The 121,857-nt window shown below is 46.0% G+C and overlaps 4 protein-coding genes and 1 non-coding gene across 6 annotated transcripts; 4 read left to right on the top strand and 1 right to left on the bottom strand.

Annotated features, from left to right (window-relative positions):
* Positions 1-1,441: 1,441 nt before the first annotated feature.
* MBD4 (methyl-CpG binding domain 4, DNA glycosylase) lies at positions 1,442-11,948 on the bottom strand. The gene is made up of 8 exons (XM_045832438.1): positions 11,666-11,948; positions 9,090-9,314; positions 7,812-8,665; positions 5,201-5,275; positions 4,989-5,123; positions 3,939-4,088; positions 3,349-3,452; positions 1,442-2,430 (listed from the first exon to the last, which is right to left on the bottom strand). The coding sequence occupies exons 1-8, from the start codon at positions 11,752-11,754 to the stop codon at positions 2,353-2,355; spliced, it is 1,710 nt and encodes a 569-aa protein (XP_045688394.1). The 5' UTR covers positions 11,755-11,948; the 3' UTR covers positions 1,442-2,352.
* A 200-nt stretch (positions 11,949-12,148) lies between these two features.
* On the top strand, positions 12,149-85,237 carry IFT122 (intraflagellar transport 122). Of its 2 annotated transcripts, XM_045832395.1 has the most exons (30): positions 12,149-12,277; positions 25,277-25,343; positions 26,694-26,778; positions 31,371-31,449; positions 33,370-33,446; positions 35,329-35,395; positions 36,367-36,513; positions 37,521-37,697; positions 39,622-39,697; positions 44,478-44,669; positions 44,834-44,972; positions 46,175-46,377; positions 47,248-47,385; positions 48,710-48,874; positions 51,007-51,204; positions 55,763-55,903; positions 59,464-59,517; positions 62,550-62,711; positions 66,782-66,948; positions 69,907-70,078; positions 71,689-71,791; positions 73,874-74,014; positions 75,146-75,240; positions 78,461-78,561; positions 80,093-80,258; positions 81,190-81,301; positions 81,951-82,076; positions 83,748-83,827; positions 84,169-84,333; positions 84,803-85,237. In XM_045832395.1, the coding sequence occupies exons 1-30, from the start codon at positions 12,237-12,239 to the stop codon at positions 84,890-84,892; spliced, it is 3,726 nt and encodes a 1,241-aa protein (XP_045688351.1). In that variant the 5' UTR covers positions 12,149-12,236; the 3' UTR covers positions 84,893-85,237. The 2 variants fall into 2 exon arrangements, with proteins under 2 accessions (XP_045688351.1, XP_045688352.1); XM_045832396.1 differs by lacking the exon at positions 37,521-37,697.
* Positions 85,238-92,197: 6,960 nt separating this feature from the next.
* Positions 92,198-98,479, top strand: RHO (rhodopsin). The gene is made up of 5 exons (XM_045832425.1): positions 92,198-92,660; positions 94,412-94,580; positions 95,876-96,041; positions 96,148-96,387; positions 97,219-98,479. Exons 1-5 carry the CDS (start codon positions 92,300-92,302, stop codon positions 97,327-97,329), a joined length of 1,047 nt encoding a protein of 348 aa, XP_045688381.1. The 5' UTR covers positions 92,198-92,299; the 3' UTR covers positions 97,330-98,479.
* Positions 98,480-102,846: 4,367 nt separating this feature from the next.
* On the top strand, positions 102,847-103,005 carry LOC123814602. Its single transcript, XR_006784940.1, has one exon. It is a non-coding gene; the product is annotated as a U1 spliceosomal RNA (small nuclear RNA).
* Positions 103,006-104,950: 1,945 nt separating this feature from the next.
* LOC123814271 (histone H1.8) lies at positions 104,951-113,167 on the top strand. Its single transcript, XM_045831914.1, has 5 exons — positions 104,951-105,050; positions 109,540-109,799; positions 111,492-111,732; positions 112,513-112,577; positions 112,913-113,167. Exons 1-5 carry the CDS (start codon positions 104,951-104,953, stop codon positions 113,165-113,167), a joined length of 921 nt encoding a protein of 306 aa, XP_045687870.1.
* Positions 113,168-121,857: the final 8,690 nt, after the last annotated feature.

Below are 121,857 nucleotides of genomic sequence, written 5' to 3'. Positions count from 1 at the left end.
ATGTGAATGCCCATCAACTAGTGAAGGGGTGAACTAAATGTAATCTATCCATACAATGGAATATTGTTTACTCAAAGGAATGAAGTACGATTAAACCTGAATTCTCGAACAATTGAGTTCTTGAGCAAGTTGTTCACGGAAAAAAGATCGCGGTTGCCTAACAAAACTTCGGGTCTGGATTCTCTACCCGACAACTCTTTCATGCTGATGCCTGTGCCATCAGTCATGAATCTCTCAGGTAACAGACAAAGGAGATTCAGTTTCTGAACAAGTCACATCTTGAATAGTTTTCTGGAACAAATTAAGTTTGAGAACTGAGGTTCCACTGTATTGATACATGCTGCCAGGTAGATAAGCCTTGAAGACATTGTGTTAAGAAGCCACACACTTTATGGCCACATATGATATGATTCAATTTATCAGAAACGCCCAGCATAGGCAAATCTATAGATACAGAAAGCAGATTACTAGTTACCAGAGGCTAGGGCAAGGGTGCGGGAGGGGTGGTGGTGGTAGGGGCACTGGGTTTGACTGCTAACAGGTACAGGGTTTCTTTCTGGGGTGATGGAAACTTTCTGGAATTTAATGATGATGGTTGCACAACATTGTGAATGAATTAAAACCCATTTAATTGTACACTTTAACAATGGTCATATGATGAAGTTTTATGTTGTGAATTTTGTCTAAATTAAAAAGAAAAACACTTCAGCACTTTACACTGTGTAAGGTACCACCTTTACTGAAATGCATTATTTTTGTGACTCTCTCCACAAGCTGAGGGAGACACTCAGATCATCCCTAGGGGCCACATTAGTGTTGCACTCCTGTAAGGCTCCATTGAAGCACTTCCATGCATTAACTTAATAATCATAGGCAGCACTGTCCCATTCTAAACAGATTAGGGAACAGGTACCAAGGTCAGGCAACTTCATTAGCAGCAAAGGGGAAAAACCAGGTCTGGCTGTGGCACTCCTAATAGAGATTCAGGGGGGTGGAATTTGACAGCAGGCCCTGCCAACCAGCCGCACCTGATGCCCTAAGCTTGGTGAGCTTGCCCTACCCTCCAACCCCAGCTGTAGCCCAGGGTTTCAGATGCCTCTCTACTTTCTTAGCTGCAGTATTTGGGGCATCTTGTCTCTACACCTTAACTATTGTGTGAGTTGTTGTCTCTCCCCGTGAGGGTCTCTACGGAGCCTTTTCATCTTTGCATCCCTCCCCAGCACAGAGCTTTATACTTAGTGAATGTTACTTTGATGTTTACTAAATGAAAATGTGGAAAAAAATTATGAAGTGGATGTTTGCCTTTGGGGGTGTTATCCTCTTCTCTGGTTAAAATCCATTCCTCTCTGAAAACACACTTGCTCACTAAGATGGAAACCACCGACTGGCCCCGCAGCACACCGCACTCTGGCCCTGCTCACACACCACCTTACAGCAGAGGTCGTTTCCGCAACTACTTCTTTATTTTTCACTGCTTCAATCCTGTAAATCCGTTTTAATTTACAAATTACACCTTAAAATGGTGACTGGTCATTGAAACTTGCTAACAGGATTATTTTGGTTTGGTGAGTTCTTTCTAAGGCAACTGTTTCAGTATTTAAGCTGTAACATTATAAAATGTGTGTTAAAAATGACATAAAACTTTAAAGGTCCTGTCCTCCAGCTAGAAGATGAGAGATGGGTAAATGCTCGCGTTTTTCATGCATGTTACTTCACTCAACAAAAGGATCGAAGTAACATGCATGAGCTAGAAGCTGGTACTCTGATACGGAGCAGACACTCGCATTAGGTTATCAAGTGGACACTGGGGTCAAAGCTCCAATTCCTGAAAGCCAACACATGATGACAAAAGAATCTTATTTTTCTTTGAGGTATTAGCTTTAAGTAAACAAATTTTTAAAATTAACTGCCTAATACCTCCTGTGCTATCTTTTGATATGTTTGGCTGCAAACTCTTTTGATTACTTCTTCATATAACAATTGTATAACATCATTTTTATAGAAAGAGTACAGAAAGTGTAATCTTTCCTCGAGCAAGGTTGACAGAAATTTGCTTTGTATCATTGATAGTTTAGAAAAATTTTTTTCACTTCAAATCAAATTTCATTATTGGAAAAGTCATAAACATTTTTAGGATTGTTATCAAACCACAATTTGTTTTTTAAAAAAACCTCAAAACATGTTGTAGCACATTCAGTAGCAAAGATCTACCAGTGGCATGCATGTTAAGAAAACATAATTAGTTTCCAGTTGGGCTGATTAAAATCTATACATCTGGAAAGGTGGTTGGCTGAATGACACTGAAGAATCAAAGAGCTATATAAAAAACTAGTTTGAAAACTTCACAGAATTTTAAGATAGACTTAATTTTTCATGATTTTCCCAAAGCCAGTCATGATATTTATTTAACTTATGGTCTTCAGGGTGCACCTGGAAGAAATCAGGAGACAGAGGCCTTATGTAAGTCAGTCAGAAATACATTTTTAAAATTTGCTTTTTAAAGATATAGTAGAACATACATCATGATAATATACATGGAAATTATAACCTTTAACCTAATGGGATTCACAAATGTTTAAAATTATACCTTACATTAAAGTAATTCTACAGCTTATAAAGTCTTTTTCAATTTAGTATTCATCTTCATCAGAATCTGGGGCATGGAGCAGTGATAACATGAACAAGCATCGATATGCCCTTTTCCAGTAGGAGGTTTTAGACCCTGAGAGTTACATGGATTGCTCAGGTCACAATAAATGGTGAAGCAGGCATGGGCTGGGCCAGACCTCTACTAGCTAAATACTTAGGGTGGTCACAGATTAAGAGGACAATGTAGCAGGCTACCCGGCAGTGCCTACCAGCCAGGACATCACCCAGATGCCTGTGTACTAGGCAAATTCAATAGAATGGGCAGCTGAAGTACGACCCAGACCTGGTTACCACAAAAACAATCTGAGACTACTAGAAGAAACCCTAGTCGCATTCCAAGCTCAAACATCACTACTTTCCTGTGGTGTACTCTTGAAGACTAGTATGATTGTGATAGGAAGGAAACCACATCAGGCTTAGAGATATTACATGAATGGAATGAAAGAATAAGGCCAAGTGACAAACTTTTGGAGGTCAGTCAGGGGCCACACCAAGCAGTCTTTATGGACTTGTGTCTATGGATCCTCTCCCTGTTGCCAATAACTGCATGCCACCTACTGCCCCTCAAGTTTGGAACAAAATTGTTTGTGACTGTAACAGCAAATGTGTCCAAGAAACAGTTTTAGCTATAACAGTAGATTTATTTTTGTCTCAGAGGCAATATGTGCTAGAGATGATTTGGCTGCAAGTGGACCTCACCTGCTTCCACTCATTGATGCAAAAAATTCGGTAGGAGTCGTTGCCATATTTGCCAATCCCATGAAGCTCAATCGGATACCTCCACTGCTTCGTCAGATACTCATCTGAGAATGTAACAGCTCACATATTAGGCCAGCCTCTAGGAAGATACTTTCCCCAAATGTGTGGTGATGGGGGGCTGGATGGGACAACAGCAGAAAGGGACAGGAAAGAATCTCTCTTAACCCCAGTGGTGATTATTCTTTCTTCTGAGAGCCTGAAGCACTGGTCTGTCTGAACATCTTACCTGCCACTTACTGTCCATTATTATTTTGTGCTAACTCAAAGAGGTATTGTCCTCAGGGCTTTCTGCTTCACTGACTTCTTCCTCTAATTATGCCCACATGGCTGGACCCAGTGCTGGGCAAAGGTTTATTGCCTGGGTCGATGGGAGACTGTGGTTTGGGGCAAGTGGACTGTTTTTAAATGCCTTTGGTGCTTGAGCTGAATGACTTCTATTAATGTAGCATCCATGGACATAAAAGTTTAAGGTATGGCTTTCTTAAATAGACACAGTTTATGTTTTTTCCTTTGGGTATATGGGAAAGTACCTGAGAACTTGACAATGGTTTTTGCTCGAAGTTCATAGAGACCAAGAGGTTTAAGAAGTTCTGACACATCTCTCCAGTCTGCAGTTCTTGCTACCTCTGCTGAAGGATACTTCTCCAGAAACTCCCAGAGCACGGGGATTGCCATTTTACCTGGGATACGAGGATAACTATGTGATCACAAGCCTCCACATGGGCTAATTTAGATTCAGGTACTTCTTCAACTATAAACCTCACATAGAGCTTTATTTTTCTTTTAAAAGATTTTATTTATTTATTTTTAGAGAGGGGAAGGGAGGGAGAGAAACACCAATGTGTGGTTGTCCCTCATGAGTCCCCAACTGGGGATGTGGCCCGCAACCCAGGCATGTGCCCTGACTGGGAAGGGAACTGGTGACCTGTTGGTTTGCAAGCTAGTACTCAATCCACTGAGCCACACCAACCAGGCCTTTTTAAAAAATTTTAAACCACTAATGAGAATTACTTAAATGAACAACCACTTTCAGAGTGAAAAACCAACACCAGTAACCTATTAGGTTAATAGTCCAGATTATGCTGTAACCTGGCCCTACATAAAACAGATGTGGGCAAATGTAGGTTTACAGTTATGAGTACGTGAAACAGCTTATTCTTGCATTATTATTTTTTGTCTTATTTATTTGCACTACAACTGTAAAGCTGTTTGCCCAATCCTGTATTAGTTTTAAAATAATCACGTTACCAGATAACTAGTATGAAAGCAGGTGGCAATGACATTAAAGTATTCAGTAAAAAAGAAATGCTTTTATGCACAACTAAGGGATGTTACATAACTGATTTTCATTGATAACCAAAACTAATTTGGAAGTAGAACACAAGTGAAAATCTGCGCCTTAGTACTACAAAGGCTAGTCTAACTTACCCATGGGTGGAAAGTTTAAGTGCTGGAAGAGGAAGACCTTTACCTGAGGTCACACAGACTCAAAATCAAACTTGAACACAGGCTTCCCAATCAAGTCAGTGCTCTCTGTCATCACACCATCTATGCTATGGCACTGGTTAAAATCCACAAACCTGAGGTCCGATTGAGAAATATGGTTGCTATGAGGAGCTTCCACGGATCGTGAAAAAGTGTTTCTTGGACAAGATTAAAAGGTGACCGAGGAGGTGTCCACTTCTTAAAGGCTTTGCGTCGTGGGGGGCTAAGAACTGAACAAAGACAGTGAATCAGAGTTGCACATCTGAAACAGATTTAAAATCTGATTTTCTGAATGGGGAAGGGATACCTTCTTTGTTATACTTGCTGGAAAAATATAGGCTTGTTTTCCTTTTCTCTACTTGTGTCCGTGGGATGGTGTCTTCTGAAAAGGAAGAGTGAACATTGTTTATAGAATCTATGGTTTAGCCTAAAGAAATATTCAGGGATGCAAATAATAGTAATAATAATAACAACAATAATAAAAAACTACTGTTATAAAGCTTTAAGAATGTGCCAGGCACTTTCCCAAAATTAACCAATTTAACCCTACTAATGACCTATGAGCTAAGGCACTATTTTATCTCCACTCTCCAGATAGGGAAATTGAGGCACAGAGAAGCTGAGCAACCTGGCCATGGCTAAGTAAGCATTACCGCTGAAATTCAAATCCAGGCAGTCGGTTCCAGAGTTCAGACCTTTAACCACTCTGTTATACTAGTTCTTTCTTTCTCATTTTTTAAATTTTATTGTTCTGTTACAGTTAACCCCAATTTTTCCCCACTTGCTCTCCTCTGCCCCACCCACCCTCACTCCCACAGTCGATTCCCATCCTGCTGTCCATGTCCATGGATCCTTTATACATGTTCTTTGCACACTAGTTCTTTGTGACTTACACTTGGAGTTCATAGTATTGTAAAATTGGAAATAATATGGAATATTTAAAATTATGACACACTTGTACAATGCTGTCATTGAAATAGTTTTGAGAATGTATCATACTTTCTCACTTCCAGGTGAAAAAAAGCAATATTCTACATATGACCCCAATTTAATTTTAAAAAGAAAAAAATAATATAGGTATTTACAGAGATTCGAATAAAATGAATCAAGATGGTATAGTGGTTGTTTCCGATGTTCTTTTATTCTTTAATTTTCTCTATTTGCCAAAATTTCTGTAGTGAACATTTTTACCCTTGCCAAAAAAAAGCGGGGAGCGGGGGCAGGGAGGAATAGATAAAACAGAACCTTCAGAAAATCCTAAGATTTTGACCTCCATACACCTGAGACAATTATCTACTGGGAAGCTCAGTTACTTTACCAAAGACTATTTGATCAGCATTATCAGGCTTCCCAAGTTTCAAAAATCATATTTTAATGCCCTCTTTAGCCGTACCCTTTACATTTGAATGTCAGTTAATAATACCGTGTATTTATATACCATGAAGCCATCTTTTTCACTTCTTGTTTTACTTTACAATAGTCTTGATAAAATAAACAGCACTAGTGAAGTGTATTACTGCCATTTTTACAGATGAAAAAACCAAGACTTAGAAATTAAGCAACTGTCGGAAAACAACAGCGGCACTGACTGGAGACTGGGACGAGCACCCCAGTCTCCAGATTAGTTTAGTGGCTGTTTTTGCCATTCTACAACAGTTTAAATAGGCAAAGCCTAGGAGAAAGTAAAAAAGTTAGAACAGAGGAAACTGTGCTTACTGGCTACTTTATCATTTTCTTCTGTGGGTTCTTATTAATAATTACTAACTAGCCTCCTTTATTACTGAGAGACTGGCCAATTTCTACTTAAGCCAATGGGAAAGTCTTTACTATTTCATTGAACATCTATTAACCAGAGGGTACTTCATCTAATGTTGAGAAATAGACTTTATATATAGGATAAATAGATACTTCCATTGTGATTGCAAAAGAATGTTTTTAAAATATAATTTGCCCATTGTACTAGCAATAAACCTATATAAACCTGAAGGCTTTAAGAAGCTCAAAGTTTTAAAGAACAGACTTGAAGAATTCTTATGCAGGTCCTAGGTATATATGGCCACCTTCTGTGAAAGGTGGAGAAATTCCAGGTACAGCAAAGACATAAAATCATGAGTGGGCCTGAGCAGGAATCAAGTCTAATCCCTTGCTCCATCAACTTGTCCATGTCATATCCTCATAAGATTTAAGTAAAATTACTATCGTTTTTCAAAGGAGTTATTCATTATACCATAATGGCATAATGAATAACCAATACCAGGCTGCTCAAAAGGTCTCCTTTTTATCTCTTACTCATTGAAGTATTATAAAGGTAAAAGTACTCAGCTCTATACTCTGTATTAAGAGCATCTTACAAATAATAGATGAACTATGTGAGTACAGTTTTGAATTATTTAGATCTCTAAAGCAGCAGAGAAACATTACATTATAGATGATAAAAATGACTACGATATATGCAAAATTAAATTGGAAGTCACACATCAGTAATAAGTAACAGCAGTGGTGCAAAGAGAAAACACTGACTCTTCTCAACTCATTTATGTGTAAAATGAGTCTTCCCCAAACCTTTTCCAAGTGAAGCCTTTTCATTTCCCTCAAGTTGTAAGATTATTGGCTGGAAAGGAAGAAAGGAAAGCACTGTTGAGGAGAGTCCCAACTGCTGCACCAGGGAGAGAAGGTGGCAGCCGTTAATGGCACAATGCTCCTTTGCTGGGAGTGTCAAGGCAGGAACCAGCTGGTTCCCTCTGCCATAGGAAGGGGTTTGAAGGTAGGTTAGACAAAGTACTAGGATCACTTGGTAAAATGTATCCGCTATTTCTTCATTCTACTCCCATATCTTAACTAGTTACAAGCATAAAATACAGCATCAGGAGCATAAACTTCTCATCACATGTTTAACAGCACTTTAATGCACTGAATACCTTGACATATTTTCACAGAAGTAGAGTCTTTCTCAGTCTGTGAGCAGTTGTTGTCCATTTCAGAGCTACATTTTAAATTGTCTGTATGCAAATGTTCCTTCCTTTCCCCAACTTCTACTTTTGTTATATCCTCAGATTCTAAAAAGGTATCCTCACACTTCTTGTTGGGTTCTGCTTCTTCGGTTGAACTAAATTTGTTTATGATGCCAGAAGTTATTTGTTCAAAACTCAAATTTGATCCTGAACTCAGTGATTTTTCTTTCATAAGTCTCTTTTCTTCATCCATCACATCAAGGAGGTCGTTGCTTGCTCTGGCATCCAAGATGCAGGAAGTTCTATCAAGCTGACTTTCTTGTGCAGCAGGTTCACTTTCAGCATCTGCCTTATACACATAGTCTCTTTCTCTATTACTTTGAACAGAAGCTGGAAGACTCTTCTGGCACCTTGTTTTAGTTTTTTTAGTTTGAGTTTCTTTCAGTGTAGTCATCTTCCCTTTGGACTTTCTAACCTTTCTGGAGTCCACATCATTAACACCCTCACCTTCTTTCAAAGGCAAATGCACGGAAGTAAAGTTAGGTAGTTCTTTGCTACCTTGCATTTCCAAACTACCACTTGGCAGAGGAAACACATTTTTCTTGCACCTGCTTCTTTTCCTGAGGTTCCACTTTGAAATGCTGCTTCCATTTTGCAGTTGTGATGTCAGAGCTGCCATGCTGCAATCTTTGTATCTTGAGCTGGTGCCCCTTTTAGAAAGTACAGTAAAATCAAAATCTTCTGGCTTAAGAGAAGTCTCTTCATTTTTGCGAAGATAATTAGCAAGTGAACTTTTGGATCTGAACTTCAGTCCTTCTGGGCTAGAAAATAATTTTAAAGAAAACTTATTGACAGTATACAAAGTGGCTTTTAAAAAAAATCGGACCATGTTTCAGATTTTTAATTAATAATTTCCAAATGTTGCCATGGATATTTGTCATTTAAAATAAAAACAGTGATAAAATGGTATTTTTATAATAGTTTCCTCTATGAGGAGGAATGTGATACTATAAAATATTTTACAAATATAACTTAAGTGCAACTTTACCATTAATCATTCACAGGAGAAAATGTGTGTAATGTCCCTAAATCACTTGATAAAATTAACCAGCAACACTGAAGGAATAGAATCCATAATGGGTTTATAGTAAAAACAGAAAAAAGTCAGGATACCTGCTATACTTCCTGCTACCTGCTTAGACAAAATTATATGGCAGCACTATCTTTACCACCTTGCATGCTCACCTGATAAAATATACATCATATCTTCCTGCTGTTTTTCCAGATAATCTCTGCTTCACAACTCTTTCCCATCCGCATGGGACAGACTTATGGCATTCTGTCATTTCAGGACCACCAAACTGGGCAGAAGCAGTGGGTTCTTGTAGCGGGGGACTACACTCGCTGCTGCTTTTTATCAGCATTTGTTTTTCATTTTCTACTCTTTTTGATCCCAGAACATCTTCCTTGCTGACAAAAACAAAGTACAAGGGATTATTAGCTCATTTAAAATTGATTTCCCTCTGCTTATTCAATTTCAATCCTTGACAGAGTAGAAATCACATGAACTATTTGGATTATGGAAGAGATTAAAATCAGTATGGACCAAGCTCATGCTATGGGAATATCTCCCTGCCCTCCACAAGGGTTAAAAAGGTTTGGAAACCTCTACACAATGAAAAACTCAAGTTATTTGCTAAAAACTTTTTAAAAATTAATCATTCAATAGGGCTATAATAAAAACTTCTGGTGACACTGGGATGACTTTAAAATTATGAACCAGTTCCAGTTAGTAGGAGCATCATCCCATATACCAAAGATTGTGGGTTAGATCCCTGGTTGGGGGTGCGTAGGAGAGACCATCCATTGATGTTTCTCTTTACCATTGATGTTTCTCATCTCTGTCTCCCTTCCTCTCTCTAAAATCAATAAATATATCCTTGGGAGAGGATTTTAAAAAATAAACCAAATGCTGAGCTCTTAATCTGGGGTCAACAGACCTGCTTAAAGGAATCAGTGAGGCACCCTCCTCTTCCCCAAATAAGTAAAAAAGTTATATATATTCAGTTGGCCAAAAAGTCCATATGGTTTTTTCTGTAAAAGACACATTTTTTATTTCTACCAATAACTTTATTGATTTGGATATTCTGACTATGTCGGCTATCTCCTGCATGGTATAACACTGATTGTTCTCAGTGTCTGGATTTGATTGCTGTCAATTTCAACTGGTCCACCTGACAGTGGAACATCATCCAGCTGAGAAAATCTCCAGCACAAAACTTTGAAAACCAGTTTTGACATGTTCAATCAATCACAGCACCTTCTCCATACACTGCACAAATCTATTTTTGCATTTCAGTTGTGTTTTTACTTTTCTTGAACTAATAAAGCATAATATGCTGTAAATGTTGAATATTATCTTTCATCTTCAATATTAAAATGACTACACAAAAATTCACCAATTTTTATGTGTTTTTTTTTTTTAGAAAAATGCACACTGTTATGATAGCTGTCACTATACAATCTAACAAAATTGTTTTGAATGAATTAAAGACAACTAGAGTCATCTTATGGAAAAAACCCAACAAATTTGTTGGCCAACCCAATATGTATGTATTTCTCTGGAGAAGAGTATTACTTTCATTAGATGTCGTAACCCTCTAAAAGGTAATTTCTGACACAGAATTTGCCAATATCTTTCATTCTTTACCCTCATGAAACATTGTGAGGTAGACTGGATAACGATTACTTTTACTGATAAAACTGACAGGAAGATTAAGTTATTTGCAGAGCTGGTATCAGAACCCAGGTCTATTAAATCTTGGTCTAATACTTCTTCCCCTGTACTACCATTGAAAAACTTCAGTAGAGTGTATCCTAATCACACATTTCAGAAGTTAACTGGGTCTATAAAAATGTCTAACCTAACTTCTTTTCTACAAACAGGGAAACTAACCAAGAGCTAGTGACTAAAATTAGAATTGAGATCTTCCGACATAGTTTGGAGTTATATAATTTTGGAGAGCTTGGTGGATCTTGAGAAATTATATAGTTCATAATTTTATAGGTAAGGAAACTGAAACCTGGTGAAAAGAGTACAAACTTTAAAGTCAACCTATTGGGTTCAAATCCCAGGTCTGTCATTTACTAGCTGTGTATCCAAGAACAAGTTTCTTAACCTCCCAGTCTCCTTTCCTCATCTGTATAAAGGAAGTAATACTTTTTTTTAAAGATTTTATTTATTTATTTTTAGAGAGGGAAGGGAGGGAGATAGAGAGAGAGAGAAACATCAATGTGCGGTTGCTGGGGGTTATGGCCTGCAACCCAGGCATGTACCCTGACTGGGAATCCAACCTGCGACACTTTGGTTCGCAGCCCGCGCTCAATCCACTGAGCTATGCCAGCCAGGGTGGAAGTAATACCTTTAAAGGTAGTTCTCAGGACTACATTTCATAGAAAAGTAGGTAACTCATCTTACCTTCCTCTGTTACTTCTCATAGGACACATTTTTGGGGAGCTGCTGGCTGCTTAATTTGACATTTCCCACAAGCTCTTCCTAGGATCCTCCAACCCAAGAAGGCCTCTCTCCTTGTACCACCTCCCTGCTCCTCCAAGCTTCCTCTGTCATTTTGGGTAAGAAAGGAGCACTTAGGGCTGACCTCACTCTAACAGTACTGACCTCCAGCCTTAACGCCTAGTTAGTAACCCTTTGGCCTCAAGGTCTCTGTCGACCACAGATTAGAAAGGCCCACCAACCGTAATCCCCCCGCTCCCATTTTACAGGTGGTGAAACTGAGGCCCGAAAAGGGACAGTAACTTGCCCGAAGTCACACGGCAGGTCTGGCGCTAGATGCTCATTGGAGGTGAAGGAGGGGGCAGCTCCACTGTCCCCCAGGCTGGGACTCTCCATTTCAGCCGTGCCCCTGAAGCGGGCTCGGGCTGAATCAATAAGCCGAAACGGTGCGATGCTCTGGGTGTGAAGCAGATTAAGATGTGAAAACGTCGTAGGCTCAGAACGCCAGGCTGAAACCAAAAGCTGAGGGAAGTCAAAACATGTCTCACTCCATAGCCTTTTTCTGGCGGCCCACTCAGCCCCAGCGCTTTCCACGGCTCAGCCAATCAACTCCTCTGTTGAGGAAGACGCACCGCCCCCTACTCATTCAGGCCAATCGTAAGCGCCTGTGGCCCAGAAGCCTACGAGGCTCCAGTTCCATCTTTGCTATGCTCCTTTTCCAGCCCTCATTTTTAGACATGCGCACTCTCAGCCGCGCGCGCGCGCAGCTCACTGCGCATGTGCGTTGCCAGGGGTAGCGCAGGTAGCCAAAGTGGCTGTTGGTGCGGGCCCTGTTGCTGAGGCGGGGAGGAGGGGCCGGAGGCGTGAAGGAAGCTGCAATGAGGGCCGTATTGACGTGGAGAGATAAAGTGGAGCAGTGGTGAGGAGCGGGGCAGTCCGGGAGGAGCGGGAGGCTGAGCCCCGCGTGGGTGATGGGAGCGGCTGCGTGAACTCCCGTGGTTGCCAGGGGCAACGGGCCTGAGGCCTAGCGGGACTGGGTGACTGTGAGGTTGCTCTTCCATCCCCACCCTTGCAGATGGAGAAACTGAGGCCCTGAGAGGGGACAAAGGGATGTACAACGCGTGAGGTCGTGGCCTTGCCGAGGTGGTTTTACAGATAGTCACATTCTGGTCTTGTCGCTCCCTTACATTCCACCCTAGGCTCCTTTTACATCCATGATGTTTCTCCAACTTAACAATTTTTGCCACATCCACATATTACTCATACTCTTATTTACTTGCCATTTTTCTCTAAATCGTCTCACTCATTTTCGCCTAAATATGCTTTTATTTTATATTTTACGATTTTACAAGGAAACTTTATTGCTCCACATTTAAAAATCAAAAATTCGCTTGCTATAAGGAAACTGTAAAACTTAAGGAGAAACAAAATTGTTAATTAAGTTGTAGCTAGATAATGTTGCTACGGAGCCTGAGGTCTGCTGTCTCTGGAAATGGAGGTTTAGCAAGTGTGGTTAGAGAGGTGCTTGAGATGAATAGCATCAAACCAAGAGCTTCTCCTATGCTTAATTATTGTAGAAGGTTTGAAAGAGAATCGAAAGAGAATGACATTCTCACCTTATGATTCAATGTTATTAAATGTCCTGTTCCATTTTTATCACCTAAATCCATCACACAGTGATACATTTTGAGAAATACTGACTTACTGGATAGATCTCCTCAGCCTGACTTTTAAAATTTTTGCATAGATGATATTTTCAGCTTCACTGTTAAGCCTCTGTTTTGGCCACTGACACAGGATATTTGCCATCCTTTCTGTCTTTTCTTAGGCTTTTCTGTGTGAAGAAAGCATGCCTTCTTTCCTCATCTCACAATGAAACCCTAAACATCCTGTAAAGGCTCCCTTTGGAGATGGTTGCTCTCTTTTGTACTCTGCACTAGTAAGAGCTAACATTTACCATGTGCCAGGCACTAGCTGAGAATATTATATCTTTTATCTCATTGTCACCTGACAACAGCCCTCTGAGGTAGGTAATTACCTCTATTTTATATATGAAGAAACTAAAGCACAGAGAGGGCAAATAAATTGCCAAGGTCACACAGTGAGTAAGTGCTGGCGCCAGCTTTCAAGTTCAGGTCTTCCTCATTTCAAAGCTAATGCTTTTCTTTGTATTACAGAGGCTGCAAACTCACAACATAAATGGAAGATCTTATGTGCATCTTAAACGAGGAATTGTCTGTTGGATTTCCTAGAAGTATTTTTCTATTCTACAATCCACTTTTCTTGAAACACATAGTTTATTACTTCTACTTTTAATAGAAATTTGAGTTTTAAAAATTTCTCTTTTACCTTTCTCTTAACTCTACTATAAAAAAGTACCCACAAGCTGATGATGACTGGCAACTGAACATTTGGCTTTGATGTCAGGGTGTAATAGGAGTGGCAAAGAGTGTGGCAAACTGGAGAGCTCTGCCTACAAGGGGCAGCTGCTGCCCAGATCCTGCCAATTACCGCCCTGCAGGAATTGGCCTAGTGTACTCAGATCTTCCTATTTTCACTAGACACGAGGAATCTGGGTTTTTATGAGAAATGTCCTAATTTTTAAATGTTGGAGTCTGATTTTAAAGCAAACAAATATGTGGGCCAAACAAAATATTTGCTGGCCAAATGCAGCCTGATTTGCTCCCAGTTTTCAACCCCTGGCATAGAATTTTGTTTATTCCTCTCTCGTGGTACTTAGAATCTGTCTAGTGCAATGATTTTCAACCAGTGTGCCACAGCAGGCACACCGGTGTGCCGGTGTGCCGCATTTTTAAAACTTGCAATACCTGACTAGTTAGGGACACTTTGTCCACATATGAATCCTGACAAATCCAGGGGAAGGCCTGTGTGACAGCCTTACAAACTCAGAGACCTAAAGTAACTGCAAAGGATGGTCTGAAATTAAAACTTATTAAATAAAAGCCGATGATCGCTGGCAGTCATTGTCCTATGCTATAATTTTCTTTGATAAAGTCAATCTTTACCTTGAGTCTGTTCTTTTTTTGCATCTATGATAACATATCTTTGGAAAGTCTGGTAACTTCCCTTTTTCCCAAACCTCTGGAGCACAACCACCACACCAGAGCAGAGGCTACAAATCCCCTCATTGTTATCATGTTAATTGTTGACTATTACTATCCTGTACTCACCTATGTAGAAGATGTGTCTATCATTTTACTTTTTATCCAATCCCAGCGGTACCCCTTCCGTTTTCTTTGCTTTCTCCCTACCTAATCTAACACCAATCCCTTAGGGTCTTAAAAAAAATAATGGGAGGTAGGCTGGGATGGGAATAAAAGACAGAAAACTGTACTTGAACAATTAAAAATAAAAATAGATTAAAAATAAAATTATGTATTTATTTCCAGAGAGGAGAAAGGAGGGAGAAAGAGAAACATCAATGTGTGGTTGCCCCTCACACATCCCCCACTGGGGACCTGGCCCACAACCCAGGCATGTGCCCTGACTGGGAATTGAACCAGCGACTTTTCGGTTGGAAGGCTGGCACTCAATTCACTGAGCCATACCAGCTAGGGCACATCTTCTCTTTCGAATCTGATGTATGAAATAAGGTGCTAACTTGCCATTCTCTGGAACATTTTCTCAATTCATTGAGGCTTTTCATCCCAGCAATTGTCAGTTTGGCTCAAATTCATAAAAATTCTTACAGATTTGGATGTTTCTTGCATTGACATACTGGATTGTCAAATTAAAAAATGACAACAGCCAGCACAATAATAGCTGTTCCATGTGAATGAATCAAAATTTTATCTATTTTTTTGTCAGATCAGCAAAAAATACATTTTTGGTGTGCTGCAGAATTTTAGTAATTACTTTATGTGTGCCATGAGATGAAAAAAGTAAAAAATTGTTCATCTAATGTAAGAGTTATTTGTGATTCTGTTTATCCCAGAAGTCTATAAAACACTTAAAGACAGCAGCTATGTTTTATTCATTTCCAAATTATTCCAGAGCCTCAAATAAGTCAGTAGTTGTTACGACTATTTGGTGGATAGTTGGATAGATATGATAATGAGTGTATAAGTGGGTGAATGGATGATGAATGAAGATTGGTATTTGGGCATTACAGGTTTGAAACAAGCTATTAGAATACAGGCTGTAGGGGTTCTATAGACCAGCAATTCTGATGGCAGCTGCATATGCCAGCTGATAGCCCAGAACGAGACAAAACAAAACAGGAAACTATAAGAGGTAGATAGTAGAACACAAAAAATCCAGATGTCAAAGATAAGTTTTTCACAACTAAACAAGCTGCTGTCTCCTCTCTGGTCTTTGCTTAATCTCACCTTTACATGTCAGCAGGAAGAATTACCTGTTTTGAGTCCTGTTACTATGATCTGTTACTCACTTCTCATAAACCTACACTGACTCCCAGTCACCTTCCACATCAAATTGTGTACTTATTCCCCATGGCTAATGTCTATTTTTTCTTTCTTCTTTTCAAATTTAATCTTTATTGTATTTTTTCTCCATTACCATTTAGTCCCCTTATAAACCCCTCTCCCCAGCAATCACCACACTGTTGTCCATGTCCATGAGTGCTTCCTTTTTGCTCAATCCCTCCACCCCCTGACCCAACCCTCCCCTGCCCCCACTAGCTGTCATCTGCTCTCCACCTATGAGTCTGTCTCTGTTTTCCTTGTTAGTTCCGTTTGTTCATTAGATTCCACTTATGAGTGAAATTGTGGTATTTGTCTTTCTCTGGCTTATTTCATTTATCATAATACTCTCCAGATCCATCCATACTGTTGCAAAGGGTAAAAAAAAAATTTTTTTTTTACAGCCAAGTAGAATTCCATTGTGTAAATGTCCCACAGCTTTTTATCTCTAGTCATCTAGTGATGGATGGGCACTTGGGCTGTTTCTGAATCTTGGTGTGGCAGTGAACTTAGGGATACATCTATTCTTTCAAATTAGTATTTTGGGTTCCTTCAGATATGTCCCCAGAAGTGGAATTGCTGGTCTAAAGGCAGATTCATTTTTAATTTTTTGATGTTTCACTGCACTGCTTTCCACAGTGGCTGTACCAGTCTGCATTTCCACCAACAGTGCAAAAGGGTTTCCGTTTCTCAAAATCCTCATGAACACTTCTTTGTTGATTTTTTGATGACAGCCATTCTGACAGGTGTGAGATGGTATCTTATTGTGGTTTTAATTTGCATTTCTCTGATGATTGGTGATGTTGAACATCTTTTCATATATCTAATGGCCATCTAATGAGCATCTTTTCATATATCTAACGGCACTTCTTTGGAGAAGTGCCTATTTAGGTCCTTTGACCATTTTTTAATTGGGTTGTTTGGTATTTTGGTGTTGAGATTTGTAAGTTCTTTATAAATTTTGGTATTAACCCCTTATCAGATGTATCAGCAAATATGTTTTCGTATTCTGTGGGTTGTCTTTTTATTTTGTTGATGTTTTCTTTTGCTGTGCAAAAGTTTTTAATTTGATGTAGTCCCATTTGTTTATTTTTTCTTTTGTTTCCCATGCCTGGGGAGATATATCTGATAAAAAATTTCTAAAATATCCAAGAATTTGTTGCCTATGTTTTCTAAGACTTTTATGGTTTCGGGTCTAACATTTAAGTCTTTGATCCATTTTGAATTTATTCTTGTGTGTGGTATAAGAAGATGGTCTAGTTTTATTTTTCTGCACATATCGGTCCAATTTTCATAACATAATTTATTGAATAAACTATCTTTAGCCCATTGTATGTGCTTGTTTCCTCTGTCAAATATTAATTGACTATAAAAGTGTGGGTTTATTTCTGGGCTCTCTAGTTTGTTCCATTGATCCATGTGTCTGTTTTCATGTCAAACAGGTTATTTTGATTACTAAGGCCTTGTGGTATAGTTTGATATTAGGTAGCGTGATTCTTCCAACTTTATTCTTCTTTCTCAGGATTGCTGTTGCTGTAAGGGGCCTTTTGTGGTTCCATATAAATTTTTGATATATTTGTTCTAGTTCTGTGAAATATGTCATTGGAATCTTAATAGGAATTGCATTGAATCTATAGATTGCTTTGGGTAGTGTGGACATTTTAATGATGTTAATTTTTCCTATCCATGACCACAGAATGTGCTTCCATTTATCTGTATCTTCTTCAGTGTCTTATAATTTTCCCATGTACAGGTCTTTTATATCCTTGGTTAGGTTTACTCCTAGGTATTTTATTCTTGTTGAAGCTATTGTGAATGAATTGTTTTCTTAACTTTTCTGTCTGTTCATTGTTGGCATCTAAAAATGCAACTGATTTCTGGAGATTAACTTTGTATCTTGCTACTTTGTTAAATACTTTTATCAGTTCTAGTAGTTTCTTGGTGGAATCTTTGGCGTTCTCTAGGTACAGCATCATGTCATGTGCAAATAAAGACTATTTTACTCCTTCTTTCCAATTTGGATGCCGTTTTTTTCTTCTTGTTTGATTGCTGTGCTAGGACTTCCAATACTATGTTGAATAAGAGGTGAAAGCAGACATTGCTGTCTTGTTCCCGATCTTAAGGGGAACGCTTGTAGTTTTTGCCCATTGAGCATGATGCTGGCAGTGGGTTTGTCATATATGGCCTTTATTATGTTCAGGTATGTTCCCTCTATTTCCTCTTTGCTGAGAGTTTTGATCATAAGTGGGTGCTGGGTTTTATCAAAAGCTTTTACTGCATCTCTTGGTATGATCATGTGGCTTTTATCCTTCATTTTGTTTATGTGGTGAATCACATTTATTGATTTGTGAAATTTGTACCAACCTTGCATTCCTGAAATAAATCCCACTTGATCATGGTGTATGATCTTTTTGATGCTTTGCTGTATTTGGTTTGCCAATATTTTGTTGAGGATTTTAGCCGTCTGTGTTCACCAGGGATATTGGCCTGTAATTTTCTTTCTTTGTAGTGTCTTTACCTGGTTTTGGAATTAGGATAATGCTGACCTTGTAAAATGAGTTTGGGAGCCTTCATCCTCTTAAATTTTATGAAATAGTTTGAGAAGGAGAGGTGTTAATTCCTTGCTAAAATTTACCTGTGGGAATTTTTGATTACTGCTTCAGTTTTGTTAGGTGTGATCTGTCTATTCAGATTCTCTGATTCTTCCTGATTTATTTTTGGAAGATTGTATGTTTTTAGGAATTTATCCATTTTGTCCAGGTTGTACAGTTTGTTGGCATATAATTGTTCATAATATTTTCTTACACTCCTTTGTATTTTTTTGATGTCAGTTATTTCTCCTCTTTTATTTCTGATTTTATTTATTTGTATCCTTTCCCTTTTTTCTTGACGAATCTGGTTAGTTTTGTCAATCTTGTTTATCTTTTCTTTCTTTTTTTAAAAGATTTATTTATTTATTTTTGGAGAGGGGGAAGGGAAGGAGAAAGAGAGAGAGAAATATCGATGTGAGAGAAACATTGGTTGCCTCCTGCACTCCCCCCAATCATGACCTGGCTAGCAATCCAGTTTTGTGCCCTGACTGGGAATTGAACCCATGACCTTTCTCTTTGCAGGCTGAGGCCCATCTAACTGAACCATACTGGTCAGGGCTTGTGTATCTTTTCAGAGAACAAGCTCTTGGATTCATTGTTCTTTTGTATTGTTTTCAGAGACTCATTTCTGTGCTGATCTTTATTATTTCCTTCCTTCTACTCACTTTGAATTTTGTTATTTTCAAGTTCCTTTAAGTATGAAGTTAGATTATTTATTTTAGCTTTTTCTTTTTTTTTAACATTTTATTTACTTATTTTCAAAGAAAGAAGGGGAGAGAAACATTAACGTGCTAGGGAAGCACCAGTCCGTTGCCTCTCGCATGCCCCCAACTGGGGACCTGACCCACAACCCAGGCATGTGCCCTGACAGGAAATCAAACCTGCGACCTCTCATTCACAGGCTGTTGCCCAATCCACTGAACCACACCAGCCAGGACTTTTCTGTTTTTTTTTGTTGTTGTTGTTGTTGTTTTTTAGATAGGCCTGACATGCTATGAATTCCCCTCAGGATTGTTTTCCCAGTGTCCCATAGATTTTGGATTATTGTGTCCTCATTTTCATTTGTTTCAAGGTATCTTTTGATTTCATCCTCGATCTTGTTGTTGGCCCACTCATTGTTTAACGTGTTATTTAGCTTCCATGTCTTTGCGTGATTTTCAGTGTTCTTCTTGTGATTGATTTTTAGTTTAATTTTTAGTTTCATAGCATTGTGGTCAGAGGAGATGCTTGATATGATTTCAGCTTTCTTAAATTTATTGAGATTTGTTTTGTGTCCCAACATGTGGTCTATCCTAGAAAACATTCAGTGTGCATTTGAAAAGTATGTACTGCTTTGGGGTAAAATGCTCTTGAAGATATCAGTTAAATCCATTGATTAGTGTGTCTGTTCAAGGCCGCTTTTTCCTTGATGATTTTCTGCCTGAAAGATCTATCCATTGAAGTTGATGGGGTGTTAAAATCCCCAGCTATGATTGTATGTCTGTCGATTTCTCCTTTTATGTCCATCAAGATTTGCTTTACATGTTTAGGTGTTCCTTTGTTTTGGGTGCATAAATGTTTACTAGGGTTGTATCCTCTTGCTGGATTCTTCCCTTTATCATTATGTAGTGTCCTTCTTTGTCTCTTACTATAGCCTTGGTTTTAAAGTTTATTTTGTCAGATATAAGTAGTTACCCCGCTTTTTTTTCCTTTTCCAAATGCATGAAATATCTTTTTCTAACTGTTAACTTTTAGTCTGCGTATCTTTTGATCTGAAATGGGTTTGTCAGAGGCAGCATTTATATGGGTCTTGTTTTCTTATCCATTCAGCTACCCTTTGTCTTTTGGTTGGAGCATTTAAGCCATTTACATTTAAGGTGATTATTGATAGATACATTTGTAGTGTCATTTTATTGTTAGATTGTTTTCCTCTTTTTTCTTTTTCCTCCTCCTCTCCCTCCTCCCTCTTCCCCCTCCTCCCCCTCCTCCCCCCTCTCCTCCTCCCTCTCCTCCTCCCTCTTCTCCCTTTAACATTTGTTACCAAACTCCTTTAGCTTTTTCTTGTCTAGGAAGCTCCTATCTCTCCTTTAAGTTTAAGTCAGGGGTGTCAAACTCATTTTCACTGGGGGCCACATCAGTCACGCAGTTGCCAAATGTGATTTTAGGACTGTATAAATATAACTATTCCTTAACAGTTAAGTGAGAGCTCGGCACTGCTGCTGGGTAGAAACAAGGTGCCAGGCCAGATAAAACAAGGGGGAGGGCCAGATCTGGACTGTGGACCTTGTGTTTGCCACCTGTGGTTTAAATGATAGCCTCACTGGGTAAAGTAGCCTTGGTTGTAGGTCCTTGCTTTTCAATATTTTGCATCACTCACTTCTGCCCTGAAATGTTTCTGTTGAGTAATCAGATGCCAGTCTAATTGGTGCTTCCTTGTAGGTAATTACCTGCTTTTCTCTTGCAGCTTTTAGGATTCTCGCCTTGCTTTTAAGCCTTGTTGTAATAGAACATCAGGTCATGAGGTTCTGGAACAGGTTTGGGGTTCTGTTGTCCATCGCTGAAAATGTAACTCCTAATGCCAAAGTTAGGTGAAAAGGAAAGGGAGTATTTATTAAAAGTTATAGAGATTTAGAATGATGGCAGAATTCTGCTTTCGTGTCCCCAAACCCCCAAACACCCATAGACATGCGTAGTTTTGCCTTCCCTTGCCAAACCAGGCTACTCAGAGGTACCATCTCTCAGGAAAAAAAAAAATAGAAGTCTGCAGCTTAGCTAGGCAGGTTCCCATTCAGCATTCTGGCTTCCTCAGTCATCGGTGCTCTGCAATTTCCAGCACCATCAGCTAGCTGTGGCTCTGTGTTCTCCAGTTCTTAATCTGGAACTGTGCATCCAAGAAAGCGAATTGTTATGTGCACCCAGTTTAAATACTCCCACCGAGTCTTCTACGTCTCGAAGGATTTCTTGCATCTCATGCGAGTTCCTTGCTGTTTTTTGCAGGTGCGGTAACAGCGAAGCTTCCCGCCCCCCACACCTTCTCAGTCTGGGCAGGTGTGGCCAGTGAGGCAGGATGAAATGCCTCCTTGCCTCTTGAGGCAAGGTGATCCACCTCCTGTAATGAGCTACAGGTTAAAGTTATGCCCATCTTCCTTGCCTCTGGAAGCACAGCAATTAGGAAACAGCATTTCTGTAATACTAGCCAGCTGTTATTTATATGCATAGTAGCTCTTAATCACTGCAGTGCCTCTCTTCCCAGTCCCCAAACTAGGCTTGTGGGGGCGCGGTTTGGGACTTCTCAGCCTTCACGCTATTTCCATGGGGGCCTGGCCTGCAACCCAGGCATGTGCCCTGACTGGGAATCAAACGTGAAACCTTTCAGTTCACAGAACAATGCTCATTCCACTGAGCCACACCAGCAAGGGCAAATTTATGCTTTTTAGTTTAGCTATAGACTCCATTTTCCTATCCAAAGGCCCTTCCTGAATACTATATAATTCTTCTCTGAACTCCTTCATTTTCTTCCTTAAGAGCACTGCTCCAGGTTCATCTCTACTATGATGCCTTATTTGGCTAGCCTATCTTATTCCAGTCAGGCCAGCATCTGCTGTAATCCTAATATTTACTGGAGTTAATTCATACCAGGTACTATTACTGAGTACTTGTTGTAGGTACGACTGTGTTTACAAGCATTACCTTGTTTAATCTACACAACATGAGAGGTTGGAACTGTTACCCCATTTACAGATGAAGAGACTGAGACTTAACAAGGTGAAATAATTTGCCGAAGATACCAAAGCAAGTAAGGGGGACTGGGGCAGATTGTGCAGGATTTAGAGAGGCTCCTTGGGACTTCAGTTTATAGTGGGTAGGCACAGCACTGGCAGAGGACAATTTGTAGGACTCACCCTCTGTCTCTCTGAAATGGAATCTGATGATGTATCTTTTTCATAAAAGGTGACAGGGTGGAAGAGAGGGACATCCTACAGTACAATAGCCTGCCTGTAGATGGGTGAGCTGCTCAGCCCTGGAAGTGTTCAAGCAGAGGCTGGATGGCCATCTACAGGGAATTCCTGCCCTGGCAGGGCGTTAGACTACATGACAAGGTCTAGGGCTTTTCCTAATTCTGAGCTTCTGTGATCTCATGATGTAATTAAAGTCCAAGGGGTTCAAGATAAAATATTGTCAGTTTGTCGATTATGTATCTATTCATTTTGTAGCTAGGATAAAGCCATGCATGTGGGTCAACAAATGTCTAAAACAGAGTCATTCCCCTCAAATTGCATATGACTCTAATGCAAAGGACATGAGATAGTACCTGAAACAGTGTGAAATATAGAAGACTGTATAATTCAGAGCTAAATTGGATTGTACAGATTCTAAGTACAGTAAGCATTTAGGTTGGGGTAAATCAGATATGTGTGTCATACTTTCGGAAGGCAAATTTCAAGTATTCAGAGAAAATGAATTTTCACATCTGAGGGAGGATAGTTTAAGGGTTGGCCCAAATGAGACACTCAGAAATGATTTTCTGGTAATTTAACCCAAAATGATCTTATAAAAAACAGGCCGCACAGGAACCACTTTGAGGAGCTTAGATATGTGTAAGACAGAAAGGGAGCCACATATCCTAGGTTTACTATAAGAGAGGTGCAGACCCCTCCAAAATCTAGTACCTCATCGTACAACCCACAGGTGGCAGGTGCTTTGCTCAAGGTTGGTTTATGCACAGCTCTCTATCCCTGTTTTGTAGGTGAGGATAAAAGCTCAGACAGGTCAGCTCTTCTGGGCCCAGCTGCCCTCTACTTTTCACTCTACCGCCCCGCTTCTCCTCAGTGTGAAATGTGCCAAGTTCATTTTTCCCAGACACAGAGAAAGAAAGCCCGAGAAACAGGAAGGCCCTGTCTATTAACACATAACAGTGAGGAAGCTGAAGAGCTCAGGGTCTGTGTTTGTGTCTATGAAGAGTGATGCCCAACTGGAAAGGGTGTAACAATAACCCTTGTTCCAGCTTTTCCATCAGCCAGCTGTGCAACAGACACATGACTTGCCTTTGTTCTTTAGTTTCCTCATTGATAAAAATGGGCCAATAGTGCCTGACCTGCCTGATGCATTATGTTCTCATAGCACCAAATGAGATAATGTAAGTTTGCACTCTTTAACAATTCCCAACTATTAAATATATGTTAAAGCTTTGTGAATTCTACATGTAAATGTATTGAGTAGGTTATAATACACTGCTCCTTTTTTTCTGTTGATAAAGCATGGAAACTCTTGCTAATTATTTTGTCAGCTCTGGCATATGGTAATGATAATGATAACGAAGGCCCCAAAGCATAATGGTTAGAGCATGGGCTTTGGAGCCAGACTGCCTGGATTTGAATTCTGGCTCCACCTCCATTCAGTAGCAGTTTATTTTGGGGCAAGTCATTTAACTTTATATAAGTTCTTTATGTATTTTGGATATTAAATATTTTATTTATTTATTTTTAGAGAGGGAAAGGAGGGAGATAGAGCGAGAGAAACATAGAGAGAGTGAGAGAAACATCAATGTACAGTTGCTGGGGGTTATGGCCTGCAACCCAGGCATGTACCCTGGCTGGGAATCGAACCTGTGACACTTTGGTTCGCAGCCCGCGCTCAATCTACTGAGTTACGCCAGCCAGGGCTTGTATTTTGGATATTAACCCCTTATCAGATGTATCATTGGAGAATATGTTCTCCCATTTAGTGGGTTGTCTTTTCCTTTTGTTGATGGTTTCCTTTGCTGTGCAAAAACTTTTAAGTTTGATGTAATTCCATTTTTCTTTTGTTTCCCTTGCCATAGGTGATATATCAGAAAAAATATTGCTTACGAGAAATGTCCAAGATTTTACTGCCTATGTTTTCATTTAGGATTTTTATGGTTTTGAGTCTTACATTTAAGTCTTTAATCCATTTTGGTTCAGATGAGATCTGGCACCTTCAGGGTGGTGTGGCTGTAGACATTCTTTAATCCATTTTGAATTTATTCTTGTGTATGGTGTAAGAAGGGGGTCTAATTTCTTTCTTTCTTTCTTTCTTTTTTTTTGCATGTTATCTCTCCAATTTTCCCAACACCATTTATTGAATAGACTGTCTTTACCCCATGGTATGTTCTTGCCTCCTTTGTCAAATATTAATTGACCGTAAGATGTGGATTTATTTCTCCTAAAGCCTTTATCACAATATTCTGTATTTCATCTAATCTAAGAGGTCATTGATTGTAAAATACCATTATTTTACATACCACTAAGAAAGCAAAAAATGCTGCCAAACTGACACATCATCAATTATAAGACGCATTCCAACCTCAGAGATGTTAAATTGTGAAAATGTATGCTTCAGAATAGATGACATATGGTAGTTCTTTGTGAATGTTTCTGAGTCACACCTTCCCACTGGATGGTGATTTCTTTGAAGACAGGAAGGGATTGTGATTTGTGCATCTTGTATCTCTTAGTGCCTAGCACCTCAGAGACTTTCAATAAATATCTGATTTACTGGAAATAGTTACATTTTAATAAAGGACCAATTTTTCAGAGATATGTGGATTTATTAGCCCTCACACGTTCTCTCAGATTATCTAGACTTTATGGTATTATTAGGAGAATTAGTGCCCTCAACTGTGGACCCTTTGAATCACATCTAGTGTCTGGTTTCTGGACAAGTGGAAACTGGGACGCAGAGCTACTGCCCAGTGGATGTGATTGAATGGGCTGCCAGAGTGTGGTGGTGGAATGGAATTTGCAACCAAAGGCAATTCTTAAACATTATTTTTCTCCCTTATCCACAAATAGTGTTTTATAATGGAAATAAAGTTTGCTTTCCTGGCCATTAGCAGACCTCATCATTTTGGTTCCTAATTGTCCTTTTGTCTTGTCTCCTGTTTAGTATATATGACCTCGCTTTTAAGCCTGATGGAACCCAACTGATTTTGGCTGCAGGAAACAGATTACTGGTAGGATTTTGTCTGAGTTTCCTTTTTAAATGCTTTTTTCCCTTTCCTTCTTGTAAGTACTCTGAAATTTGACACCCCCCCCTTTTTTTTTTTTGAGATAAAAAAAGGCAAGGGCGGAAAAACCAGCCATTACTTTTTAATAGGGAAGGAAATGGGCTATTTAAAACAGGTAAGTAAACTGTCTATCAGATAGGAACCTGTGAACAATACCTCCTTTGGAGTCATTAATCTTTCCGTTTTTACTTTGAGACACCCATGAAAGGTTGAAAACAATTAATCAAAATGTCTTTGAAACCAGGCTAGTGTCAGTTCACATTTTGTCCTCCTGAAAAATTCAAGCAACAGGATTGAAGGGGCTTCCCCCATGAGAAGCCAGACAGCCTGACCCCAACTTTTAGGCACTAGCCTACCTAAACAGCTCCATATGGATGCTGTGCCATTTTTCATATTTTCAAAGAATATAAGCTCCCTCTGGAACCTATCCCAGTGTATAAAAGTAATTTTCAGAGAACTCTTTATGTTTGACCTGAAAACCTTTGTATGATGTCTCCTTCCTTCTGCGTAAATTGACTTCCTCTTACTCTGTTGTCTCTAGATATGCAGACTGACTGATCTCCATTCTTTTGTGGTAACTGTATAATCTTAAAGTCACAGTAAATTGTTCTGCAGACTTCTTTTCCCCAGGGTAAACAGTCCAAATCCTTTTAGTTATTTTTTTCATAGGTTTTTTTTTTTCCCACACTAATCATTTTTGGAAAAGCTTGCCTTGATTCCTCAGATGCATTTTTAAAAAATTTCTGCATATTTATAGGTGTGACACAGCTGTAAAATACCCTAAGTTCCCATTACATCTGAATTTTATGATACTCCCTTTGATTTGCAAACCTGGAGCTCAGATCTGTGACTTTCAAACTCTTGGTAGCAAATACGAAACATCCTCTATAATGTTGCACTAAAATTTTAATCGTGTAGTAGGTTGCTCTTTATATGTGCTGTCTTTCTTTGGGTGGGCCTAGCTTGATTGGTAATATATCCAAACTCACATAAGAATGAGTGAAATTTGTGGAGAAGTTGCAGAGTAAATTCTTGTTTATTGAGGATTAATGATATGTTCCTGGTAATAAAATGCACCAGGGTAAACAGACAGCCCCAGAATTGAGACCTCTACTTCTTGGGTTTACCAACATTGTCACATTCTTCTTGGTTTCTCAATGCAGTTTTTACTTGATATACATTTAAAATATTGACAAATATTTTCTTATAAAAACAAAAATAGCAGCAGCAACCTGTATGAATTCTAAATAATGAACGCCATGTGGATAATCTGTACTTTTATCCCCCTTTTGCCAGGTTTACGACACCTCTGATGGCACTTTACTTCAGCCCCTAAAGGGACACAAAGACACTGTGTACTGTGTGGCGTATGCAAAGGATGGTAAGAGGCTGCTCTGGGTTTACAGGCTCTGTAATGGCCTCATAACTTTCCATTTTTATCCTTGGTCATGATCATGAATTGAATTCTTTTCAGTAAGCTAAAGTACAACTTGCAGAAGATAGTTATGTCTCTTAGACTTCATTTTTTATTTTGTTTTTTCAATTGTTCTATTACAGTTGTCCCAGTATTTCCCCCATTGCTCTCCCCTGCCCCGCCTACTTCCCCTATCCCGTTCCCACAGTCAGTCCCCACCCTGTTGTCCATGTCCACGGGTCCTTTATACATGTTCCTCGACTAAACCATTCCCTGTCTTTCCCCCCGTTATCCTCTTAGACTTCATTTTAATCATTCAATTCAACGAGTATTTATTGAGAGCCATCTATGTGCTGGGCACTGTTCTAGTTGCTTGAGGTACTTCAGAAAACAAAACAGATAGAGGTCCCTGCCCTTACAGGGCTTATATCCATGGGAGAGGGGAAGGGAGAAAAGAGAGTATGAGGGATGATACACACTAAACATAGTAAATAGGTAAACAGTGTGTTGGAAGATGGTAAGTGTTAGAGAAGAAGAAAAAGTAGGTCAGAATAAGGGGATTGAGAGTCTTGGCTGGAGCAGTGGATTGGGTATAGTATGAATAGGGTAGTGAGGGTGGACTTTTTGAGCCAGGGGCAGGTGAGCAAAGACTTGCAGGTGGGAGGCAGTGAGATTCTAACTGTGGGCACTTGGGGGAAGAGAATTCCTTTCTGAGGGAAGAGCCATTACAAAGGTCTCTGGTGGGAGTGTGCCTTTAGGGGCTGGGGCAGCAGGAATCGGAGAGAGCAGTAGGGGATGAGGTTAGAAAAGTAACAGGCATGGGGTGGGCCAGATCATGTTGGCTGTTTTAAGGACTTTGGCTTTGATTCTCAGTGAAAATAGGGAACCATTAAAGAGTTCTGAGCAGAGGTGGGATCTGATTTGACTTGCATTTTAAAAAGATCCTTCCAGTTGTTGTAAACAACCTTCAAGGAGAGAGGGTTGGGGCAGGGAGATGAGCGAGGAAGCATCATCCAGGCAAGTTTTATAACACGGGTGTTGGGGGCTCCGACCTCTGGGAGCAGAGGAAGTGGTGAGAAGTGGTCAGGTTCTGGATATGGTTTGAAGGTGAAGCCAAATAGATCGGATGTGGGGCGTGAAGAAAGAAGTCAGGGGTGATGCCAAGGTTTTTGACCTGAGAGACTGGAAGGATGAAGTTGCCCTCTACTGAGATGGGGAAGGCTGCAGGTGAGAAACTTAAAGTGGGAGATCAGGAGCTCAGTTTTGGACATGTTGAATTTGAGGAAATTTTGTACTGTAAGAGAATGGGGAGGGAATTGCCAGAGTCTTACATTAGAGAGTTGTCAGGGGGCTAAGGGGAGTTGGGACCTGGGACACAGATGGGGCATGGTTAGAAGGCAGGTTATGTCACTGCAGGTACTGACACTAGGGGCATGTGGTGGTAGGATTCCAATGGAAATTCTCTTTATTCTTTCAGCAAAATAAGAAGCAAAATCAGCTAAGAGTGAGGATGGGAAAGGAGGTGTGAGAGAGTTGAGGCAAAAGGAACAAATAAAAAATGGACCTGGGAAGTACAGTGAGATCCCCGGTGACATGAAGGACCTACTTGAAGCTGATGATCATGAATTGAATGTGAGATCAGTTGGTTTGATTGTCTCTTTCTCCATCACTCTGAGCTGCATAGATGCAAGGGTGGAGAAAGTGGAGAGTTGGATTTAACCAAGTGGTAGATTTGTAAGCACCTCTGAAAATGAAGTAAGAGTGTAAGGGAGTGAAGGGTGTATGCAAAGCAATGATTATTTTCATTGGCCTTGAACTTGTCAGCTGAGTAAGGAGGGGTGAGAGGACTGTAAAGGTTGAGGGGCAGTGGAAAGTTGGTAGGTTCTGGTGGAGTTGAAGGGTTGTTGGAATTGGGGTACCAGGTGGGATGAGAAAGAGGAGAACTGGTGGTCGAAGAATGTGTGCAAGAAATTGATATTGACTTAAAAATAGATCCGTGCTACTCACAGCATGGGATTAGTGGAAAGAACACAGGCTTTGGAATGAGATGGCTCCAGGTTCCAACTCCAAAATCTCTTTGAGTTGGTTATTGAATCTCTCTGAGTCTCAATTCCCTCGTGGGTCAACTGAATATAATATTGAAGGTAACATTCTGTGACCACTGCTGAGAAATTGTAAAGTTACAGTGTTACAGTGCTTGAATGAACCTGGGAGATCATTCAGGCTCCAGGCTTTTAACTTCTTTTGGATGACAGACCTCTGAGGATCCAATAAAAGCTATAAACCCCTTTCTAGAAAAATGCATACTTCATATATATGCACAATTTTGTGCATACAGTTTAGTCTGATCTAGGCCAATCTCTTCGCTTTAGACCTACACGAAGACCTAAAGTTAAGTGACTTGCTAACATCATACAGCAGGTTAGTGGCAAAGAGAGCACTAATTTCTTGCCGTCATCAGTCAGGTGTGCTATGCCATGGTAGTCATGTCTTTTTATATGTATGAGTTCAAGTTCAGAGTAATACTGTTGGGAGACCTGTGGGACCTCTGGAGTTTATAAACTTCAGGACTCTTGGGCCTGCAACACCATTAAGGCCTTTGAGGATTTTAGAGTGTGAGCTGCTGTCAGTGGCATTTGTCAGCACTTTGCAGAGTCCTGTCACACACATTATCTCATTTGATCCTCTCAATAGACCTCTAAAGCAGACGAAAAGGGATTCTCATCATCTCTTACAGGTGAGAAAACGGGCTTGGAACAATTACAGGTAACAGGCAGAGCTGGGCCTGACCAGGTCCTCCAACTGCAGAGCCCTTGTTCTTTGCAATTTATCGTGGTGCCTCTTCATTGACACCTACACAGCAATTAAGAAGTCTGTCGATGACTCCTTTTCCCCTTAGATCTGGAAATGGAAATACCCTGAATCACGGTTTTGCTCTTTAAATCTGCTTATTTCTGATTTCCCCCTTAAGTTTTAATAAGTATTTAATAAGCAGCTGTGATCCAGAGGTTTGTAAGAACTGGGTTTTGTTGTTGTTGTTGTTCAAGAAAAACAGTATGAGGCAATAGGAAGGAATAATAGTAATAATAATAGCTAATTATATTTAGCATTGATTCTAATCCAGGAATTTTCCTAAACCCTTTAATCTCATTTACTCTTCACAACAACTGTGAAGTAAATACTATTGTTGCATTTGTTTTTCAAATGAGGAAATGAAACATATTCAGAGGCTTGTTCCAGGTCCTGCACCTGGTAAGTGACATCACTGGGAAATCCAGCTTAGACTCTGAGCTTGTAGCTCACACTCTTCATCACCCGCTGCCTGCAAGGATGGGAGAGAAGTGACAGAAATAATCACACATGAGAGCAGCTTCTGTTATTTAGTATTTGCAGCAGCATCATGCAGCTCCCCCTGATATCTATGGTTTCAGCCTCAGTGAAAGGTCTTACCTGAATTGACCACCGCCAAAGAGCCTCTGAAGAAGGTATTATGATTATCCCTTTTATGTTTCAGATAATGAGGCTCAGAGAACAGTGACTTGCTCAAGGTCAACTTCCAGTTGCCCTAAGAATAAAGTGTAGAAATTTTTCACTAAAATTTTTAAATAGGTGTACAAAATCTAGCCTGTGCTCACCCCTAATCATTATCTTTCACTGGAGTAGGTAAAGGTTTGCTGTTGTTTGCAGCTGTGATACCCTGCTCTACTTTAAGCACTGTAAACTTGCAACAATGTAATTAATAATTACTTATGTCGCCTCTCTCCAGTACATTCTTTTATAAAGTCCAAGTAGCCGTGAAAATGAAAATCTCATCTGTCACTCTTTTGCTTAAAGCCTTTTTTGGGATACACAGCAAGATCTTAACTGTGGCCCGAAGCCCCTGGAGACCCTTCCCACAGGGAAGGATCAGGGTGCCCCTATCTACCTTCCCCCTTGCCCTTGGTGTTCCATGTTGGCTGCTTCTCAGCCCATTAGACATGCTGGGCTTTTCCTGCCTCGGGTCTTTGTACATCTGTTGTATCCATGTGGATGGCTCTTTCTCCTCTCTTTGTACCTGGCCAAGGTTTGCTCAACCTTTAGGTCTTAGCTGAAGGATCTCATCCTCAGAAAAGTCTTCCCTCATTTAAATTAGGTGCCTCAAATTATGCTCTTTCGTAGATCCCGTTTCTTTTGATACCATATTGTATTCATATTAGATTAATTTAATTTAATGCTTACTTTTCCCACTACACTAAACTCTGTGAAGGTAGGTAAGGGTCACTACACTAAACTCTGTGAAGGTAGGTAAGGGTCAAGTTTAATCACTACTTGACCCTTAGCACAGAACATGAATCCTAGCAGATAGTAGGCCCTCAGTACCTCTGTTTACTCACTGCCAGACAGACCAGGATTTGAACCCAAACTTCCTGACTCCAAAGTACTTCTGCCCAGTTCTGGTAAGGAGTAGAGAAGCAGCTGATACTAATTAGATACCTTAAAAACCCAGTTTTCTAAGAAATACTCTGGGAAATGCTGGTTTAAAATAAATGTGAGAATTTTCTTTTTAAAAATCTTTTTAGGCAAGCGCTTTGCTTCTGGATCAGCTGATAAAAGCGTTATTATCTGGACATCAAAATTGGAAGGCATTCTGAAGTACACGTAAGTAACCATTTAGATGTACGGTATTATTTGACTCTTATTGAACAACGGTAACAAAAGCACCTTAGAAAAGGTGTAAGGAAGAACTTTTTCCTCTGCAATTGAACTTGAAATTAAATTATGGGGGTACATGGTGATGTAGGATGTTTGGGCAGTGAACAGGTGAGGGAACATTTCTTGAGCACTACTAGCTTAGCCAACGCTGGGCTAACTGTGTTCATATAACTAAGTTTAGTGAGTCTGACATCACAGATTCTACCCTGCCTCAACTTGCCCTCTTTCAATGGCCTTACTTCTCAGGGAATGGCCTCACATCCACCAGTGGCAACAGTTGGGAACTTGGGGCTGGTGTGGCCCAGACTTCTCTCACTGCAGAGGCTTTGCCTGTAGTCTTCTCTGTTCCCCTGCATAGTTTCCCTGCTCATTGCAGCTGTCAGGGCCTGCAGTGAGCAGGGAATGCTGTTTCTTCTGAAGCCTTTCCTGCCCCTTGAGACCTGGTCAGGTTTCTTTGATGGCATTTCTCATAGTTGTAGTTTTACATTTATTCTGGTGAGTGAGCAATATCTCCCATCAGCCTGAAGCTCCGGGAGGGCAGACACTGCATCTGTTTTTGTTTACCCCAAGTCCCTGATACAACAATGCCTGGCCTGTAGTAGGTACCCAACAAATTATTTTTTTTCTTCTAATTGTGGTAAAATACATGTAACACAGAATTTACTGTCTTAACCATTTTTAAGTGTATAGTAGTGTTAAGTATATTGATGTTGTTGTACAATCAATATCTAGAACCCTGTTCATTTTGCAAAACTAAAACTCCATAACCATTGAACAGCAGCTCCCGTTTCCCCTTCCACAGCCCTTGGCATCCACCATCCTACTTTCTGTCTCTATGAATTTGACTATTTTAGGAACCTCATGTAAGTGGAATCATACAGTATTTGTCCTTTTGTGACTGGTTTATTTTACTTAGCCTAATATCCTAAAGGTTTACTTGTGTTGTTGCATGTGTCAAAATTCTCTTCCTTTTTAAGGCTGAATGATATATGTTTTTTTAATTTTTTAAAAAAGATTTTATTTATTTATTTTTTAGAGAAGAGAAGGGAGGGAGGAAGAGGGAGAGAAACATCAACGTGTGGTTGCCTCTCACGCACTCCCTACTGGGGATCTGGGCCACAACCTAGGCATGTGCCCTAGACTGGGGATCAAAACAGCAATCCTTTGGTTCCCAGGTTGGTGATCAACCACCAAGCCACATAAGCCAGGGCTTAAGGCTAAATAATATTAAGGCTAAATAGTGTATATTTAGACTATGTTTTCTTTATCCATTTATTGGTTGTCAGTGGATACTTAGGTTGCTTCCACTTCTTGGCTGTTTGGAATAATACTGCTATGAACCTGGGTGTATCACCAAACAACTTTTGAATGAATGAATGAAGCTGTGAGTAAAGTGTTACCTGAAAGTGAAGGAATAAAACTGATGCCATGGGTGGTATATGACTCGCTCACCTTTCATTGTTGTCTAAGGATTTGGCATGCTTCCAGTTCTTAGCCTGTAATATCTTCATTGCACCTCCATCCTGTATTTCTAGGCCTCCACAAAACAATAAGAGTAACAGCCATTAATAAAGCACTTCCTATGCAGCTGGCACTAGACTAAGTGCTTTACATCATTATCTTATCGGCTCACAAACTGGAGGTGTCCGGCACACCAGTCCTGGAGGAGGTGGCATTTAAGCTAGGCCAGGCTGATGGGTGGGTAATATTTAAGAGATAAAATGGGGTGAGGGGCAATCCAGGGGAAGGAGAATTAATTCCTGTGCTTTTTTTGTTGGTCACTTGCATAAGAGCTTGTGGTATGTAGTTGGAGAGCCTGTGGTTTGCGGTTTGCTGCATAATAATCTATAATTGTTTACTTCCCAGGCACAATGATTCTATCCAGTGTGTCTCCTACAATCCTGTTACCCACCAGCTTGCATCTTGTTCCTCCAGTGACTTTGGTAGGTTCCCAATATTTTGTCCTGGAATAACTGCACATCTGGGTGAAAAATGAAATTCATCCAGAATGATGTGGTTTTGTCCTGAGAGAGTTAATGATATTTCTCTCCCTTCAATGTCTGGCAGCTTGAGGCAGTGGGGAAACGACAGTTGTTCTTTAAATTGTGTAGAAACTGAGAGAGTGAATGATGACATTGAGTCTGGGAAGAAATCTGGGAAACAGCAAAAAAGGCTCCCTTCCCCTCCCAGGGAAGGGAGATGGTAAGAAGGATGGGAGGACACAGGCATAACTTGGTATTGTCACCTCTAGGAAGCCTTCCCTGCCTTACCCTGGCAGGGACAGTTCAGTTGTTCCCAACCTCTGTGTCCTCCACCCTCTGTGTATGTGTGAAATTCCTCACCATTTTAGTTGTGCTTCCTGTGCAGTGTGTCACTGTTACTGTTGGTGTGGTGGCTGTAGCTGTGCTCCCTGAGGGGACAGATGCCTTGAGGCATTCACCCTGGCCCTACCCAGGGCACTGACGTGGAGCTGGCACAGAAGAGGGATCAGTGTAATGTCCATCGAGGCAGGGAGGGAAAGTGAGCTTTGGCTTGTAGGTCATCTCTCTTCAAGGCCACTTCTGACTTTTAGCTCATCAGTTTTGTTTTCCTCGCTAAGAGATAGTGTGTACAACAGAACCGCCATTATGAAGGAGTCAGAGATCTAATCCCTGTCAATGTTTCACTTTCCTTATCTAGATGAACATGTTCTCACCATTCTATCTCACTGACAGAATTCTGAGGTTCAGAAGAGAGAATATATAAATAAAAGGGGAAAGGACTTTCATTCATTAATAAAATACAGTCTTTTGTCCATGTGAGGCACTAGTCTGTATGCTTACTTTTGGGATTAAAAAGACAAAATAGACATAAAAGACAAAAAAGACATAATATGCACACAGGTGGAAATGTTTGGGGGAAGTATTCTGGACCGGGGAAAGGGGAAAAAATAATTTGTTTGATGTTGCACCTTGCTATATAAAAATATTTTTGCACTATATTTACTTTCTTGGTTATGCTTTATGACTCAAGCAAAGGGTAGAATTTGCTTATCTTGCCTAAACATACACCTGTTGTGAGGCCCTGAGCCAGAGCACCTGGGGACAGGAAGGCGCAAGCTGAAGGTGACCAGTGTGCCACAGACAAGGCACGACTCATTTAGGGTCATGTGCTGTGGATGAGGCCTGGGAGAGGAAATCAGATTCCCAGAAAGCATCATTCAGTACTTTGACTGCTAAGTTGTACTCTGGTTGGAATGTAATAGTTACTTACACTGAAGTTACCATTTCTTTAAGTAAAACACCTGAAAAGTTGGCTAGACATTCACCAATCTATCTTCCCTTTTTTTCTTGTTATTTTGAAATAATTATAGATTCACAGTAAGTTGAAAAGATAATGGAGAAGTCCTGTGTACCCTTCATCCACTTTCCCCCATGGATATATCTTATGTAATTATTGTATAATATCAAAGCTGGGAAGCTGGGTCTGGTCAATCTGCGTATATAGTTCTGTCATTTCATCACTTGTATAGATTACTGTCACCACGAAGATACTCCTTATCATCATCTACCCCCCCCCCCAACTTCCTATTATCCTTATCATCTGGTACCTGGTACTTATTAATCTGTTCTCCATTTCTGTAGAATTTAGTCATTTCAAAATGCAATTTATAAAATGGAATCATATGGTATGTGACCTTTTGAGATTGGCTTTTGGCTTTTTTCACTTAGCCATAAATCCCTAGAGATTGTAAATTGTGTGTGTATCAGTCATCCGTTCCTTTTTTATTAATGAGTGATATTCCAGCCAATCTATCTTTTTTTTATATATTACTTTGCATTGAAGGCTTGTGGTCTCCTGAACAGAAGTCTGTCTCCAAGCACAAATCTAGCAGCAAGATCACCTGTTGTAGGTAAGTCAGGGACAGCTCTGAAAGCAGGCTTTGTGTTTCCTCCTCTTGAAACAACCTCAAAATCCAGTGAATTCACATAGTAGAGAAGGTCTGTGTTAACTGGTGGGTTTGGGCCTCTGTATTTCCTCCTCTTCTCTTGTCTCCATGGTGGGAAGGACTTGTACCTGCCTTTGATCATCAAGCAAAGGAAAAACTATAAATTGTGTAGCTACAAACCTCCTCAGCCTGCAGCTGTCCTCAGCCTGCAGCTGTGGAGACTGTGGGGATGCAGGTTTGTCCTGTCCAGACAGCATGTGCACTAGAGAAAGCACAGACTGATGCTAGACCAGGATTCAAATCCAGATGGATCACTGACAGGCTCTGTGACCTTAGGAAAATTACAACAAATCTCTCTGAGCTAGAGCCTCGGGTTTCTCATCTGACAATACTGGATAAAAATACTGATTTGATAGGGCTTTTGTGAAGTACACACAAACTAACGAATCTGAAAGCATGCTACACAGTGCCTGGTATAGAGGACACTATAAATGGTAGCCATTCTCACTGTTCGGCTTCTGGGTGCAGCTTTTCTTTCATTCAACATCTGTTAAGCACCTGTTCTAGAGGCTGGGAATATACCAAGATACAGAATTTGTTCTTAATGAGCCCTTGAAGTGGGAGGATGTTGAAGTGGTGAGTGGGGAATGGAGGCTGACCCAGCGATGCAGGCACAAGCTGAGGGCTGTGGTGGAGGTCTGTACCAAGAGATGTGAGAGCTCAGAAAAAGGTGCTATTGCCTTTACATCTGTCTGTTGATCCCAGAAGTAAATGGTATGTTAAGTCTGGCCCTCTGATTTTTATATCATGACCAGGATGAGCCTAGTAGTTGCTGTCTTATTAAACTCTGTCTCTACCAAGGCACCATCCTCACTGGCTTTACTTTCCGTGTGTTCTTTTCCCTCTCTCTGTGCCATTTGCTGGTATGTCAACAGCTGGACAAATGATGGTCAGTACCTGGCTCTGGGGATGTTCAATGGAATAATCAGCATACGGAACAAAAACGGCGAGGAAAAAGTGAAGATCGAGCGGCCAGGGGGCTCCCTCTCCCCGATATGGTCCATCTGCTGGAACCCTTCAAGGTGCTCGTACAGCTGTCCTCCTCTGAGGGCAAACACTTTATGAAGGAGGCCTTGTTTAGCAAACTGACTTCTTTCTCTCTCCACAAGGTCTCTCCTTGCATTCAAAGGCTTCTCACCCCATTTGACTGATCTGTTTTAGAACCTGTTCTATTTGATTGGAATTTTTTAGGAGCCCATCTTGTGTTTTGGAATGAATCCCAGAGATTTAGCTGAGCAGATGAGCTATCTAGGCCAACTCAAAATGTGTCTGCCTGCGCATGAACACATGGGACACAGAAGGGCCATTTTCTTATGAATTAATAGTTCACCTCTTGCTGTGCTTTATTTTGGTCTTTTTCCTTTTTTAGTTGTTTCCTTCAACTTGGGCAGAACATGTGCCCACCCTATACTAAATAGCTTTTTCATGAGTCTTTTTTGTTGCCCTTGCCAAAAAAGTCTAAATTAAGTTTACAAGTGTCCCCATATCCCACAAACAATTGGCATCTACCTTCTCAAACCTTACACATACTTTCTCCTTCTCTGCCAGTGTCACAAAGAACATGTAAAATATATTTACATGTTCTTTGTATAATCCTGTGATATTAAACCATCAATATCTCCCACAGAGTCCTCTGAAGGTAAATTAAAGGACTTAATTGTTTACCAGCCCAATGTCACTTTACAGGTGGTGCCTGTGTGATTTAGAAGATTGTTTAATATCACTACCTTTTCTACACCAGATATGCTGTTCCCTGAATAATTTTGTCTAGCCCAGAGCTGTACCATGCATGTCTAATGCCTTCAAAGGCCATTAGCCTACCCCAGAGTTCCTGCTATTTGATTTTGCGGCCACATAGGACTTTGTGGCTTCAGGGTACCATTTTTAATTCATGAGAAGCAGGATGCCCAGCTTACCTTGTTGCTGTCCCCTTCCGGCAGGGTTCAGGGGCTTCTTGACAGGTTTTGAAATTATGGCTTTAGTGTAGTTCTAGGCATCGTGATTGTGAACCACCACTTACTGTCTACAGCCGATGGGAGAGTTTCTGGATGAACAGAGAGAACGAGGATGCCGAGGAAGTCATTGTCAACAGATATTTTCAGGAACTCCCTGCCACTCTGAAGTCAGCAGTGTACGGTAGTCAGGGTAGTGAGGCAGAGGAGGAAGAGCCAGAGGAAGAGGACGACAGTCTCAGGGACGACAACTTGTGAGTGTGTCCCAAGGAGAGAGAACCCTCCTTGCAAGGGTCCAGGTCCCGCTTCACTAAGCTCCTTTCTAAGAGGGATCAAGGTTTTTGTTGGTAAAAGGTTCCTTCAACAAAGGGGAAACATACCCTTTAAAACTTGTGTGTGGGTTATAAAATTTTCCTTTAAGAAACTTCAAGAAATACTGAAAAGTCTAAAGGAGAAAATTCAACTTTTTTGTAAAACTCCATTCTTTGAGGAAACCACTGTTAGCATTCTATTGTATTACCCCTCAGTCTTTTAGTGTGTTCATATAATTAACTGAATCATATTCTACTTTATTTTTTCCCTCTTAACAGCATAGTAACATTTCTAGTAACATTGGAAGTCCTTTGTAAAACATGATTTTGAATGCCTGCATAGTATGCCTTTGTGTGGATGTACCATAATTCATCGAACACTTCCTCTGTTATTAGACACTTTTTTTAGCCTGTTCCTACACTGTACCTTACCTTGTATTTTTGGGGATACATATCAGAAAAAAAGCCCTCAACATACCCATGATCCTCAACCCCCAAATTCTGGCTTTCCAGGCAGTCTTTATTTCTGAAGCAGAAAAGCTGGGATAGCCAGGATATTCTGATTGACTAAAAGTGATCTGGCTTGGAACTATGTTCTGTGGTACCTGGGGTTCTTTGGAAGCAGGAGGTGGGAGGTGGGTGATAAGCAAGGAAAAAGGGATGGACATCAGGCCTCCATCTGTGTTTCAAACACAGTATCCCCTTTTGTTGCTTGACGTTAGTTATGTTTTGGTAGAGACCCACTGCCAAGGGGAAAAATGGAAAAAGGAAGTTGAAAACCACCAATCCAGTTCATGGGGCTGAACCCAGCTCAGAGGCATATGTGGCGTACCCAAGAGGGCCTGCTGCAGGCTGGGCTCCCAGACTGCGTTTGGACTTCAGTGTCAGTCACACACGCACACAAAGTTTACTTGCAGGTCCCTTCCTGTTAACATCGCTCTTGGTCTTTGTCTTGTCCTTTAGTTGTGAATTAGTGCCTGTGGTATTTGCCGCTTTGCCATTCTTGGCTGGGTTTTGTAGGTAAGGCTGCACCATTCCTGGCCTACATATCTACTGGTGCTGCCATGGTGCTCACAGGCCTTGGGCTCAGAAACACTGGACTTAGTAAACAAAGAGAAGGCAATTTTAGGTAGGTTAAGACTGGGCCTCAAGGGCAGCAGAACATTTCTTTCTTAAACTAGGTTCCCAAGTAGCTTGATCCCCAGCCTCAGCTGAGGAGGTTTCTCCTGCATGCTGGTCCTCCAGCCCTGGTCCCAAGGCAGTGATCCTGATAGGGACTCAGTTTCAGAGACAGTTGTTGATCTTCAGAGAGCTCATTACTCTTTTTTATTAGATCCAGTCAGAAACCGTTTTGCCCCTGCTATGAGAGAACCTAGTGTAGATATTAATTTTCCCTCTTAAGGAGAACAAACAAGGTTTGCATTGTTCATTAAAAATGTCAGATAAGTCATACCTCCCCACTGCAAAAGATGTTTCACCCCCATTTCCCTATAGTTTATAGGTACATAAGAATAAAGCACTCTTGAATCTGCAGCCTTGCCCTTTCTTAGTGTTGCTCCACAGGAAGCTTTGAAATGAGGGGTTTAGCTTCTTTTCTATGGCAGTGTCTCGGCGCCACAAGCTCATGGTAGGGTATTCCGTGAAATAACAGACCCCAGGAGGGCTGAAATGAGCCTCACTTAATCCTACTGGACTGATTGATGGGTTGGCCCACGCTACAACTTTCGCCCTCAGTGGTGCCATACAGCATTTGGCAATCTGACAGGCTGGCCAGGGCTTTCTTTTTCCTGTTGTTTGTTAAAGCCTTAGAGCTAACTCATCAGCAGACCGTGGCCCCACATAACCTCTTTTGTCTTCTGTTGATTAGAGAGGAACATAATGACATCCTGGCTATAGCTGATTGGGGGCAGAAACTTTCGTTCTACCAACTGAGTGGAAAACAGGTATGTAGCTCTGTACAAACCCAGCGGGAGACACAGTCATGATCATGCCTGTTACAGTTTTTCACTTTCTGAGATTGTATTCTTAGTCATTATAAATTGTTGTTTGCTTCTATTTATCGAGCATTTGCTGTGATACCAAGCATTGTGCTCTGTGCTGTGCATACTTTATCTAATTTAATTCTAATAAAACCCTGTGAAGTAGATACTTTGATGATAAACTTTTTAGAAATGGTAAGACTCAGAGCAGTGAAACAAATACTGTGCCTGAGGTTCCACATTGCAAGTAAATGGAGGCATCTGGGATTAAAAACCCAGATTGATCTGACTGTAAAGCCTTGATCTTAGTCATGACCTTACCTTCCTATAGTGCTTTATTCCTCTTACCCACATTACTAAGCACCCACTTAGTCCAGCCCTTCACCTGTGTTAGGAGTCGTTAAAATCGAGCTATGTAAATTAATGCCTCTGCTCTGCCAGAGTTCACAGGCTGGTGGGGACACACTCCACAGCCAGCAGTCCCCGTGCAGTATGATACATGGCACGACAGAGAGCTGTAGATAGATAGCTACAGCGACACAGAAGAGGGTGACGTCATGCTTGGTGAAGATGGGGGATTTTGTAGAGGTGACTTTGAGCAGCATGAGCAGGAGTTTGCTAGGTGGAGGACGTTGTTTCAGGCAGAGGAAATAGCATCTGCAAAGGCCGGGAAGAATGAAAATACAGGGTCCGGCAGAAGTAACGCCTGCTTGAGTGTGGCTGGTAGGATAATAACATGGGTGTAAAAATTTATAGTTTTAGTTTGAACATTTCACTTAAAATGCCATATGGTGTGCTTAGCGTGATATTGTTATGTTACAGAATTACATGCTTATATTTGTAATAAAAGATTTTGTAATAAAAAATGGGCATTATTTGTGCCATACCCTGTATGTGACAACTCAGGGAACAGTGACGTGACTGTATTCCAAGATTCGTGGAGAGAAGATGGCATCAGAAAGGAAGCTGGGGACAAGATTTTAGCGTAAGAAGTTTGGACATCATACACTATAGAAGCCATAGATTTAGGTAGGGAGCGACTTGGTCAGATTCCAGTTTCAAAAGAATACCTTGTTTCTCTGGAGGGTGGGTTAAAATAGAGAGAGCCTAGTGACAGGAAACCTGTTAGTAGACTGGAGACACTGAGGATTAGAGCGGAGGTAGGGGGATGGCTGTTTCCATAGACAAGCAAAGGAGAAATGCAGCCATTTCAATGGAGCCTTTTGTTCAACAGCATCCTTATTCCTCAGAACATAGCATGCTGGAAGTGGGGGCTTCAGGTTTGTGTAGCCTACCTTTGGAGCCATTTCTTCTGCTTCATCATACCATTGGTCATTTCTTTTGTAGACAAGAAAAAATAAGGTTCATGGATAATAAAGAATTTTCTCAGTTTCCTATGGCTGTTTTCTTAGAACCCTTACTTTAATGATCTGGCATGTAGTCTCCCTGGCCCTGTCTATTCATCCACTTAATATATGCCCATCATCACTTAATAAATATTTATTGACACATCTACTATGTACCAGGTACTGAATGTGGGTCTTAAAATTTCCCTGGAACAAATAACCGCACTATACTGGGAGAGAATAGGGTCTTGTTGCTATAGTAACAACGAAAAAGAGCTCCACATGGTGATCAGGGTCATGGGAAATGTCTTGCATGTATGCAGCCCCACAGTTCATGTTGTGGCCCCGAGTTTCTGACTGATGAACAACCTCAGTCTGCTGAGAAGGTAACCCCCAACTTGTTTGGGACAGTAAAATTGTTTTCTTGGTGTATAAGTATGTTTTAACTCTGAGAAGACTTAGAATTAAATAAGGGATGTGAAGTAAATCACACCTACTCTTTTGTATTAGGCTTAGGCATAATTTATGTATTTTTGGCATTTTAAGTATTTGTGGTATTTAGAGAGATCTGGCTTAATAATACCTAGCATTGATTGAGTTTCAGGCATTATATACTCTTACTCTTTTTAAAAAAAGATTTTATTTATTTTTTAGAAAGGGGAAGGAAGGGAGAAAGTGAGGGGGAGAAGCATCAATGTGTGGTTGCCTCTCACACATCCCAACTGGGGACCTGGCCTGCAACCCAGGCATGTGCCCTGACTGGGAATCCAACCAGCGATGCTTTGCTTCACAGGCCTGCACAGGACTTCACTCAGTCCAGTGGGCTACACCAGCCAGGGCTATATAAACTCTTTACAAGGCTAATTCTTTTATTCCTGTCTTAAAACAACTTTGTGGTACCCTGGCTGGCCAGGTCCCCAGTGGGGGTGTGCACGATAGGCAAACCACACACTGATGTTTCTCTCCCTCTGTTTCTTTCTCTTCCTCTCTGTCTAAATATAAATAAATAAAATCTTAAAAAAAAACAACTTTTGGGGATAGGTATTATTATTACCACTTTATGTATAAGAAGATTGAGGTATAGAGAGGTCCAGTAATTGCCCAAAGCCACAGTTTAGTTAGTGACCAAACCTGGTCTGGAACCGGGGCAGACTGGAGGTAGAATCCATACTGGAATGTTTATCAGATTTGTCTTGTGATGACCATTTAAACCAGTAACTACAGAGCAGTGAGAGAAGTGCTATGGGAGAGGAGATCACGGGCCATAGGAACACGGGGAGGTGGGTCTACAACAGGCATTCCTTGGGGCAGGGACATTAGGGTATGTTTCCTGGAGGAGATGACAACTGGCAGAGAAGGAGATGGAAAGGGCCCTCCTGGCTGGGGTTGGGGTGGTGCAGAGAATAGCCCTTGTGAGGACGTGGAGGCCTAAAAGAACATGATTACCTGAGAAATTAGTAGTTCATTTTGACTGAGGGAAGGATCCTGGGATGGGATCTGCGCTCATGAGCTTGACTTTTATCATAAAAGCTGAGGGTATATCATCAAAGGTGAAAAGAAAACTTATAGAATGGTAGAAAATTTTTACAAATGATATATCTGAGAAGGGACTTGTATCTAGAATATATAAAGAACCCCTACAACTCTATAATAAAAAGACAACCCAATTAAAAAATAGAAAAAGGATATGAATGGACTCAATAGACATTTCTCCAAACAAAATATACATGTAGCCAATATAACATATTAAAAGATGTTCAATAGCATTAGCTACCAGGGAAATGCAAATTAAATCACAATGAGATACCACTTCACCCACTAGGATTGAGAAACTGGGATCCTTAAACACTACTGGTAAGAATATAAAACGATATGCCAATTTGAAAAACTGGCAGTTCCTTAGAGGGTTAAACATAAAGTTACTGTATGACCCAGCAATTCCACTCCTTGAAATATATATCCAAAAGAGAGTAAAACATACATCCACAAAGAAACTTGTATACAAATGTTCCTAGCAGCATTATTCATAATAACCAGAAAGTAGTAATGGCCTTCAACTGATGATTATATAAATAAGCTGTTATGTATTCATGTAATGGAATATTATTCAGCAATTTAAAGGAATTAAATACTGATACATGCTACAACACAGATGAGCCTATTGCAAAAGGCCATATATTGCACAATTTTGTTTATATGATATGTCTGACATGGGCAAATATATAGACACAGAAATTATATTAGTGGTTGCCAGGGAATGCAAAGAGGGATTGTGATTGACTGCTAACAGGTACAGGATTTCTTTTTGGGGTAATGGAAATGTCCTGGAATTAGTGATAATGGTTTCATAACTCTAAATATATTAAAGTCAATGAATTGTGCACTTTATTTATGAATTGTACACTTTATTTTTTAATCAACAAGATCTTTTTTTAAAGATTTCTTATTGATTTTAAATTTTTAAAAAAGATTTTATTTATTTATTTATTTTAGAGGGGAAGAGAGGGAGAAAGAGGAAGAGAAACATTAATGTGTGGTTGCCTCTCATGCGCCCCCAACTGGGGACCCAGCCCAGTACCCAGGCATGTGCCTTGACTGGGAACCAAACCAGCAACCCTTTGGTTTGCAGCCCTTGCTCAATCCACTGAGTCAGACCAGCCAGCAGGACTTTATTTATTTTTAGAGGGGGAGGGAGGGAGGGAGAAAGAGAGGGAAACATCAATGTGTGGTTTTCTCTCGCATGCCCCCTCCTGGGGACCTGGCCTGCAACCCAGGCACATGCTCTGACTTGAAATCGAACCAGTGACCCTTTGGTTCACAAAATGGCACTCTATCTACTGAGCCACACCAGCCAGGACCCTTTAAATGAGAAAATTGTATGGTATGTGAATTATACCTCAATAAAGTTGTTATAAAGAGAAGTAGGATGAATATAGTTTCAGAATAAAGGACAGTTTTTTTTTTAATTGAATAAATTTAGCTTTGTGAAATACAAAGTAAAAAGTCAAATGACAGCAACAACAACAAAAAATGAAGCTGAGGGGAACCATTGAAGCTTATCTAGTACTATGTGTGGAGGAGGGTCTATGGGAGAAAGAATATCCTCGGGTTTGGAATGGCTGAGGGGCTACGACACACAGTGCTGGAGTGATTCAGTGCGACTGGGGGAGACAGTGCTGGCTCTGGCAGTCAAGGATTTGACTGTGTGGAGGGGAGGAGTAAAGGATGCTCCAGAGGAGGCTGAGCTGTGTTCACAATGGAATCACAGGAAATAAGGCTGGCCAGCTCTTCTCTCTTCCCAGCTGCCCCCATTAAAGTTGATAAGAAAAGCCCTGAACTGTTTTGCAATTATTATGGATTCAGAAGTTTTTCCTTTGATATATGTTCTCTTTCCTCAGATTGGGAAGGATCGGTCACTGAATTTTGACCCCTGCTGTATCAGCTACTTTACTAAAGGGGAATACATTTTGCTGGGGGGGTCAGACAAGCAAGTATCCCTTTTCACCAAGGATGGAGTGCGGCTTGGGACTGTTGGGGAGCAGAACTCCTGGGTGTGGACATGTAAAGTGAAACCTGATTCCAACTATGTGGTAAGGAGAGGACATTCATTTTGTTGGGCCTTTGCCTGAGTAGGCACTGACTGAATGAACATCAGGCATGTTAGCCCATCAGATCATTGATGTTTGTTCCTGACAAATGGGAGGGTAGACCCTTTTCCACAGAGAACTGGGTGTTGACCACTCTTTCCCTGCAGGTGGTAGGCTGCCAGGATGGCACCATCTCCTTCTATCAGCTTATTTTTAGCACTGTCCATGGGCTCTACAAGGATCGGTACGCGTACAGGGATAGCATGACTGATGTCATTGTGCAGCACCTGATCACTGAGCAAAAAGGTAAAGGACAGGTATAGCCCCTCTGCCCTCCAGACACTGAGAAGTGGGGTAGGTTGAGAGAGCTGCTGACAGGGCAAGTGATGAAAAGGTAGGCAGTGTTTCTCCTTGGTCTTTTGGAAACACGTTGGACCACTGGTTCTGTGTGTGTGTGTAGGAGGGGTGAGGGGAGGATGTAGATGTCTTTGAGAATCTAATGAAAGCAAGAAACCATCTCTAAAAAAAAAAAGGCACAGACTCACAAAATTTTACAGATAATTCCAGGGGATCATGGACACCCTATCTGAAGGAGGATAATATATAACAAGTCAGAATCAGGGTGGCTGACTTGCATGGGTTTGTGGACCTGCATCTTGTCTGATCAGAGGCACTTCTGGAGTACTTCTCTTTCAGCTCCATCTCCACTTGCCTCCTGGCAAGTCCTTGACCCAGAGATAAGCAGGGGCCGTGGGTCACCACAGCCTCAGTCAGATCAGAGTTCCAGGTCTAGTGCAGTCAGTCCAAACTCAGGCTTTCTTTCTGTCCACCCAAGTGTCTGGGCTGGTTAAATAGGCTAAGGATCCACTTGTTTCAAGTATATTCATATCCAGATGTACTGGCCACAGCACACTGCTGGATGCCTATGCATAGGGATTCTGGTTGGGAGTTGTCTTGCAGATTCAGATGACGTCCTTTGGTCCCCATCTGGGAACACCTCTGTTCGAAGAGTCCAGATGTGAGGGTGAGGGAGTAGCCACTTGAGAAGCTCCACAGCATTTCCTCTGGAGACATTTTCTCCGCCTGCTGCACAGTGAGCATGATAGCCTAGTGTGTACTGGAAACTACACATAGTTCCCTGTTGTTTAGGGTGGTGTTCGGGAAGCAGCTGGAGGTATGGCCACTCAGGCGGGCTCCTGACCATCAGGGGCCATTAGTGCCATGCAGAGTGTGGATTTATGTTCAGCAAGTTATAGTAGCACTAAGAATTTCATTTTCCATACTCAGTTGTAAGCTTTGGACCAGAAAGATCCACAAAAATTATATATGACTTCAGATCCCAGTGTTCAGCAGAGCTGATTGTATATATTAGACACTCTGTCAAGATTTTTTTTGATGAGAGTGTCTCCTTTAATTGCCAGTAGCATTAAGTAAATGATAGCTTTTAATTTCTCTGCCTTCTATGTTAACAACCTCTTGCTAAAACTGGATTTTTTTTTCTTTGACAGTTCGGATTAAATGTAAAGAGCTTGTCAAGAAAATTGCCATCTACAAAAATCGATTAGCTATCCAACTGCCAGAGAAAATCCTCATCTATGAGTTGTATTCAGATGATTCATCAGACATGCATTACCGGGTGAAGGAAAAGATTGTCAGGAAGTTTGAATGCAACCTCCTGGTGGTGTGCGCTAATCACATCATTCTCTGCCAGGTAAGCCGCAGCAGGCCAGGCTGAATCTGCCTCATGCTTCCTTCAAGGATAGGGTACCCAACTCAGGGTTTTTGGTCATTAGGAATTGGTCATTGCTTTTATTTTATTGACATCTATATGAGGTAGACTCTACTGGAAAGTCATGGGCCATAAACTGGAGAATACTTTTTTTTTGGTATTGTAAAGTAGTTTGTTATACTATATGTTTTAAAATGATTTATGACTTAAATTGATATCCCATAAATGAAGATTGATTTTTTTGGTAAATATATACACATAAAAATTTATGATATTTTTCAGTTAAACAACAGAAAATGTATTTTAATTCAAAATAGTAAAGGAAATTTTTACTTCCTGATAGATTTTTTTCACAGGAAAAAATCTCTCAATTTAGAGCTTCCTAGAAAATGTGTAGGTCAGTGCCAAGAGAAGTCTGGAAAGACTTTGAGAGAAGGCCAACCCAGCATCCTTCTTGCAAGTAGAAGTGGATTTGGTTTCGGAAACTAAGCCTATTAGAAGTGATAGAATGAAAGAAATCCTTTAGGAATCACTGAATACAAAATACTATTAAAATCTCTCTAAAAGTCTCAAACTCCAAGCAGTTTGGCGGGGGGGCACAGGTTATAGGAGAGAAGTGGCAAACAGGTGTGCTTCGGGCTGCATAGAGGTCCGCACGGGGGATCTGAGGCTGTGCTAGGCTCCATGGGAAGACTCTCAGAAAGGACTGACAATGCCAGTTACGGGGATTAGATCAGACAGGTCCTGCATGCGAAGTGTTTTTTATCCCTCGGAGGCAGGAAGACCTCCCTGGGAGAGCTGGGGAACACTTGTTCTGTTGAATAGCCATACAGAGGTGGGTTTGCTTTCTAGGAGAAACGGCTGCAGTGCCTGTCCTTCAGTGGAGTGAAGGAACGGGAGTGGCAGATGGAGTCTCTCATTCGCTACATCAAGGTGATTGGTGGCCCTCCAGGAAGGGAAGGTCTGTTAGTAGGCCTGAAGAATGGACAGGTGAGTGCTTTTTGGGTCTCCCATCAGGCCGATTGTCTGCATGCAGATGCCGGCAACCCATCAAGTTATGACCCTGTGATACGTTTCCAGGGCAGGAAAAGGCTTCTTCCTCTCATGGGCATGTTAGAGTTTCCTTTTATGAGGATAGACTCAGGCCAAAGATGAGGCGGCCTTCGGACTCATTGCATGCCCCATTCTGGCGGAGTAGCCTCTGCTGCCTCTGGACCACATGTGGAGTAGATTAGTGGGCTAAAAGTCACCAGAAGGTGGGAGATTGTTAGAGGTGCAGTTTCTGTGGCTTGCGGCAGAGGGAGGCAGAGATCATTTCGTAGGTCAGATCCCTGTCAGGGCAGTGAATGGACTAAGTATGTTCTAGCTTGTGTCCTGGAGGGTGCTCGTCTGCAGGCTATTCTTAGATGTTATAAGAAAAATGGGCCATCTGCTCAAGTAGCTGTGGAAAATCTATGTTACACAAAGTTGAACAGTTTTCTGTGTGTGTTCTTTGCTCAAAATAAGAAAAGTTCTAAGTGGGCTACATGGAAATTTGAAAGTGAAAATGTAACTGCATTAGCCCAAGAGCCAAGCTGGCTAGCAGATGGCTTGTGGCAGAGGTTTGTCAGGCTTTTCCCGGGGACGGAAGTCATGGAATATGAGTTAGCAGGAACCATAAAATAGCAAAACCAAAAGAGAGGAAAACCTGCTTCTTTGTCACAGTCAGCTGTCACTTCCAGTATGAGGCCTGAGAGCATGGACTTTGGAGGCAGGTTGGGCTGGGGTCATATTTGTGCTTAGTTACTCACTAGCTGTGTGACCCTGTGCAGGTCACTTTACCTCTCTGAGGCTCAGGTTTTACAGATGAGGATAATGTTTTACAGGACTATCAAAAACAATAACTGATTGCTTTCACCATTACCCTCACTATCATCATCATCATCATCATCATTATTTTGCTGTGGTTATACCAGATGTCTTGTCAGTGTTTACAGCAGCCTCTTCCTGTGTTAGTGACTCAGATCTCTGCTGGATGGTGTTTCCTAGTCCTGCATTTGGGTAATGTGGTTAACAAATTCCCATTCAAGCAGACCTTCAAGTGAGTTTGTCGTGTCTTGGGGCTGATGTGTCATTACTTTGGTAACCTCTGTTGAACTATACCCTGGAATAAGCCCTGGCCCCTTTCTTTTAATGAGCCCTTTTCTCTGCAGAGAGCCTCTAGTGAAGTTATAGGAGTTGTTTTTGTAGAACACATGGGATTCCAACAGCCTGGCAGTGTTCCACAGTCTTGTTGCCATGGTGACTCACACTTTTTTCTCTGAAATTTTGCCAGATTCTGAAGATCTTTGTGGACAATCTCTTTGCCATTGTCCTACTGAAGCAGGCCACAGCCGTACGCTGCTTGGACATGAGTGCCTCTCGAAACAAGCTAGCCGTGGTGGATGAAAATGATACATGCCTAGTCTATGACATCCACACCAAGGAACTGCTTTTTCAGGTGAAGTCCCAGGGACTGCCCAGGACATAGTCCTTTGATTAGAGACCCTCCTTTAGCTTCCCAGTTCTTACAGGGGGTGCTTATGCTCTGGCTTCCAGGTAGGTCTCTGGGTAGAGCAGTAAGATACAAGGGTGTAGGGGCCAAGAAGGGGTGCAGAGTCTAAGGCACAGCCCGCCCATCCCATATACCAGCTGCAGGAGCTGTGTGAGTCTCTTTGAACTTTGGTTTCCTTGCAAGTGAGATAGGCAAGTAACATCTTTCTTACAAGGTTACTGAGAGCAGTAAATGAATAATACTAAATCTAAGTGGGGCATGTTGTAGGCTCACAGTGCCTGGGTTAATGTGATGACTTTTTTGAAAAAGTCTGTTTCTCACCTACTGGAGGCTGCCTGCCTCTATGAGTGACCTAAGACACAGTAAGGAAACAGGACCAGTTTTATCATCTGAAAAGCATGGGGGAAAAAGCCCTCCCTTCTATTTAATTCACAAGGATGCTATAAGAGCCAGCAAAATGTGAATGTTCTGGGGATAGGCATTGTTTACACATCATTTGGTCCTGTGGCTAGAGGAAGTATGTCACTGGAGGAGAGAGCCTGAGGCTTCATGCCCAGTGCCTCGTATGCTTTCTGTTGGACTTAGTGCTTCTCTCTGCCTCTTTTGGCTTTGTAAGTGGTCAGAGCCTGATTGCCTGAAGTGAGTTCTCCCAAAGCTAAAACCTCCCCTGTTTGGCTTTCCTAGATACTAGGAAACCTTTAGTTTCCTAGTCTAATGAGCAGATTGAGGAGTGAACCCCCTATCTGGGCTCTTCCTTGTCCTCAGGAGCAGAATCAGCAGGGTGGAGGTACTGGAATAGGGAGCTGCCTCTGTCACTTGGAAGAAGCTGCCTGGCTACTACTAGCCTCAGGTGACCACCTGTTGATAATAACTCACTTACAAAATGTGGGAGGCAGAGTGGTTTAGGGAAAAGAAAGAGCATAGGCTTTGCCTTCAGACAGATCTGGGCTTCATAATTTACTGTGTGATTTCAAGCAAATTTGTGAACCTCTCAGGGTCTCAATTTCTCCTTACCTCTAAAATGGGACTAGTAATTTCCCCCTCACAGAGTTGTTACATGACTGAACATGATACCACAGTGCCTAGCTCAGGGTCTGGCACAAGGCAGGGCCTTCAGTGTTACTTCTCTTCTCCCCAGCCTCAACACTATCCCCTCTAGGCAGGTTAGCAGCCCCCTGTTGTGAATCTGTGTCCAGCCTAGAACCATTTGGAGTGGAAGGGCGTGTGTCCTGCCCAGTTCCCACTGAGGGTTCTGTAGTAGGCTAGGGAAGGGAATTCTCAGCTCTTGCCAGGGGTCATTCCCAGCTATCTTTTTCTCTTCTCCCTTGTTCTTGCCCCCTCCAAATGCAAATAGCTATGTTGTTTTTTTCTAATTATAAAAGTAATCCATGCTCATCATAAAAGATTTAGACATTTTAACAGATTCACAGAAAGGTATGAACATCTGCTGGTCCCTGGGTCTCCAGAGCTGAGCAAAAACACTTGGAGAGGAGGTGGGGGAAGGAGGTACCTCCCAGAGTGATTGTATTTTTATAGTGTGCAGATTGTAAATGTAGAGACAATATGTTATTCTTTTAATTTTAAAAATATCTCACAGTTTTTTCTTTTATTGTGAAAAAGTAGAGGTTCATGACCAAAAGAAAATTTCAGGCAAAGAAAAAACAGAAAATATAAAGCATCCACAGTTTCACCCACTGAAAGACAATCACTTAATTTTTTGGACTGTATCCCTTTAAACCTTCTTCCAGGTGTAGCTATTCCTTAACAGAAGTAGAATCTACTTGGCTGGTTTTCTCACTTATTTAATAATTTATTTCTCCCTTAATATTTGGGGATAATAATTTTTATTCAAAAGTAGTTCTTGCTAATTCAAAAATTACAGCATACAAAAGTGCGTAGAGTTGCTTGTCTCTGTACTACTATCCATTTCTTCGGATCCCCTTCCCTTGCCCTCCATCCCACTGTTAGCAATTTAATGTGATTCAGGCTTTAAAAAGAGAACTTGACTGAATGTAGGAATGAATGGTGCCAAAGCCCAAGGTCATCATCACAGGCTCCTCACCATCCCTGCCCCTCAGGAACCTAATGCCAACAGTGTGGCTTGGAATACCCAGTGTGAAGATATGCTGTGCTTCTCGGGAGGAGGCTACCTCAACATCAAAGCTAGCACTTTCCCTGTGCACCAGCAGAAGCTGCAGGGCTTTGTGGTCGGCTACAATGGCTCCAAGATTTTCTGCCTTCATGTCTTCTCCATGTCAGCCGTGGAGGTGCCACAGGTAACTCAGGGTGCCCGTCAGCTCTCAGTAATGGTAGGGCAGACAAGTTCAGGAAAGCCGGGCCCTTCACTGATGGTTTGGGGAGGGAGTGGTGAAGAGAAAGGGAAGAGAGACAAGAATGGCAGCTGTGATATCATGGAATCTGAAGTCCTGTCTCTACTCCATGTAATCTATGTGTCTTTGGGCAAATAGCTTAACATCATTGAGCCTCCATTTATTTCTGATCTCCCTTTCCTGGTAGGGATGGGGAAAGGTATGCAGGGTTGTCTGTCAGCAGATGGAGTTGTGTTTCACTAAGAGCCATGCTTGGAGCGGAATGGAGCAAGCCAGCAATGCTGAGTCCAATAGGGTGTATGTACGGGTATTGAAGGGGGTGGCCTATGTGAGAGAAAAAGAATACGGGTGGAATGAGGTGTGGGGGCTGAGGTCTGTGAGCCAGAAAGGGAACACAGGACTGTCTGCAACAGTCTCTCAGACTAGGAGGAGGCCAGAATAGAAATGGGAGGCTAGGATGTGAGCCATGCCCACTGCAGAAATGTCATAAAATAGAGGTAAGACCAAGGAAAGACTAGCCATCAAAATCCCACCCTCAAAAGAGAATCGCTCTTAAATATTTTTCAAAATATCCACCCAGACCTTTTCTACATGTATATGTAATGTATGCATAATATATAATCAGGAGTATATGATTGTATACAGATTTTTAAACAAAAGTGAAATCGTATTATGAATATCGTCACGTGACTTTTATTTATAAGTATTGCTTGTATAGATGAAACCTCAGATTTTCTTTACCGAATGTGGACTATAAATAAGAGAGATTTTAAAAAAGATTTTATTTCTTTATTTTTAGAGAGGGGAGGGAGAAAGAGAGAGAGAAACATCAATGTGCAATTGCTAGGGGCCGTGGCCTGCAACCCAGGCATGTACCCTGACTGGGAATCGAACCTGCGATGCTTTGGTTTGCAGCCCGCACTCAATCCACTGAGCTACGCCAGCCAGGACATAAGAGAGATTTTTTAATCACCTTCCTTGATCTCCATTTTCTGATTTAACCTAATGCTTACATGTTACAGACCCGTTACTTTGTGTGGATTGTTGGCGATGTGGCTTTTTCACTTTACATCTGCTGGAGACATGGCTCCATGTCGATACCATGTCCTTCTCTAGCAGTTTTAAATCTTAAAATAATTATAGATTTGTATAAAATTGTAAGATATCATGCAAAGATCCTTTATATAACTTTGCCAGTTTCCCCCACTGGTAACAGTTGTGCAATACTGCAGTACAAATTATCACCTGTATAGGATGGCTTATCCACCACTGACAACCCAACCCATGAGATTCCTGGTGTTGGATTAATGTTTTATTATAACCACACCTTTCTCCCTGCTGCCCCACCTCCTCTCCTGGTGTTTTTAGTGGCCATTTTTTGTCTTCATGGATCTTCCACATCTTACTCAACTCAGTACCTGTTGTTAGACATTTGTGCTGGTTGCAGCCTTTTGCTGTTGTAGATAGTGAGCATCTTTTCCAGCTAAGTCTCTGCGCCTATCCCATCATAGCTCCTTGGTATAAATTCCTAGAAGTGAAATTGCTGCATCAAGGGCTCTTCAGGCTACATTTGAACGGTTTTTAGACCTGTCTCCAGATCACCTTTCTGCTAGGCAACATCAATTTATGATTCCTCCACACACCTTCTCGCCTTCACTTACCCTCCCTGACTTGGCTTCTTGTAAATAGTAGGACTGGAGTTCGTTTCTTCCTCTCAGCTAATGATACCACTGTTACTCATTGCTGTCTGAATTATTAGTGCCTGACACAGAGCAGTTATTCAATAAATGTTAGTGGAATTTAGACCTCAGGAAAAAGAAAGAGAAAAAAAGAAAGCAAGAGAAAGAAGGGAGAGAGGTGAGTGGAAGTGGCAGGAGAAGGAGAAGCAAGAACTATCCCTGTGGACTGTTTCCTTGCAGTCCTCATCTGCTCCCCATCCCAAATCCTTGTACTACATCCATCAGAAACCCAGTCTTCCTCATTCATGCCAAACATGCTATGCTGATTGAAAGTTTTTTCTCCCGAGATTGCCATCCTGACCTCAAGATAAATGCAGTTTGCTGCTCCCTGACTTTGGCTGCCCAAGAGGAGCTGAAGGGGGTGGCCTGGGGCTTCCTCTGCCAAGCTCTTAAGATTCAGATGCAAGAATTCCCCACCCCACCCCCCAAACCCCTATGGCTGCACCAAGGCTATCCTGCTGATGCAGCAGGTCAGAACTGCCAAGGGTTAGGAAAGGAAGCCTCAAAACAAAGGCTATTTATCTGTCGCCTCTGCCTCCAGCTATCCTGTGGTTTAGGCCTAGGGAGGAGGGAGAAAGCATCAGACCCACTCTGGGGATTTCTGGTTTCCTTTAGAAATTTACATCATCTTGTGCAAGAAATGGTTTGTCAGGACTGCCAAGTAGGGCAGCAAGCCCTAGTTGGGCTTCTCAGGGCCGGTGGTGACTTCATGCTTGGAATGCAGTAGCAAGATAAAGTAGAGCTCAGAGGGCATTTGTTCAGTTAGGGTATTTTTAAAACTCCAGCTCTCAGATTGTGCCCCTGGCTGAGTCCAGATGTTAACCATTTATCGAATGCTTGATTTTGGTGGGCCTGTTGGAGTCCCTGGCCCTCCACATGGGGCATTCAGCATGGTGAGAAGTTACACGGTTTAGGGAAAGGAGTACTGGCCTTCTGACTGCCGCCTAAAGCAGCCGTGACCTTGAGCAACTCCTTTCCTCTTTGGGGCCTCATTGCTTCACTGTGCAATGAGGTTAAGTATAGCCATCTTTGAAGTTTTGTCTGGCCCAATTCCTATTATTATTATTATTATTATCATCATCATCATTAACAGTCTTAAAATACCAAACACTACAAAACAGAACTAAATTGGAACAGAAGGTGTTCACTAAAGGAGTTTATTTAAAAAGCTCATTGTGCATGGGGAGTTTGAGAAAAGCTTCCAGGTGGTGATCGTGTGCTGAGCCCTGAGGTCTGGAAAGGCAGAGAGGAGCAGCAAGGGTGTTTCAAACAGAGGGGAAGTGGAGGTGGGAACAAGTTTGGAGAGTTTGAGAGATGGAGAGGAGCTGGTGCTGAGAAAACACTGTGGATGTAATGAGTATGGTCATTTTTTGCCCAGCACTTTATCAGTCTTCACGGTATTTCTTTTGTTTGCCCATGGTGGCCTTTGAGCTGGACAGGGCATCTAAAAAGAAGTTAATTTACCCCCAAAATATACACAGTGAGGATGTGGTTGAGCCTGGCCTGGATTCTAGCTCAACTGCTTCCATGTCCATACCCTGCTGCCACCTGAAGGGAGGGGAGGTGGGTGGGGTGCCATGGTAGGAAAGATGAGTACTCAGAAGCAGGCACATCTTGCTATCAGAGGGTAGAATGGCTTAAAAAGAAAAAAATTTCCTTCAGCTCTAAAGCTAAAAAATGAGACAGGAAATTTCAAAGATTAAGGCCCCAAATGGAGAAAACAGCACTTCCAGCTCCACATTTGGGAACCATTAGCACAGAGGTACTGGTTGATTTATCTCCACTGCCTAAGGATCCAAGAGAGATGTAGTTCCCTTCAGCACACTGGCCTGAAAACAAGGGCAGGGCCTTTTGCTGTGAAAGACACTCAGACCCGCTCAGATTTGTTCTCATGCACACACACGTCCGAGAGGTCAGCCCGAAGTTGCCCTCCCTGAGTTTCAGCTCCTGGGCTATAATCAGGGAGGGATAACACCTCCGACACAGGGCTGTTGGGACAGCTCCAAAAGCACTGTGTAAGTCACACAGCAAGGCAGCCCATTTGGAAGGAGGGATGGTAGGAATGTTTTCAACATCAGGGAACTAACAGAGGTGTGTCTAGAACATTCCTGGGTAACCTGGGGCAAATCATTTACCTTTCTGGGGGTGAGAAGTTTGTTTTCTCAGGCCTCTTTGTAAGAGGCCATTCCATACCCCTTCCTCACAGCAACATTTCCCAGCAAATGTAGGTTGTGGGCCTGCTGAGGGAGGGTAGTACAATCTACTGTTGCCCTCAGGTTATGCCCCGCCTCATGGGGGAGACATGCTTGTAATTACAACACAACTGGAGATCTGGACAAAGAGCAGAGGAAGCTCAGACTCCTTTCCTTGGGTCAGTGAAAACTTTCGAGAAGAGGCAATGTTTTAACAGGGCCTTTAAAGCCAAATAGATATTTCCCAGAGGCTGAGGAGGGGCAAAGGCATTCCAGATGAGAGTGACATCTGTGGTGAGGCAGGCCTGGAGGTGGGAGAAGCCAGTGGTGGAGAGGATAGGCAGGAGGTTTGTACTGCTGAACAGGATGGTTTGGCTATGAAAGGGGGTGGCAGAGGGGAAGGCATATACGGTGGGCTAGGGTGTGGCTGAGAAGGATACCGATTAACCACTGTAGCATTGCTCTGCAGGCATTTGTAATTTAGTCAGTGCACACATCTGAAGTCAGCCTTTGTATGAATCTCTTTCTATTGCTCTGAAAACAATTTTCTTTCCTTTTGATGAAATCCTGCAGTCTGCCCCCATGTACCAGTACCTGGATAGGAAAATGTTCAAGGAAGCCTACCAGATTGCTTGCTTGGGTGTGACAGATACTGACTGGCGCGAGCTGGCCATGGAAGCTTTAGAAGGATTAGAGTTTGAAACAGCAAAGAAGGTAAGCATCTAATCAGCGTGAACTAGAATCTGGTCCTAGAAGGGTCCTTTGAGGAGGCAGGGGGGCTCCAGGTGACTTATAGAGAGGCAAATGTAAAGTGCAGTGGGGTTGGGGTTTAAGACTGGCCTGGTTCAGCTTTCAGCTCAGCCACCTCCTAACTGTAAGTGGGAGCCTTTCTAAAGTTGCTCATTGGTAAAATTAGGGTGAATATAGGCCCCCATCCTCAAAAGTTAATAAGGATCTAATGCGATAATGCCTGTAAAGCTTGACACAGGAGAAGCATCTGATAGATTTCTAGCTGTCACTCTTATTAGCTATCATTTATGTAAAGCAGCAAGCTAAAAGCCTGACACATAATAGGCTCTCCATAAATGGTAGCTTTTGTTATTGGTATAAGCACTTATTGGTATTAGGTCATTTATTACACAATGCCTGTGTTCCCTGGCATTCTGCTAAGTATGGTGGAAGAGATGGTCGAGCTCTGTGATTCTGACAGTGGTGTCACTCCCCACGTACCTTTGCAGCATGATTCATGACTTTGATTCATGGTGTCATTTCCTGGCTCACTCTATTAAAATTACAGAAATGGCTGAAAAAACTTGATCCCTTTCCACACATTATTAGAAAGAGCCCAGCCATATCTCTGAGTTGGCTTTCTATCTGGAACCTGAGGTGTGGGGAGAAGGAATGGCCTCCAGCCCTCTCCCCTGCTTCTCCCTTCTGTCTTTATCTTCTCAAAGCCAATTAATCAGATACTCATTTTGCCCACATACCTAAGCTAATAGGGAAGGAGTTGCGGAAGTATGTGGTGCCATCTCCATGGTAGGTTAAGGCCTCTAGACGTGAAAAGAGAGTAGACTGAGACTAGACGAGGGTTCAGAAGCCTGGCTGAGACCAGCTCTGCTGTGTACAGGCTGGATGACCCGAGCGAGCCACCTCTCTTGGGGCCTCGTCTCCCATCTCTGCAGTGGGGAGGGTGGAGACACTAACTGCTAAGCCTGCCTGACACAGTGTCATCAGGTTTAACCGTCACATTGTAAAAGGGATTCTAAAACTAGCAGTAGTTGTACAAATGCTAGCTGTTATTGAAACAAATACAATTATAATTTTATAACTATCTATTTTATAGTTTTAGATCTACTGTGTCAGAAAAGTGGTAGTAGAGGAGGGCTTCAAGAATACAGAGGAGTGAGGAAACGTTTCCATGGAGAGAGCTTCCCTCTCCTGCCCCAACACAAAATGCCAGAAGTAATGAAGAATAACAAAGGATTCCTAGAATGTATTTTGTTTTTAGCCTGGAATGAAATTAGACAGCAGTGCCTAGCACAGTGTTAAGTGCTCAGCAAATACTTGGATGAATGAAAACTAAACTGGAATGGCCTTCCATTTGTTTAATACTTGCCCCCAATTCTGTATCACTTCAAACACTCCTTGAGAATAGAAATCATTGTATTAAAGCCACAAGATTTTGACCATAGACTATAACTTGATCACTCGATCCAAACACCTAATCCCCAGCCTTTCTTTTCCTGCTTTGCCAAATATCACTCAGGCTTACATGGAGATGGAGAATGGTTCCCGGTAATAGACTACTGTTCCCACTAGATGGCAGAGGAGAGCTGTTTAGCACCCAGGACCACTGCCCTGAGCAGAACTGCAAAGCTTCTCTCTTCCCACATTTCCTTCCGCTGAGGTTATTCACAAGCCTTGTGACTCTGACCACTCTGATCAGAGCACCCCTGACTCTGCAGAACGTCAGGACTGAAGGAACTTGGAAACATTATTTCTCTCAGTGGTAGGGAAGAAGTAGGTCCAGGGCCCCCTAGCTGGAAAGAAAGCTAGGACTGAGACCTAGAAAGCTCCTTCCCTACCTGCTACTCTGCCAGACATTCCAGGTTTCCCTTTCATGTTGCTTTAAGGAAGCCCAGGCCTTGAAGATGGTTTATTATTGCTCAGCGAAGAACACAGGTGTTCTTAGCTCTCCATATCTTTGCTCATGTGATACCTTCTTCCCCCTTTCAAAGAATTCCTCTTCAGGAATACCAATTTGCCAGGTTCCCACTCTGTGATGCTTTACCTAATCCTGCCTCCGCTATTGCCCATACTCAGACAGTGCATCTGTGTTCTCCAGGGTATCAGTTCATACCTGTGTAGCCCTTAGCTCAGGGAGATTTATTCATGTGTTTGTTTGTTTGTTTTTAAAGAAAGTAGTTCATTTTTTTTAAGATTTTATTTATTTATTTTTAGAGAGGGAAGGGAGGGAGAAAGAAAGAGAGAGAGAGAAACATCAATGTACGGTTGCTGGGGGTTATGGCCTGCAATCCAGGCATGCACCCTGGCTGGGAATCGAACCTGTGACACTTTGGTTCGCAGCCCACGCTCAATCCACTGAGCTACGCCAGCCAGGGCTATTCATGTGTTTAATCTGCCTGCCTCCCCTTTTAAGAATATGAGCCCCCTGAATTGGGGAGGGGGACAGGAGCCAAGTCATATTCATCTCTGGGTCCCCAGCCTGACAGGATGCCTGGCCCCGTGGACTGAAAAGATGAAGTCACATTGTGGTCATCTGTGAGGCGCCAGAGGCTGGGCGACTTCCTCATTTCCACAAGTCTTTTTAGGATGGAGGATGTCATGCAGCTAAGTAGAGGCTGCAAATGGCCAGGGTTGTTGTTCTGCATTTCATGTTCTGAGACATGCTGCCTCCTCTAGTTGCGTGTCAGCCCATTTCAAATGGGACAGTGTAAAGGAGCACAGCTGGGTATAAACGTTGACAGCAAAGCCACATGAAGATCACCCTGACATGGTGCATTATGATCCTCTAAATCCCTTGCAGCATTTGAAAGCAACAAAAGAGTCTTAGTTACTGTCAGTTTGCATGAAGATGGAAACTTCCAGCAGCCCATGGGTTAAAGTCTCTGGCTTTACTGTGAGTCCAAGGCAAGAGCTGCACTTTTAGGATTTACGCAAGAGTTTGCCTTCCAGGGACTTGGAGTGATTCATTCCCGACCTCCCCCTTCCTTCCAGAAACTATCTTTATTCCTTCTCAAATCTCCCCCCCCCCCCTTTTCTCCCTTTATGATGGTACTGTGGGCTCTGGATGGCCTGTGTTTATGCACTGTTGGTAAGCATAGCTGTCTCCTGTTTTCTGTCCAAGTCACCAAGATGTATGTGCAGTCTCTCCTCAGTCAGTATGTCTTCCCCACTCCCACTCAGATGCCACTGCCGCAGAGTGTCAGACTGGCTCGTTCTTCCCTTTTGCATAGAGATTCACCCAAGCAGGCACCATCTCAGGCTGCAATATCACAGTTTTGTTTCACCTAATCCCAAAGTGACTGATGCAACAAGGGCTTCTTTGCTCTTTGTATGGACTAATCCCAGGGATAAAGCCGAGCCTCACTGGGTGGTATAACCCTCCTGAACACACAGTGATTAATCAATGCTTGCTACTTTTCCCTCCTGACTGGCTCACTTTCTAAAGCTTGACTTCCCACCCCCGCCAATCATCTACTTTTGAAGCCCAGAAGGCAGCTGATTTTATTCTTTTATTTCTTCCTCTGTAGGCCTTCACCAGGGTACAAGATCTCCGATATTTAGAGCTCATCAACAGCATTGAGGTAAAGATGAAGTGTTCTTTCTTCTCAAGAGAGCACAGACTCGCTGTCATTGGTTTACAAGCAGCTTTTCAAGCAGGCAAGAGCCTTGAGGATGTGTGAACAGAGCCCACTGTGTCTGGGTGCCAGGGCCACAGCCTTGCCCTTGCAATGCAGAGTGCCATGTTGGGGGAAGAAAGCACATGGGGGCAAGGAGGAGCTGGGGGTGGTAGCTGGGTTCCTGATCTCTGAGCTTTGATCTCTCTACCTGGTAGAATTGTTGGGAGGATTAAATAGTTTCTCAGTAACTGGTTTTCATCCTTGCAGTGGTTGTTAGCTAGTTACCACCCTGTAGAACTTCAATAACATGCCAGTGTAGGAGGCATTTCCCAAATACACATGATCTACACCCCACCTGTTGGCAGTGGGTCCTAGGGAGGGAGGTCTGAACTGGGTGCCCAGAGAGCTCGTTAGCCCTCCCTGTCTAGCCCATCATTCCTGGCTGAGAACACCAGCCGCATCAACTAAACCCATAGAGGGCTAGGATGGACAAAAGAGGCCGGTTCTACAAGCACCATTTGCTGGGTGATGGTAGAACATACTCTTAATTCCTGTGTATTTTAGTGCAGTCTGACTGTCTGTAAAAAGGCATACATATTTTTTCTCCTGAACAGATTTATTGTGAGGCTATGGAATGCGAGATACATTTGAATTACCATATGGAAGCAGTGAAGAAATCAGCAAATGTCTTGTCCCTTTAATTCATTCAGTATAATAAGCACCTGTTGTGGGCTGCACCTTGTGCTGAGCCCAGTGGGCAGCACTGAGTGGAAGAGACCTACAGGAGCTCCAGGCCTGCAAGGCCTAATAATTGTTGCCATTTGCTGACTGCCTGCTCTGTCCCACGACAGGATCATGATTGATGTGTATATTTTTTAAAATCCTCAGAACAACTTAATGAGTCAGATACTGTTTTTATCCCTATTGGATAAACTAAGGCTCAGGACACTAAGGCTCAGAAAGGCTAGGCCATGTCCCCAAGGGTCCACAGACAAGAGCTTGGTTCAAATTCAAAGCCAGTTCTATTTCCCAAGCTGTCTTTACTCTAGGCCGTGTGACTCTCTGAGAAGTTGCTTCTGTTGTATTCCCCACACACATCTGCTTCCTCCCCCAGCACTGTCATAAGCTGCATTTGTGTTTTCTGTTGCTTGCTTACCTGCATGGTGAAGAGTTTATTCAGAGCCATCTATCCAAAATGCCTAGTATCATGATCAGGGGTGACATTTATCACTCATCTGGTCTGGAGCTAGGGGTCTTAATCTATGCAAAGGTGACTGACTTCTGTGGGGACCACCTCTTGTCATTTACCAGGTCTTACCAAGTTTTTGTCTTACTACTCTCTCATCTAGTGTGCTGTGAACTGGGTCTCTTGAGAAAGAGTAAAGTGCCTTTGAATGAGGATCAATTTTGGCTGCTCTAAGGTCTTTGTTACTTTTTTCTAGCTACTTGGCATTATTCCAGAGAACTGAGGTCCCTTTCTAGGCTCCTTTTGGATAGATGAGAGTATCTGCACTGATGATGAGAGAAGAGAATCTGCCCATGTGACTTCACACAGACTGAATAGACATAAACCGATTTTGTTGAACATGGTGATATTCTGTGGCCTAGAATGAATATGCCGTAAATTCTATGCCTACTATAAACTATTTCTTTTGTTGTTGTTGTTGAAGATTTTATTTCTTTTTAGAGAGAGAGGAGGGAGGGAGAAAGAGAGGGAGAGAAACACCGATTGGTTGCCTCTCGCACATCCCCAGTCGGGGACCTGGTCTGCAACCAGGCCTATGCCCTGATCGGGAATTGAACCAGCAACCTTTTGTTTCACAGGCCAACACTCGGTCCACAGAGCCACACCAGCCAGGGAGTAACCTATATCGTTATCTCACTGTAAGACTTTAATTCATTTCCTGTAATTAGGAGTTAGTTAATTTGGCCGATTAGCCTAAACTGTATAGTTTCTTTTAGTTTTTAAAAATAATTTCTGTCAGTGGGGAAGCATGTTGCCTCCAGCTGTTAAAACTTTCACCAGCTTGTCTGGGAGTTTGATTCAGTGTCTCATCTTCTTCCACTGGATATACTTGCTAGAAAACAAGCAAAAGGAAACTGCTGGGGATGAGAGATTGGGTGTTACTGAGTGTTTACAAATACTTGAGCTGTAGACTAATGAATGTTCCCTAACACAGAAGAAAGGAATGTGCCAATTATTTCTGTTCATCTTCAGCACTGCTACATGTTTATGTGTATGTGCATACGTGTGTGTGCATGTGTGTGTGCATGTGTGGTAGGGACACAGGTGTGGTGGGGATCATCACTGTTTCCAAAGGTGTCTTATGTGGTCCAAAGAACATCTGGAATCAGACAGACCGAGTCCAAATGCCAGCTCTATATGACCTCAGTCTGCTCTTTTGAATCTCAGCTTCCCTCAGTGTGACACTTGGGTGGTACCACCCACCCTTGGGTCCATGTGGGAAGCGTATACCTAGTGCCTAGTGAGTGCTCAGCACATGGTATTGCTCATCTTCACTTTAGAGACAAGAAATAGTGAGACTCAGTATATTACTTTATTGGTCTCCTCCTGGGGAAGAAACTCTAAACTTTCTCCATGTCTACCATCATCATGAGTTACAACTCAGCCAAACCAGGCCCGAGAGATCTTGGGAGCTTGGGGCCACCAAGGAGTGTACAGTGCACACTATCCTAAATATGCATTTGTTTCCTTGGGAGAATGTATAAGAAAGCAGCCCTGAGGAATTTCCATTAAACAAATAAAAGTTTGCATCTCTTTGATCTTCACTCATGGAGCCAGGAGGGAAATCTGCTTTTGTTGTCAAGCATCCCCAACAGAAACCTAGGTGAGAGACAGAACAGCCAAGGAGCCAAGTGTAAGTTCCAGTAGGAAGGTCCAGGGGCTTAACTTGAAATAGCAACAACTAACCTTTGTAAAGGCTGCTTCCTGCTATGGCTGCAGAGGCCGTTTCCTGTGCTTCTAATTTTTCCAGGAGAGGAAGAAGCGGGGAGAGACCAACAATGACTTGTTTCTGGCAGATGTGTTTTCCTACCAGGGGAAGTTCCACGAGGCCGCCAAACTGTACAAGAGGAGTGGGCATGAAAACCTCGCACTCGACATGTACACTGACCTCTGCATGTTTGAATATGCCAAGGTAACCCCCACCCACATCCTGGCCCAAGCTGCCACATGGAACCCACCAGTGTTCGGACACTATGGTGTTTGAGTTGTTTGGCCCCAAGAGGTGGTACAGACAGAAAATAGCAATTACCTTAGAAAGAGTGCGGGCAAATTGGTAAGCAAAGGAACCATCAATAACCACTGGTTGAAGCTGACCTAAAACTGACCCTCCAGGGTGACATCAAAGGGACAGAGTATGACAGTTCAGACCTTCATCAATGACAGAGCTGGGTGGACTGTGAATCTGAATCAGTAGTGTCCCTTTGTTAAATAGTATTCAGGGTTCTGGGCATCAGGGTTGTCTCCCACAAATTCCCTCAAAACTTTATTAGAAGCCACCAAGAACCAATGTCCTCAGGTATGAATAGTTCTTCCATCCTCATGCAGGACAGTGTAGCTCACGCTAGCCAAGGTTTCCTGAGCACCTGCTGTCTGTCTGATGCTGGCCTTCACACTGGGCCTCGGTGAGAGTATGACCGAGGTACTGCCCTCTGATGCTGGCACGGCGTGCCTCCCATTGCCCGGGCTGGTGCAGCATTGATGGTGGAGATTTCTGCTTGCATTTGGAGGGGCCCAGCAGGTATGGGCACATGACAGAGATCTTCCTGGAGCAGGTGCCCAATGGCATGTGTGACATGAGTCCCACTGAGGAGCTCAGACCACCAGGACACTGCAGTTTAGCCCAGTGTAAAGTGAAAGAGCCTTAGGCGTATGGAGCAACCAGGCTCTTCTTCCATGGAGATGCCTTTGTTAGCGTGCCTTTCTCTAGTGTCAGGAGCTTCAGAATGTTAATAAGTGAGTCATCAGCCACAGCCAATTAGTGGCTATTAATGGCAATTATCTAGCTCACAGGTTCAAGATGGAAAACCCTCCCCATTTTTTTCTGCTCTTCTGTTCTTGAAGGTGGCTGCACTCTGTTGTCATCCACCATCTGTGAGTTCCTGGTGCCAAAGGTTATGTCTGGGTCATTGTGATATGGCCTAGGAGTTCCTGGTCATCACTCCCTGGACAAGTACCTGGTCCCCAGCCTGTGTCTTCAACTTGGTGGTTCCTTCACTCCATCCCTCACATTCAAGTGCTTCAGGTTCCCCTACTTTGCCCCCTTCAACTTTGTTAACACCCCCATACTCCCACCACACACACAACACACACACACACACACACACACACACAGGATTTAACACTGCATTGATACTGAGAACACCTAAATCAATGTATCTCTTTCTGGGGATAATGTTTAAACTGAGGCAAAAATCTTAAAGGATCAAATCCTAGGGCTGGAATTTAGGCATTAGGAGGTCTGGCTGTGCATGTTCTTCGAACCTGCTGAAACCTTTCAGCAGACAGCTGCGGTGCAGCAGACAATGCCTCCTCACCCTGGCATCCAGAGAGCCAGTGTGAGTCCTGGTCCTTTGCTAAGCCTCCATTTTCTTCTTAGAGGTGACATAGTTGCAGCTCAGCTTAGTCCTGAGAATTGCACAAAATGTGTAAGAAAACTCTTTACAAAGGCCAGGCTATAGAAAGTTAGGAAAATGAGAGGAGCCAAGCCTGACCACAGAGTGGCTGTTATGCAGACCTCTCCCTGGTCAGCCCAACTCCCGCTTCTACACTGAGGCCCCTCCTTACACTTTGGGTGGGCTTCATGCGCCCACGGTCTCCCACCCAGAAATGCAGCCTATTTACACACTCCATCTGGTCTGCCTCTCTATGAAGGTAAATACTCTGGGGGTTGTTTTGCTTATAGTTTTTGATCACAATTCCAAGTAGGTTGGTTCTGTTTCAATCCCCTCCCCCCGCAATAGTCTGAGAAAGTGTGTACATACACATTATGTCGGGGGTGGGGAGGGATACAGTACTTATTAACAAGGCATGTTTTTGTTTATTTGAAAATTGCTTCCCAAGATTCAATCTGGTTTTCAGAAAATTTTTAAATTACATTCCCACGTACAAATAAATTATATGCTTTCCAGATAAGTGACATGTTTATATGGTGATAAAGGGAATTATAATGCTCTTAACTCTTATGTAGTATGTCCTTATCAAAATCACCAAGCATGAGAACACTGTTTAGTCTCATTCATCACTCAGCACAGCCCCTTTCTGTCCACTCCAGGGCAGAGTCTTTGCCATGGCCCCAGATAATGTGTAAATTAGCTTCATGGAACCAAAGAATCTTTGAAAACCCAGTTTGTTGAGCCTTGAAGGAACCATTTAGACTGAGCTTCAATTAGGTCAGAGCTCCTGGGACTAGGTTGTTGGGCTAGAGGAGGTTCCTTGAAGCCTGTGAACTGTGTCCCTTGCTGGTCTCTGTATTGACGACCCAAATTTATGGCCGGCTTTTGGCCTCTGACCCTTCTCACTACAGTCACCCCGAGTCCACTGAGTACTCTGAAGGTCATTTCTGTTCACTTAGGATGCCTGTTTTCTCCAGCTGCTGACCTCATTTAACCAACCAGGTTAACAGAGTTTCTGGCTTTGCATTGGCACAAAGAGTGCCCACTGCAGTAGCTGCCAAGAGTGGAGTCTGTGTCTGTAACGGCGCAAACGAGGCATCTTCAGATAGTTAGTGGCTGCTGTCCAAGCCCCTTCCCCGTGTGAACTCTAGAGGGACCAAAGGCCAGCGAGGTCGGCCTGTCTTTATTGGACCCCCGGCATCAGGGTAAATGATGTTCTTTCCTCCCCTTAAAACAGTTGGTTGTGTTAGGCCAATCTAATATATTATTTTAGGGGCTACACAATTACCCTGAAAGCAAATGGGAAAAAAAGAGTGCTAATTGTTCAAGTAGGATTTTAGAATACATTGACTGTACTTTCTTGACAAATGAGTGCTAATCATGGGGAAAGGAGTGCTTTTTTTATACTTTATGAGGTTGACACAACGCATTCTCTGCACGGTACATTATTCCTGAGACAAATTGCTTCTTGCTAGTTATGCAGATCTGGGCTCTCAAAGCTCTCAATTTCCCTTTTTGAAAACCCCCACCTTTTAAAATGTCAGCACCAAAGCTGCCTCAATTATGGCAGACTCCCACAAATATATTTTGGGTGACTGTATCCTGAGAAGAGGTGATTTTCTGAGGCTGTTTCTCATGCATTCTCAGGCCAACCCAGGGAAGCTGGGCATGGCCCGTTAGAGGCCCCATTGTGGTGGAAGGCACACGGGTACTGAGGCTGGGCCCCTGAGCCCAAAGATCCACAGGCCTCTCTTCCTTCATGGGCTCTCTCCAGGACCCTTCCCTATACCTCAGGTCCCCCATGGCTTCCTGCTGTCCCCACTCCTGCAGACCTGATACCTAGACACTGTGGTACTAGTCAGTCAAGAAGTTGTTAACCAAAAACATTTGTGCTATGCATCTGCCCTAGGTCAATACCTGGGGGCAAAGCCACTGGGATGATGCCTTAAACTCAGGCAACAGGACATAAATAAAATCAGAAAACAGATGTGAATAGTACTTCCAGTGTGGTGGTGATGGGGAGGAGGTCACAAAGGGGCTCTTCTAGACTCTGTCTGTCTAAGTTTAGGGGACAATGTGCTCAGCGTCACTCTGAGGCATGTGGTATCATCCCTGTTACCCAAATAAAGATTGCAAGTCTGAATATTCAAAATTATGCAACCAGGTTGCAGAGTCACTATATAGAAATAGTCACACATACATCAAACTCTGAGAGAGACAGACAGAGAAACCTGATCATAAACCCTCCATAGCACAGAGTTTCTATACAGTACTGCAAAGAGGCTGGAAAGTGTTGTTTAGCTAAAGAAAAAATGTCCATTAGTGGGAAGGGCAGGAAATGTTGAAGGCCATAGTCCTTGACACTGTCCCAGTACGCCCCAGGAACACCTGTGGGGCAGCCTGTGAGCACTCCTCCCTGACACCTGGGACTGTCCCCCCGTCAGCTATGTAGGGATGGGCTCATACTTGCATCCTGATCGCCTGCTTCAGCCAAACAGGCCCTTCCTTGCTTTAGCTTTCAGCAGCCTGATGTAATGCTGGCAGCAGGAAGTTCTAATTCGGAGTGTTTTTGTTTGTTGTGCTTCCTCAGGATTTCCTTGGATCTGGAGACCCCAAAGAAACAAAGATGCTAATCACCAAACAGGCTGACTGGGCTAGAAATACTAACGAGCCCAAATCTGCTGTGGAGATGTACATCTCAGCCGGAGAGTATGTCAAGGCCATAGAGATCAGCGGCGACCATGGCTGGGTTGACATGTAGGTTTCCAGTCTGTGCCCCAAGAAGCATTTGGTAGCATGACATGTCTTGTCAACTCTTGGTTTTGACTGGCAAGGAAAAAAATAGTGTTTCTCTAACAATTCAATCCAAATGTGTTACTGACTAGGTTTTTGAGACAGAGTTTGAATGAGGCACTTGCTGCCTTTTAGGAGCTTTGCGAGTCCCTGGGGGAGAGGGTGGAAGGGAGTGAGGAGGAGGAGACACCCAGGCATTGGAGCTGCCATTCCCTGAGCCTTCCCTATGAGCCAGGCACTGCGATTCCTTGTAGACGCTTGGTTCTCTTCCAGCACCCTAATTGCGGTCGTTTCCGTGCTCATCTTCCAAATGAGGAAACCAAGGCTTAAGGACCCAGGGATCACACAAGGCCAAATAGCCGGGAAATTATGGAGCTGAGCTTCAAACTCATCTGACCAACTTCAGTGCCATAACACCTATCATGAATGGCAGGAACTGAAAAAGAACAAGGAAACTTGCTAGCACATCATGGAAGGAAACATGAATTCTCATAGGAGGAGCCATGGATTGTCTTCTCCTGGGAGTTAGTCTGCATGAAGGGCCTTGGCACATTTCAAGAGGCAGAGATGATAGGAAAGGGCAGGGCATGCAGGCCAGAAGAGCAGCACAAACCAAATGGGTTGGCTGTGGTTGGAATAAAAGGTGGAGGACGGGGAGAGTGAGGGACGTCTGGCTGCGGGCAGGAGGATCTGGGCTGGCCACACTGGGAAGGCCTCAGGGGCCAGACTGAGGCTTTTTTTTACAGTTCAGTTTTTTAAAAAAATTATTTGTTGATTTTTAGAGAGAGGGGAAGGAAGGGAGAAGGAAGTGGGAGAAGGAGAGGGAAAGAAACATTGATATGCAAGAGATACATTGATCAGTTGCCTCTCACAAGCCCCCAACTGGGGATCCAGCCTGCAGCCCAGGCATGTGCCCTGACTGAGAATCAAACCAACGACCCTTTAGTTCACAGGCCAGCACTCAATCTACTGAGCCACACCAGCCAGGGCCAGACTGAGGCATTTAGATTTGTCAGTAGGTAGTGAGGACCCCTGGTCAGACTGTGCTGTTGGAAGCCCACTCAGATAGTGAATGTAGAAGGGGGGGGGACTAGAGAAAGTGAGACCAGGTAAGTGGTCACTGCAGTAGACCAGGGAGAAATACAGTGGCTGAGGGAATGAATGAGAGGTGTGGAGTAGGCAGAACTGACAGGACCCAACTAAATTGGGGCATCAGTGTGGGGCCAAGCAAGGGTATTGCAGGCTGATTCTGAGATCTGAGACTTGTGGTCAGTAATGCCACTCGCCAGGGTAGAGAACAGAAGGGGAACAGGCTTGGGTGGGGCTGCCAGAGAAGGGATGGATTCAGTCTTGGGGCCCTTAGAGCATCAGACCTAGAGGGGAAGGTCAGAGAAAGTGTGCTTCGTGTTCATACATGTGCATGTGTGTGCATACATGTGTGTAAATACACACACATTTATGTGTGCACTCTGCCATGGCTGTTAAAGGAGAGTAGGAGTGGCAGCAGCTTCTGAGGTCAGCTTAGACTGAGCCCTGAAGGCTCTTGGTTGTTCTGGAAGCCACACTGTGGTCCACAGGCAGCAGTGGTCCAGATAGGACCTGGGGAGGGAGAGGGGCCGGTTAATGACTAAGCCATCCCTGTGAACCCCACTATGTGGTTGGCATATGTCTAAGAATAAAGTTTCTTGAAGAAAGAGGCACAGATTCCCCTCCCCCAAATTATTCTTTCCACAAAAAAGGATGGCACAGGAGAGAACCTGGCAGACTTAAGTGCTCTCTCCCCTCCAGTTTTTCATGTCACTTTCTTTTGCGACTGATGTGGAACAGGGTTACCTTGAGGAAACTTAAATTAGTCCAGGAAAGAGACATTCAGCATGGTCTGCCCTTTTGCAGGTCTGGGTGTAAAAGGTGCCTCTTCTCTGGGGACATTCAGTTGGGGAGCTTTAAGCATTTGCCTGTGCCACCTTTCCCTAAAAAATGTGTTGATTCTCTGCTGAGAAGTATTTTTAGATTCCATTATTCTAAGTACGGATTGATAGGCCTCCCTGAGCTTGCCTGTCTGGGAGACAGGGATCTGTTACAGCTGTTTCCCCTTCCCTTCTCACGAAGAGTAAGCTGGGTAGGACCCCTTTCCCCTGGGAAAGCTGGTTTTACACCAAATCCTGGCCTGATTCATTGGCCCCCACATCCCCACAAGCAGTGGGAGAGCCAGTCCTCACTGGGAAGAAGTGGCCCCCTCACTTGTGGGTAGCACCTTGGCCAGGAAGAGAGGCACCGTCTAGATTTCCTGCAGGCTTTCTTTCCAGAGCTCAGAGCAGGCCCCACACAAACCTCTTCCTCTAGAGATCCTGTCACTGAAGAATGCTCCCACCTCTGTTTCTGCTTTCCCGTGAGAATTCCTGAAACAGTGGTGAGAAGAGCCCTCTGCCACTTCCTGGCTGCAGAGTCTTGAGCAGGTTGCTTCACCTTCTACCTTAGCCTTTAGTCTTCTCATCTGTAAAATGGGCATAATGGTACTACCTCTTACGGTGGTGGGGATTCAATGAGATCACATGTGGAAGCTCATGGCATTGTTCTTGGTACAGTAGGTGAAGGGTAGATGCTAGTTTCTCTCCCCATCCTGCTGGATAGATTAGTATCTCCTGTGAAAGGCATGTGAAAGGAGGTAGGGGTGGGATGGGGTCAGTGTCCTTTCGCAGACAACCTCTCCTGGTCATTGGGCACTGTTTCTGGAGTATGTCTTCACTCATTTAATAATCCCCGTCAAGCACCAGGGGCCATGGCACTATACTGAGCACTGGGGACATCAACATGAGTTGATACAGAGCCTGCCCTTGAGAAGACCCAAAAGCTCACACCACTTCCTTCCATCAAGCTGTTTTCACAGGAATCCGTCTCCTCCCTGTGCGCTTGCCTCTTCAGGTTAATTGACATTGCCCGTAAGCTGGACAGGGCTGAGCGGGAGCCCCTGCTGATGTGTGCTCACTACTTCAAGAAGCTGGATAACCCTGGCTATGCTGCTGAGACCTACCTGAAGATTGGTGACCTGAAGTCCTTGGTTCAGCTGCATGTGGAGACCCAGCGCTGGGATGAGGTGAGGGCAGAACACACTTCATGGGTTAGGGGGTCCTGTCTGAGCCCTGGGCCACAGGGGCTTCTAGGGGTTTAGATGGAGAACAGCTCCCCTCATTGTGAGAACAAACATTAGCCTAGCAGTCAGGAGACTTAATCTTGAATTTTCCAAGCCTATTTTGGAGGGCCTTTTGATGCCAGTTTTTCCTTTGTTTAGTCGTTCATTTGTTTGTTCAGAGCATCTTTATGGACTGTTGGCCCTGTGCCAGCCCTGTGATAGAGACCGTGTGTGTGAGAGTTAGTGCAATAGCCTCTATTGCCTGCTGTTGGTCTGAGCTGCTTCTGGCCAGCAGCACAGGGTGACACATGTCTGACATGGAGACACACCTGTGTGACATTTAAAACCCGCTGGGTGGCCCTGGCCGGGTAGCTCAGTTGATTGGAGCATTGTTCCATACACTGAAAGGTTGCGGGCTCGATCCCAAGTTGGGGCACATACAGGAGGCTACAGATTATATTGATGTTTCTCTCTCTCTCTCCTACTCTCTCTAAAATCAATAAACATATCTTGGGGTGAATTTTAAAAAAATAAAATAATAAAACCTGCTGGGTGACAGAGGAAGTCACCCATACTTTCCAGGTATAGGCTGCCAGAGCTGTTTCAAAGGTCACTTGGAGACCTAGGCTCTTCTTGCATGAAGGGCAGGTGAGAAGCATTGGCCAGGCCAGCAGGAAAGATGACTGGGGTGAGGATGCAGAAGCAGCAAAGTGCTGCCCCCTCTGTGGCTTGAAGTCATCCCTCCAGCTACTGGCTACCTGTGCCCCGGACTGAAGTTCATCCCCGAGAGGATTAGAAGCTATGCCCTAGGTCCTTCCCCTACCTCACCTACCCACCATGGTCTAGTTTAAAGAGTCAGAGTGTAGGCCTTTTCTGGGTATGAGCTGCCTGACTCCTGCTGCCCTCTGAGTGGCTCCATTTGGTGAGGTGACAGGGTCACTGATGAGAAAAGGTGGAGCCAGGGACAGAGGTAATAATGGGCTCTCAAGATAAGTTCATCAGATTTCTCAAGCAGCATAAGTTAGTACATCTTGGAACTACTCAGTCATGGCTATGTATCAGGCAGACTTTCTCCCTGTTGCCACATACTGTCCCTTGTGACTCATTTCCGATTCTCTTGGCCTGACAGGTGGTTCTGGGACTTAGATCAAGCAGTCATCGGGTCCCATACAGAATTAATCCATCATCATCTTTGACAGCTAATACACAGTATGATAATGTCAATTCTGTTTCCTTAGGTGTTGCCTGCAATTAAAAGAAATCTGTTTGCAGCGCTCCAGGAGCCCACGCAAACCCTCAAAATAAAATGTTTCCGATTTTGTGCTGCTTCTGCAGTCCAGAAACAGACTGTTATTATTGAATCCAGTCACTTGCATATTGCTGTTAATTGCCTTTTGTTTTCAAAGAGCTGGTTTGTTTTTGTGTTTCTGGGGGTAGTGAGGGGGAGACACTCTCCCCTTCTGAGTTGTCAGGCTGGCAAAATATGACATCCCTGATGGATTCAGCCAAGTGCCATGTTTTCATGGGAGTTGCAGGGGCTGCTTTATTACAAATGCATTCGTTCCTTCCTCCAGGCCTTTGCTCTCGGTGAGAAGCATCCTGAGTTTAAAGATGACGTCTACATGCCGTATGCACAGTGGCTGGCAGAGAACGATCGTTTTGAGGAAGCCCAGAAAGGTAGGCCACACTAACTGACACTTGCAGAAGGGGTAAGAGAAGGTACTCCCTACACCCATTTTAGGAAGGCTGCCGAGCCGCTCCCATGGAGGGCCCCAAGACGGACAACTTTGTCTGGGCATGTGATGTGTTTAGTGGTGAAGACTGGGGAGCAGTGGAAAGAACATGGGCTTTGGGGTCAGACACACCTGGGTGCATACACTCACCTGCCTCAGGCCCGTAGATAGGTTCTGTCTCCTGTCTGAGCAAAGCACCACACACTCAAATGTATCTTCTCGTTTAATCCTCACAACAGCCAACAGCCCTGTGATGTAGGAGCCATTTTGTAGATGAGAAAACTGAGGTTGGAAGTAGTAACTGGATTGGCCTAAAGTCTCACAGCAAGGAAGTGGCGGAGAGGGAATCAGTGTCAGGCTGGGGCGAGGACAAAATGAGAGGACTCTCACATTGTCCAGCGTGGTTTCACTGGCCCCTTTCCTCTGCTGGGAAGAGGAACTTGGATCTCTTTCTGGCTCAGATAAATGGTATATTCTTTGCTCCTCGGCATTCCTACTGGTAAAGTGACCACAGACTAGATATGGCAGTATCTGAAATAGAAATGAAAGAGAGTATAGAATTTTAATTGGTAATAATAATTTTAAAATATGACTGTCTTCTGTGCCAGGCACTGTCTGGGCACTCAACTACATATCCTTGTAATTCAGTGTCTCAGCCGCACCCTGCAGAGAGGCAGAGGCTAGCTGTCCCCTGCAGAGTCACAAAGTCGGAGAGTGACAAAGCCCAGCTTGGACCAGGATCTGCCTGGCTGGGGGATCGGAACCTGATTCTTCTGCTAGGCTTTGCTGCCTCTTTAGGAAGTCTTCTAATTGAAGTCGGTGTGTCATATTCCGTGGCATCTCATTTACACGTCTATATGGTTGCCACCTCCGGACACGTTTTGGAACAAATGTCTCCCTGTTGGAGCTCCTCAGCTTAAAGCCGCCTTTGAAAGACAGCGTGTTCTCTCCTGCTTCAGCATTTCCAGAGAACCCAGTTGTTAAAGTATCTGCATGTTTGGGCAAAACATATCAACCTATCCATCTGTCTGTGTCTGCCCTTCCAAGAATCTATCGCCATAGTAACTTGGTACTCGGATGAGAGATTGGAAATGAGAATGGAACAAAGGCCAGAGCTTTTCCTTCTCTAAAGCTGAGGTTTTGGATCATTTGAATGCCCACATGTGGGCAAGTGCCATGGCTACAAGTGCTTTCCTGGCATCCCAAGGGTCTGGCACATAGTGAGTAGAGGAAATTTCTCTTAAATGGGTATAGGAATAATTGAGAGATTTTTTTTTCTTTCGGCTTGTTTTCACAAATGTTCAATTGCTAAAACAAAGCCAATTCTTTTTTCAAGGTTGTCATCAAAAAGCACTCAATTGAAGACTGAGGACTTGACTTGGGCTCATTTGTATGCCCTAGGGCATGCTGCTTTAAAATCTCCACCTTGCAGAGCCCATTTAAAAAAGTCTTCATGCTTGGGGTGGTGAACACACAACACAGTGTACAGATAATGTATTGTAGAAGGGTACTGCTGAACCCTCTATAGTTTTATTAACTAATGTCACCCTAGTAAATTCGATTAAAAAAAAGAAGTCTTCATAAGTCTGTTATGATGACCCGTTGAGGTAATCAGCAAGAAAAGCACTTTTTAAACCACCAAGACTGTTCAAGTGTTAGGTCCTATTAGTGTCACCCCAGGAGTCACAAGGTTTTGCCCTGGAGTTGGGGTGGGTACAAAACCTCACTGATGAAGAACAACAGTTTCATCCTCAGACTTTGCCCTGCAATTTGGCCCCTCAAGTTTTTCTTGCTGCCATGCCTTCCAAAGTCGGTTGCCTTTTCCCAACCAAAAAGGAGCAAATCTCACTGTAGTTTTTTCAAGATATAGCCTCAGTTATTTATAGCCTTCGGCCTGAGAGGCGCATCTCAGCAACGAAGTGCTGCAGATGCTCTGATGAATGTCCTACTTCTCAGCAGCCCCTTGCAAGCCCCACAGAATTCCCTCTAACTCCCTGAATTGTGTGTGCTTTTGTGCCCCCTCCAGCGTTCCACAAGGCCGGGCGGCAGGGGGAAGCAGTCAGGGTGCTGGAGCAGCTCACACACAACGCAGTGGTAGAAAGCAGATTTAATGACGCTGCCTATTATTACTGGATGCTGTCCATGCAGTGCCTCGATATAGCTCAAGGTAAGTAAACACCAGCCAGGCTGCTTGTTTTCCCCAGCCCCGCTCTGGCACCGAGATAAACATCGAAAGAGCTGGGACGTTTTAATTAAAGCCCTGGGCTTGTTTATTTGCTGTATGGTCCTGTAGTGGCATAATCTGGTGTGTCATCTTTTTCCAGTTTGCCTATAAGCTTAAAGGTGGTATGAGGACCGTCCTGGGGTTATAGATGGGAGGTCCTACCCTATGTCGCTAATTCAGAACATGTCTCTCCCCTGCTACCTGGAAGCCCATAACTGGACCTGGGTGACGTCTGGTTTAAAAAAAAAAGTTTAATTAAATGAAAAGATGAAAAAGATCACTCTACAATAACACACTCTAGATTCTCACTCATCCCAGCCAGGAATATAGTTTCAGTGTTGGGCTCTTTCACAAGACTTCCCAGGATGCACTGAGGGAGCTCTGAGAGTGGCAAGGCGGGGAGGTACTCTGTACTAGCCTGAGGCCAGCATGCAAGAATGGGAAAAGCACTGGAGTTGGAAGTGGCTAGGTGACTCGTAACAAGTTACAGTTCCTTCCTCAACTGTAGTCCTGTCTGTGGCATGGGAGTAATCTTGCCCTGCTTCACAGAAGCCATGGGTATAGTTCAATAACTATAAAGCCTACCTGTAGGGTGGCATTTTCTGTTCTGGCCCGCGGTCTGTGATATCGATAAGGAACGATGCAGGGGGAACAGGCTTGAGATGAGCATACATAAAGTTGACGCTTGCTCACCCTCCCCAAAGACATGTCCTTCTGGTATGTCTTTGAGTGCCAGCGATCACCCTCTTTTTGCCCCAGCTCATGCTCTCCTAGTGGAATGACCTCTGGGAGAATTTAGTGTGGGACTTTGGAGAACCGGCAAAAAATATCCTCAGACTTTTCCTGGCCATGTGCTCTGCCAGGCTGAGACTTCACCTGCGTTGGGTTGGCCCTAGCTCCTAAACAGAGCACCTCTGCCATTTACCTCACCTCTTCGCCACTCTTCCTGGCGTAGGTCTGCTGTTGGGGCAGAACCAACACTGGCAGCATCGCCATTGCTTAGCCCTTCCATCTGGACACGGTTTGACATGTCTGCTTTCTCCTGCCCTGCTTCCCTGTCGCTGCACACCGCAGATCCTGCCCAGAAGGACACGATGCTCAGCAAGTTCCACCACTTCCAGCACTTGGCTGAGCTGTACCATGGCTACCACGCCATTCACCGGTACACGGTAAGGTGGCCAGGAGACCGATGTCTGAGCTAGGGGCACTGGACATGTCTTAAATAAACCTACTGGGCAGGCAACCTGCTGAGAAATCCTGCTGTCCCCATGAGAGACAAAGTTTGGAACTTTGACTTTCCTTGGTTGGCTACTTGTTTGACATGTAGCAAGCTGTGGGCTTCCGAATTAGCAAGCCAGAGCTACATTGGGTCTTTCTAGTTGTTTGCTTCAGGTTTGGGTGACTCAGACAGACTCTAGGTTAGCCGGACGAAGGGCTGTCTAACGGGTGGACGTCCCATGGGGCCCTCTCTTAGTCGTGTGGGGGCCCAGCTCTAATCAAAGGCCTGCAGTCCCTCCGTAGCCCTGCAGCTGGCTTGCTGTGTGACCTTGAACAATTCACTTCCTCTCCCTGGTTCTCAGTTTCCTTCTCTATAAAACATGAGGGTTGACTTGACCTCCAGAAACCCAAATAGTTCTTTTTAATTACTTTCTAATTCTTTTGATTAAGCTATTTTCAATCTATCTCCTGACAGTGGGGAACAGGTGACAGGTCGTCATCAGCTTCCTCATTTTGTGTGTCGTCAGTCACTAACCAAATGTTCGTAAAGCTCCTACAATGTTAGCTTATCCTCTGCTGATGAGCCCGCAGGTTGATATCAGTGACTAACTTTAGCCGAGCACTTGCTGTGTGTAGGCAATGTGCTGAGGGCTTCACTGTGTCAGCTAATTCAAAGCCTTTCAACCACACTGTGAGATAAGTGCTATCATTCCTACTTTACAGATGAGAAAACTGAGGCACTGGATAGAGAGATTCCACAGCTAGTAAGTAGGAGAGCCAGGACTTGAACAGACAGGCTGGCTCCTGTGCTCTTGGCCTTGCCCTGCCCCTCCCCACTGACTTAGAGAGGGCAGACCGCTGGCCTCATATCCCAGTCCCACTCTCTGACCTCAGGCGAGTTGTTTCCTTTCCTCCGTGCTCTGCTTCCTTCTCTACAAAATGGAGGGTGGGGGAGGGTAGCAACAGTACTTGATAGGGTTGTCGTGAGAACTAAATGAGTTACTAAGAGAAAAACACTTGAAAGAGTGCCTGGCACAGAGCGACCCTAGGTGAGTGTCAGCTGTTCGTACGGCCGGTGCAGAGGTCTCTAAAGCATTTTCATCAGCCTGCTCTCCCAGGCTAAGCGTTTCACAGTTCTTTGACCGTCTCTAAGGTCCTACTTTCCACCTGGGCACCTCTTTGCCACTTGTTTGTGCTGAATTCTTAGCATATTCTTTGTCTCTGGAGGAAGTCTGGCAAGAAAGACCCCTATGATAGGCTCTGCCTGAGCCAGCCAACAAGCCGGCATCTCATCTCTGCCCCACACCAGGGTCAGTGGTCTCAAGGGACCTCATTGCCCTTTGCAATCCTTTCAGGGGCCCTCTATCAGGTGCTCACCCAGAAAGAAGCCACCTCCCCCAGAAGACCCCAAACTCAACCTAGGCTCAAAAGTCAAGGCCCCAGCTCTGTATCAGTTTGCCTGAGCCACTTCAGAATCTGACTCTTTGAATCCTTGCTCTCCTTCTTCCTCTACACTTAGAGGCAGGGGCTTGGGGTGGCAGGTGGTCTCCTCTCTGTAACACCTGGGCCTGTGTGGAGGACGTGTGGACACCTGTGAGCTTGTGGCAGCTTCATACCAGCCAGGGACCTTGGCTGTTTGTTCTCGCTGAGACTTCTTCATTGGGCCATTCCTTCATTCAACAAATTCCTACTGACAGGCCCTGTCCACTGAGGCCTCGGGACACAGTGGGGAACAGGACGCTGTCCCTGCCCCTGAGGAGTTCATAGTTTAGTAACAAGCAGCTGCAGTACAGTTCTCAAGGGAAAAGCTTAGAGGACTAAGGTGACTTCCTGGAGAAGGCAACCCTTCATCCCAAGCCAAAAGGAGGGAGAGAAGTAAGGACGGGGAAGTGAAGAGGAAGAGGAAGAACATTCTTGGCAGAGGTCGCAGCATGTACAGAGGCCTGGAGGTAGGTGGTACTTTAGGGTTTATCGGCAGGTCCCAGCAGGACAACTGTGATCCAGAGCAGACTGACAAGGGAAGCAGCAGACCTTTCCTGACACAATGGCTTCTCTCCCAGGGGAGGGGTTCTAAACCCGAGGAACTTCCCCCAACTGCCGTTCTTTCTGGGACATTTCTGAGCTTCCACACCTAGTGCAATGTAACCAGAGGCAGGCGTCTCCCTGGCTGTCACCCAGAAAAGGGTGCAGTCTCAGGTTTTCTTGGGTTCTTGGAACTAACAGAGGCTATAGACATTTAAGTGAGAACTGAGGAGAGAATGCTGGGCTCTGAACTGAAGTGTAAAGTGAGTCCTGGTGAATGTAGACCAATTACGCCTAAGTCCTGGTGGCTCCCTGATGAGAGTGGCCTAACAAGACTTTTAAGACAGTATCAGTTTATTACCATTTAAGCACTTGAGGGAGGTGGGTAGCTGGCCTGATTAAAGTATTCTCCTCTAACTTGGTCTTAGTTTGCACACCCTGTGCCAGATTCCTTCAAAACAGGGCATTCTTAACCTTCTATGGACCCTTTCTGACAGAAAACTCCCTCTGGTCCGCTATGCTGAGCTTCTGGCAGCCTCTAGGTACAGAAGACCTATTCATTCAGTTAATGCATGTTGAGTGCCTCGTCTTTTAGGGCCTGAGTCACAGGTGCTGGGGCGCAGGGACAAGCAGTGAGGGCCTCACCTTGTGTGCACATTTGGTGGGCATCTCACGGGCAGGTCGCTGCTGGAGAGCAGAGACAAGGCATGTGATTTCATGCTATAAAGCGTTAGCTACCTCCCTTTAAAGACAGGTTTATAGCATGGTCATGTTATAAATTGCACAAAAGGTCTTCTCTTTTAGAGCTCAGGGAAATGGAATCATTACTGACCCCAGAAGCAGTGCCACTCGGAAGAAAGACATGCTGGGGATTTGGACTCGGGTCTGGGTTTGAGTTCCAGCTCTGTTCCTTTCTAGCCAGGTGACCTGGGCTTGTCATCTCCCTGGGACTTGGTTTGCTCATCAGTGCAGAATTGTCTTAAAGGCCATATAAGACAGTGGCTGTAAAGTGCCCTGCACACAGTAGGTGTTTATTAAACAGATCTGTTTATTTACTGAAGTATCTGAGAATTATTGGTGTCTGCCTTGCAGCCTGGCCCAGCAGCAGCTCAGTTGAGGAATTCAATCTGTTTGCTTTTCTCACTGCAGGAGGAGCCATTCAGTTTCCATCTCCCCGAAACCCTCTTCAACATCTCCAGGTTCCTGCTGCACAGCCTGACCAAGGACCCCCCCTTGGGCATCTCTAAAGTGTATCCTCTCTGTCACACCCCTCTTGTCTAATGGCCCTGAGAAGTTCTTTCCAGAGCACTTCGCTGGCAGAAGTTTCTCTCTCTGCAGCAGCCCTCAGGGAAGACAGAGAGCTTGCCCGGCCACTGCTGCTTGCTGTAGAAGAGGCTCTGCCAGGGAGGCCAAGGGGCTAGTGCCAAGAGAAGATTAGTTTTCAGGGCTCTCTGTGCTAGACCCAGCACTGGATCTCTGGCCAACTCTCCAAGCCCTCCCGGAACCCACAAATGTGGGTGTGACTGAAATATAGGAAGCACCAGGCTTTTGGGTTTGAAATCTTGGACACTCCCCCAGAGAGGCTCGTGGGAGGTGTTTGTTCAGCCCAGGTGGACTGAGCACCTGTTGTGCTCCAAGCACCTTGCCAGGCAATAGGCAACAAAGATCCCCTCTAGTGGGGGAGGTGACGAGTATCAGGGCCTGGGTCAGTGCAATGCATGCTGTTTCCAAGGGTGGAATGCAGCTAAGTCTGGGGCCTGGCCAAGGAAGGCTGCCTGGAGGAGATGACATTCATCCTATTGGCTAAGGTAACCAGGGACAATAGTAGAATAGATGTTTCAGAGAAGTATCCAGCATATAGAGAGGTGCGGAGGTGAAGTGAGATCTTCACCCAGCTTTTCCAGCAAGTTCCATTTACTTCAACAGAGTTTCATTGAACCCCTACCCTGAGCTTCACCTTGTGCTGTCCCCTGGGCACCTAGAAATGGCTCCTGACACAGTCCCAGACTTTGAGGACTCACAGTGGAAACATAGACAAGGAAATTCACCTTCATGTAACTGCTGGAGTGGAAGGTGCCACACTGGGGTTTGGGGAGTGGGGACCTCAGGGGCAGGAGAGTGGGGAGGAGGCATGGAACTGGGGTCTCAGTGCTTAGCTGAGGCTTGCCAGGGGGAAGTGGGGAAGGGCATTCACAGGTGAGGTAGGGAGGAAGTGCAGGCTGGTCCCGGGCATGATCAACATTTGAGGTGACCTGAGACTGAACACAAAGTCTTGCCAGCCTCAGACTGAGTCGCCCAGAAGAAGGCCTCAGAGGGCAAGGGAGGCGCCACTCAGAAATCACCATGGCCCTTGGGTAAGTGCTCTGCACCCTGTGACCTCTGCAAGCTACACCTGCAGGCAGCTTCCCAGGCAGTCTGGGACCAGACCCCAGCTGACGGGGCTAGGGCAGGAGGGCTTGGCTGGCAGGCTGGGCACAGTGGGGAGAGCCGTTTTGTCCTGGTCAGGGTACAAGATGAGCCATCAGCAGGCCCAGAGAACCTAAGCAAGTTTAAAATATTAATGAAACTGTGCTGTCTCTATCTCTGAAAATATCCCTGAGCCTTGATATCCGAGAAATATACTTACATCCCACAAAAGAACAAAGCATTCCTCAGGCTCTTGCCCGTGCCCTCTTGGCACCCGCACAAGCTGTGTTCTAGCACTGGGCTCACTCTGAGGGTAGGTAGTAGCAGCTCAGGCCCTGGTGTAGCCTTTGCTGTCCTTAACTGTGTCATCGGCAGAAACACACTCTTCACTCTGGCCAAGCAGAGTAAGGCGCTGGGTGCCTACAAACTGGCCCGGCATGCTTATGACAAGCTGCAGGGCCTGCGGATCCCCACCAGGTTCCAGAAGTCCATTGAGCTGGGCAGCCTGACCATCCGCTCCAAGCCCTTCCATGATAGTGAGGTGAGGACGCGGCCCCCTTATGTCCTGTTTCCCCTGCAACCTCTCTGGACTTCTCCTGACGCTTTCTTCCCCAGCCACTGAAAGACGGCTGCCATGTTCTCGGGGGTCTGTGCCCCTGCCCCTGCCTAAGCCCTGGCTTGCCAGCTCCTGTGCTTTCCTGTTTGCTCCCTCTGGTCTCCACTCAGCACTTTGTGCTCCAGCTGCAGCCCTTGGCTCCCCTGAATCCCACAGCCCGGCCCTCCTTTCTTCCTAGCCCTCCCAGGGGTTTGCTTCTGCTGTGGTGCAGCCCACACTGCTCCACACCTAGCCTCCCTGCACACTTCCGTGCCCAGGTGGCTCTGTCTTCACCATCCTGGGAGCCCCTGCCCAAGCCCACCTTTCTTTGGAACCAGATTACTACTCTTCAGTAGATCTACCCCAGGTATCCGCAGCCCGGCCTGTGCCCCTAGGCTCTTTGCTCCAACCCAACTAGCTACTGTCTTTCACAATCTCCTCCTGCAGGCTCATAGCAGAGACTTGACCTCAGACAGACATGGCTTCAGATCCCAGCCCCACCATTTCCTAGTATGTCTCACTCTTTCTGAGCCTGGGTTTCCTCCTCTGTCAAATGGGGACATGCATAGCAGCTTTCCCAGAGAGGCTGTGAGGGTAAACGAGCCAGTGTAGGTGATGGGCTCAGCACAGTACCTGGAGCGTGGTAAATGACTGGTAAACGCGGCCCTGGGTATTGTCCCTCCAGGAGAACAGAGCTGCCGAGCCCTGTCGGTGAAGGAGGCGTTTGTGCCCAGCTGCCGAGGTCTTCATTGACTCTGGAGGCCCTTCCTCTGCTTCACACAGCACAGCCTCAAGCGCAGTACCCCCTCCCCAGCCACCCAGGTGGCCTTTTCTCTGGGCAGCCAGGCCCCAGTCTGTGGTGCTTATATTTTTGCAGGAGCTAGTGCCCTTATGCTACCGCTGCTCCACCAACAACCCGCTGCTGAACAACCTGGGCAACGTTTGCATCAACTGCCGCCAGCCCTTCGTCTTCTCCGCCTCCTCCTATGGTGAGTCCGGCTCGTGCGGACCGGGCACCAGTAAATGGTGGCTGGGCTGGCTCCACTGCTTCTTGGCCAGATGTGTCCTGATTTGTAAATTGACGCCCACCCTGCCTGACCCACAGAGTCCTTTAGGGTTCCCAGAGACAGAACCCGCTGTGCTGCCCAGACCTGAGACACCCATCCCTTAGAACTTCGTGTGAGGCGATGCAGGACGTAAACACCCAAGGAATAGAGGCCGCTGGTTGGACCTCTGATCTGGGAGGCTGAGATGGGCTGTCAGGTCCCAACCCCTTCTATGTTGATGTAAGACCAGAAGCCCCTTCCCAGTAGCTGGGCAGAGGCTCTGCCTCTTCCCTCAGAGAGGAGCTCATCCAGCTACTGGGTGAAGGAGGAGGGGCCAAAGGCCCCCAGTTCTTACCCCCATACACACAGGCACACATTCCCATCCCAGCCTACCGCTGCCTCCAGATACTCAGCGGGCAGGAGAGGTAGCTCTGCTGCTTCTGCTTGTCTGCTGGGTCTCAGAGAGGCTGCTGTTGGGGAGGGAGCTCAGTGACCCTCCTGCCTTCTCTCATGCTGCCTGGTGAGAGCATCCAGCCCCAGATGCTCCCGGGTTGCCATCGCCTGGCCCTTGCCCATGCCCTGTGCCCTCCAGAGGTGCTGCACCTGGTTGAGTTCTATCTAGAGGAGGGGATCACTGATGAAGAAGCCGTCTCCCTCATTGACCTGGAGGCACCAAGACACAAGCGTGAGAACAAATGGCAAGAAATCACAAGCAACAGTATCCTAGGCACTGGACTGGACCCGTGTGTGTGCTAGCACAGGGCCTGGGTGTGAGGAGGCCTTGGACATGGCTCAGCTGGGTACGGCAAGGGCATAGCAGGCAATTGCTAGTGATCGGAGAGGCCTACAAGGTGGCAGGGACAGGCAGAAATGGGCAGAGAGCTGACCAGGGTGCGGATAGGTGTGGGAGGGGACAGCAGACGGCCCACAGGTTCAGAAGTAGCATGTGGCAGAGGAGACAGCACCTTGGTGTCCATCTGTGCTTCATTCCCCGGGGGCCTCCCACACCCACTCCTGGCTCCTAAAAGACACCGTTCATGCTCCTGCTCGTGCAGAGCTGAGGAGCTACTAACCTGGCACATAACATCTGTATCGGTGTCCCTGGCTCTCCTCATCAGGTCATTTTTGTGTACAAAAGGCAGAGAGCATGACTCAGGAAGGCCAAGCAAACACAAGGCTGTGAAGAAGCCCGTCCACAGACTGACACTCCGCCAGGCCCTGTGCTGAGGCAACACCAGGGGGGTGGCCGTCTCCTCTCCCCTTGGGTCTGCTGTCCTCTGGGTGGCTTCATCCTTACGCAGCACCCACCCATCCCCACTAGCAGTGCCAACCCTACGTCCCATCAGCCTTGTAACCCCCTAGAAAGAGTCACACTTCTCCCAGAATATTAGCCAAAACCTGCTGGGCACACCCTTGCTGAAACACCTTGGGCCAAAAGCCACACCTCAGCTTCTCCCTGTGGTCAGGAGCGTGTTCACTGTCCCACTAAGCACAGGAGGAGGGCTTCTGTGTGTACCCTCCTCCCCTGGGGCACTGCTAGCACATGGCAGCTGGGTCAGCAGCTCTGGGTGGGGCAGGAGCCTGCGTTTCTACGAGCTTTCAGGTAGTGCCGATGCCACTGGCTCATAAACATATTTAGAGGAGCAGAGAAAGGAAAACGCAGGGAGCTCCAGAAGGGAGACATAAACCGTGTCCACACACCAGCCTCTGCACATGCACATCTGCTTACGTTGGACTCTTGCTGCTATGTGGGGCACACCCTGTACCTGACTCGGCACCAGCGGCCTCTGGTCAGGGGGCCTTTCTCATGGGAGCCCCACTGTCCTGGCCTCACCTCAGCTCCTCCTCCACTGCCTGGCAGAGGCAGCAGCTCCCTGGGGACCTTCAGCCTAATCTGGCCAAGCTTGGGATCTGTAGGAGTTCTCACTCCCTTGAGCATGAAATGCCATCTCAGGTGCCTGCAAACCACCTGGCTACTACTGAGTATTTCTCCAGGAACCGCCAATGCACTGGCCCATTCGACAGCTACACACAGCAGTCCTGCAGGCCTCTGTTCACAGGGTGCTTCTGGCCAGCAGGTCCTTGGGAGCCATGGCCTGGTCCCTGTGGGGCAGCAGAGAGCCCCTCAGAGTCCTTTTCCCTCTTCCCCCACATGTGCACTGGGACCTAGTCCTACCCAGTGTGTGACCAGGGCTGTTTGCTCCCTGGCCTGTGTCCCCTCCAGTGCCTGGAGTCCCTGGAAACCTGTGCCACCAGCCCTACCACTCTTCCCCGGAGCCTCGGGGAGACACAGGAGGCCTGGGCAGAGCTCCTGTGAGTCTCAACACGGGCAGAAGGTGGGGCCTATTTGCCATTCAGCCTCAGGTTCTGTCCTTGACCAGACTCCCAGATTCCCAGACGCTAAGACTGGACGAGAGCATGGACTCCATGGGCGATGACGACCCATTCACTGCAAAGCTGAGCTTTGAGGTGAGGGTGCCTCTGTGAGTGACGGGCTGCTGAGGCCAGCAAAGCCTGTTGGGAGGGTGGTCTTAGGTCCCTTCTGTCCACACCTTGGTGTGAGGAGAACCTGCTTCCTGTCAGGACTGCTGGGGAAGAGGAGGTGGTGGGCTTTCTGTCACCAGAGATGGCCAACAGGGGGCTACATGACATGACAGGGTTCTGTCCAGGTATTTGGCAGGGGAAGTCTCTGGGGTCCTTCCTGGCCACTCCCAAAGATTCTGGGACTGCGACCCATGTCACAGGAACATGTCACTGTTTCTGCGTGAGGGCACCAGTGCTCCCTGACTCCCACCCGCCCACCCTTACAGCAAGGTGGCTCGGAGTTTGTGCCTGTGGTGGTGAGTCGGTCCGTGCTGCGCTCCATGAGTCGTCGGGATGTCCTCATCAAGCGCTGGCCCCCGCCCCTGCAGTGGCAGTACTTCCGCTCCCTCCTGCCCGACGCCTCCATCACCATGTGCCCATCCTGCTTCCAGGTACCGCGCCCACTGCCTGCAGCTCACGTGTGCGGTGTCCAGTTTCTTTCTGTTGCTTTTCCATTTCCCAAATGTCCCTTTGGGGGGCTGGGCCTCTGGGAGGAGCACAGGTGACACCTGAGGAGCCAAGGCTCAGTTGGGAAAAGGGACTCCGCTGTCCTCCCTCTGGCATGCTTCCCTTGTGCTGTTTGGAATGATCTTGCCCCTGACCCTGGGCTGACTCTACACCAGCCCTTCATCTGGGAGGGCTAGGAAAGTGTGATTTACCTCTGAACTTTATTTAGAAAACAAGGGGCAACATACCCTTCCCCCTTCCCTCCTGTGTTTGGACAAAGGAGTCCTAGATCTGGTGTTCTAACCCTGACTCACTGCTGAGCCCCTCCCCCGGGGAGGAGTAGCACTCCGGGCCAGGCTCGGGGCTGCCGCACACCCAGAGCTGCTGCCCAGGGTCACAGCTGTCTCTCCTCAGATGTTCCACTCGGAGGACTACGAGCTGCTAGTGCTTCAGCACACCTGCTGTCCATACTGCCGGAGGCACATCGAGGACCCCAGCCCGTGACTGCACCCTGGGGATCACCCTCTCCCTCTGGGCCACCTTGTAGTTGGCAGTAGACAGAAGAAAGAGTTAAACTGCTAGAACGTGTGTTCTGCCCAGATGAGGTTTTGTGTTTTTTTTTTTTAAGGAAGGGGTCTGTGTAACGACAGAATTTCTATTTATGGCATTTCATACCTTGTAAATAGCACCAAGAGATGGAGAAGAGAATGTACATATATTTGCTTAAAAAAAATCTGTTACTTTCAAAACGGCTCTGAGTTGTTCGTGGCAACCTGCTGGAGTCCGCAGATCTGTCAGACCATTAACATGTACGCTCTGCACACAGATTGCCTCAATAATTACAAATAAAGGGGCTACTTATTTTCATCAGTGTCTGCATTTTAGCAAATCTTCATATTGTCTGCAACTTAATTTCCTTATGCAAAAGTGCACCTGTTTCTAATTTGATCCAAGAGGAACATTACATTTGTGTTCTCTTAAAATTTAATCTAATCAAAATGGCAATATGGGAGTGAGTAGGGGAACAGAGTTTATTTATTTATATATTTTGGTTTAACGGGGCTCCATCTTGGCAAGAAAATAAGATACCTGGCTCCAAAGAAGATGGCAAAGAAGGCCCCGCCCCCAGAAGTAGGACTTCCTGGCTGGGGTCAGGCCCCCTTCACCACCTCCCCCCAGCACCACAGATGCCCCAACTCAACCTGAGGCTTTCTCCTCCCCTCCAGCTCCTGAAACAAGTGGGCTTCGTTTGAGGTCCTACTACAGTCCCTTCCACTGAGCACCAACAATGTCCAATTTAGAGCTCAAGGGCGTGGGTGGGTAGCAGATGAGAAGCTGGGGAGGGATAGCCGATATTTATTGGGGAAATTTCCTGTGCCAGGTGTGCTTCATGTGTTTGAGTCTTCACAGCAGCTCTGGGAGGAAGGGTCACGATTTCCATTGTACAGCTACAGGGGCGGGTGGAGGTGCTGGGGACGGGAGCTCCACCAGCCCTGGGTGGGAAGCCCCTGGTCTGTCTCTCCCCTAAGGCTCTGCTCCCTTCACCCTCCACTCTACCTGCCCAGGAGGGAGTGAGCAAGCAAGCACTCCCCTCAAAGATCCTGGCTGCAGGAGAAGGGGATCAAGTCAAAAACCACCCATGTGATTAGATGCTGATACCTTAGGACAGCATCTGTGAAGTGGGCAGAGCATGACAAAGATCCCCACTGGAGGGATGGAGCGGGGAGCAGCTGCAGCAGCCAGCCAGTGGTGAGTGCAGGAGCTGGACCCCTGCCCCATCCGCTCCTCCTGGCCTCCCTCTGCACGTCTCTTTGGAGATGATGGAGGAAAACGAAGAAAGGGAGCCAGACAGTTGTGCCAACAGAACTCCTCCGTTGAGTGTCTAATTACTTATGATCATGCATGCTCTCTCTCGCTAAACATTTATTAATGTGTTAGGATTTCCATTAGCACATTACTTGAACCAAAAATCATTTGCATATGGCTGGGAAAAAGAGAGGAGAGGGAGAAAACAGCCCCAGCCACCCGACAGGAAGGTGTCAATCACAGTGACACATCAGATGGTCCGTGGCTACAGCAGAGGGAGGGCCCCGAGCCTGAGACTCCAGCATGCATCTTTCAGCTGAATAACACAAAAATGCATGTGTGCCTTGCCAGGTTCTGCTGCCACAGAGACGCTGAGCTCTGGAGGCCTGCGTCTGAGAAACAATCACCGTAGCTGCCATTAAATCAAGTGCTTACTGAATGCCAGATTCTGTGCTAAGCCCTTTCCACACATCATCTTATTTAATCCTCAGTGGCCTCCAAGGATGCCCATTATAAAGATGACGAAACTGAGGCTCAGTGATGTTTTCTTTCATTTAAGAAATATTTATTAAGCCAAGACAAGATCACACCCAGAATAAAGCAGCCTTTGCTTTATTCCTCTCCTGTGCTAACCTGGGTGGGGTCCTGACCAGGTCCAGTCCTCTCTCCAAGGCTCAGTTTCCTGATATGTACCAAAGGGCCCCCTCCAGCTCTGACACTGAGATTCAGGCCTCAGGCTCTATCTGAGAGAATGTGGCCCAGAGGGAGGAGTGGCCGCTGCAGGCTACACAGCTTGGGAGTGGTTGAGGCTATGACCTTCTCCTGACCTCTTGTCTCCAGTCCTCAGCACCGTTCCCACATTCTTGGGAGAAGATAGGAAGAGGAGGCATTGTGTGGCCCAGAAAGAGCCCTGGGCCGGACTTTAAGTGGGTCTGGCTCTAACCAGGCCTCAGTCAGTTGGGTGTTTCCATCTGTCCCCAGCGAGGCTACCAAAGGCCAGAGCCTCTGTAGGTCTCGAACAGGTGCTGCTTTTCCAAGGTTTCTGCCAACTGCAACTGCCAGATGGCCTTCCACTTGGGTCAGCCCTGCCCTTGGGACAAGTAGGAGCCCCAGCAAAGAGGCTACTATTGGGTGGGACTCTCACCCTGGGCCAGACACTCACCCCAGTTCTCCCTGATATTCTTCCACCCAGACTCCAAAACATCGTCCTAAACTGGGGACCTGATGATGCCCCTCCCCTGCTGGCAGCCGTCAGTGCCCCCTGCTGCCGGCCCACTAGCACTGGACTTCTAATCATCCCTCCCTCCTCTGCCACCCATCAACACCAACTGGCCTTTCCCTCCCTGGGCCTTAGCCCAGCTGGCCACCTGTTTAGGCTGGGTGTCCTTCCAGGTTCCCTCCTGATCCACATCTTGCTCCTCTGGGCCCCCACAGCACTTGAGGCTAAGAGCAAATTGCCACGTCTCATGGTTATTAGTTTTCCCCTTGTATGCTGTCCCCTGAGACCAGGAACTTCTTGAGGGCAGGGACTGTGCAGGATTCATCTGTGTCCTGAGTACCTGGCCCAGGGCCTGGTGCCTAGAAGTGTGTGCAAATGTTGCAGTAAGAAGGAAAGAAAGAAAGGAGGAAGGTAGAGGAGACGGGAGAAGAAGAGGATGGAAAGGGAGAAGAGTCTGTCAGTCCCCTTCCATTCTTCCCCCTTGACATTCTCAGCTCAGTCTAAAGGCCTCACCCAGCCTGACGACACGGGCAGGTGGGGCTAAGCTAGTGAGGGGAGGCAGGAAGGAGGAGGAGGAAGCTGCTGACCCAGCAGCACTTCCATGCAGAGGCTTAAGAGCTATTTGTGCCATGCCTGCTAATCCTCCATGGCCAAGTCAGAGCCCTGCTCCTGGGCTCCCAAAGGGGCAGGGCTGGGGAAGCCCCAAGATGGCTACGTCAGTCTTCAGAGACAGTCAACCTCAGGCTCCCCAGGCCCACCACTCACAGCTCCTCACAGCTTGTTCTCAGCCTGGCTGAGAGAGAAGCTGAAGGGGCAATGTCTCAGAAAGTCACCCACACTCAGGCTTGATCACTGGCATGCTCTGGGTCCCTCTCTGGACCACCTGACCTGGAGATGGAGACAAAAGAGCTTTAGCTGAGAAGTTAGATGGCCCAGGTTCAATTCCAGCTCTACTGAGGAACCTCAACCCTCTGAGCCTATTTCCTCTGTGTTCAGAGGAGAGTGAGGCCTCCCCACAGGGGCCGGGGGAGTTGTTCATTTATTCAACAGATATTTATTGAGCGCCTACTCTGGGCTGCAAGCTCAGAATGCAGCAAAGACAGGCTGGGTCAGCCCTGCGTTCTAGAGAGAGATGGACAGTGAGTCAGTGAGAAGACAAATAGGACAGTTGCTGATAGCGACAAGTACTGAGTAGAAAATGAATATGGGGAAGAGCTGGCTTGTGGAGTTGGGGGTGTGGGGGCTCTCCAATGTGAGCTCCCTGGGATGTGAGCTCCCTGAGACTCAGAAGAGGATCACAGTTTTAGCAAAGCTCACTGATCACTGCAGGCACCAAATTAGGAAACCGAGGCACGGGGAAAGGAGGAGGCTGGGCTGCACCACAGTTGTATGGCCGCAGAGCCTCAGTCTGGATGAAAGGGTGGGTATAAAGGGGCCATGCCCAGGAGGGAGGACCAGAAAACCTAAGCTGCGAAGTCTGAAGATCTGTGAGGCAGGCCTTAGTGGGAAAAACAGCCCAGGCTTACTTACCCTGTAGACGGGTGTGGATCTCTGAAGTTCCCTAGCCCTGGCAAACCGAGACCCAGAGACAGGAGGGAGTGGACTTCCCAGGCTCTCCTGGTGATGCAGAGCCAGGGGTGCTCCCTGCCCTCAGGGCCACCAATGCGGCCCCAGGTCTGTGTGACTCAGTCCTGGGCCTTTTTCACTACCCAGTACAACCTCTCTTGTCATTTGTGCCATGGTGTGAAGGACTGTCAGATCTCTCCTGAGAGCTTTTTTTAGTGCTGGAGGAGACGTGGCCAGGCAGGTAAGTAGGTTATGGCTGGGCTGTCACTGATTTGTCACATGACTTGGCCAATTCACTGCTGACTCTGGGCCTCAGTCTCCCCACTTAAAATTCGGTAGGAAGGGTCAGAGTAGGTGACGTCTAATGACCTTTTAGCATACTCCCTGAACAAAGTGCTTTTTTTTTTTTAAATTATTTAGCCCTGGCTGGTGTGGCTCAGTGGAGTAAGTGCTGGCCTGCGAACCAAAGGGTCACCAGTTCAATTCCCAGTCAAGGCACATGCCTGGGTTTCTGGCCAGGTCCCCAGTAGGGGGTGCGTGAGAGGCAACCACACAATGATGTTTCTCTCCCACTCTCCCTCCCTCCTCCTCTGTCAAATAAATAAATAAATAAATAAATAAATTAATTAATTAAATATTTAAAAATCTATTTCTCATGCTTTCTGGAATACAGAGCAATGTGATGTCAGTGATGGCCTTTAATTCCCCATCACCTCGCCCTGTCAAGGTGGGATTATTCAACTATCTTACAGAAGAGGAGCCTGAGATTTAGAGAGGGGAAATAGTTCCTGGGGTAACTTAGATTCATTCAATGATTCCACAAATGTTTATTGAGTACCTGTCGTGTGCCAGCCCTGGAGATACCTCAGTGAACAACACAGACAGAAACCCCAGCTCCTCCTTGGGCTCTAGGAAATGACTCACACTGCTCCATGTCGGGGAACCCTGCTGGGCTCTGGGTGCCTGTGGTGAGCCAAACAGATCCCAGCCCACCCTGTGGGCTCACATTACATCCTGGAAGATGGACTGAAAACACATGAACAGAACATGAATTAAAAGCTTCTAGGCTGTCATAAACATAAGGAAGTGACAGGAAAATGCTGAGGTCAAGGGTCAACGGCTCAGCCCAGCCAGGGTGGGGCTGTGGGGGAGCCAGATTTGATTCAGGGAATCCAGTGCTGCTCCTTCCTTTTGGCTACCAGGGGCCAGACTCTGTCAGAATCAAACCCTCCATCTCGACCTCAGTAGCATTGGGCCTAATCACTGGGCCAAGTGCTTGACACAACAAAAGGTCACACCCACCCAGCCCACCAGGCCACCCTCTGCACTGACTCCACCAGCACGCATTTCACCAGCCCTCTGTGTGTGGGCCCGGACAGGAAGGGGTCTGGAGCCCCAGCCGGGCTGTAGGGAAAGGGGTGCACTTTTTTGAGCAGACAGGTCTAGGACACCCAGGCGGGAAGAGAGATTGGGTATCAGAAAGCTTAAGGGATGGCCTTTGCCCTTGCTGTTTCCTCTGCCCCAGGTCTCGGCAGGGCTGGCTGCCTCCATCACTGAGTTCTCAGCTCAGACTTTACCTTCTCAAAGAGACCTTCTAGATTACAGTGTGCTGGGTGTTGGGAGTGGGCCATGATCCAAACTTTTCTCCCTCTCTCTCTCTTTTTTTTTTTTGTTTCATTACTGTTTGTAATGGAACATTCCTTGCAGACATGTGCTTGGTCCTTGTCCACTGCATCTCCCAGAACCAAGCAACTGGGTCGATACACATTTGTGGCTGGATGATGGTCATCAAGTACCCTACATGCTGGCCACTTCCAGCTGCCCCCTTTATTCCTAGGAGGTGTCGTCAAATTCCTGTGACAGATGAGGGGAGCCTGGCCATATTGGTCTTCCATGTGCCCCCAAAGCTTATCCCACTGTCCTGGGACCCACCCTCATGGGGTTACTTGTCACACTATAGCCAAAACCCACTGTCCCAGCCCAGCCTGGCTGGACATCCCCAGACATGCCCCGTGTGCTGCGATATCCAGCCATCCCTGTTTCCAGGGTCTGCGTCCCTTTCACACTGGAGTCCCCAGGAGGTGGAGCCCGCACCTGCCTCCCTCACTGCAGTGATGTGGGCCCAGCACAGGACTTGGAACACAGTCTGGCTCCTGGATGCAAGGCCTTGCTCCGGGATCCCTGAGAGCCTCTGTCCCCTCCCTGCTTCCATCGCCCCCTTCCCTGGTCTCTTCCTCCACCTTTACTCCCTTCAATCCAACTGTGGGGGCATTTGTGCCACCTCTGTCCCTGAGATCTGCCCACTGCCCTCCAGATAAAGCCAGGTTCCTCAGCTTGGCATCAGAGCTGGCCCCAGCCCATGTGCAGCCACAGCCTAGACGGGCCTCCGGCCTCTGCCCAGCCTTTGTCTCTAGTGTGCACTGTCTTCCCCACTTGGCAACCTGGCAAAGTGCTCCCCCCTCTCAAAGACCCAAACATTGCCTCCCCCCAGCAGGCCACCTCCCCTTCCTGGGCTGGGGTCTGTTCTTCCTACATCAGCGTCCTCCTAAGCCTGCAAGCTCCTCTTTCTCAATCTTTGTATCCCCAGTGGACTGCACATAAATGTTTGATAAACAAGCGAGTGAGTGAATTCCCGTTCAACGCAACAGATATTTGCTGCACTCCTGGGCTGTGCCAGGCTGTGTGTCTGGCAGGATGTGGCTCCTGCCCTCATGAAGCTCATAATCTGGCGAGAAGGGCTGGTGTCGGGGTCCAGCAACAGGATGAGCCAGGAGGTGACCTAGGTGGGGGAGGAATAGGTAAAGGGCTGAGAGACTAAAAGAACAACCAGAGCCTCTGCCCTCTCAGAGTTCATGGTCCAGTCATAAAAAAGATGAAGGCAGCTCATACTAAGCCAGAGGGTAATGGGCTGGGAATCTGAGGACCCAATGCCAGACCAAGGCCATCAGGCTGAGATGGGCAGAGATTTCTGGGGACAAAAGGGCGGGGGCAGGCTAGGCATGCTTCCCTTCCCTGAGGTTCCCAGCACCTCCCCTCCCCAACCCTAGGCTTCCACCTGAGTCACCTTGGCCTCTCTTGGGAAGCCAATTAGGCACCCCCTTGCCACACCGGGGATTACTATGATTAATAACGCCCCCAATCTCCCAGGTGCTGATTCAGCCAGGAGCTTAGGGAGGGGAGGTCACTTTATAAGGGTCTGGGGGGGGTCAGAGCCCGGAGTTGTTGAGCCAGCGTGGTCTAGACCCTGCGTGGCCTAGCTCAGGCCCCAATAGCAGTCTTGGGTCGGAGCTGCCCGTGGGGCAGCCACAGGGACCTCAGCCATGAATGGCACCGAGGGCCCCAACTTCTATGTGCCCTTCTCCAACAAGACGGGCGTGGTGCGCAGCCCCTTCGAGTACCCACAGTACTACCTGGCCGAGCCCTGGCAGTTCTCCATGCTGGCCGCCTACATGTTCCTGCTGATCGTGCTTGGCTTCCCCATCAACTTCCTCACGCTCTATGTCACAGTTCAGCACAAGAAGCTGCGCACACCTCTCAACTACATCCTGCTCAACCTGGCCGTGGCTGACCTCTTCATGGTCTTTGGAGGCTTCACCACCACCCTCTACACCTCTCTGCACGGATACTTTGTCTTCGGGCCCACGGGATGCAACCTGGAGGGCTTCTTTGCCACCCTGGGAGGTATGAGCTGTGGCGCGGGTGGGCAGGGAGCCCAGGAGCCAGGGGGCATGGGAGTGTCTGGGGACAGCTCCAGGCTTAGGAACGGGGGTTGAGGCCTTCTCTCCTCTGCAGTCATTGGCATCATCCAAAGCCCTCACTTAACCAACGAGTACCCGGTGATGATGAGCTGGGCTGCTGTCTGGGGAGAGCAGGCACTGGGCACTGCTCCTCACACATGGAATGGCATCGTCTTGCCTTACGTCAAGGAAACGGGATGAGAGAGGTCAGGCACCTGTGGAGGTCGCATCCTGGCAGGGACAGAGCTGTGTTTCCAATGCACATCCATGTGGCCCCAGGCCATGTCTGGTTTCCTTCGGAGCAGATGCGCCGGGTCAGACCCATGCTGGGCTCTGGGGGGAGAGGACAAGATAGATCCTGGTGCTCGGAGCTCCCAGCTCACCATGGGGTGCAGATTCCCGGTCCCCCAGTCACTGGGCTTCACCCATGCTGGGCCACGGGCTCAGTCCCTTCCCAGCCCACTTCCAGCCTCTTTGCCACTAATGAATGCTTTTTGCATTGAGAAGCTCATCCCCTTCAAAAAACAAAACAAAAACCCTCCCCACAGAAGCATTAGACCTATGTGATCTGTAGCTTTGAAAGATGCTTTTAAATATTTCTTTGACTTGAAAGCTGATGGGAGTGCTGTGGAGACAATAGATCCCATTTAGCAGATGAGAAAACTGAGGCGTGGAGAAGGGGTGACTCATTTAGGGATATGGCAGGGCAGTGCCCAGGGCCTAGGTCTCCTGGCTCAGATCCAGGAACTTCCCCTCAGGACACTCAGGCACTCAGGCAAGCAGGACATGCCCACGGGCGTTATTAGAAAGCCAGGGCGATGGCGAGAGCCCAGCACCAGCCAGGACTGTTCTGCTGCCTGTCTTCGATCACCCTCACGTGCCCAGGTCGCTGCCTCAGCCCCACTCCCCGGAACCCCGGGCCAGCACTGGGTGTCACCTTCAGTGACCGCAGAGCGCTCTGTTTCAGGACAGAAGGCGGGGTGAGACAGAAGTGCCGCATACAGGCAGACGCTGCTCTGCAGCGTCAGTCCCCACGAACAACTGTCGTCCTGGAATAATTACCAATGTCCCTGTCCACTCTCAGAAATGGCCCAGTTTGGATGCTAAATTCTGTGACCGCCCCTCCTGAGGGTCTGCAGTGGTGCACAGGACAGGTGTCTGAATTCTGTCACTAGTTCCTCATTTGCCCTCTGAGCCAAAGGCCATTGAGCTTCCCGGCTCCTAGGAGAGGGTCCCACGTGTCCAGGTTATGCTGTCTCCCTAGAGGGGAGAGGCTGCTGCTCCAGAGGGAGGGAAGGACTTCCAACTCTGGGTTTCCCCTGTCCCTACAATGCCCTTCACCAGCGACTCTGGCTGTTGCCCCATAAAGGGCACATTCTCTTGTAAAAACTCCCCACAGGGCTCACAGTCCAACTCTGACCCTTAATCTAATTTCTGTGCCCCTCACGAACCCAGAGCTCCAACTGAACTAAACTTCCTAAGAGCTGCTCCACTCCCCTGGCATGCTGGTCCCTCTGCCCTGCCTTTCCCCCTTCTCCTCAGTGTCTAAGCCAGTCCTACCCTCAGGCCTCACTCCGGGCCTGCCCTGGCCGCCTTCCTAGCTGCTCTCTCCCATATAGGAGGAGTGCTTCCACCTTAGGCAGACAGTGGGGTCCAGGCAAGTGGCATGCCAACCAACAGCTGACTGCCCTGCAGGTGAAGTTGCCCTGTGGTCCTTGGTGGTCCTGGCCATCGAACGGTACGTGGTGGTATGCAAGCCCATGAGCAACTTCCGCTTCGGGGAGAATCACGCCATCATGGGGCTCGTCTTCACCTGGATCATGGCACTGGCCTGTGCCGCACCCCCACTAGCCGGCTGGTCCAGGTAATGGCACCAGGCAAGGGGGAAGGGTCTCAGGGGGTCTTCTTTAGGTCCAACAGCCAGGAGTCAAACCTGGGGCTATCAGGTTTTAGGCACCAAGCTGGCAACTCTTCTGGGGTTGGAGTTTAGGGTGGGGGAAGAAAGGATCAGACCCTAATATTGCTATAGGGGCTGGTCCCATCTCCTGAGTTCCCAAGGAGAATCCGAGATGCCCAACCCCTCACCTTGGCTATGCCCCTAATCCTCAACTAAGCCAGGGCCAGAGTCCAATCCTCTTTGGTCCAGTGCCCTGTAGGCAGCTTCCTTTGACCTTGGGCCTCAGTACCTCAGGAGACTGAGCCTTCCTAGTGTAGGTGGTGACACTGGGGGACCCAGGTCCTGTGCATTCTGCAGGCCGTTGTCTCCAAGTGGAGCTGAGACGAGAGATGTGGAAAGAAGGGGATAGTGGTTTGGGAAACGTGACTGGTGACTTTATGGGTTCCCAGAGGCCTCATGTTCCCCTGCTTCCAGGAAATTCCTATTTTCTTCCCTTTCCTCCTCAGCCTCCCTGGGGCCATATTTCTACCCCTTCCTAAATTCGAGGCCGCCCCCTCCAGCCTCTTTTCCTGTCTGCTCCAGTCTGGTCTAGTTACATCCGCGTAGGCTCAGCCAATGGACACGGCACATTTTCTGAGTTTGGTCCAATCTCACCATCCCCTAGAATCACTGAAACACCCTAACCACGTGCCCCAGAGGCTTCTTGTTTCCAGAAACTGTGCAAAGATCTCTTAGTTACCCTGCGTGCCCATCTTTGGTCTAGAAAATACTCTTACCCTGTGGTTAGTAAGACCCCAGTTTGTACAAACTACCTCAAATGCAGAGTTTGGGAGCTTTTCCCTTCTCCCCACCAAGGGAGGGGGGGCTTCTGGGGCCTGGCCTTTGGCCACTAGGGGTCCAGTGAAGAAATCCCAAGCAGGCCAGTGGTGTGCATGTGCTGCCAGGTGAGAGATGGTGTGGGAGGCGAGGCCGTGTCCCAATGACACAGCCAAACAAAACCAAACACACACACAAACAAACAACGCAGCAACATTGGTTTTACAAGGTGCATTCGAATCCCTTCTCTCAGTCAGTTTGATCCTCACAGTCACACAGCCAAGCAGACATTTCATTATCCCCATTTTACAGAGAGGGAAAGTGAGGCCCGGAGCAAGGCCAGCCACACAACAGGTCACTCTGGTTAGCTGGGGCCTGTTCCCTAAGGTCCTCACACTTGGGTCTCTGTCATGCCCCCTCCTGTCCCATTCTCTGCTGGCCCTCAGGTACATCCCAGAGGGCATGCAGTGCTCATGTGGGATCGACTACTACACGCTCAAGCCAGAGGTCAACAATGAGTCCTTCGTCATCTACATGTTCGTGGTCCACTTCTCCATCCCCATGGTCATCATCTTCTTCTGCTACGGACAGCTGGTCTTCACAGTAAAGGAGGTATGGTCCTGTGCAGGGCACGAGGGCCACAGGCGTTGAGTGGCTGGAGCCCAGCCCCTGGCCCAGAGTTGCTGTGGTCTGGACACCAGGCCCTGTGTCCCTGCAGGCGGCTGCCCAGCAGCAGGAGTCAGCCACCACCCAGAAGGCCGAGAAGGAAGTCACCCGCATGGTCATCATCATGGTCATCGCATTCCTAATCTGTTGGCTGCCCTACGCCAGTGTGGCCTTCTACATCTTTACCCACCAGGGCTCTGACTTCGGCCCCATCTTCATGACCCTCCCGGCATTCTTTGCCAAGTCATCCTCCATCTACAACCCCGTCATCTACATCATGATGAACAAGCAGGTGCCAGGGGCGGGGCAGGAGGGTCCAGGCCCCCCAAGTCGCAAGCACTGCCTATGGAGGACAAGCCATGTCCTTGGCTGGGTCTCAGTCTTCCCATCTGCAAAACTGGACTGGGGAGTTGGTGTCCCCCAGGGTACTATAGGCATCTGGGAGAAATGCAGATTCCTGGGCCTCACCCAGGACTGCAGCTTGGGGTGGACCTAGGAACCTGCATTTCTAACAAGCCTTCGGGGGACTTTGGGGCTGGCTCAAGTAAGATGGTTCTGAGGCATGCTTTAAAAGTCAAATGGTCAAAGTCCCAAGCCTGGGTACAGGATGGTGCCTGTCCCCATGGAGGAGAAAAAAGATGAAAGGTCTTACTCTGAGGGCCAACATGGACCAGTGGTCTGTCTGCAGACTCCATGGTCCAGGGGGGAAATGTGGTCTCCAGAGTCAGGCGTCATGGAGTCAGATCCCAGCTCTGCTAGCTTCTAGCTGTGTGACCTTAAGCAAGTCATTTCCCTTCTTTGGGCTTCAGTTTTTCATCCAAAGAAAGGGCAAAATTCCAAACTCTTGAGTTAAATGAGATAATTTACAAGTAGCCCTTGGCACCCAGAAGGCATCATGGAATGTCGTTAGTGAAAAAGCCCCCTTGGGTTTGGTCCCTGGCCTCACAGGGGGAGGGTCACGTGTGTTTAGTATGTTTTCTCCAGAGAGCCAGATGTGTCATAGGAGTGAAGGCTGTGAGGGCTGGAGCGGGAAGGGGCTATAGGCACACCTTGCCAACCACCCCAGTTTGTTACCCACACTTCGAACGCACCCTGACCCTGACTCACGCCCCTTGCCTTCCAGTTTCGGAACTGCATGCTCACCACCCTCTGCTGTGGCAAGAACCCGCTGGGTGATGACGAGGCATCCACCACTGCTTCCAAGACGGAGACCAGCCAGGTGGCGCCGGCCTGAGCCCTGCCAAGGACTCTGCTGCCGACTGTAGGAGTCTTCCGTCCCCCAACACCCACCCCCAGCAACAGCTGCCCCACCAGGAGCCCAGTGCCTGTCACAATCAGGTCTCACAGGCTCCACGAGTGGTTTTTTATTTTAAGAATTAATGAGAGAAAAACAAGACTCCCCACCTAACGGGGACAGCTCGGTCTGGAGTCCTGGGTTCTCAGGGGCCGGTGGGATCAGTACCCCTCCCCCCCCCAACTCATCTCTCAGGAACAGAAGAACTCTTGTTGTCTGGAAAAGTGTCCCGGCTTAGGGATAAGTATCTAGCACAGAGCGGGGCACACAGTAGGTGCTTAATAAATGCTAGATGGAGGAAGGAATGAATGAATGGAGGAATGAATGAAGAGATGAATGGGCAGGGAGAGTACATTGTCTTTTCAAAACCACCTCAGCAGCAGCAGCACCTTGGCTGGTGACCTTGAGTGATTGTTTCCCCCCCAGGCCTCACTTTCTTTCTCTGTAAAATGGGAATCCCCCCAATAAGTAAATAAATAAAATAAAATGGGAATCCAGTCCTCGGTCCCGCCATACATGGCTGCTGAGAAGATCAGATGGGACGTGTGTGTGTGTGTGTGTGTGTGTGTGTGTGTGTGTGCCTGTGTATTAGAGTACTTCGTAAATGGTAAGGAGTTGTACAGATTGTAGTTAATGTTATGAACAATATCAATTATTAATATAATTAATAAATTACTATGATCATCTCTTCTTGATAGTGACCATTTTGAAAGTGGGCATGGCCCTGAGTATCCAGCCCCAACAGGTGTTTTAAAAATTAGCCAGGTGTCGAGGCCAGACCAGGCCTAGGGGTTGGGCCACAGGGAGGGAGAGTTGAGTGCATGCAGAATGCAGCCATCCAACCTGAAAAACTACCATCAGACTGGAGTCTGGGGCCAAGGCCCAGGGTCTAACCTCTGGCCTGGAACCCCGGGCCAGTGCCCCGCCTTCCCGGTGCTGCTTGTGAAGAGATAAGCCTTTCTCTCGGCTTCTGGAAACCACACACTCGCCTACCCAGCACTCGGGCCACAGCATGTCTGGGCCAGCATGGAGCTTCCAGAAGCTATGCTTGCCTGCCCACATTTAATAAAGAGCTGAGTCTCCGACATCATCTTTGTCTTGAAGAGCTTAGAAACAAAGAGTGGGGAATTCGATTGAGCCCACGTTCCCTGGGGATGTTCACGGGTCCCAGATTCCAACTCCCTTGCTGGCTGAGCCCATCTTCAGCAGCTTCTGTCCGTTCTCCATTCTGGAGGGTTCTTGCTGGGAAGCTGGCTGGAACTCTGGGTCATCAGAATTGAACAGCCTCAGTAACTGCCCCTCCTCCTTCACATAGCCAACGCCGCAGGCTGTAGGTCTCCCCAGCCCTGCCTGGAGACTAAGGTGAAACAGGGCATTAAAAAAGCTCAGCTGTTCCACTTGGAGTCAGCGGTGGTAGTTTTTGTCACTCTCAAGGTCTTTGTCTGCAGGATGGACTGAAACTGGGCCGAGACCCCCTGGTCCCTGCCCTGGGATGCTGGAATTGCACAATCAGCTTCCTGAGGGTACAGGGCAGAGAAAGCCAGCCTGGGAATGGGAAAAGTCCCAACTTGAATGTCACAGGTACCCAAGTGACCTGTGAAACTACAAGCAAATGTTCTCACCTCTCCGAGCCTCTTTATCTGCAAGAGGATCTAAAATAGACCTTGAGGGGATTAAATGAGATAGCGAACTCCTGGGCCAGTCTCTTCCTGTCCTACAGCAGACGGTGGGAGACTTTTGGCATCACTGGGGCCTCAGCTCAGAGCTGGCCTTACTGGACACCCCATCTGCATGGGAAAAGGGACGGAGGGATAGCCCCCACCTCCAGGTGGGCAGAGGTGGCAGGAGCCTGGGACGGAAGATCCTTAGTGCCGTGGTAGGCCTGGGGCAGGTAATAGCTCAGATCTCTGTCCTTGTCCCTCTCGACTCTGCCCCGCTGGATGATGTCAGTCAGGATTCCTTTGGTTGCAAGTGACAGGAAATTCCCTTTAGGTCTGAAATTAAAGGGAAAAGTTATTGGTTCCCCTACCTGAAAAGCCCAGGGCTTTAGGAACAGCTGGAGACAGGTGCTCAGATGATGTTCTCGGGCTTCTGCGTCTCTCCTGGTCACACTTTCCTCTGTGTTGGCCTCATGCACGGGCTGTTTCCAAGGGGTGGCAGAGATGGCCACCAGTTGTTCCAGGCTCAGCAAGCCCTGCCAGGAGCGGGCTCCTCTTTCCCGTCAGTTCCAGGTAGGGCTCTCATTGGCCAGGCCTGGGTCACCTGATGGCCCTTGCCCCCCAGTATTACCCCCACATAAACCAGATGGTCTGAGAGAGGGGACAGAAAGGTACCCAAAGGAAATCTGGGGGTGTCGTTACTGGAAGGAGGATGGTAGGAGGAAGCAGGGTGGGCAGAGCTGGAAGTAGCCCAGACAAAATGGACACTAAGCCGCTGGTGCTTGGCTGGCCCAGGCCTCCCTCCCACACCGGGCCACAAGGAAGAAGGTTCCCAGAGTTGGTCCCGTGGGTCACTCTCCATTTCAGGTGCTGTGTGGGGCTGGGCATGGCGGTGGGAGAGGCAGTGACAGTTCAGCCGCCCTGCCTTGCAGGCAGCAGCCCTGTCCCCTTAGTCCCCCACCACAGTTTACTACTTCTGAAGAGTGGTATGTTTGACTCAGCCTCACATCCAGAGGGGAAAAAACTTACTCTAAAACCAGAACATTCTGTGGTTTTTCCTGGTAGAGGAGAAAGCCTCTCTCCTCCTCAATTTAGCACTGATTTGACAGCTACGTGTGGGGCGCTCGCCGTAAATGAAGGCAAAGAGCTGCCGACTGAGCCTGGGAAGAGGGTGTTACCCCCTTATCCCCGGGGTCCCGGCAGCCAACAGGTTTATGGAACGAATGCCTGTTTGTGTGTAATTGTGTCTCCACTCAACCCAATCCAAGGAAGCGGGTCCTAAGTCAGGGTGTGCTGGGGGCTCCAGGGGTGGATTGAAGGGACCAAGTCTCTGGGCTGTGGGCTGGCCGGCCTCAGGGCCACAGAGCTCTCACCCTTGATCTTGCCTCTGGAAGGAGACGGGACCCCACCCCACCCCTCAAGGCAGCCGGGCCTGATGGCAGCCTGCCCTCCTTCCCCTCAGTGAAGACCAGCGTCCCTGGCACCCCAAGTTTCCCCCAGGGAGGCAGTGGGTGTCCTTTCCAGCTGTGTGACCTCGGACCAAGCTTTTGAACCTCACTAGGGCCTCAGGCCTCTCAGGTTTAAAGGGAAGAATCACCCCAGTTGGTAGAATTGTCTAAAGGGACTAATGACATTCTTGCTATAAAAAAATGCCGGGCACAGTGGATATTCGATAAATGTGAGTTCCCTTCCCAGAGATGTGAGCCAAGTTCAAAGGACAGCCCCTGCTGCGGTCGAGATAGGCATTAGATTGAAATAATGGAGGGGGTCTCAGAAAAAGGGCAAGCAAAAGCTAACTGCCTTAATATTCATTCCCCTTTTTTCTTTTAGTAATATCACTCCCAAGTTCTAGCTGGCTCCTGGCCAGCCAGCACCAGACTGCATCTCCCAGCTTCCCTTGCACCAGTGGCATGGCATTAAGGTCTGGCCAATAGAGTATAATCAGAAATGATGTTTGCATTCCCTGGGTTTTGCATGTCAGGTAATGGCAGTGTCCTCCACGTCTTTCTTCTTTGCTTTCTGAAGGCAGGAATGTGGTCGTGATGACCAGAGCTGCAGCAGTTGTCTTGGATCACGAGGTAGAATCTATGGGCAGAGAACAGCAGAGCATCAAGAAAGGAGCTTGGGCCCCTCAGCTTGCCTTACCAGCCCTGCACAACTTATTCTTGAAGAGTTTTGTGAGAAATAGTTTCATGGTTTCTTGTTTAAGCCACTGTTACTTTGGAGGTACAGCTGGTTTCTTAACTAACAGAGGGCTTTCAGGTTGCAGCCCAGGGTCTGGATGCAGGAAGATCAAGCACAGGTCCTCTCTAAACTTTTGCTTCTTCATGTGTAAATAAAAGAGTGGATATAAAATATTAACACAGATATCGAACATGGCAGCTACTACTATTTCTACCCTGCCCTCTCTGCATTTTTTTACCTCAAGTCACAAATATCCTGATGCTGCAGAGGCTAGAGTTACACAAGACAGACACCCTATCACTACTTCAGAAAGCTGAGAGCTGTAACCTTCTGAACCATCAGAAAGTTATCGCGCAGGTGGGTCCTGTTCAGTGTTCCAAGATGGTAGAAATGTTTCTGGCAAAACTTAAATTCCATACAGGCCTCACAAAATCACATCAGCACAACATGCTGCCTTTCCTCCCCAGCGGGCTGATCCCCACAATTACCATTTTCCTGTAAAAAGGCAATCCTCTAGAAGAATTTTTAGATCACGCAGCACATTTTAGAACTTCTTCCCTCCAAATGCAAACCTCTATCCTGGCACAGCCCAGGAGCAGGGTTTCAGATGAAGCTCGTGGGAATGTTTGTATTGCTGAGTCTTTTTCTATTTCTCAGTTCTTGGAAATGCCCCAGAGTGTGGTCAAAACTGCTGCCCCCATTTGTCCCAGCTTCCTTTGCCTCTTCGCTTCATATCCTCTCCCGCACTCAGCCAAGCTGGGCTCTGGCAATGGGGCTTCCACAGCAATGGGTGCTGAGCCCCTACTGTGCTGGGCACCAGGGATACCACCAGGTACAAGACAGACACAGCTCTCCTCCCCCAACAGCACCCCCTCCCCCACCAAGCTCAAAGGCTAGTGCAGGAGACAGAGTAGGCAGATCTGTAACACAGGGTGCTGGAGGCTCCCCAGACAGCAAGTCCAGGGGCTGCTGACAACCAGAGGAGGGGCCCATAACCTTCTAGGGAGTCAGGGGGGGCTTTTCCCAGGCCAAAACAGCCTAGAGAAGATAAGTGGGAGCAAGAAAGGGTCCTCTAGGCAGAGTATATCAGCTTATGCAGCATGACAAACAGCTCCAAAAACTTCATGGCTTAAAACAACACACCATATATTATTGCTTGCGACTCTGCGAGTCAGCTGGACAGTTCTGCAGGTACAGACCAAGCTTGGTTGCTCTCCACTAGGCTCCTTCAGGCACATGTGGCTAACTGGAGGGTTGGCTGGTTGGCTGGCTGTTGACTGGGTGATAGAGGTATGGGCCTCTCAGCATCCAGCAGGCTAGCCAGAGCTTGTTCACAATGGGATTAGCATAGTGTCACTGCCACCACATGCTATTGGTCACCACAAATTTAAGGCGTGTGGGAAGACCTGAAAAGGTACATTGCAAATGAATATGGATATTGGCTGGGGTGAAAAACTGCAGCTATTTCTTCATCAGTCTGACATACCACACAGAGGAAACACAGGGGAATCATAGGGGGCAAAGCCCAAATCTCAGCACCTGGCCCATTCCAAGAGCGGCTGTGTGGCAGGTCTGTGGGGTTGTAGGGGCAGCGAGGCTCCAAAAGCCAGGCTGCATGCTCACCTGGCAGGGGAGATGCCATGCTCGCGAACGTAATTTTCCCAGGGCTTATCCATTGCACTTGGGGTGTGCTGACTCCCGCAATTTCCCCAAATGTGGGAAACTTGGCTGCCTAATTTGTGGTAGTGGGGGACTGCGTTTGCACTCTCCCCTCTTTAAAAAAAGGAAGCCAGGCTGAAGAGGTCAAACTTTCAATCCCAGGCACTGGGGAGCCGTGAAGCATACTGGCCAGGGGAGTGATTCCTGATTTCACTTTAGAGTACTCTGATGACCTCTGCCTCCCTCATTCCAGACCTCTGGCCCTGGGAAAATTCCAAAAATAGAGTATAGAGAGAAAAATTCCAAAAATAGACTGTAGAGAGAAAAATTTAAATCTGTTTAAACCTATCCCCTCCAAACCCTCTGCCCTCCTTAGAGGTAATTTCGCTATTACCTTGGTAGAAATCCGTTCAGACCTTCTGTGCCTTCAACACGCACACGAGTTCTGTCTTCTCAGAAGTGGAGAGTGTATTTCTCAGATATATTCTGGCTCATTCATTTTCACTGCTGTGTCCTGTCCCACCGTAGGAAGAGACCACCGTTTATTTGTCCACTCTCCTAATGAGCATTGACGTTGTTCTGAAGTTTCTCTAAGACTGCAATAGGCATTCTTGGATGTCAACGTGGGAGTTCCTCTGAGTCATACCTGGAGTGACCTGGGTGGGGTATGGCATGCGTCCATCTTTGGCTGTGTTGGACGTTACTGAATTGCTTTCTAAAGTGGCTCCTGACCTACCCTCCTAATGGTTACGCATTTCTTCATGTTCTAGGCACTCAGCAGTGATAGATGGTTAAGTATTTGTCATCCTACTGGGTGTGAAATACAGCCTCATCTTTGTTGTAAGCCACCGCACCATTTTAAATGGCTGCAGAGTATCCTACAGCCAAAGTAAGGGAGTAATTTAGCCAGGCCCCAAGTGATTCACTTGGAAGTTAGTTCTATTTTACTTTCTTTTCCTAAGTAATGCACTTCTAGGGCAGAGGAGTGGAGCTGCTGGGCTCAAGGGAAAACGTTTTCAAAGTAGGCTGCCTCCCAGCTCACACCACAGGCAGAGGCAGCGAGAACCTCTGCACCCAGCTCCCTGCCTCTTTGCCAGCACTTCGTCTTCAACTTCTGTCGTTTTTATGCGGAAGTCACATCTCTTTGTTGTTTCTATTTGAATTTTCCTGAATGCCAAGGAGGTTGAGGTTATTTTCCTGTGTTTATCAACCATTTTGGTGAATTGCCTATTTATATTTTTTATCTATTTTTCCCATTGGTTATTGTCATTATTTATGGAGACTTTTGCTAAGCAATTTTATTTTTAAATTGCTCTTTTATCCTTTCAAGATTACTTTCTTTAAAAACAAAACAAAAAGCCCTGGCTTTGTTGCTCAGTTGGTTGGAGCATCAACCCACACACCAGAAGGTTGCAGGTTCGACTCCCGGTCGGGATGTGTGCAGGAAGCAACCAATCTACATTTCTCTCTCTCTCTCTCTCTCTCTCTCTCTCTCTCTCTCTCTCTCTCTCTCTTTCTTTCTCTCTCTCTCTCTCAAGTCAATATATATATCAAGCTTAAAAAAGGAGGTGGCCACAGGTTGACCTAGGGGTGTCTGCTTCAGGCAAACCCCACTTCAGTCAGCCTCCAGCTGCCACTTCTTGAGAAACCGAGTCAAGCAGTGGCAAGGGTACAGGATCGGACAGTGGGGCAGTGGGATTGGAGCGCCTCACCTCTACAACCCAGCTGTGCCCAATTCCCCATCAGCATCTCCAGCCCCTGGTGAGCAGAGGGTACAGGAGGGACCAAACAGCTCAGCCCCCATCATTTCACATGGATACTGGGACCCAGAGAAATCAAGTGACTCATCCAAGGTCACACAGCAACGGGTGACTTAGCTGGGGTGTCAGTGCCCCAGGCAGGACCGTGTGCCCCGCCCCAGCCCTCCCACCCCAATCAGCAGTTCGGCCCTCCCAGCCCAATCAGGGACTAATTGGAGTCATGGGGCCAAGCCACTGGGATATAAGATGAGCAGCCAGCCGGGTCTGGTAGGCATATCTACGTCTGTGTCTTCCAGTGCAATGGCTCCCGGGAGCGTGGCCTCCAGCGACTCCTTGACCTCCTCAGCCTCCCTAACCTCCACAAGCTCCACATCCGGGTGGTCTGGGATTGGAAAGCCAGGTGAGCAAAGGAAGGCAGCTTCTCCTCCATCCCTGCAAAACCATCGCCTGGGTGTCTGGGACCCTTCCTCCTCCCAGCCTTCTCCTTCCCCTGCCCTCCCCAGCACCCATCCTAGAGTTGGTTGAGTTCTACCACCTGTTTGGCAGGTGCCAGAAGTGGCAGGGGCCAGGCAGACCTGAGCTGAGGATGGCTGGCTCAGAGGAACAGGGCACAGGGCAGAGCAGGCCTCCCCAACTGGGGCCCATTTACTTTCAGGGCAGGGCTGGGCGCCCAGCTGCAGCTGCGAGGCAGCTAGTTGAAGGGACTAGAGCAACAAGTGTTTGATACAGGGCTGGGCTTTGGATTCAGGACTGCATCCCAACTTCTAATAAACAAAAAACACCTCGGGGTTTCTCAGGACATGGGGGCCACTGGAACAAACAAACAAACCCAGTTCCTTCCCTAAAGGAGCTCCCAGTCTGATGGCAAGCCTGCCTCATTAATAGGTGCCACTTGATGATGTGGCGGGAACCCAGAAGGCTGTAGAAGCTCAGAGGAGTCGCCTAAGCCATTCTGGGAGGTCAAGGAAGTTTTCCTGAGGGAGGTGACCCCTGAAAAAAGGATAAACCTCACCCACAGGAAGGAGGGTGAGGCAGGGGAATCTTTCTGAGTATCTGCAAAGACTCCTGGAGGAAGGGGGTGGGTTCCAGGTGCCTCGGGAGCACAGGGCGGAGCTGCTCACTCTGGCTGGGGAAGTCAGTGCTGCTTGAACCTTGAAGGATGAGTGAAAGTGGCCTGGCTGATTGAAGAGACAGAAGGAACAGCGCAGGCAAAGGCCCAGAGCAGGCAGTGCTGGTGGAGCATTTAGGGAGTTGCAGTCTTCCTTTGGGCTGGAGGCCGAGTTGGGGAGAACACTGGTGAGAGGTGGGCCGGACCAATCAGACTGGGCTTCCTGGGCTGTGGTCTGGTGCATCGGTGTTTATGCTGAAGGTAACATGGAGGTGAGGGGTGTGAGATACAGTGAGGAGAATGGATTAGAAGAGACAGGAGGCAGCAGGGAGGAGGCTGGGGCCCTGGGGATGGAGAGGAGAGGCCAGAGTGGAGAGAGAGAAGCCTGGGGAGAGGAGTGGGGTGGGTGAGGTGGTGAGGGGGAGGGGAGGTGCAGGGTGTCCCCTGGGTTCTTGCTTAGGTGTCTGGGTGGGTATGGGGGGAGGTGCCATTCCTGGGAGGGAGAAGTCAGATGGCAGGTGCGAGGGAGGTGTGAGTTCTGTTCCGGACATCCCAGTACTGAATAACTGCTGAATGAGGGGCTGCAGCCAGCTGGAGGATCTGGGGAGGGAGGAGACTTGGGGGAGGCTCCCCCGGACAGGGACTGGTTTTTGGAGGCAGGGGGTTCAGTAAGGTGCCAGCCCAGGCCAGGCCTGAGGGCCCCTCTGGAAACCCTCTGACACTGCAGCTGGGCGGGCTCAGACCTCCTTAGAGACCTCCACCCCCCACCACACAGAGGGGAAGACCAAAGCCCAGAGCAGAGGGTGAAACTCCCGAGGTCTTGGGGGAGACCGACCCGGGACTCCACCAGGTCACAGGCCGAGGCCCTAACATGAACATTCCCACACACTGCACTCTTCCTGGCCAGGAGGCAGCAGTGGTCCAATTGGATTAGGTCTCTACAGTTTTGCTCAAGATCTAGAGTTTGGGGGTGTTTTTCTACTTTAAAACGTGTGTGTGTGTGTTTTTTGTTTTTATTTTTATTAAATATTGAATTGGTAGAGAAAATAGTACAACATGTGTATAAGTTGTAATCAAACGAGAATTAACACCTGTGTACCCACCACCTAGCTTAGCACTGCCAGAGCTTTAAATTGTAAAAGACACTGTTTCGCTTCCTGCAAATTCTTTCTCCATGTTCTCCATCAGCCAGGGATGACCACTATTTTGCTTTCATTTGTACTTTAACATTTATGCAGATATCAGTAAACAATATTTTAATTTAGCATTTTAAAATTTCATCTAAAATGTTGTTATTCTGTATTCTACTTGCTTTAAAAAATTATTTTATTGTTATTCAAGTACAGTAGTCACCATTTCCCCCCACCACTGCCCCCACCCCAGCCATCCCCACCTCCCTCCCCTGATCCCACCCTCCCTAGGTTTTGTCCGTGGGTCCTTTATAGTTGTTCCTGAAAACACTTCCTCCTTTTCCCCCCATTATCCCCTCCCACCTTCCCTGTGGTTACTGTCAGATTGTTCTTAATTTCACTGTCTCTGGTTTTATTTTGCTTGCTTGTTTGTTTTGTTGATTAGGTTCCACTTAAAGGTGAGATCATATGGTATTTGTCTTTCAACACCTGGCTTATTTCACTTAGCATAATGCTCTCCAGTTCCATCCATGCTGCCGCGGAGGGTAGGAGCTCCTTGTTTCTGCTGCATAGCAACTTGCAGAAGGTCCACTTATTCTTCTGCTCTACTTCTGCCACCTTGTCAGTTCTTCAGACTAAAATGTGTTTATTTTAATAATGATTAGTATATTATTCTTTTAAAAAATATTTATTTATTTTTAGAGAGGGAAGGGAGGGAAAAAGAGAGAGAGAGAGAGAGAGAAACATCAATGTGCGGTTGCTGGGGGCCATGGCCTGCAACCCAGGCATGTGCCCTGACTGGGAATCAAACCTGCAACACTTTGGTTCGCGGCCTGTGCTCAGTCCACTGAGCTATGCCAATAGGGGCTAAAATGTGGTTTTTAAAAATATATATTTTAACCACTTGATCCCTTTTTGAATCTTTAATTTTTGCAAGTTGATCAGAAAGCAACATTTCTAATCACTGTATTTAAATCAGGGTTTATATTTAAACCATTTCTATGTGCCTTATAGTGTCTCACAACTTCTCACACTTTCTCCCTGCTCACCCCACGATCCTATTCTCTTTGCAACTTTTTAAAATAAAAGCTCATTGAGATATCTCAACCATTTACATACCATACAATTCATCCATTTAAAGTGTACAATGGCTCTTAGTATGTGCACAGTTGTGTATTCATTTCCACAGTCAATTTTAGAACATTTCCATCACTTCAAGAAAGCCCTACACCTACGAACAGTCACCCCCATCCCCACCCCCGTGCACCCAACCCCTTGCATCCACTGATCTATTTTCCATGCCGATAATTTGCCTGATGAGACAGTTCATTTAAATGATATTACACATTATGTGACTTCTTGCGACTGACTTCTTTCACTCAGCATAGTGTTTTCAGGGAAGCCCTGTTTTCCTTCTCCCGGCCAGGTGAGACTCTGTTTTATTGCTGGCACGTTTTGTGCATCCATTCATTAGTTTATGGACATTTGTCTTGTTTCTGCTTTTGTGCTATTGTAAATGATGCCACTGTGAACATTTGTGTAAAAATGTTTGTGTGGATGCATGTTTTCATTTTTCTGGGGTATAGATTTAGGAATGACATTCTTTCATAACTTTTTATAATGAAAACTTTCATATGAACACAAAAGCAGGGGGAGTGGTACAGTGACCCCCAACCCCGCCCACCCCACCCCGCACGCCCATCGTCCAGCTTCACCGGTTACTAGTGTACGGCTACTCTTGTTTCACGTACCGGGTTATTTCCATGCAAGTGCCAGAGCTATCATTTCATTTCTAAATACCAGCATGTATCTTTAAAAGATAAGAACCTCTTACAAAATAATTTCAATACCATTAGCATACCTGAAACAATATCATCAAATATTTCCAGTGTTCACATTTATCTAGTGGCCTTTTTTCCCCCCATGTTTAAGTCATGTTCCAAGTTTGAACAAGGACCCCACATGGCATCTGGTCAGAAGGTCTCCCAAGGTCTCTCCTCTCTGGGAACATCCCCACTTTTTGTTTTCCAGCTTGCTTATTTGTAAGCAAAACTGGGCTCTGGATCCTGGAGAGATCCTCACAGTCTGAGTTTGTTGACTTCATCACCGTTTCCCTTTCACAGAGCCCCTAGGTTCCCTGTAACACCTCACCCAATTCAGGGTTTCTTAAGATCTTATTTATTTTTAGAGAGGAAGAAAGAGGGGGCGAGAAGCATCAATGTGTTGCCTCTTGCATGCCCCACACTGGGTACCTGGCCTACAACCCAGGCTTGTGCCCTGACTGAGAATCATACCAGTGACCCTTCGGTTTGCAATCCAGTGCTCAATCTACTAAGCCACACAAGCCAGGGCAGGTTTCTTTTTTTTTTTTTTTTAAAGCAATGTTTAATTCTTTCCATGAGCTTTCATGGAGAGTCTGGTGTGTGCCCAGCCCCACAGCAGGCACTAGGAGACAGGGGCTGGCCAAGCAGCGTGTCTGGCCCTCGTGTGCTCACAGGCACTGACTCGGTGTATATTCAATCCCCTATGCCCATTTTCCACCCGCCATGGGGCCCGGCTGTGCCTGCTGTGTGTTTCACGGGGCATGTCTGTGGTCTGTTGGGCCTGAGGGTGGTTCGAGCTCTGGGCGATGTCCTGTTATCCATTTGCAGGCCCGAGCTCTAGCATTGTGAGAGTGCCGCGCCGCCACCCACCTGTGCTGCGTATGGTCCTGGAAGCACTGCAGGCAGGGGAGCAGCGCCGGGGCACCTCGGTGGTGGCCATCAAGGTTTACATCCTGCAGAAGTACCCTACAGTAGATGCCATCCGGCTCAAGTACCTGCTGAAGCGGGCCCTGAACACTGGCATGCAACGTGGCCTCCTCGCCAGGCCCACCAACTCCAAGGCCAAGGGGGCCACTGGCAGCTTCAAAGTGAGCATGCTGGGGGTGACTGGTCGGGGTGCTTGCTGCAGGGCAAGACTGAGCCAGGGTGTAAACTTCAGTTCCATCTCTCTCCTCCTGGCCCCTCTGTGCTAGTCCCCTGCCAGAGGCCTGTCTCCCTGTCTTCTCTCCTTGTTTTTCCTGTGTGTTCTTAGAGACACCCCCTTTTCCAGGAAGGTTCGTGTGTATGTGCACGTGTGCACACCTTCTCTGAGCCCTCACACAGTTCTGGTCACCCTGCTGTGTCCACCTTCATCCTCGTCAGATGTGTTCAGGGACCAGGGACCAAGGACCATCTCAGCTGTGTCCCCTTCTGCCCATGACCCCTTCCTGGAACTCCTCACCACAGACAAGGCAGTCTAGCCTTGGGCTCTAGAAGGTCACAGAGCTGGGGTTTACTCCCCATGCTCTCCAGCTCCAAATCAGGGCTGGCACCTCCCTGAGCCATCACTTCCTTCTCTTTCACAAGACAGGGTCCCAGAGAGGGTAAGATTTGTCACAAAACTGAACCCCAGCATCACGACTGTCAGCTGCCACCAGGGAAATCTCAGGGACCCAGACGTGGGTCCTGTCTTATGTTACTGTGCCCCAGTATGTAGCAGTTGCTCTGACAGTTGCCATAGAACATTGTGGAACATTCTCAAAGTACTGTCTTCCTGTCCGTGTGGTAATCAGTGGCTGACCACAGGAAGTCCATCCTTGTTAAACTCCTGGGCGTGGGTCAGAGCTTGGAGCCATGGCAAGGCCCAGGGCTAGGGTGGGGTGAGGAAGAGCAAGAGAGGAGTGCTGGGGGCATGGGTGGCTGGGTTAGGTACAGGGCCTGGGAGCCAGTTAGGAAAGTGGGCTGCAGGGGTGGGAGGCAGGGAAGGGGCCCTAGGGTGACCACAGAGTTAGGAATGTGTGTGTGCTGAGAGTAGGGGTTGTTTCTGGTCTGGGTGGGAATTGGGAAGCCATGAAGGATTGGGGGTTGTGGGAAACATTATCAGCAGTGGACTGTAGAAGGGCAGGGACCACCTTTTTGCCAGGGGCCCTTGCATTCCCCTAATCCTCATAACCTCCCTGATGGCTCTGCTGTAAAGATGGGAAGACTGAAGCTAGCTGGGGCCAAGAAGACTGCTGAGTTGTACAGCTGGGGAGGGCCGGAGGAAGCTGTGAACTCTGGGCTGTGTCGCCTTGAAGTCCATGTTCCCTTAGTGGGCATCACGGGCAAGGCAGGGAGTTTGAAGACACGGAGGTGTGAGGTAGGGCAGGCTTTGTCGGGGAGAGGAAGGGAGGGTCAGAGCCACAGTCTGTGAGAAGGTGTGGGCAGGGAGGATGCCAAAGGTTCCTATCTTAGACCCTCAGAGGATGGGGTCAGGGCTCACAGTGTGCGCCATTGCTCTCAGAAAAGGGCTTTGGCACTTCCAGATGCAGGGGCAGGGGGGAGTGTGCCTGTGGCCCTGGGAAGCAGACTCAGGTCACCCAGCTCCTAAATGGCAACAGTCCTTTGTAGTGCAAGAAAGGATTGACTGAGTGACCTTGGCAGGCATTTCAGAGGTGGTCTTGTGTCTTCTCCCCATACCCACCCTCCTTCACCCTCCCACTTTTTGAATGGGGCTGCTTCTCTGAGCCTTAGATTGAGAATAGGAACACGAACACCCAGAGCTTCAGCCCTCAATCCCACCCCATTCTCTCCATTGCCAGTTAGTTCCCAAGCCCAGAAAAAAAGTCAAGCCCAGGAAGAAGTCTACCATGTCAGCCCCCAGGAGACCTGCCGAGGCCAAGGAGGAGGCCCCCAAGAAAGGTGGCCAGACCAAGGACGGAGAGGCAAGAGTGGGAAAGGCCAGGAAGGTCCCCCAAGAGCCAGACAAGGCCACGAAGGGCCCTCGTGGTCCCATCAGGCCCCGTGGGAAGTCAAAGGTTAAAGGCAGAAAGAACAGCCCAGGTAGGCGTGTGAAGAGGTGAGAGGAGGGCATGGGCAACCACTGGATGTGAGGATGGGGGCGCGGCTCTGGGGGGAGGTTTCCTGTCTGGTAAATGTGCCCTAAGCATTAGCCTTGACCTGGGCAGACAGAACTCATGGAAACTGGTGGGGAGTGGGGATGAGGAGCCTGACTCCTCTCTCAGAGAGTGTGCTTCGAGGAGCTGGCATTTCAGGCAGAAGAGCAGCTTATGCAAAAGCTTGGAGGCATGGAGAAGGAAGGTGACTTTTTGAGGCAGTGAAAATAGTTCTGTGTGCAACGAAGGCAGGGAGGTGGGGCAGGCAGTGGCACAGGGAGGCTGGGAAGGGCAGCCCGGAGTCTGGGCTTTATCTGGAGAACAATGGGAAGACACAGAAAGACTCTGAACAGGGGACAGCTAGGGTCTGAGGTATTTTTTAAAAGATGGGCTAAAGACTAGAGGCAAATAAGCCTGTTAGGGGGCTTTGTTGTGGTGTTAGGGTGGGTGCCAAGCAGGGGGTCCACCCTGGTACTTGGCTCAGAGTGAGGGCATTAATGGTCCAGTTAATTCTCCAACAATTCATGAGGGAAATACTATTATTCCCAGTTTGCAAGTTAGGGCAACCAGGCTGAGGCTAACCCCCTTGCCCCAGGTCAGTGAGTGCCAGATGAAGACCAGGGCCCGGCAGGACTAGTGCTCCGCCGCGAACCCTCCTGCCCAGCAGCAGCTCCTCCTGAAAGGGTCCTCCCCACATACCTCCCCCCTACCCCACCCCACTTTCCAGCAGACGACAAGGCCCACAGGAAAACCAAAGCTGGAACTCAGAGTTCAAAAGCCACGGTCGCCAAGGTAGGTGCCTGTGTGATTTCCCTGGTCTGGGTCTCCACCTTACATAGGCCCGAGTTTTGGTCTCCCCCACCCAGCCCCTGGAAGGTCAGCTGGGAAAGGGAGTCATTTATTTTCCTATACAGCCCCGCTCAGCTTCTCCTCCTCTCTGGCCCTCCAGCGCCCTGAGGATCACTGTCCCTGTTTTACTGAGTTAAAACAGGGGACTGAGGCTGAGAGAGGAGAGATCACTTGTCCAAAGACGCCCAGAGCTGAGATTTCAATCTCATATTCCTGGGCTTTGATCTGTGTGCCCCACCTGGCTTCATTGCCTTGCTCCTTGACTTGCTTTCTTACAGGGCGAGAACGGTGCGGTTTTCCCAGCCAAAAAGATGACTGGGAGCACAGTCCCTAAAGAGGCCGCTGCCCAGGGGGCCGGGCAACGGCCAAAAGCCAAGGGTGCTGCTGCTCCTCCTAAGGACGGTGTGTCCAAGACGGTAACTGCACCACCAGCCAGAAAGACAGAAGTCCCCAAGGGCCCAGGAAGACCTGGTGTGCCCGCCAAGGCCTTGTCATCCAATGGGACCAGTAAGAAGATAGAAGCTAAGAGCTAGAGGCAGGGTGGAAAGAGACTTAAGATTCTGTTGGAATTTTTATTCGCCCCCAAAACATTACTCTATTTATTTCACTGTAACCTATTTATCAATAAAGAATATTTTCCCTCTCACAAATTGGTGTGGAAGGAGGAGCTCCTGCCCTGGTGGAGACAGATTGTACAATGTAAAGGGCTGGTGCAGGGATCTGGGGTCACAGCAAAGTTGTTTAATGCAGCCTGAGATCTGGGACTGCTTCCTGGAGGAGGCGGCTTTTGGTCTTAAAGGATGAGCGAGAGTTGTTGGACGGATGAGAGGAAAAGCATTACAGGCAGAGAGTCCCAGCATGTGGTGTGGTGAGAGGAGCATGGGGGAGAGGTGGCATGAGCCACTTGGGCCATGGGGGATGGGGCAGAAGGGAATGGAGGGGCAGAATAGGAAAGGCAGGCCTTCTCTCAGGGGCAGTGGGGAGCCAGGAAGGTTATAGGCAGGGGAAAGAATGGTGTATGTGCCTAGGAAAGTCCTCTGACTGTGGAGAGGAGAGGAGAGGAGTTAGAGACCCTTCAACAACTAGCTACTGAGCACCACTGTGGGCCCTGCTCTAATCAACAGAAGGAAAAGGAAGTGTGAAGGCCCCGAGGCAGGAACATGCTTGGCAGACTGAGGGAGCTGTGGGGAGGCCCATGGGGCTCCAACACAAAGAGGAGGACAGTAATGAGACACGAAGTGCAGGGTGCTTTCAAAACGTCTGTGACACCCTTCCCATGGAGAGGTGGAGTCTGTGTCCTTGCCCTTTGAACCTGGGCTCTGTGATTGCTTGACCAATAGGATACAGTGGAAAAGATGTTATTATAGTTTTTGGGCCCAGACCTTAAGAGATTGGCAGCTTCTACTTCCTGTGTGTTTTTAAAATTCCCATCCCCTCGCTGCATTCCCCTCTGGCAACCATCCACTTGTTCTCTGTATCTCTGGGTTTGTTTCTGTTTTGTTTAATCATTTTGGGCTTTTTTTAGATTCCACATATAAGTGAAATCATGCAGTATTTATCTTTCTCTGACCCTCTAGGCCCATCCATGTTGTCATAAATGGTAAAATTTTATTCTATTTTATGGCTGAATAATATTCCACTGTGTATATATATGCCACATCTTCATCCTTTTGTCTGTCAATGAACCCCTAGGTTACTTCTGTGTCTTGGCTATTGTAAATAGTGCTGCAAAGGGTGCATATGAGTATATCTTTTCAGATTGAGTGTTTTTGTTTTCTTCAGATAAATGCCCGGAAGTGAACTGCTGGATCATATGGCAGCTATATTTTTAAGTCTTTGAGGAATCACCGTGTTGTTTTCTATAGCGGCTGCAGCAGTGCTCGATTCCACCAGCAGTGGGTGTGGGCTCCCTTTTCTCCTCACCATCGTTAGTTTGCTGTCTTGTCGACAAACGCCACTCCACCCAGTATGCGGTGGTGGGTATCTCGTTGTAGTTTTAATTTGCATTTCTCTGATGATTAATGATGTCCAGCATCTTTTTATATGTCTACTGACCATCTCTATGTCCTCTTTGGAGAAATGTCTATTCAGGTCCTCTGTCCACTTTTTAATTGATTTCTTTGACTTTTTGTTTTTTAGTGTTAAGTTGTATGAGTTCTTTATATATTTTGAATATTAACCCCTTATCGGATATATCATTTGCAAATATCTTCTGCAATTTAGTAGGTTGTCTTTTGTTTTGTTGATGGTTTCCTTTTCTGTACAAAATCTTGTAATTTGATGTAAGTCCATTTATTTTTTTCTGTTGTTGCCCTTGCCCAAGGTAACAGAATCCAAAAAGATATTGCTAAGAGAGAGAAGTCAAAGAGTTTACTGCCTGTGTTTTCTTCTAAGAGTTTTATAGTTTCACATCTTACATTTAATTCTTTAATCCATTTTGAGTTTATTTTTGTACAAGGTGTAAGGAAGTGGTTCAATTTCATTTTTTTTGCATGTATCTGTTCAGTTTTCCCAACAGTACCTATTGAAGAGACTCTCTTTACTCCATTGTATATCTATTGTGTAACTGACCCTATAGGCATGGGTTTATTTCTGTGCTCCCTATTCTATTTTATTGATCAATATGTCTGTTTTTATTGCAAGTACCATGCTGTTTTGACTATTGTAGCTTTGTAGTATAGTTTAATACCAGGACATGTGATACCTCCCACTTTGTTCTTTCTCAAGGTTTCTTTAGCTATTTGGGGTCTTTTGTAGTTTCTTGTAATTTTAATGGTTCTAATTCTGAGAAAAATGCCATTGGTATTTTAATAGGAATGGCATTGAATCTCTACTGCTTTAGGTAATGAGGGCATTTTAACATTAATCACTCTAATCCATGAGCAAGGTATAGCCTTTCATTTATGTGTATCTTTAATTTCTTTGTTCAGTGTCTTACTGTTTTCAGAGTATAGGTGTTTTACCCCTTCAGTTAAATTTATTCCTCAGTATTTTATGCTTTCTGATACAATTGTAAATTGGTTTTGCTTTCTTAATTTCTGCTCTGATCATTTGTTATTGATGTATAGAATTGCAACAGATGCTGATCTGCATACTGATTCAGTATCCTGTAACTTTATTGAATTCATTGATTAGTTCTAACAGTTTTTTGTGGAGTCTTTAGGATTTTTATACATAGTATCATGTCATCTGCAAATATTAGTGTTTTACTTCTTCCTTTATTATTTAAATGCCTGTTATTTCTTTTTCTTGCTTGATTGCTGTTGGCCTGTAATTTTCTTTTTCTTTTTTTGTAATGTCTTTGTCTAGTTTTGTTATAGGGTAATGCTGGCTTCATATAATGAGTTTGGAAGCTTTCCTTCCTCTTCAGTCTTTTTAAATAGTTTAAGGTTTAAGAAGAATAGATATTAATTGTTCTGCCCAGGCTGGTGTGGCTCAGTGGATTGAGTGTGGGCCTGCAAACCAGGGGGTTGCCAGTTCGATTCCCAGCCCAGGCTGCATGCCAGGTCCCCAGTTGGCAACCACACATTGATGTTTCTGGCCCTCTTTCTTTTCCCCATCCCCTCTCTAAAAATAAATAAATAAAATCTTTTAAATTGTTCTGTGAATACTGAGTAAAATTTACCTGTGAAACTGTCTGGTCCTGAATTTTTATTTATTGGGAGTTTTTTTTTTTTCTACTTCAAATTCATTGCTAGTAATTAGTTTGTTTAGAATTTGTATTTCTTCCAGGTTCAGTCTTAGAAGGTTATATACTTCTAGAAATTTATGTTTCTTCTAGATTGTCAAGTTTGTTGGCATATAACCATTTGTAGTATTCTTTAATGATTCCTCATACTTCTGCAGTGTTGGTTGTTACTTCTCTTTCATTTATTATTTTATTTATTTGACTAACAGTTTATCAATTTTTATTTATAATTTGAAAATACCAGCTCTTAGTTTTGATCTTTTCTATTATTTTCTTAATTTCTATTTCATTTATTTCTGCTCTGATCTTAACTATTTCCTTACTTCTGTTAATTTTGGGTTTTGTTTTCCCTTTTTCTAATTCCTTTAGAGGTAGAGTTAGATTGTTTCTTTGGATTTTTTTTTTACTTGTTTCTTAGGGGGTAGACCTGTATAGCTGTGAAATTCCATCTTAAAACTCTCTTTGCTGCATCCCCCAAATTTTGAAAAGTTGTGCATTCATTTTCAAAATTTTAAAAATTTTTTAAAATTATATTTTATTGATTATGCTATTACAGTTGTCATGATTTTTATCCCTTTTCCCCTTTCCACCCAGCAGCCTCCCTCCCACTTCCTCAGGCAGTCCCCACACCATTGTTCACATTCATGGGTCATGCGTATAAGTTCTGTGGATACCCCACTTCCCATATGGTACTTTACATCCCCATGTCTATTCTGTAACTACCTATCTCTACTTCTTAATTCCCTCACCTCTTCATCCATTCCTCCAAATCCTCCTCCCATCTGGCAACCATCAAAACATTCTCCTTATCCATAGCTCTGTCTCTGTTCTTGTTTGTTTAGTTTGTTTTTTAGATTCAATTGTTGATAGGTATTTTTTGCCATTTTATTGTTCACAGTTTTGATATTTTTTAAAATATATTTTATTGATTATGCTATCACAGTTGTCCCATTTCCCCCCTTCATTCCCCTCCACACCCTCTCCCACCCACATTCCCCCCTTTAGTTCGTGTCCATGGGTCATAAGTTCTTTAGCTTCTACATTTCCCATACTATTCTTGCCTCACCCCGTCCACTTTCTACCCACCATCTATGCTACTTATTCTCTGTACCTTATCTTTTTTCTTAGATAAGTCCCTTTAATATTTCATAAAATAAGGGCTTGATGATGATGAACTCCTTTAACTTGACCTTATCTGAGAAGCACTTTATCTGCCCTTCCATTCTGAATGAAAGCTTTGCTGGATAGAGTAATCTTGGATGCAGGTCCTTGTCTTTCATGACTTGGAATACTTCTTTCCAGCCCCTTCTGGCCTGTAAGGTCTCTTTTGAGAAATCAGCTGACAGTCTGATGGGAACTCCTTTGTAGGTTACTGTTTCCTTATCTCTTGCTGCTTCTAGGATTCTCTCCTTCATTTTTATTTTGGCTAATGTAATTATGATGTGCCTTGGTGTGTTCCTCCTTGGGTCCAACTTCTTTGGGACTCTCTGAGCTTCCTGGACTTCCTGGAAGTCTATTTCCTTTGCCAGATTGGGGAAGTTCTCCTTTATTATTTGTTCAAATAACTTTTACACTTGTTGCTCTTTCTCTTCCCCTTCTGGTACCCATATGATTCAGATGTTGGAACATTTAAAGATGTCCTGGAGGTTCCTAAGCCTCTCCTCATTTTTTTTTATTCTTGTTTCTCCATTCTTTCCTGTTTGGTTGTTTCTTTCTTCCTTCTGGTCCACTCCATTGATGTGAGACCCAGCTTTCTTCCCATCACTATTGGTTCCCTGTGCATTTTCCTTCATTTCATTTAGCATAGCCTTCATTTTTTCATCTAATTTGCAACCAAATTCAACCAATTCCATGAGCATCCTGATTACCAGTGTTTTGAACTGTGCATCTGATAGGTTGGCTATCTCTTCATCGCTTAGTTGTATTTGTTCTGGTGCTTTGATCTGTTCTTCCATTTGGACCATTTTTTTTTTTTTTGTCTTGTCACACTTGTTATGTATGAGAAGCAGAGCCTTAGGTATTCACCAGGGCGGGACAACCCAGTTGCTGGGTTGTGGTGCTGTATGTGGGGGTGGGGTCCACTCTCTGTCAGATTTCAGTCCCTTCCACGGCTTCCCCCAAGCAAACAGCCTTTCTGGTGCTGATGCCTGTGTAGGTGGGCTTGTGTATGTTCTAGGACCCTGTGGGTCTCTCCAACGAACTCTCCCATGAGGCTGGGAGTCTCTCTTTGTGCCTCAACCTCTTCAGGTGTTTTCAATTGGGGTTTTGAGGTTTTATTTCCTGGCGCTGGAACCCTGGGTTGTTTGGTCTGTCTTGCTCCCCAGTTTCACCTGGTTTATCTGCGCACAAATGTGGGACCGCCTGGTCAGCCAGCTGCCTTGTGCACAGTGCCTCACTTCACAATTCCCGCCTCACTGGGTCTGCCCGTTGACACCCTGAGCCTGGGGTCTGCCAGCCACCGTCTGCACACCTGGGGTGCCTTGCGTGCCTGGTGCCACAGCTTTTTGTGATGCAATCCCTCTCTGCCCAGCCATCTGACTCCGCTCCACCTACCGGTCTGGATGAATATGTCTATTTTCACTCCTTGGTTGTTGGACTTCCATACAGTTCAGTTTTCTATCAGTTCTAGTTTTTATTTTATTTCTAAATTGTTGTTGTCCTTATTTTGGTTGTGTGAGGAGACACAGTGTGTCTACCTATGCCTCTATCTTGGCCAGAAGTCTAATATTTTTATTTTTCTTAAACAAGTCCCTTAACACTTCATGTAATAATGGTTTGGTGATGATGAACTCCTTGAGTTTTTCTTGTCTGGGAATCTCTTTGTCTGCCCTCCGATTCTAAATGATAGCTTTGCTGGGTAGAGCAATCTTCACTGTAGGTCCCTGCTTTTCATTACTTTGAATATTATTTTGCCAATCCCTTCTAGCCTGCCAAGTTTCTTTTGAGAAATCAGCTGACAGTCTTATGGGAACTCCCCTGCAGGTAACTGTTTTTCTCTTACTGCTTTTAAGATTCTCTCTTTATCTTTAACCTTTAGCATTTTAATAGTGATGTGTCTTGGAATGGGATTCTTTGCATCCATCTTGTTTGGGACTTTGTGTGCTTCCTGGATTTGCATGTTTATTTCCTTCACCAAATTAGGGAAGTTTTCTTTCATTGTTTTTTCAAATAGATTTCCAATATTTTGCTCTTTCTCTTCTCCTTCAGGCATCCCTATGATGCGAATGTTGGAATGCTTCAAGTTGTTCCATAGGCTGCTTATACTATCCTCATTTTTTTCTTTGTTGTTCTGATTGCTTGTTTTTGCTTCCTTATGTTCCAAATTATTGATTTGATTCTTGGCTTCATCCACTCTACTGTTGTTTCCCTGTAAATTGTTCTTTATTTTAATTAGTGTATCCTTCATTTCTGACTGGGTCTTTATGTTGAGGTCCTCACTACATTCCTTGAGCATCCTTATGACCAGTGTTTTGAACTTTGAATCTGATAGATTGCTAATCTCCATTTTGTTTAGCTCTTTCTCTGGAGTTTTGATCTGTTCTTTTATTTGGGTCATGTTTCTTTGTCTCCTCACTTTAGCACCCTCCCTGTGTTTGTGTCTATGTATTAGGTAGAGCTTCTTTGACCCCATGTCTTGATAGTGCAGCCTAACTGAAACCAGGAAAGCTAGCGTTTGTGCTGCCTGCCACTTACCAGACCCAACAAGCAGAGACAGGGACTGAATCTTTATGGGTACTTTATATAGATGGTCAGTGATCTGAGAAGATGGCAGCTTTGTACCCTAACAGACCATCTTAAATTCCATTTTGAACCAACACTTTTTATAAGGAGAAGAAAAGTATAAATAAGAGGATTGGAATTCATACAAGAAGTTAATCAGATAAAAACTACAGCATTCTTTCATCTGTGCCCTGGGCAGTGGTCTTTATCTGTGACTTGGGCAATGGTCTTTTTCTGTGCCCTGGGCAGTGGGTGTCTCACCTTGGAGTACATTGGTTCAGATACCAACTTGAATTGTTTGCAGTCCTCTTGAGGCACAAGTGTGAAATGGCTTATGGTATCCTGAGTCAAGATGGGTCATATCTTCAGTTCCTGAAATAATTGTTTTTTACATTGATTACTAAGCTTATTAGCTATTCCCTGAAACTAAAATTTTTCCAACATCTGAGTTCCCCATTATAATGTAGTAGTGGTCCTATAGGGTCCAGTGCACAACCTCCTCTATCACCCGAGCTGGATACTTGAGGTGCATGTGCCCTTTGTGTGGGTTGAGTACACCCCCCTCTTGTAGTTGAGGCTTGGTTGATGTTGGCAGGTCAATGGGAGGGATTTACTCAGGCCAGTCAGCTGCAAGGACTGACCGTGACCACTTAACCACCAATCTCTGCCCTTCGTGGAGGATCAGCTGTGTAGGGGCAGGGTGGTGGTGATCTGATGTGGTCTATAGCTGTCTCCTGGGTGCGTTGGCCTTGGGGTTTCCGGGTGGTGCAGGCCAAGGTCAGACCCCACCAGTGTTTTGCCCCAGGTGCCACCCCACCTGAGTTATAAAGCACTCTGAGTTGGCTTCTACTTGTACTGGACTTGGAGATTCTCAGGCAAAGCAAGCTGTGAATCTAGGTTGGCTGCTGCTAGTGCCAGGCCTGAAGCTCACTGAAGCCAGTTGTTGCTTGTTTGAGAGGACTTGGAAATTGTGAAGCATGAGTCAAGACCAGCCATTCATATGGAAAAGCAGCTTGCACAGACCTGTAAGTTGGGTGGGGTGGAGTCTCTGGGGATCTCCAAGGCAGATCAAATAGTTTCAGCCAGGTTGATGGAATCTCAGATATGGCACTAGTCTGCTGGCTCTGTTGGGGGAAGGTTCAGAAAAGGGACAGTGGCCTGTGCTCACCTTGATACCAGACACCTCAGTTTCTCCCTATATGGCACTGTGGCCTTTCAAGCTGCTCCCCCAGTGCTGGAGCTCAGAGGGAGTGAGTCTGAGAAGGGGAGTCCATCTGTGGGTTCTTTAAGAGGAACTGCTTGGTGTTCTAAAAGTTTCTTCCATCAACTCAATCCCTGCTGGTTTTTGCAACCAAAACTTGTTTGGATTTATATTCTTGACTCTGGAACCCTGGGCTGGGGGGCCTGGTGTGGGGCTGGGCTCCTCACTCCAGAGATATCCCTCCCAAATTCTTATCCACCACATGTGAACGTGGGACCAGCCTGTTCCACATCTGTCCCACTCCTACCAGTCTGGATGGACGTGGTTCCTTTAATTCTGTAGTTGTCAGATTTCCATTTAGCTTGATTTCTGATGGTTCTGAGTGATGGTTGTTCTAATTTTAGTTGTAATTTTGATGTGATTGTGCAAAGAAGCAAGCCGTGTTTACATATGCTGCCATCTTCACGGGAAGCCCCACATTCATTTTTATTTAAGATAGTTTTTGATTTCTTATTTGATTTCTTCTTTGAACCATTCATTTAGTAGCATGTTGTTTAGTCTCCACATATTTGTTTCTTTTTCAGTTTTTTTCCCCTGTAGTTGATTTCTAATGT

This window comes from Phyllostomus hastatus, unplaced genomic scaffold, assembly GCF_019186645.2.
Source record: "Phyllostomus hastatus isolate PE091 unplaced genomic scaffold, TTU_PhHast_1.1 phas_contig_16, whole genome shotgun sequence".
Lineage (NCBI taxonomy): Eukaryota > Metazoa > Chordata > Mammalia > Chiroptera > Phyllostomidae > Phyllostomus > Phyllostomus hastatus.
This window is presented reverse-complemented; position numbering and strand designations above follow the sequence as displayed.

Coding starts and splice junctions, on each gene's coding strand:
- LOC123814271 (XM_045831914.1), top strand. CDS start 104,951: ATGGCTCCCGGGAGCGTGGCCTCCAGCGACTCCTTGACCTCCTCAGCC. Junction 109,800..111,491: donor GGGCCACTGGCAGCTTCAAA/GTGAGCATGCTG, acceptor CTCCATTGCCAG/TTAGTTCCCAAGCCCAGAAA. Junction 111,733..112,512: donor AGGCAGAAAGAACAGCCCAG/GTAGGCGTGTGA, acceptor CCCACTTTCCAG/CAGACGACAAGGCCCACAGG.
- RHO (XM_045832425.1), top strand. CDS start 92,300: ATGAATGGCACCGAGGGCCCCAACTTCTATGTGCCCTTCTCCAACAAG. Junction 94,581..95,875: donor CCACTAGCCGGCTGGTCCAG/GTAATGGCACCA, acceptor GCTGGCCCTCAG/GTACATCCCAGAGGGCATGC. Junction 96,042..96,147: donor TGGTCTTCACAGTAAAGGAG/GTATGGTCCTGT, acceptor GTGTCCCTGCAG/GCGGCTGCCCAGCAGCAGGA.
- IFT122 (XM_045832395.1), top strand. CDS start 12,237: ATGAGGGCCGTATTGACGTGGAGAGATAAAGTGGAGCAGTG. Junction 12,278..25,276: donor AGAGATAAAGTGGAGCAGTG/GTGAGGAGCGGG, acceptor TCTCCTGTTTAG/TATATATGACCTCGCTTTTA. Junction 31,450..33,369: donor GAAGGCATTCTGAAGTACAC/GTAAGTAACCAT, acceptor TTTACTTCCCAG/GCACAATGATTCTATCCAGT.
- MBD4 (XM_045832438.1), bottom strand. CDS start 11,754: ATGGAGAGTCCCAGCCTGGGGGACAGTGGAGCTGCCCCCTCCTTCACC. Junction 5,276..7,811: donor TTCTGTGAAAATATGTCAAG/GTATTCAGTGCA, acceptor CTTCCTTTTCAG/AAGACACCATCCCACGGACA. Junction 4,089..4,988: donor ATTTCTCAATCGGACCTCAG/GTTTGTGGATTT, acceptor CTCGTATCCCAG/GTAAAATGGCAATCCCCGTG.